This window comes from Aquarana catesbeiana, linkage group LG03 (assembly GCF_042186555.1).
Source record: "Aquarana catesbeiana isolate 2022-GZ linkage group LG03, ASM4218655v1, whole genome shotgun sequence".
NCBI lineage: Eukaryota > Metazoa > Chordata > Amphibia > Anura > Ranidae > Aquarana > Aquarana catesbeiana.
In genome coordinates this window covers 167,030,569-167,174,747 of record NC_133326.1, presented here as the reverse complement: position 1 = coordinate 167,174,747, position 144,179 = coordinate 167,030,569, and the positions used below count along the sequence as shown (strand labels likewise).

General features: G+C 42.4%; 2 protein-coding genes across 5 annotated transcripts in view; both read right to left on the bottom strand.

Moving 5' to 3' along the window:
- Nucleotides 1-55,149: 55,149 nt before the first annotated feature.
- On the bottom strand, nucleotides 55,150-110,504 carry PROSER2 (proline and serine rich 2). 3 transcript variants are annotated; one of them, XM_073619491.1, is made up of 5 exons: nucleotides 110,385-110,447; nucleotides 97,151-97,253; nucleotides 85,035-85,214; nucleotides 63,419-63,641; nucleotides 55,150-61,482 (listed from the first exon to the last, which is right to left on the bottom strand). In XM_073619491.1, the coding sequence occupies exons 3-5, from the start codon at nucleotides 85,164-85,166 to the stop codon at nucleotides 59,816-59,818; spliced, it is 2,022 nt and encodes a 673-aa protein (XP_073475592.1). In that variant the 5' UTR covers nucleotides 85,167-85,214; nucleotides 97,151-97,253; nucleotides 110,385-110,447; the 3' UTR covers nucleotides 55,150-59,815. The 3 variants fall into 3 exon arrangements, with proteins under 3 accessions (XP_073475592.1, XP_073475591.1, XP_073475590.1); XM_073619490.1 differs by lacking the exon at nucleotides 97,151-97,253 and adding an exon at nucleotides 109,815-109,876 and having other exon boundaries at nucleotides 110,385-110,443; XM_073619489.1 differs by lacking the exon at nucleotides 97,151-97,253 and having other exon boundaries at nucleotides 110,385-110,504.
- An 18,291-nt stretch (nucleotides 110,505-128,795) lies between these two features.
- LOC141131795 (uncharacterized) overlaps nucleotides 128,796-144,179 on the bottom strand; it is a 19,881-nt gene continuing 4,497 nt past the window's right edge. For both annotated transcript variants that reach the window (XM_073619488.1, XM_073619487.1), the window contains exons 4-9: nucleotides 138,582-138,752; nucleotides 138,425-138,464; nucleotides 137,418-137,557; nucleotides 136,278-136,424; nucleotides 132,312-132,429; nucleotides 128,796-130,072 (exon numbers count right to left, since the gene is read on the bottom strand). In XM_073619488.1, the coding sequence (XP_073475589.1) occupies nucleotides 128,913-130,072; nucleotides 132,312-132,429; nucleotides 136,278-136,424; nucleotides 137,418-137,557; nucleotides 138,425-138,464; nucleotides 138,582-138,752 (1,776 nt within the window). In that variant the 3' untranslated portion in view covers nucleotides 128,796-128,912. The remainder of the gene's footprint in view (nucleotides 130,073-132,311; nucleotides 132,430-136,277; nucleotides 136,425-137,417; nucleotides 137,558-138,424; nucleotides 138,465-138,581; nucleotides 138,753-144,179) is intronic.

Sequence of the window (144,179 nt, the reverse complement as noted above, 5' to 3'; positions counted from 1 at the left end):
AGGAAATTAAACAGTATTCTAATCAATGTAATTGAGAGCGGAGGAGCTACCGCAATCAGCATATAACATTAGCGATGAGTATACAGATGCACATCAGTAAGGAAACAATACAAGCTTTATATAACAAAAGATGAATAATAGTAGATACATCCAATGTACAAACAGGTATTATCAGTAGAGGGCCCAACAAGACTCCTGGTAGAATTGTGCACATATACCAGGGTATATATAGTTATACCTCCAGATGAATGTTGCAGTAAGGCACATTTTCAGGTGCCCCTGAGGTTGTTCACGACGAGGCATTCATCTTGGTGTTGAAGACCCGAAGACAAGATCTGTGGTGATGAAGAGACCCTTTACCTCTTCAATACAGGGCACTTTCATTCCCTTCCTGCCCAGACCAATTTTCAGCTTTCAGTGCTCACAATTTGAATGATAATTACTTAGTCATTCAACACTGTACCCAAACAACATTTTTATCATTTTTTCACACAAATAGAGCTTTCTTTTGGTGGTATTTAATCACCACTGTTTTTTTTTTTTTTTTTTTTTCGAAATAAGTAAAAAAAAGAGTGAAAATGTTGAAAAAAAAAAACAACTTTTTTTTAGTTTCTATTCTAAAATTTTGCAAATAATAATTTTTGTTCATAAATTTGGGTTAACATTTATACTGCTACATATCTTTGGTAAAAATAACCAAAATTTGTGTATATTATTTAGTCCGTGTGAAAGTCATAGAGTCTACATGCTATGGTGCAAATCATTAAAAATTGATCACACCTGATGATCACACCTTATTTCTGGAGACCCTGAAATGTCAGGACAGTAGAAATACCCCCCCCCCCCCATGACCCAATTTTGGAAAGTAGACAATCCAAGGTATTTAGTAAGAGGCATGGTGAGTTTTTTGAAGTTGTAGTTTTTCCCACAATTCTTGGGTAAATGAAGATTTATTTCTCACACACAGCAAATGCATACTTGCAATTACACCCCAAAATACATTCTGCTACTCATCCTGAGTATGGCAATACCACGTGTGAGACTTTTTTTACAACCTGGCCACATAGAGAGGTCCAACATGCAGGGAGCACCGTCAGGCGTTCTAGGAGCATAAATTACACATCTAATTTCATTCCTACCTATCACAATTTTGAAGGCCCTGGAACACCAGGACAGTGGAATTACCTATAAAATGACCCCATTTTGGAAAGCAAACACCCCAATGTATATTTTATAAGCCATAATGAGTCTTTTGAACATGTAATTCTTTTCCACAAGTTTTTGTAAAATGTGGGAAAAAAAATTAAAACACATTTTTTTTTTTACACAAGGTTGTCCATTTATAAGCTATTTCCAACACATAGCATGTACATGGCAAAAATTGCACCCCAAAATACATTCTGCTGCTACTCCTCCTGAGTATGGCAATACCACAAGACTTTTACACAGCTTGGCCACATATAGAGGCGCAACGTTGAAGTAGCACCTTCAGGCATTCTAGGAGTGTAAATTACACATCTAATTTCTCAACCACCTATTACACTTTTGAAGGCCCTGAAGCACCAGGACAATGGAAACGCCCACAAAATGACAGCCATTTTGGAAAGCAAACACCCCAATGTATATTTTTTGAAGCATAATGAGTCTTTTGAACATGTAATTTTTTTCCACAACTTTTTGGCAAATGTGGAAAGAAAATGAAAACTCTTTTTTTCTTACACAAAGTTGTCAATTTATAAGATTTTTCTAACACATAGCATGTACATAGCAAAAATTACACCCCAGAATACATTCTGCTACTCCTCTGGAGTATGGCGATACCACAAGTGTGAGATTTTTTTCACAGCCTGGCCACATACAGAGGCCCAACATCCAAGTAGCTACCTTCAGACGTTCTAGGAGTATAAATTACAAATATAATTTCCTGACAACCTATCACACTTTTGAAGGTCCTGGAGAACCAGAACAATAGAATTACCCACAAAATGACCCCATTTTGGAAAGCAAACACCCCAACGTATATTCTTTGAGGCATGGGCTGCAGGTAGGTACTCAGGTACCTTGATGGGCTGGTGACAGGTACTCGGGTACTCTGATGGGCTGGTGACAGGTACTCTGATACTCTGATGGGCTGATGACAGGTACTCAGATGGGCTGGTGACAGGTACTCTTTATTATTGGGGCAATCAGAGTGTGTTTTGGTGTACACTGTGATCAGTAACTAGCTGTTACCACAATCTTCTCCTCACACAGGATTGGTGTGAGGAGGAGTACTCGGGTACTCCGATGGACTGGTGACAGGTACTCCGGTACTCCGATGGGCTGCTGACGGGTACTCGGGTACTCTGATGGGCTGGTGACAGGTACTCAGGTACTCTGATGGGCTCGTGACAGGTACTCGGGTACTCTGATGAGCTGGTGACAGGTACTTGGGTACTCTGGGCTGGAGAGAGGTACTTGGGTACTCCGATGGGCTGCAGATGGGTACTCGGGTACTTTGATGGGCTGGTGACAGGCACTCTGGTTTTCTGATGGGCTGGTGACAGGTACTCGGGTACTCTGATGGGCTGGCGACAGGTATTCTGATGGGCTGGTGACAGGTACTCGGGTATTCTGATGGGCTGGTGACAGATACTCAGATGGGCTGATGACAGGTACTCCTTATTATTGGGGCAATCAGTGTGTTTTGGTGTACACTGTGATCGGTAACTAGCTGTTACCGCAATCTTCTCCTCACACAGGATCGGTGTGCGAGGAGGAGTACTCGGGTACTCCGATAGGCTTGTGACAGGTACTCAGGTACTCCGATGGGCTGCTGACAAGTACTCAGGTACTCTGATGGGCTGGTGACAGGTTCTCGGGTACTCCGATGGGCTGGTGACAGGTACTCGGGTACACTGATGGGCTGGTGACAGGTACTCAGATGGGCTGGTGACAGGAACTCTTTATTATTGGGGCAATCAGTGTGTGTTAGTGTACACTGTGACCGGTAACTAGCTGTTACCACAATATTCTCCTCACACAGGATCGGTGTGTGAGGAAGAGTACTCAGGTACTCCGATGGGCTGGTGACAGGTACTCAGGTACTCTGGGCTGAGGACAGGTACTTGGGTACTCTGATGGGCTGCAGATGGGTACTCGGGTATTCTGATGGCCTGGTGACAGGTACTCGGGTACTTTGATGGGCTGGTGACAGGTACTCGGGTACTCTGATGAGCTGGTGACAGGTACTCTGGTACTCTGATGGGCTGGTGACAGGTACTTGGGTACTCCGATGGACTGGTGACAGGTACTCTTTATTATTGAGGCAATCAGTATGTTTTGGTGTACATTGTAATCCCTAACTAGCTGGTACCTTCAGGTCTGGTATGGATTTTACAGGGAACCGCGCGCCAAAATAAAAAAAATGGCATGGGGGTCCCCCCAAAATCCATACCAGACCCTTATCTGAGCACGCAACCTGAAAGGCCGCAGGGGGGAGAGAGTGGTCCCCCCTCCTGAACTGTACCAGGCCAAATGCCCTCAACATGGGGAGGGTGCTTTGGGGTCCCCCCCAAAGCACCTTGTCTCCATGTTGATGGGGACAAGGGCCTCATCCACACAACCTATGCCCGGTGGTGGTGGGGGTCTGAGGGCAGGGGCTTATCGGAATCTGGAAGCCCCCAGATCCCACCCCCCCATATGAATGGGTATGGGGTACATTGTACCCCCACCCATTCACCCAAAAAAGTGTCAAAAAAGTAAATGACAGGAGACAGTTTTGGACAATTCCTTTATTAAAAAAAAGTGTCTTGCAATGTCCAAAAAAAAAGAAAAACTCCGCCTCCATGGGAGGCGCCCCACCGACTGCCGTCTTTTTGCTTTGACAGCTCTTATATAGTGAAGGGCAGGGCCACCCGGTGATGTAAACGGGTTTCCCCACCCCCTCTGACATCACATGATGTCAGAAGGGGGCGGGGTCACTCGGTTACTTTTGATTTTTCATGTTCGTGTAGACTTTAACGGTGTTCGCATGTTCGCACAAAGTTTTTGTCTGTTCGCATGTTCTGGTGAGAACTGAACCGGGGTGTTCGGCTCACCCCTAGTCTGGAATGGTACAGGTTCACGTTATTAAAAAGTCATGTAAGGTGAATAAACAATGTCCTAGAATTGTATTATTCTGTGTGTTTTATTATAGCTGACAGATACATTTTAAAAATAAGAGGGCCATCTATTAAAATTACAGCAGAGAAGGCAAATTCCCCCTACTGATCTCATTCAGCCAAAACCTGTTCCGGGATTTTACTTTCCAGAACAAAAGCAAACACCATATTTACCGATATGGATATGGTTAGAACCATTTACCAATTACTGTATGACTACCACACAGTGATGTCAAAGCTATTACACAGACTATAGGAAACTATACAGAACAATTGGTTTCAAGGAAAATATTTGATAATTGTTCAAGCTTGCATTAGTTTACATTCCATTGCTCATATTGTTGTAATCACATCCAGATAATTATTGTACCATAGAGGTTTCTATTGAACTTGTCATCAGTTTCTGAAAGCAAGAGGAAAACACAACATCTTATCTGTAAATGATAATATATCTCTAGATATTTCTATTTTATTTTTGCTGACTTTTGATTATCCTTGAATTACTAAATATAATACATAGGGATTAACTCCTACAGCTCAAAGAACTAATCATTAACAGAACCTATCGTATCATGATGTAAAACTGGAGATTTGTGCCCTTCACTACTCTGAGTTCAGTAACGGCTTAACATTTCATGACCTTTGATACTATACATATGTCTGTTTTAATTGTATTTATTCCATTTTTCAATTTGTCTGTTTTGTTCTAATCAATATTTTTAAGATTATGTAGCATTTTGTACATCTGCTTAAGTGTGCCCAAAGGTAAGCAGATCTCTCATCAAGAATAACAGACAGTAAGAAGACATGCCACACATTTTCTGCATAATTTGTCCAATATCAAGGTATGATTGACATTTTCTTGTCTTGCTCATTATGTTTTTTAAACAAGCCTTTGTGAAGAGCCACATATGCCATACGGTCAATTCTTAAACTGCTTGAAAATAGAGGATGTGCAGCCAACCCAACACTAGCAAATATTTTAAACAGAACCAGTAGTTTTTCCTGATGATTTTAGATACAGTATATATTTGAAAAATCTGCTTTTGTGCAATATTATGACTATGGTTTTAAACGTAGAATTGTCTACATGTTTTTAAAGACAGTGTTGGGTTTGATGTGTATACGTCAGCCTTTTTCAACCAGGGTGCCTTGAGGTTTCTTCAGGAGTGCCTTGGCAAAATGCTTAAAAATTGCCCAAAAATGTATATAAGCCAGCAGGTGGATCAAGCCTGCCTTTTAGTCACACAAAGCCACAGGTTTTTATTAAGCACCATTTAAACCTTACAACCACGTGCGTCCCAATAACCAGTGATGTCATCAGTGTTGATAAGAAGGGTGTTGATTGCCCGCACAGCATCCTGGGGTCACATTAGCTGAGTGATGGAGAAAAAACTGAGGGAGAGGAGAAACACTGGAATACTAGTTGGTACTAGTGTGCAAAAGTGTATTTGCTTTGGAAGAATGAATCACCTCTAATGTTGGCTGTCTTACTTGTGTTGATGCTGCCGAATTTTGTAAAACTATTAGAATAGTTTTTTACATTTTAGAAAGGGGTGCCTTCAGATTGTCCATAATTTTAAAGGGTGCCTTGACTGAAAAAAGGTTGAGAACCACTAGTATAGGTCTTGGCCTGGGTTTCCATGCATATGCACATACAAGACATTCTCTTGCTTAGTCTTCAGCACTATCTTCCAACCAAAGCTGACACGTTGGATCATGATATTAGGATAATAATAAACAAAGTGGACTTCAGATGATTTGGGTATGCATTAGAGTGGAGTTCCCCAAAAAGTGTAGCTGCTGACTTTTAATAAACACACTCTCACCTGTCCCACGGCCTAGCGATGCAGCCGCCCGAAGCCTCGCTCTTCTCCCTCTCCTCTCCATGGCGCAGGTATTAAAGCCGGGTGCCCACACTTGCGACAGCTTGCGACTTCACAGCCAGTTGCGCACTTTGCATGCGCGAGTCGTGCTGCACCTTCTCAGTGGCCCGAGCGGAAGTGGGAGCTGGGTACCTGCCAAAACTAGGTACCCACCCCCCCCAAAAGAAATTACATGCCAAATGTGGCATGTAAGGGGACGAGGAGTGCTTAAGGCGGAAGTTCCACTTTTGGGTGGAACTCCGCTTTAAAGAAAAGAACAATTCTCTCCTATTTCATAACAGAAAAATGATCTACTTCAGTAGGGCCAGCCATAGAAATACCTCAATTACCATGTACAGCTCGGATGGGTTGGTCTGAAACCTGTCAGTCTTAAAACAGTTACCAAGATTTATTGTGGCAGAAAACACTTCACCTTTATAAGTACAGATGTTAGCAGTTATTCCCCATCAAGCTATACACACGCCTGACAATGTAAGACTTATGAATTTCCACTTATAACAAATGAAGCTATCACAGCTATTTCAGTGCTGCCCACAATTCTTATCTATGGAATGTAAATGATGGCTGTCTACTAGTCTGCAATCTATTAGTCATCACAGGGAAAGGAAATTCAAAGTTAAGTTTTTACTATAATGGTCATAAAACAAGACTATCTAATAGATGAGGACTATGACTATTAGGAGTGAAACAAGAGCAGAGTAATATGATGATTATTGCCATGTACAGGCTTTCATTCTCTCTCTGAGCATTATGACACTTACTAAGCAGGCAGATGTAGGACCCACCTAAAAGAAAGTTCAAAAAGCCCACCTTAGGATCAGAATTAAAAGAATTTAATTAAGCACTATGGGATTGGTTTACTAAAGGCTAATGATTTCTAATGATTCATCTCCGAAAATGGTCCTCTCCCACCCCCCCAGGTATAAATTAGCGTAGCAAGGGGCACACGACGTGCCCATGGCTACGCTTTGAGTTTGTAGGTAAAGTTGATCCATAAATACAAAGTAGTTCCTAGTGAGAATAAACTCCAGAAGTTTCAAAATAAAGTTATTGACCGGCGAAGTATTGTGATCTTGTTGTCAAACGGTGTATATATATATATATATATATATATATACTTTTTTTACTATTTGTAATTCAATAAATTGAAAGTTTTATCTATACTATATGTCTCTATTGGGTACCGTAATAGTCCATACACTTCTCTAAGGGGAGGTAGGGTTTGTTTGGAGTAGCCCTTGCTATGGTCCTCCCACTCCCTCCTAGTTTCAATATTTTAGGATGATGGGATTCGCAAATTGAATAATCCCTAGCTATACCTATGTGGCAATACCTTGCTTCAGCAACCCTTCACAGTATACACTAAGCTAAGGGAAAATTATTTTGCAAATTAATCAGCGTATTTGCCTTTAGTAAATTAACCCCTGTGCCTAAATGGGCACAACTCCAGTGCCATTTCTAATTTAAAAATTTACCCTGTGAAAAAAACAATGGGGGATGTTTATCAAGCAAATTAGTAACAGAATTAGTCTGGCCATGGACGGTGAGAATTTCTTTCCTGCAACTACAGGTTGCAGGAAAGAATTTTGCACGATTCTCCCATCAACACAGCTAGTGTTGACAGGGGAGTCCCTTCTGCTGAGCAACTGCTTTCTCTCGGCGTGGGTGGGCAGGGGAAGCTGTCCCCGCCGAGAGAAGTCAGTAATTATTGCTAGCGGTTATAGCAGCTGCTTGCAATAATCGCAAGCGAATCCGGCAAGCTGGTTGTATCCAAGTTGACCGATCGATTAACTTGGTACATTCAGCCTGCCCATTAATGGTTTGAATCTCGGCTGATTCCGGCTGAACCGGCCAAGATTCGAACTGTGTATGGCCGGCCTTAGATACAAAATATGGCTGCCTCCCACTTAGCAACAGGTTTACAGTGTATTTGTATTTGTTGACAGTGACCTTTGCATTGGAATCTGTCAGACTGGACAGATTTACAAGGTGTGCAAAAGATGTATTACTGAAGAGGAGACAGATTTTCACTCTAAACATGTGCACAATTAAGAAATGGTCAGGGTCAGGTTTCATTCTGTCACAGTGCAATCTTAAAGCAGCCAAAGGTGGAATTTGTGATTAAAGGTGTAACCCTGTAAAAAATATGTAGCACAATCTGCCTAACTGCTCCTGTTTAGCATTGCCTTGTCGTGCGACAGAATTAATAAATGTCCCTCAATATCTTTGTGTGTCAGTGGTTTTATTTCCAATAAAAAGTACACAAATATAAATTTACAAATATGTATTTCATTCTCCTCTTCGAGTTGGTCTGCACAAAGAGAAAACAATAAGGCCCATACTTTGAGTGTCAGATTTGCGGCCAGAATCGTGCGATTCTGCCTGTGATTCCAGGTCATGCTACAATGGCCTTCATCCCTAATGGCACCCCTAACACACCAAAAACTGGGCATTTTGTCACGCGACAAAACATGTAAAAAAATGTGCCAAATCACGCTGTCCAAAGACATGCCAAAGTCAGCTCCAAAAATGGGTATAGGAGCTACTTTGGCGTGTTTTTGGAGTGGAGGAGAATCCATTCACTCGAATGGTGTCCCCCAAAAAAGTGACAAAAACTTGCAAAAAGTTCCTTGAACAGATCATTTAGGATGGTGACAATGCATTACTTTCAGATTTTAAGGTCAGAGTAGTTGTGCTATACTTTAAGAGAACTTGCCATACACTGTATGTTACAATCTGTACAATTTGCTGAGTTTAAACAGATTTGTGCACAAATCTAAGGCTGGGTTCACAATAGTGCAAACCCGTATCCAATTCACAATACCAGGAGATTGTGACCAGCTCTTTATGGATCCGTTCACATAACCCTGCAGCGGCTCCAGTGCGATTTCCACAGGATCGCTGTGTGTCTTCTGTTCCGTTTCAGGACGAAATTCAGCAAAAAAATTGGGCTAAAATTGGACTTGAAATGGTAAACGAGGACATCACAGTATCCACACCAGCAGTAAGATGGTCCTTCCACATAAAAAAGCTCAGTGACCACCTTTTAGATCAGTTTATCAGTATCAAACCTTTACAAGGCCAGCCCCCAATATATGTGCATCAAACCCCTCAGTGTCCAGTCTCCAGTGTATGTGTGCTAACCCTCATTATTAAAGTAAAACTACAGATCAACCTTTTTTAACTGCTGTTGGGTTTTTTTTTGCCATCAGTGTTCAATTGGGGAGATTTACCTTCACTTCCTGCCACATAGCCAAAACAGGAAGTGAGAGGAAATCCATGCAAATTAAGGGAATCTCTTGGGGGGGGACCCTGGTCAAATGAACTGCCCATTGGAAGATATTTCCCCATTACTATTGTGGGGGTTTTGGGAACAATCCAAAATGTGGGATTTTCTTTTACTTTCACTTTCAATGATAATGGTAAACAGAACAAATAGAGAGGGTGAATCTCCCTAACGGGGGGCAAAGAAGACAGTAAAATGTGACAGGTATTCTAATCCCCATCCGCTCTATCCATAACTAAAAACATGTTTTGCCTTTATTTATACTTTAAGTCTCCAGATTACGTGCATTGATGTAGACCCCCAAGAAAACAGCTAGCTGAGTAGTTAAAATATACAGTATATCACAAAAGTAAGTACACCCCTCACATTTTTGTAAAGATTTTATTATATCTTTTCATGTGACAACACTGAAGAAATGACACTTTGCTACAATGTAAAGTAGTGAGTGTTTAGCTTGTATAACAGTGTAAATTTGATGTCCCCTCAAAATAACTCAACACACAGCTATTAATGTCCAAACTGCTGGCAACAAAAGTGAGTACACCCCTAAGTGAAAATGTCCAAATTGGGCCCAATTAGCCATCTTCCCTCCCCAGTGTCATGTGACTCGTTAGTGTTACAAGGTCTCAGGTGTGAATGGGGAGTAGATGTGTTAAATTTGGTGTTATCACTCTCACTCTCTCATACTGGCCAGCAAGCTGGACCCACAGGATGGACCAAGTGTCTTGAGGCGATTCAGTTCGCATTTGCAGCTCTATACAAGTCATTCATTCATTCATTCATACTGGTCACTGGAAGTTCAACATGGCATCTCATGGCAAAGAACTCTCTGAGGATCTGAAAAAAAAATGTTGTGCTACTTAAAGATGGCTTAGGCTATAAGAAGATTGCCAAGAACCTGAAACTGATCTGCAGCATGGTGGTCAAGACCATACAGCGGTTTAACAGGACAGGTTGCACTCAGAACAGGCCTCTCCATGGTGGACCAAAGAAGTTGAGTGCACGTGCTCAGCATCATATCCAGAGTTTGTCTTGGAGAAATAGATGTATGAGTGCTGCCAGCATTGCTGCAGAGGTTGAAGGGATGGGGGGTCAGCCTGTTAGTGCTCAGACCATCGGCTGCACACTGCATCAAATTGGTCTGCATGGCTGTCATCCCAGAAGGAAGCCTCTTCTAAAGATGATGCACAAGAAGCCTGCAAACAGTTTGCTGAAGACAAGCAGACTAAGGTCATGGATTACTGGAACCATGTCCTGTGGACTGATGAGACCAAGATAAACTTATTTGGTTCAGATGGTGTCAAGCGAGTGTGGTAGCAACCAGGTGAGGAGTACAAAGACAAGTGTGTCTTGTCTACAGTCAACCATGGTGGTGGGAGTGTCATGGTCTGGGGCTGCATCAGTGCCAGCAGCTGCATGAGTGCTGCCAGCACTGGGGACCTACAGTTCATTGAGGGAACCATGAATGCCAACATGTACTGTGATATACTGAAGCAGAGCATGATCCCCTCCCTTCAAAGACTGGGCCGCAGGGCAGTATTCCAACATAATGACCCCAATCGACCACTGCCTTGCTAAAGAAGCTGAGGGTAAAGGTGATGGACTGGACAAGCATGTCTCCATCTGTGGAGCATCCTCAAACAAAAGGTGGAGGAGTGCAAGGTCGCTAACATCCACCAGCTCCGTGATGTCGTCATGGAGGAGTGGAAGAGGACTTCAGTGGCAACCTGTGACACTCTGGTGAACTCCGTGCCCAAGAGGGTTAAGGCAGTGCTGAAAAATAATGGTGGCCACACAAAATATTGACATTTTGTGCCCAATTTGTACATTTTCACTTAAGGATGTACTCATTTTTGTTGCCAGCAGTTTAGACAATTAATGGCTGTGTGTTGAGTTATTTTGAGGGAACAGCAAATTTACACTGTTATACAAGCTGTTCACTCACTACTTTACATTGTAGCAAAGTGTCATTTCTTCAGTGATGTCAAATGAAAATATATAATAAAATATTTACAAAAATGTGAGGGGTGTACTCACTTTTGTGAGATACTGTAATATGGAGGTCAACCCTTAAGAGTTTCAATTTGTAAGCAATCAGACAGGCCCTACATGATGATCGGAATGTCCGAACAAAGTCCGACCGTGTGTACGGGGCATTAGGGGTATACTCACTTTTGTTGCCAGCGGTTTAGACATTAATGGCTGTGTGTTGAGTTACATTGTAGCAAAGTGACATTTCTTCAGTGTTGTCACATGAAAAGATATAATAAAATATTTACAAAAATGTGAGGGGTGTACTCACTTTTGTGAGATACTGTATGTAGTGTATGTTTATTGTTCTACCCACCAAAGGCTTTGCTATACATCCTGAGCACCTGGCTCTAGGTGGAGATACCTTGTGGCAGCATCTTTTGGCAAATAAGACCCGTGTTTTAGGGTTCTGTACTCAAGGTTTATTTCCCTGGTGGAAAGATTTGTATTTAATATAATTTATTTTTTGTGTTTTATTACTGTGGACAATGCTGGAAAGTTTGAAATTATGTTTATGCTTTCCTAATGTTGGAAATGCAGTAAAACTGGTTGTGGTCTGTTTGGAAGTCACACACACACATTAGATGTATTCAATAAGCCACACAGCTAAACATTTAATAAAAAAAAAACAAAAACAAAAAAACACATATACTAACTTAAAAATAGTTAGCAAACAGGCAGCTTAAAGCAGATTCCATACAAAAGGGGAAGCTCTGCTTGTCTGCCTCCTCTCCCCCTCCGCTGCCACATTTGGCACCTTTTGGGGTGGGCAGATACCTGATTTTGACAGGTACCCGCTCCCACTTCCAGCTGACTTCACCGCCTCAAACTCAACTGGAAGTTTGCCCCCCCTTCTTCCACCGCCACCAGGCCATCCACAAACTGTAGCGCTCATCGCGCATGCATAGTAGGGTACCGGCTGTGAAGCTGGAAGACTTTACTGCCAGTTTCCCTTAGCCAAGATGGCAGTTGTAGACACCCAAGAGCCGATTGAAAAATCGTCTCGGGTGAAGACACTGCTGGATTCATGGACAGGTAAGTGTCCTAATATTAAAAGCTAAAGTATTTGTAGCTGCTGACTTTTAATTTTTTGTGAAGGTGTTTGGAGCTCCACTTTGGATGAAAGGATTTGGTTGTTGGTATATTAAATAAATATACATAAATAACAGATGCTCCATATTTCATATTAGTGGATTTGGGGATTGGGAGCCAACAATATAATGGGTCACACTCCCCATCCCCTGTCACCATTGGAGTGCTTTACTAATACTGCTGTGATAATATTTTCCAGGACTTAAAGCGGTGTTCTGCCCCCCCCCCCCACGAAAAAATTTAAAGTCAGCATCAACAAATACTGTAGCTGCTGACTTTTAATATTAGGACACTTACCTGTTCAGGGAACCCATGATGTCTGCACCCCAGCCGGTTTTCGGATCGGCCTCCGGGTGCTGCCGCCACCATTCCTGTTAAGGGAAACCGGCAGTGGAGCCTTTCGGCTTCACAGCTGGCTCCCTATTGCACATGCACGAAGCGCGCTGAGCTTTCTAATTGGCCCGGCGGAGGAAGAAGGAGGGGGGCTGAAATTCTGAGAGGCACGGCGCCGTGGCACTCTCTGCGGAAGTGGGGAAGGGGGTTCTGTCAAAAACAGGTACCTGTTCCCCCCTCCCCCCTTAAAGGTGCCAATTGTGACACTGGAGGGGGAGTAGACAGATAAGCGGAATTTCCACTTTTGAGTGGAACTCCGCTTTAACCACTTCAATACAGGGCACTTATACACCTTCCTGCCCAGACCAATTTTCAGCTTTCAGAGCTTACTTTTGGTGGTATTTGATCACCTCTGCGGTTTTTATTTTTTGCTAAACAAATAAAAAAAGACTGAAAATTTTGAAAAAAATAAAAGTTTTGCTTTTGTTTCTGTTATAAAATTTTGTAAATAAGTAAGTTTTCTCTTTCACTGATGGGCACTGATAAGGCGGCACTGACAGGCACTGATAAGGCAGCACCGATGAGGTGACACCAATGAGCGGGCACTGACAGGCACTGATATGCGGCACTGATGGGCACTGGTAGGCGGCACTGATGGGTGGCACTGATATGCAGCACTGATGAGCATTGATAGGCAGCACTGATGGGCACTCATGGGTGGCACTGGTGGGCACTGATAGGCGACACTGATGGGCACTGAAAGGCTGCAAAGATGGGTTCTTATGGGTGGCACTGATAGGCAGCACTGCTGGGCACTGATGGGCACTGATAGGCGGCACTGCTGGGCACTGATGGGCACTGATAGGCGGCACTGCTGGGCACTGATCATTGTTACGTGGCACTGATGGGCATTGATATGTGGCACTGATAGGCATCCCTGGTGGCACTGGCAGTGGTAGGCATTGTGAGTGGGCACTGATTGGCAGCTGCCTGGGCACAGATTAGTATCTCCCTGGGGGTCTAGGGGGGCATACCTTGTGGTCCAGTGTTAAACAGCACAGACCCCCCCTGTCAGAGCAACCGATCGTCTCTCCTCTACTCGCGTCTGTCAGATGCGAGTGAGGAAAAGCCGATCACTGGCTCTTCCTATTTACATCGTGATCAGCCGTGATTGGACAAGGCTGATCACGTGGTAAAGAGTCTCCGTCAGAAACTCTTTACCTAGATCGGAGTTGCGGTGTGTCATACTGACACACCGCAACAACAATCGCTGTGATGCGCGCCCCCACGGGGGGTGCGCAGCGGTTTAATATCCTGAGGACGTCATGTAACGCCCAGTCAGGATATTGAAACCACTTTGCTGCCGTCATTCTGCTATATGGTGGGCGGCAAGTGGTTAAAGAGTTGCTCCACTCTTGTTGGAAAAAAATCGCAAATTAAAAAATATAGCATATACAATTGCTACACAAGTCATATTTCAATTGAATGTTATTAAAAATTACCTTTCCTTTTCAATCTGCAGTTCTGTAATTTTCTGTAAAATGCAATATGGCTACCTGGAGTTTTTCTGTTCACAGATGGTGTATGAAACGCTCCCCAGAAGTGTAATATTTTCCTTGGGTGATTGGCTTACTGATTTTCCAAGAAGTCTGCAATAAGATTCAAGTCATGTTTTTAGCATCCCCTGCAACAAAAATTAAAATTTTAGTGAGATACTTCCAAAGGGAAATCATGTCCAAGGGGATGCAGACCCTGCCACTTTCCTCATTAGAGCCCTGCAGGTGCAGCAGCTTGTTAATAATTATAAAATAACTCCTATTCACATCCACTTTGCACATTAATGCAGAGAAACAAACAGCTTTTTCTTCATAATAACAAAAGGTAGGAATCTGCAACAAAGTTTGTTAAAATCCTTACACTGTACATAGATCACCCAGAGGGGAATATTTGTTTCTCAACAAAAGTGGAGTTGCTCTTTAATGTAAAACTAAAAGCAATTTTGGATAGATTGGAGAGGGATTAGAACACCTGTCCGTTTTGACTGCTGTCTGTGCTATGTTGGGGAGATTTACCTTCTCTATTGGTGCTGTTTGGCATTATCACCGAAAATGAAAGTGAAGGAAAATCCCAAATTTTGGATTGTCACCACAATGGGAATAGAAAGGAAATCTTCCAAAGGGGGTACTAGCACTGATGACCTTGGTGACAACCAGGAATTCCCTCATGTTGGAGAGATTTTCTCTCACCTCCTGTTTTTGTTATGGGACAGGAAGAAAGGGGAAATCTCCCCAATGGGATACATATGTCAAAAAAAACAAAAAAAAAAAACAAAAAACAGAGGGGTTATAACCCTCTCTTTCTGTATCCAAAATATAACATTTTTTTTTTTTACTTTTAGTTCTACTTTAATTACTGCATTGATGAGTGGAAGGGGAAGTGTGCCCCATTATGTATCTGGCATTCTATTCACAAAACACAGAAATTGTTAACTGGATTATCTATGATAAGATAGATAGATAGATAGATAGATAGATAGATAGATAGATAGATAGATAGATAGATAGATATATGTGTATATCTATAGATATATAGATCTATATATCTATAGATATATAGATCTATATATCTATAGATATATAGATCTATATATCTATAGATATAGATATATGGTATATATCTATATATATAGATATAGATATATATATCTATATCTATATATATAGATATATATATTTATTTTTTTAAACTTTGTTTTTACATCATACTAGGCCTCCTTCTCATAGAAAAGCTCATCTTTGCTTGTTGACTTTTGATGACCTCTTTCTAACCACAAATCTATAAGGGTCAATATAAGCTTGCAAAGAAATGCGAGAGGGGGATACGTTTCTACGTTTCCCTCCTTTGATTCATTTAGCTGCGTGTGATGTGAATAGATGATCAAATTACACAGATAACCTACAGCATATAAATAAATTACTAAGCAGATTTAGTTCAGAACATCCCTAAATATGCCACCTGCTGGCTGCAAGTGGTATATATGAATTAATAATTTGCAACACCTAATTTAGTTTTGAATATAATAAATATAAGGGAAAAGCAAACCAATGTACATTCTTTAAGATTAACTTTTAAATGTGATCAGCTTAATGAATCTATTATATAACAGAAGAAAGGAAAGTCTGAGCATGTACATGTAAAGTCAAACCAGTATTAGCACTGTTCTATTATGTCACTTGTCAGTAAATATCCCAGGGACCACAAAGTCAGAGTACAAGAACACTGTACCACTCAACATAGGTTATACAGAGGGAGAAAAAAATCATCACTGGTATGAAACTATATATATATATATATATATATATATATATATACTGTATATACATAAACTATAATTTTGTATAGATTGCTTGTATTAATAAGCTTGTCACAAAATACCAGTGAATCGCAAACAACCAGATTTACCAGTTTTTCATGTCTTTTGTAGGCATCACACAATGAGGTTCATTGTACAACCTGACTTACCACTTTATCAATCAAAGCTAGCTCAATCCGATAAAATCCTTCTGACATAGTCTTCCAAACAAGGAACAATGGGTGTACAGCTTGAAATACAGCAGATGCATTTCGCTTTCAGAGGAAATAACACATTTATTGTAGTGGACAGGTTATAGTACAAAGGCCATATGTGGATAAAGAAAACTGACCATACAATACACTCAAAAAATGTTTTAAAAAAGAATATACATTCACAAAGAAAATAGCAAGAAAACATTGTTACAAAATAAAATCTTCTGAATCAATATTTTTATTCTAACTTTATAATGACAAAGAAGAAATATGTCCACTTTGAGGTTTACAATCGGTGAGAGGAGATTGTCCAGCAAGCACTAAACCATGAAGGCATATGTTTTTAGAAAAAAAATCAATAGAAAATGACTGTGCTACTATGAAACAAAGGTAGCTGCTGACACTACAATGTGACAAAATTGTGTGAAAGATAAAAGTGAAAAGTGCAGCACTGAATATAACATATATAACCAAAAATGTTTTGATGTGTGTTAAACCAACACAATGAAAATATATACCCCAGTTGAAGTCCTTTAGGATGAAACACATCGGATTACAGAGAGCCCGCTCCATACATTGCGCTTATTGGAACTCTTTGTGATCACATTGATTTTATATTTGTACACATCAGCCTTGATGTTTGTACTTATGTTTTTTTAAATAAACTCATCCATTTTTGATCTATGCTATTGGAGGCCCTTTTTTTCTTTTATGACCTAATCTATGATCATTTGCTGGACGTTGGCACATTGCACCTGGATTTCCAGTGACGGTTCATCAGAGTTCCTGTCTCTATCCTCACGCTGTCATGTGAGTCCACAATTTCCAGTAAGAGTACCTAACCCTACCCCTGGGTGGTGGATGCACAATCCCCAGTGATCTTGTAACAGATGATTATCCATCACTTTCTTCATTGAACAGACTTCTTTCCAGATCTTCATTTTTCATAATTGTTCAGTTTTCTCTGTGAACTTTTACATGTGGATGTTGGTGAACTTTTCATCCTTAGCCGAGCCTTATTGATTATTGTTTTTTGTCCACCGCTTTATCCACTGTGGCCATCAGCAATTGATTTTGCACATATGATATGTTTTTAGCATGTATGCACTTTAATATTGGTATACACCTAGTCAATACCAGTCACTTATATGTTTTCATTGTGTTAGTTTAACACACATCGAAACATTTTTTGTTATATATGTATGTTATATTCAGTGCTGCACTTTTCACTTTTGTCTTTCACATTTAGAAAAAAAACTTAGAAAGGATAAATACTTATGTTGAGTTTTTATTGCTGCCCAAAAACAGAGCATTCAACCGACTGCTGATCAGTGCTCTCAACCAATGGCAGAGAGTGGTGATCAGAGAACTCAAGAACTCACCATGAACTAACCTTGCATGCTTAGTACAGCGGCTCTGACCGGAGCTGACAGATTTTTTTTGCGTTCCTTGAAGGAAAAAAAACGAATAGTGTGTACCCGGCTTAAGCCTGGTACCCAGCGAGCTGAACAAAGAAAAAACTGAATTGCTCGGGGGAAGCCACTGTACTAACGATCCGATGTTGGTACAGCGATGCCCCCCGCTGAGTTATTGTGTTCTGACAGGGGGATGGCCAGTGGCTGAGAACGCTGACCAGGTGCCGATTGGCAGACTTTTTTTGGTTATGCCCCTTCAACAGAAGCCGGCCGGCTTCTGTCGGACTGGCTGCCATACACATGGGCCATATGTTGGCCAGTTTCTATAGAACCGGCCAATGCTGCCCAATATTCGGCCCATGTGTACGGCCCTTTGCTGAGAATTTCAGGAACTAAAACATTCATGTCTACCATACAGTATTGTGGGTGTGAGAACGGAAGTCCCACAGGTGTGCAGCAATCATCTTCCTTGTGTTCTTTAATGGTGTGCCTCTGACCCCTTTGGAGAGATTTCACCTAACTTCCTATGCATGTAACAGCAGGACAAAAAAAATGAGAGACGTAATTTCCATTGGGACAGGAAGACAAAGACAGTAATTAGACAGTGTGATCGGAGCAGAGATCAGTGACCTGTCACACACAGCCACGCCCCCCCAGTTAGAAACACTCCCCTAGGACACACTTAACCCCTACACTGTCACCTAGTGGTTAACCCCTTCACTGCCAGTGTCATTTACACAGGAATCAGTGCATTTGTATAGCACCGATTGCTGTATAAATGACAATAGTCCCAAAAATGTGTCAAAATTGTGTATCGGCCTAAACTGAGGGAAAAAAAATGTTTTTTATACATTTTTGGGGGATATTTATTATAGCGAAATGTAAAAAATAATGTGTTTTTTTCAAAATTGTTGCTTTATTTTTGTTTAAAGCGCAAAAAATAAAAACCGCAGGGGTGATAAAATACCACCAAAAGAAAGCTCTATTTGTGGAAAAAAAAAGGACGTCAATTTTGTTTGGGAGCCACATCGCACGACCGCGCAATTGTCAGTTAAAGCGACGCAGTGCCGAATCGCAAAAAGTGCTCTGGTCTTTGGCCAGCAAAATGGTCCGGGGCTTAAGTGGTTAATAAATCTGCAAAAATGTCAACAATTCTGTGTTTTTCTGTCAATATGGGGTGCTGTGTGTACATTAATGAGGAAAAAAATTGAACTTAAATGATTTTAGCAAATGGCTGCAATGTAACAAAGAGTGAAAAATGTAAGGGGGTCTGAATACTTTCCGTCCCCACTGTATTTAGCATTTTCAGGTCTATTGTGTATTGGGTGTACCCTGCATTGCATTATTCAATTAAAGGGAATGTTTCATGGTTTTGTAAATATTTTCTTTATTATGGGTAGGACTAAACAATGATTTTATTCCTTTTTTAGTTGGGTAAAAATGACATTTTGCACATTAATATTTTCTATTCCTCAAGAAGCTTCAGATTCCTTTTCACATGTTTTCCTTTTTTTTTGTACCTACTGTCGAAAAATCCAACAACAACCACCCAGGTTAATGTATACCTAACATAAGCTACACATAGACTGGGCAGTTCAGATAACAGTTCAATACAAAAGTACTCCAACACACTTATGCCCTGTACATACGGTCGGATTTTCCGACGGAAAATGTGTGATAGGACCTTGTTGTCGGAAATTCCGACCGTGTGTGGGCTCCATCACACATTTTCCATCGGATTTTCCGACACACAAAGTTTGACAGCAGGATATAAAATTTTCCGACAACAAAATCCGTTGTCGGAAATTCCAATCGTGTGTACACAAATCCGACGCACAAAGTGCCACGCATGCTCAGAATAAATAAAGAGATGAAAGCTATTGGCCACTGCCCCTTTTATAGTCCCGACGTACGTGTTTTACGTCACCGCGTTCAGAACGATCGGATTTTCCGACAACTTTGTGTGACCGTGTGTATGCAAGACAAGTTTGAGCCAACATCCGTCGGAAGAAATCCTAGGATTTTGTTGTCGGAATGTCCGAACAAAGTCCGACCGTGTGTACGGGGCATAACTGTTAGTCAGAATATATTATAAAATATTATATATTTACAAATATATATTGAAGTCATGCTGCATCAAGGCTCCTCTACAAAGTGTGGTACTTAAAGAATGGCAAGCTCCATACCCCATATACACTATACAACTTTTTTTGTCTGATTTGCTTTATATTTACCAAAACTATTTAGTGCAAAAGCCTGCCTGATTGCATACAAATTGAAACTCTTAAGGTTTGACCTCATATTATATGGTTTTGGTAAATCTGAAGGAAAAAATCTACAGAAAATTGTATAGTGAGTATCCAGCTTAAATTAGTATCATCAAGAAAGAAACAATGTCATACTGCTTATTTATCCTATCTACTGGGTCACCAACCATTTATTTTCCCAAATTTGGACAAGCAAAACAGTCTAGGTAAAGTTGATCCAGTGAAAATCCCTCTCTGGGATCAGGAAGGAATTTTTCCCCTGCTGTAGCACATTGGATCCTGCTTTTCTGGGTTTTTATTTGCCTTCCTTTGTATCAACTGTGGGTATAGGATTGGGTATATGAGATTGTATGATATTTTTAATTTAATTTTATTTATTTATTTATTTATTTTTTTAATGGTTGAACTAGATTGACTTGTGTCTTTTTTTCAACCTGACTAACTATGTAACTATGTAACTATGTATGTCTCAACTTTGTGTGCAAGGCAAAATCTGCTCTAGGGAAATAATGATAAAGCAGCTCGTAAACAAACTTACCTAACAAAAAAGGCAAAGGGAATGCAGACACACCCTGATTAAAATGTAGTTCACCTATAACACTGAGATTTATTAAAAGCACAAGATAACTAAGAATTTTTTCCTGGTATGACGCTCATTGAAAAAACAAGTAGTAGGCAGTTATTCACACCTGAATACTAAAAAAATGAAAAACAATATAGCATATTAGGATTTAAAGGTGTATCTAAATCTAAGAACAAACATTTATTGCAGCTTTCCTTTCTTCACCTTTTGATCCTGCAGTAACATAATTCCTGTCCTACGGTGACAATATTTGTTGACCATACTATTTCTATGGAGGAGCAGCATTGTCGCCCTATGATAGAACTACAGAACACCTCTCCCTTTCCTCTTCTCCATAACATAAGGTAAACCACAGAGGGGGCTGGGAAACAATGTTAACGGATATAAGGTCAGCACAGGCAGACAGCACAAGACATTATCAGCGCACACAATTTCTGGCAGAATCAGCTGGTATAAAGAAACAACAAAACACTTTTAGGCTGGGTTCACACTTACGCGAATTGGATACGGGATCGTGACCCGCTCTCTATGGAACCGGTTCACACATCTCCGCAGCGGCTCCAGTGCAAATTGTACAGGAGTCCTGTGCGTCTTTTTGTTAGTTTCAGGTCTGACTTCAGCCCAAAATTCGGACTGAAATCGGACCTGAAATGGTGAATGGAGACGCACCGAACCCCTGCATGTTCTAGTGTGAACCAAGCCTTAATGGTATATTTAATAGACCAAAATAGAGAAAAAAAGACAAATTCATTATTACAGTCTATATGAACGTATATGAACGTAAACAAGGAGGGGACCAAAGAAACATTAACATTTTAGAACGTTTGACAGTTGCCAGCAAGAAACAGTAGTATCTTTTCCATATTATCTGCCAACAACCAAGAAAATTCCTATACATCTCCTTTAAATCTCCAATGCATTAGCAATGAGCAGCCTAGCAACTATATAGATCAGTGATGGCGAACCTTGGCACCCCAGATGTTTTGGAACTACATTTCCCATGATGCTCCATTACACTGCAGAGTGCATGAGCATCATGGTAAATGTAGTTCCAAAACATCAGGGGTGTCAAGGCTCGCCATCACTGATATAGATGATAATCTGCTGCCAGCGGAACCTAATAATTGTGAAATTTCCAACCTTCTGAAAAGCCCCAGGATAAGTGTAGGAGTGGAGAAGTAGCATATTTAGTAAGAGTCTTGACACCCCACTCTTCGTTATATAGATTTGTTTAATTATTTTTATTAATAATCATAAATTTAATACAAAGTTGATAAAAAAATATTAATGACCAGAAAATAAATGCAGAGTAAAAATGGTGGTGTCCCTTACACATAAACATAGAAGGGTAATGGCAGAAAAAGACCACATGGTCCTTTTGAGTTTGCCCCTTTTTTAATTTACATATTCAAAATACTGCCCTCCTAGATGTTATTCACACCTTTAATGTATTTAAAGGTTTAAGTCATGTTCCTTCTTTCCCTTCATTGATGATAAGCTGGGAGAATGACTCTCTTACATTGGTGGTCAGTGGGAGAGGTCCATTTTACATTTGAGGTCAGTGGAAGAAGTCCCTCTTTACATCAATTGTCATTGGGAGAATGGCCCCCTTATGCCACATACACACGAGCGGACTGTACGACAGACTTGGTCCAGCGGACCGTACTCCGTCGGATAATTTGATCATGTGTGGGCTGCAGCGGACTTTTTTTCCCCAAAAGTTCGACGGACCTAGAAATAAAACATGTTTCAAATCTTTCCGACGGACTCGAAAAGTCCGCTCGTCTGTATGCTAGTCCGACGGACAAAAACCAACGCTAGGGCAGCTATTGGCTACTGGCTGTGAACTTCTTTATTTTAGTCCGGTCGTACGTCATCACGTACGAATCCGTCGGACTTTGGTTGATCATGTGTAGGCAAGCCTGTTCATTCGAAAGTCCGTCGTAAAGTCCGACGTAAAGTCCGTCGAAAAGTCCACCGGACCTAGTTCATTGAAAAGTCCGCCCGTGTATACGCGGCATTATACTGGTGGTCAGTAGCAGAATGCCCCCTTACGTTAGTGGTGATTGTTAGAAGGACCTTCTTACATTGGTGGTCAGTGCGGAAATGCTACATTGGGGATATGGTAAGTAGAACAATCTTCTTGCTATGGTTGTGTGAGTAGGAAAGGTGCCTTCTTACATTGTTGGTCAGCAAGAAAAGGGCCCTTGGTGATCAGTTGAGAAATGTCTCCTTACATTGATGGTAAGTGGGAGAAGGAATGTTTCTTACATTAGTGGCTGGTAAAATTAGTGGTTGGAAGCATATAAACAGTTGACAGAGGGAAAATGCCCCTTGTAGTTGTGGTCTTTGGGAAGATATTCCTTATATTGATAATCTGTGGGAAGAATGCCACCTTACAAACAGCAAAAAGATGTTTGGTGAGAGAAGTGAAGACATGTGCCACTGTTCCTGTACTGGTGGTTGTGCAAAATGATGTCAAAATGAGGTCGGTTCCAGAATTATGCAGACACCATCAATGGTCTGCCTGAGTGGCCTGTGTGTAGTCATTGCACCTTCTTAATGCCTGAACCTGGAGTGAAACAAACCCACCACTCTGCCTCTACAAGCTCCCCCACCTACCTTGACAATGACTGCACCCACACTGTCAGCTGGTTGACCAGACATGAACATTAAATTGTACTGGATAGAGTCACATACTTGAAAGTACTGTTTTTTTCTGATATCTTTCAGTAGACTGCGGAGATGAAGCGTGGGGAACAGTGGTGGACATATCATACGTGCAGACTACGCAGCTGCACATGGGCCCTCTGGGACATAGAGACCTATTTTTAATAACAGTCAGTCAATTACATGCTGGCACCTCCCACTGTTAGATAGACTTGAACACTGCTCACTTACAGCAGAGCTCAAAAAGCAGGAGAAAAAGCAGCCCAAAGAGCCAGTCGTGTTGCAGTGCAAGGAGCAGGGCCGGTGCTACCACTAGGTAAACTAGGCAGCCACCTAGGGCGCCCGGCCACTGGTTTTCCTACTGTCTTCTCTCTGCAGCAAGCAACCAAGTCTCAGCATCAGCAGGCAGCCGCTGCTCCATTCACACATAGGGGGTTATTTACGAAAGGCAAATCCACTTTGCACTGCAAGTGCACTTGAAAGTGCACTGAAAGTGCACTTGGAAGTGCAGTCGCTCTAAATCTAGGGGGTAGATCTGAAATGAGTGGAAGCTCTGCTGATTTTACATTCCAATCGTGTGCAAGCTAAAATGCTGTTTTTTTATTTTCCTTGCATGTCCCCCTCGGATCTACAGCGACTTTACTTCCAAGTGCACTTTCAGTGCAAAGTGGATTTTTCTTTAGTAAATAACCCCCATAATGTCAGAGGTGCAGCAGTGGCAGAGGACTGTGTCTGTGTCCCGACTCCCAAATTAATGGAAGCAAGCAAACATTCATTGATGGGCGCTGGTAGGCTGCATTTGATGGGCACTGGTGAGGCTGCATTTGATGGGTGCTGGTGAGGCTGCATTTAATGGGCGCTGGTAGGTTGCATTGATGGGCGCTGGTGAGGCTGCATTGATGGGCGCTGGTGAGGCTGCATTGATGGGCGCTGGTGAGGCTGCATTTGATGGGCGCTGGTGAGGCTGCATTTGATGGGCACTGGTGAGGCTGCATTTGATGGGCGCTGTTGAGGCTGCATTTGATGGGCGCTGGTGAGGTTGCATTTGATGGGTGCTGGTGAGGCTGCATTTGATGAGCTCGTCATTAAAAAGGTAGGCTTTACATGGGCAGGGAAAAGGGGGTGGGGTCAGGGATGGAGCCAAGGGGGTGTGGCAAAATATAATTTCGCCTAGGGTGCCAAAAATCCTTGCACCAGCCCTGGCAAGGAGCATATTGGTAGGAGAAGAGAGGAGAATGGCAAAGGGATGAGCTATTGAGTGTGCTGCTTCTACTTTCAGGGTTAAAATTCACTTTTGCAATGTAGTAAATTGCAGTAATGCGCATTTTAACACAATGCACATTAATGCAAATTAATGCGTATTATGCGCTCTGCGGTGCCATTAATTTTTACTGGCATCCCAATGTAAATACATTGCAGCGCATCACATTGCACTGTAATACACTATTATACTTTGTGGTGCGCTGCATTAGAAAAAATGCCGCGTATCCATTTATGGTTCCTTCTTGTGCATTGCCCATTCAAAATAAATGGGCTGCCTTAATGCAATGCACATTCATGTTTGGCAAAACACATGTTAACGCAACGCACAAGAATAGCAAAGTGCGAATGGGCCAGTCACATAGTGGGTGTGAAGAGATTTGTGAGTGAAAGTGAAACTTCATCCATGAAAGATCAGTGCTGTGCTAGGCAGGGCAACAACTTCACGTTTCTTGTCATTTCCCTTTCTTCAGCCTCGATAAATCAGCCCTATACAAAGTAAATTCATGATTCCACTGCAGCACCCTTGTTTATCACTTGAGCTGTTTACTGTGATTACTTTTTTACAGATAGAACATTCTGTATTGTGAACTTCACGCTGATAGGTGTGGCAGGTTTCATAACATATATGAACTGTCACTTGTAAGGCTTCAATACCTTAGCCATAATCATAAGTGGTTTTACCAATACCTGTACTATTAACATCCTGTTCTGTAAAGCCTTGGAATTTTATGTGTCACAAAACATTGTGTACCTATTATACCTTACACATACCAGATGAGACAGCTGACATTCTTAGAAAACCAGACATTACAACTACTGGACGTGGTTTGATTTGTTGATGTGATGTATCCTGTTTTCTGTGAGTAATAAAATATAATATAGCAAATTTGAGGTATGGCGTGACAAATTCTGTACATCACAAACAAATAAACTGTCAGGGCCCATTTAGATCTTGCCTGGGGTATTGCCCATTACTTACCCAAATACCACCTTACCTTATTAAATAGTTCAAACCAGACATACTGAGGCAGGCCTTTATTACAATAACCAACCATAAAACCACTTTATTACATAATATAAAAATGGTAATAAACAGAAAAAAAAACATACCATAACCCCCCTGACTGAATGTAATCGCCTGTTTTCTATGTCTTAGGATTTTTGAAGGCACCCTTGACTGACCAACTAGCTGTATCTGGCACCACCTTGCCTTTCCCTGGCCCCCAGCTGCAACTTATGCCAGCTCGGGGACAATTGTTTGGCAAATTCACCAGCCAATACAGCCAACTGCCCCACCACTTATTACTTCTGCCCTTATTAGAGCAGGTACACCCATACCAGAGATGGGCCCAACCCATCGTTCTCCAAAGAACGTAACCATCCCAGCCTTCAAAAACCCTATGACCTTTGCCTGCTGCTACGACACAGTGCAATCGCCGTCTATATGATAACACTAACAGAACGGAACTAAATAAAACACCCCGCTGACTACCACAGCAAAATGGGGCGGGAGGGCGAGAGAATCTTGTCCGTTGCTGTCCTCTAGTCCAACTCATACTAGAGGGTCGCCTCCCACCTAGGAACCCCTTACCACCACCCTGTCCACACCCTGCCCCACCCTAATATCCTCCAGTGAGGTAATACTCAATAATTATCCCTCCTATTAACTGAACTTATTTTTAACCCCTACCTTACTATAGCCTTTCTGGTCAAACCCCATCATGTAGTCCCTACCCTTATGCTGCTCCTGAGCTCCTGGCCTATACTTTATGTGTGTGTGTGGAGGTGCAATGTTTTTCTTTTTAGCGTTAGGCCGGTGCGTTGTCATGCATCAACGTGTGTTTCCTTTGTGTGCTGACATGCATTTTTGTCACGTTTTCAATGTTTTCACTGTAGGCTGGGTTCACATATGTGCGAATTGGATGTGGCTTTCCTCGCATTCAATTCGCATGACAGGCACGTGTGACCGGCTCTCAATGGAGCCAATTCACACAGGTCCAGGGCAGGCGCGGTCCAGATTGCAGAAGGGTCCTGTGCATCTTTGGGTCCGGTTCAGGTGCGAATTCAGGCAAAAATATGGACCTGAATCGCACCTGAACCGGTGAACAGGGTCGCACCGGATCATATGCTGCGAACCGTGGCCACACATATGTAAACCCAGCCTTAGGATTTGCAATTGATCAAGTGAACAGCCAATGAACAAGGCTTGTTAGTATCTGTTGACAACACATCAAATTGTATGTAACGTGTGAGAGAGATTTTTGACCTCCAAATTTTACATTGACTTTCTACAGGCCTCCCAAGGCAATATAATGCAGAAAAAAGAATTGGAGTATTTTTAAAAACTCATTCCACACATTCTGCACTTGGAGGGAACAATCACTATTTTTACTATGAGGAAGTTGGACATCTGCATTTTTAAACTAGAAAACTATTTTTTTCTTTGCGACCTGTTCCCACTGCAACACAACCTGGAGGTGTGGTGCAGTGAGCCACGGTAAAATGCAGGTATGTAGCATTTTACTGAAGCGCCCTGCATGCAACGCGATCGGGGACCCATACCCACGCAGATGTCAAATTGGAAACAGTGGCTGTGTCCTTGCAGCTGCTGTATCCCAATTGATATGAATGGGACAGCCTGCATGCACAGGCGTAAAGTTTAGATTAGAACCCATATTTTGTACTGTTGTGTGAATTTACAGTATCTTGTTTTTATAATGATCTTGAATAGCAGCTGCCATTTACTACTTACATAATTATTTCATGTGTCACCTGACTTGGCCTGAGTAAGGGAAAATCAGCTGAAAGAATAATAATTCATAACTGGAATAGCAGTCACAAAATACAGAGCAATGAGCATTATATGACATACACCATGATTGTCCATGGACACATCCATGTAAAATGTAGAAAGCTAGACTTGTTTGCAGAAAACAGTAGTTTTGTATGCCTGTTGTGACATATTACTATAGTACATATTAGAGAATATCTTGCTACAATAATATGTTTTTAACCACTTGCCATCCGGGCCAGTTCTGACACTTTGCTCCTACATGTAAATATCTACTTTTTTTGCTAGAAAATGACTTAGAACCCCCAAACATTATATATATATATATATATATATATATATATATAAAAATATATATATATATATATATATATATACATGCAGTGGGGACGGAAAGTATTCAGACCCCCTTCAATTTTTCACTCTTTGTTATATTGCAGTCATTTGCTAAAATCATTTAAGTTCATTTTTTTTTCCTCATTAATGTACACACAGCACCCCATATTGACAGAAAAACACAGAATTGTTGACATTTTTGCACATTTATTAAAAAAGAAAAACTGAAATATCACATGGTCCTAAGTATTCAGACCCTTTGCTCAGTGTTTAGTAGAAGCCCCTTTTGATCTAATACAGCCATGAGTCTTTTTGGGAAAGATGCAACAAGTTTGTCACACCTGGATTTGGGGATCCTCTGCCATTCCTCCTTGCAGATCCTCTCCAGTTCTGTCAGGTTGGATGGTAAATGTTGGTGGACAGTCATTTTTAGGTCTCTCCAGAGATGCTCAATTGGGTTTAAGTCAGGGCTCTGGCTGGGTCATTAAAGAACAGTCACGGAGTTGTTGTGAAGCCACTCCTTCATTATTTTAGATGTGTGCTTAGGGTCATTGCCTTGTTGGAAGGTAAACCTTCGGCCCAGTCTGAGGTCCTGAGCACTCTGGAGAAGGTTTTCGTCCAGGATATCCCTGTACTTGGCCGCATTCATCTTTTCCTCGATTGCAACCAGTTGTCCTGTCCCTGCAGCTGAAAAACATCCCCACAGCATGATGCTGCAACCACCATGCTTCACTGTTGGGACTGTATTGGACAGGTGATGTGCAGTGCCTGGTTTTCTCCACACATACTTCTTAGAATTAAGGCCAAAAAGTTCTAACTTGGTCTCATCAGACCAGAGAATCTTATTTCTCACCATCTTGGAGTCCTTCGGGTGTTTTTTAGCAAACTCCATGCAGGCTTTCATGTGTTTTGCACTGAGGAGAGGCTTCTGTCGGGCCACTCTGCCATAGAGCCCCGACTGGTGGAGGGCTGCAGTGATGGTTGACTTTCTACAACTTTATCCCATCTCCCGACTGCATCTCTGGAGCTCAGCCACAGTGATCTTTGGGTTCTTCTTTACCTCTCTTACCAAGGCTCTTCTCCCCCGATAGCTCAGTTTGGCCGGACGGCCAGCTCTAGGAAAGATTCTGGTCATCCCAAACGTCTTCCATTTAAGGATTATGGAGGCCACTGTGCTCTTAGGAACCTTAAGTGCAGCAGACTTTTTTTTGTAACCTTGGCCAGATCTGTGCCTTGCCACAATTCTGTCTCTGAGCTCTTCAGGCAGTTCCTTGGACCTCATGATTCTCATTTGCTCTGACATGCACTGTGAGCTGTAAGGTTTTATATAGACAGGTGTGTGGCTTTCCTAATCAAGTCCAATCAGTATAATCAAACACAGCTGGACTCAAATGAAGGTGTAGAACCATCTCAAGGATGATCAGAAGAAATGGACAGCACCTGAGTTAAATATATGAGTGTCACAGCAAAGGGTCTGAATACTTAGGACCATGTGATATTTCAGTTTTTCTTTTTTTTAAAAATCTGCAAAAATGTCAACAATTCTGTGTTTTTCTGTCAATATGGGGTGCTGTGTGTACATTAATGAGGAAAAAATGAACTTAAATGATTTTAGCAAATGGCTGCAATATAACAAAGAGTGAAAAATTTAAGGGGGTCTGAATACTTTCCGTCCCCACTGTATATATATATATATATATATATTTTAGCAGAGGCCCTATAGAATAAAATGGCGGGTGTTGCAATGTTTTATGTCACACGGTATATGCACAGCGGTTTTTCAAACAAAATTTTTTTGAAAAAGAAACACTTTCATGAATTAAAAAAAAAAACGCCTTTTCAGGTTACCAGTTTAGAGTTTTACAGGTCTGGTGCTAGAATTATTGCTCTCGCTCTGACGTTTGCGACAATACCTCACATGTGTGGTGCGATCACTGTTTACATATGTGTGTGGGAGTAACATGTGCATTCACATTTGCACGGTGGGACGGGGCGCTTACATTTTTTAAAAAATTATTATTTATTTTATACAAAAAAACATTTTTATGCTTTTTTTTTTTTTTGGGGTGAACTTTATTGCTATCACAAGGGATGAACAACATCCCTTGTGACAGCATGGGCCAGGACAGGTCCTCTTTATGGAGAGATCTGGCTAGACCTCTCCTCTAGCCTCCCATGCACCTTATCAGACACAGATTGGTCTGATCGGCTGCTTTCCTGGTCGCTGGTGGCCAGGTAAACAAAGAGGCGGAACAACATCAGTTCCTGGCCCAGCCCACCCAAGTGCCCAGCCCACCCAAGTGCAGTATTGATCGATCAATGTCACTTACAAAACACTAAACGCACAACTGCAGCGTTCGCAGAGTCAGGCCTGATCCCTGCGATCGCTAACAGTTTTTTTTTGGTAGCGTTTTGGTGAAGTGGCAAGCACCAGCGGCCTAGTACATCCCAGTCGTAGTCAAACCAGCACTGCAGTAACACTTGGTAACATGGCGAGTCCCATAAGTGCAGTTCAAGCTGGTGAGGTGGCAAGCACAAGTAGTGTCCCGCTGCCACCAAGAAGAAGACAAACAGGCCCGTCGTGCCCATAGTGCCCTCCCTGCTGCATTTGCCAATCCTAATTGGGAACCCACCACTTCTGCAGCACCTGTACTTCCCCCATTCACACCCCCAACCAAATGCAGTCGGGTGCATGAGAGGCATTTTTATGTCCTCCCGAGTACCCCTACCCTACGAACCCCCCCAAAAAAGATGTCGTGTCTGCAGCAAGCACGGATATAGGTGTGACACTGGCTATTATTGTCCCTCCTGTCCTGACAATCCTGGTCTTTGCATTGGTGAATGTTTTGAACGCTACCATACACTAGTTGAGTATTAGCGTATGGTACAGCATTGCACAGACTAGGCACACTTTCACAGGGTCTCCCAAGATGCCATCACATTTTGAGAGACCCGAACATGGAACCGGTTACAGTTATAAAAGTTACAGTTACAAAAAAAAGTGTAAAAAAAAAAAAAAAAAAAAACACAAAAAAATATATAAAATAAAAAAAAATAGTTGTCGTTTCATTGTTTTCTCTCTCTCTATTCTCTCTCTATTGTTCTGCTCTTTTTTACTGTAGTCTATTCTGCAATGTTTTATTGTTATTATGTTTTATAATGTTTGCTTTTCAGGTATGCAATTTTTTTATACTTTACCGTTTACTGTGTTTTATTGTTAACCATTTTTTTGTCTTCAGGTACGCAATTCACGACTTTGAGTGGTTATACCAGAATGATGCCTGCAGGTTTAGGTATCATCTTGGTATCATTCTTTTCAGCCAGCGGTCGGCTTTCATGTAAAAGCAATCCTAGTGGCTAATTAGCCTCTAGACTGCTTTTACAAGCAGTGGGAGGGAATGCCCCCCCCCACCGTCTTCCGTGTTTTTCTCTGGCTCTCCTGCCTCAACAGGGAACCTGAGAATGCAGCCGGTGATTCAGCCAGCTGACCATAGAGCTGATCAGAGACCAGAGTGGCTCCAAACATCTCTATGGCCTAAGAAACCGGAAGCTACGAGCATTTCATGACTTAGATTTCGCCGGATGTAAACAGCGCCATTGGGAAATTGGGAAAGCATTTTATCACACCGATCTTGGTGTGGTCAGATGCTTTGAGGGCAGAGGAGAGATCTAGGGTCTAATAGACCCTAATTTTTTCAAAAAAGAGTACCTGTCACTACCTATTGCTAGCATAGGGGATATTTACATTCCCTGAGATAACAATAAAAATGATTAAAAATAAAAAAAAATGAAAGGAACAGTTTAAAAATAAGATAAAAAAGCAAAAAAATATTAAAGGAAAAAAAAAAAAAAGGCACCCATGTCCCCCCCTGCTCTCGCGCTAAGGCAAGCATCGGTCTGGCATCAAATGTAAACAGCAATTGCACCATGCATGTGAGGTATCACCGCGAAGGTCAGATCGAGGGTAGTAATTTTAGCAGTAGACCTCCTCTGTAAATCTAAAGTGGTAACCTGTAAAAGCTTTTAAAGGCTTTTAAAAATGTATTTATTTTGTTGCCACTGCACGTTTGTTCGCAATTTTAAAGCATGTCATGTTTGGTATCCATGTACTCGGCCTAAGATCATCCTTTTTATTTCATCAAACATTTGGGCAATATAGTGTGTTTTAGTGCATTACAATTTAAAAAAGTGTGTTTTTTCCCAAAAAAATGCGTTTGAAAAATTGCTGCGCGAATACTGTGTGAAAATAAAAAATGAAACACCCACCATTTTAATCTGTAGGGCATTTGCTTTAAAAAAATATATAATGTTTGGGGGTTCAAAGTAATTTTCTTGCAAAAAAAAAATAATTTTTTTATGTAAACAAAAAGTGTCAGAAAGGGCTTTGTCTTCAAGTGGTTAGAAGAGTGGGTGATGTGTGACATAAGTTTCTAAATGTTGTGCATAAAATGCCAGGACAGTTCAAAACCCCCCCAAATGACCCCATGTTGGAAAGTAGACACCCCAAGCTATTTGCTGAGAGGCATGTCGAGTCCATGGAATATTTTATATTGTGCCGCAAGTTGCGGGAAAAAGACAATTTTTTTTTTGCACAAAGTTGTCACTAAATGATATATTGCTCAAACATGCCATGGGAATATGTGAAATTACACCCCAAAATACATTCTATTGCTTCTCCTGAGTACGGGGATACCACATGTGTGACACTTTTTGGGAGCCTAGCCGCGCACGGGACCCCGAAAACCAAGCACCGCCTTCAGGCTTTCTAAGGGCGTAAATTTTTGATTTCACTCTTCACTGCCTATCACAGTTTCGGAGGCCATGGAATACCCAGGTGGCACAAAACCCCCCCAAATGACCCTATTTTGGAAAGTAGACACCCCAAGCTATTTGCTGAGAGGTATAGTGAGTATTTTGCAGACCTCACTTTTTGTCACAAAGTTTTGAAAATTGAAAAAAAAAAAAAAAATTTTTTTTCTTGTCTTTCTTCATTTTCAAAAACAAATGAGAGCTGCAAAATACTCGCCATGCCTCTCAGCAAATAGCTTGGGGTGTCTACTTTCCAAAATGGGGTAATTTGGGGGGGGTTTGTGCCACCTGGGCATTCCATGGCCTCCGAAACTGTGATAGGCAGTGAAGAGTAAAATCAAAAATTTACACCCTTAGAAATCCTGAAGGCGTGATTGGTTTTCGGGGGCCCTGTACGCGGTTAGGCTCCCAAAAAGTCCCACACATGTGGTATCCCCATACTCAGGAGAAGCAGCTAAATGTGTTTTGGGGTGCAATTCCACATATGCCCATGGCCTGTGTGAGCAATATATCATTTAGTGACAACTTTGTGCAAAAAAATAAATAAATAAATAAAATGTGTCACTTTCCCGCAACTTGTGTCAAAATATAAAATATTCCATGGACTCAACATGCCTCTCAGCAAATAGCTTGGGGTGTCTACTTTCCAAAATGGGGTCATTTGGGGGGGGTTTGTGCCATCTGGGCATTTTATGGCCTTCAAAACTGTGATAGGCAGTGAGGAGTGAAATCAAAAATTTACGCCCTTAGAAATCCTGAAGGCAATGATTGGTTTTTGGGGCCCCGTACGCGGCTAGGCTCCCAAAAAGTCCCACACATGTGGTATTCCCGTACTCAGGAGAAGCAGCTGAATGAATTTTGGGCACAATTCCACATATGCCCATGGCCTGTGTGAGCAATATATCATTTAGTGACAACTTTTTGTAATTTTTTTTTTTTTTTTGTCATTATTCAATCACTTGGGACAAAGAAAATTAATATTCAATGGGCTCAACATGCCTCTTAGCAATTTCCTTGGGGTGTCTACTTTCCAAAATGGGGTCATTTGGGGGGGGGGGGGGGGGGGGTTGTACTGCCCTGCCATTTTAGCACATCAAGAAATGACATAGGCAGTCATAAACTAAAAGCTGTGTAAATTCCAGAAAATGTACCCTAGTTTGTAGACGCTATAACTTTTGCGTAAACCAATAAATATACGCTTATTGACCTTTTTTTTTTTTACCAAAGACATGTGGCCGAATACATTTTGGCCTAAATGTATGACTAAAATTGAGTTTATTGGATTTTTTTTATAACAAAAAGTAGAAAATGTCATTTTTTTTCAAAATTTTCGGTCTTTTTCCGTTTATAGCGCAAAAAATAAAAACCGCAGAGGTGATCAAATAACATCAAAAGAAAGCTCTATTTGTGGGAAGAAAAGGATGCAAATTTCGTTTGGGTACAGCATTGCATGACCGCACAATTAGCAGTTAAAGCGACGCAGTGCCAAATTGTAAAAAGTGCTCTGGTCAGGAAGGGGGTAAATCCTTCCGGGGCTGAAGTGGTTAAGTGGCATTATACCAAAAAAAAATATATATATATATATATTTTGCAGCTTACCAATTCTTAGATGTGGTGGCTGCATTAGTTCTATTTTTTATTTTCACCTGGTGATCTGGCCGGTAACACACTTCTTGTCTTACAGTGTCTCCACTCTGAATGGGGGAGGAATGGAGCCACTTTTGGACAGCACTGTTTAGGTTTAGGTGTTTAGGTTTAAACTCATATTATATGGTTTTGGCAATTTAGGAAAAGTGTACAAGAAGATTGTATAATCTATGGCCAGCCTTACCAAATGGACCACAGGTGAAAATAAAGCAAAACAAAAAGAAGATTAATACAGCCACCACATCTAAGGAATGGTAAGATGAGATGTAATCAGGGCTTTTTTTCAGGGGGAACATGGTGGAACTCAGTTCCACCACCTCTGGCTCATACCCTTTGGTGACTGCTCACCACAATCACTTGTAAACACAGAAGTCTGGTTCCTGTGTTTACAAGTGACAGTTCTGCACTCTGTATGTAATGCAATCCTGGTATTTAATGCCCCTTTAAGACCCTCCTACTGTTTTCGTGAAATTTGACTGAACACACCCACTATTTGATGTGATTTGGAGGGTGTGTAGGGGGAGGGGTTTTGCGGTGCCGTGGTTAAGTTCCAGCACCTATTGTTTGAGAAAAAAAGCTCTGGATGTAATAAATTATGTTTTTGGGTTTATTACCGTTTTAATGACTAAGATTTGGAACGTACTATAACTATAGTTAGAGTGCAGTAACCCAACTAAGATACTTGACTACAGTGAACTGAAATCAGTCATGGGTTGCTGCACTTTGCTCTTGTAGGCATTTTATTTGAAACAGCATTAAACGCAAAAGCAAACATTTATTATATTGCAGCTTAGCAAGATGTGGTGGCTGCATTCGTTTTCTTGTTTAGACTTTCTTTTTCTTTCTCTTCTTTTCCTTTATTTTCATCTGGTGATTCTGCCAGTAAGTCTGTTGTTTTTCTAAAGAACAAGCTCTGCTGGAAATGTAGCCATGAGAGTATTGAGAAAATCATATACTACTGGCAGGGGTGTTTACAATGATCAGCTTTTATTTACTCATGTAAAACCCCAAAAGAAAAAAAAACTGTTGGTGTAACTGCAATGTGAGCTGGAGTTTTGCTTCAATGTGTTAGTGTATGTAAATCTGCTAGTACATCTAACACTCCTCCCAAACTGACAATGCTACTGTCCAAAGGTGGCCCCCATGCGCCTTCATCCAGAGTGGAGGCATTCTAATACAAGAGGTGTGTTACTGGCCAGATCACCGGGTGAAAAGAGAGGGGAAAGAGAAAACAAATGCAGCCACCACATCTAATAATTGTTAAGCTACAATATATTACATTTTTAGTTTTAGGTTTAATACAGCTTTAATGATACAAAATATGTGCTTCTTTTCCATACAGATATCCTAATAAACATAATGCTTACAAATATCTTGAATAAAACTATACGTCTAGGTTAATATATGGGTGCATCTCAAAAAGTTTAAATATTTTTAAAAAGTTATTTTATTTCAGTAATTCAATTCAAAAAGTGAAACTCATATATTATATAGATTAATTACATACAGAATGATACATTTCAAGCATTTATTTTTTTAAATTTTGATGATGATGGCTTACAGCTAGTGAAACCCCAGAATTCAGTATGTCAGAAAATTAGAATATTACTTAAAAGCAAATTAGAAAATTAGAATACTACATATTACAAAAATAAAAAAATATTTTTAATACAGAAATATTGGCTTACTGAAAAGTATAGTATGCACTTGACATGGGAATTTATAGATAGGCAACTCCTATCCTCATATTGATTAGTGGTTCCAAATGAATAATAACTATTGCATTAGGGAACAGACACAAAAGATACAGCATCTTTCCAAATAACTGTTCTGCTTTATTATGAAGCAATTGCAGGTTTTTATACACATGATTACGTAGGTATCACATTAATATTACAATTGTACTTTTATGGTAACAAGGGGCGTAACATAGGCAGGCTAATTCTAATCAGGACTCGAAAAAATGCAGACATGTACTGAAAACATGATTAGTGCCGTGTGCACAGTGAGGGCGGTGTGCAGTACATATAAAATAGAATACAATTATATACAGAACTTACAAATTTCCTTTACACACTCAATACTTGATCGGTGCTCCTTTTGCATGAATTACTGCATCAATGTGGCGTGGCATGGAGGCGATCAGCCTGTGGCATTGCTGAGGCGTTATGGAAGCCCAGGTTGCTTTGATAGCGGCTTTCAGCTCATCTGCATTGTTGGGTCTGGTGTCTCTCATCTTCCTCTTGATAATACCCCACAAGTTCTCTATATGGGGTTTAGGTCAGGCGAGTTTGCTGGCCAATCAAGCACAGTGATACCATGATCATTAAACCAGGTATTGGTACATTGGGCAATGTGGGCAGGTGCCAAGTCCTGCTGGAAAATGAAGTCAGCATCTCCATAAAGCTGGTCAGCAGAGGGAAGCATGAAGTGTTCTAAAATTTCCTGCCTCAAATCATCACTGACTGTGGAAACTTCACACTGGACCTCATGCAACTTGGATTCTGTGCCTCTCCACTCTGATTTCCACACGAAATGTAAAAATTTGGGGAGCCATGTCATCTGCTGGTGTTGTGTTGGTGTTGTAATAACTTTTTAATGATATTCTAATTTTATGAGATGAACCTGTATATTGCTACAATGCAGGACTGGAGAGAATGTGCCCTCACGCCCTGCTAATAGTCCTAACAGTATGTTCCAAGAAACAATTATATAACATGATGGATTGATGTAGTCTATGTGTCACCTATCCTGTTCATTAAGTGTTATGAAACAAAATTATTTTTAATTTTAAATGGAAAGTAATAATTTGTGTACTAGCCAGAGGACACAGAATGCTTATCAGGAAAACAGTGCATTCCCACTAAAGTACCGACCATCAATGCGGCAGGGATACGGATCCGAGATTTTGCATTTTTCCAGTTTATTACTTAAAAAGCCCAACTTCATCAAAAAATGTTTTCTTCGAACAGTGTCGAGAGGACAAAACACCTCTTAAGTTTTTACTGTGGTGTCTGACCCCATTGGGGAGATTTTTTCCTCACTTCCTGTTGGGTCTTTGCAGAGAAGTTACACTTTGTAAGGGCATTTTCTCCAGAGTTTGAATGAGGGAATGAGGTGAAGCTCTGCTGACTTCCATCAGGTATTTTGTAAAGTATAATTAATTTCACCATATTCTATAAGGCCCCTTTCACACTGGGGCGGGGGTGGCGTCGGTGGTAAAGCACCGCTATTGTAAGCGGCGCTTTACCGTCGGTATTCGGCCGCTAGCGGGGCAGTTTTACCACCCGCTTGCAGCCGAGAAAGGGTTAAAAACCACCGCAAAGCGCCTCTGCAGAGGCGCTTTGCCGGCGATATAGCCGCACTGCCCCATTGATTTCAATGGACAGGAGCGGTGAAGGAGCGATGTATACACTGCTCCTTCACCGCTCCGAAGATGCTGCTAGCAGGACTTTTTTCCCTGTCCTGCTAGCGCACCGCTCCAGTGTGAAAGCCCTCGGGGCTTTCACACTGGAGAGACAGCAGCAGCCGTTTCAGGTCGGTTTGCAGGCGCTATCATTAGCGCAATAGTGCCTGCAAACCGGCCCAGTGTAAAAGAGCCCTAGGCACTGAGGAAGATTCCCTTGCAAAGTGCACAGCCAATTTATCTTTAGGAAATCAAACCTACGTTCCCTAATGATTCGTAATACAGTTACACATATTCTGCTGCCTCCACCCACCCCCCAGAAACCCCCCTTCCACTGGGACCCCCATCAGACCCCCTCATTCCAATTCTAGTATACGTTAACACCATACTGTATATAAAAATGAACCACAATGCCTCAAAGATGCATGTGTGCTGATATATACTCACTGGCCACTTTATTAGGTACACCTTGCTAGTACCTGGTTGGAGTCCTTTTGCCTTAATTCTCTGGCATAGATTCAACAAGGTGTTGGAAACATTCCTCAGAGATTTTGGTCCATAGTAACATGATGGCATCACACAGTTGCTGCAGATTTGTCGACTGCACATCCATGATGCAAATCTCCCGTTCCACCACATCCTAAAGGTGCTCTATTGGACTGAGATCTGGTGACTGTGGAGGCCATTGGAGTACAGTGACTTCATTGTCATGTTCAAGAAACCATTGGTGAGATGATTTGAGCTTTATGACATGGTCCATTATCCTGCTGGAAGTAGCCATCAGAAGATGAGTACACTGTAGTCATAAAGGGATGGACATGGTCAGCAACAATACTCAGGTAGGCCATGGCATTTAAACAATGCTCAATTGTTACTAAGGAGCCGGAAGTGTGCCAAAAAAATATCCCCCACACCATTACACCACCAGCCTGAACCGTTGATACAAGGCAGGATGGATCCATGTTTTCATGTTGTTTACACCAAATTCCAATCCTACCATCTGAATGTCGCAGCTGAAATCGAGACTCATCAGACCAGGCAACCTTTTCCCAATCTTCTATTGTCCAATTTTGAGCCTGTGCAAATTGTAGCCTCAGTTTCCTGTTCTTAGCTGACAGGAGTGGCACCCGGTGTGGTCTTCTGCTGCTGTAGCCCATCTGCTTCAAGGTTCGATGTGTTATGCGTTTAGGGATGGTATTCTGCATACCTAATGAGTTGTTATTTGAGTTACTGTTGCCTTTCTATCATCTTGAACCAGTCTGATCATTCTATCTGACCTCTGACATTGACAAGGCATTTTTGTCCACACAACTTCCGCTCACTGGATATTTTCTCTTTTTTCGGACCATTCTTTGTAAACCCTAGAGATGGTTGCGTGTGAAAAAATCACAGTAGATCAGCAGTTTTTGAAATACACAGATCAGCCCGTCTGGCACCAACAACCATGCCACGTTCAAAGGCACTTAAATCCCCTTCCTTCCCCATTCTGATGCTCAGTTTGGACTTCAGCAAGTCGTCGTCACCACATCTAGATAGCTAAATCCATTGAGGTGCTGCCATGTGATTGGCTGATTATCAATTTGTGTTACTAAACAATTGAACAGGTGTACCTAATAAAGTGGCCGGTGAGTGGATATTTAAAATGCATTTTCATGCGCACTGTGTTGCTTTGGAGTTTTTCTGTGCCCTGGCATGCATTTTTACGTCATCTTTATGAAGTGGCAGTTTCCTGGAAGGAGCAAAATGCTAACCATAATTTAATTTTGATATTCTTACTTTAAGTTGGATTGTGTTTACTTGTATGTGTTGTGTTATGTACACAGCTTGCTGAGGGTGAACCCAGAAGAGAAGAGGAGTGGACAGCGCCGGCAAGGACTCCAGAAGAGGTGGTAAGAGACCGCTCTACACAATACCATTGTACAGAGCAGGTAAGTATACTCTCTTTTTTATTTTACCTAAAAGAAAGGCTTTACAATCACTTGAATCTACAGTATATTGTACATATTTTTTTTATAATTACTGCCCATATATCTCGTGATGCAAGATTGAATACAGCACAGCAAGGCCTGACTTTGAAACTAGAGTTTGCTCCTTATAAAACATGTGTTGATTATTTGTATCCCAACACATTCTTATGGAAATTGTCATGGCAACAGAAATCCCTGAAATTCCTATGTTCTTACGCTCCATGTACTTTCATATGATCTACTTGTCATTTATGGCCCTACGATCAGGCAGCCATCCTGTCATAGCCCTCGATTATATAAGGATCAAAGGACACAGAAGTATTGTGAAGCTGTCCTTAAGATGATGTCTTACAGTTAAATGTTGATTGTTGAATGTGACCCAATTATCATGAAAAAAAGCCTTTTTCTACACCTGAATATTTTAATCTGAGGACCCATATAATAAAATCGTTACTGCACTGAGACCAATCCACTTAAAGTCCAGGCCTTTTTCTGACATTTGTTGCTTACAAGTAAAAATATGTATTTTTTTGCTAGAAAAATTACTTAGAACCCCCCCCCCCCAAAAAAAAAAAATTTATATATATATATATATATATATATATATATATAGTTACAGAGACCGACAAAGACTTAAAAATCTCCATAGGCAACACTTTAAACATTTTTACAGTTTACCTGTTTAGAGTTAAAGAGGAGGCCCTGCACTAGAACTGTTGCTCTTGTTCTAACGATCGTGGAGATGCCTCACATGTGTGGTTTGAACACCTACATATGCAGGTGCGCAGGGCCATCTTTAATATTGATTGGACCCTGGGAAAACATTTTCTTTGGGCCCCCCCAGCTTCAATCAAGTCCCCGCCACTCTGAGACATACAATAAATAGCAGCTAGACTCAAAAGTAGGTCAGGCAGCAAGTGCGATTGGTTGCCAAAGGTTACAGCATATCATTACTGCTCATTAACTGCATGCTAGAGGTTACAGCACACATTAAGACTTATCGATTAGTTGCTAGAGGTTACAGCACATCATTTCTGCTAACCCATTGGTTACTAGAGGTTACTGCACATCCTTACCGCTCACTGATTGGTTGCTAGAGGTTACATGCTTACCGCTCACTGATTGGTTGCAAGAGGTTACTGCACATTATTACTGCTCAGTGATTGGTTGCTAGAGGTTACTGTGCATCATTACCACTTACTTATTGGTTGCTAGAGGTCACAGCACATCAATACAGCTCACTGATTGGTTGCTGAAGGTTACAGCACATCATCTTCTCACTACCTTCACACCATGGACTGGGTATGTGAGGGGACTCGCCCATAGACAGAAAACTCCTAGAACTTGCTGTTAGCAATGAGCAGAGCAAAGCACACACAGCTTTGAAGGTTAACTGAGTGCAGCTAAGAACAGAGCCCAAGAGGAGCAGTATCCCTGAGGACAGGCTGCCAGGAATGAATGGCTAGTCATGCCGCCTGCAATAGAGCAGTGTGGAGGGGTGAGCTACGTACAGAGTGCAGGGTTGAGGGGTGTGCTACGTACAGAGTGCAGGATTGAGGGGTGAGCTATGTACGGAGTGCAGGATTGAGGGGTGAGCTGTGTACAGAGTGCAGGATTGAGGGGTGAGCTATGTACAGAGTGCAGGTTTGAGGGGTGAGCTGTGTACTGAGTGCAGGGTTGAGGGGTGAGCTGTGTACGGAGCGCAGGGTTTAGGGGTGAGCTGTGTACGGAGTGCAGGGTTTAGGGGTGAGCTGTGTACGTAGTGCAGGTTTGAGGGGTGAGCTGTGTATGTAGTGCAGGACTGAGGGGTGAGCTGTCTACGTAGTGCAGGACTGAAGGGTGAGTTGTGTACGGAGGGCAGGGTTTAGGGGTGAACTGTGTACGGAGTGCAGGATTGAAGGGTGAGCTATGTACCTAGTGCAGGATTGAGGGGTGAGCTGTGCATGGAGCGTAGGGTTAAGGGGTGAGCTGTGTACGGATAGCAGGGTTTAGGGGTGAGCTGTGTGCATAGTGCAGGATTGAGGGGTGAGCTGTGTATGGAGTGCAGGATTCAGGGGTGAGCTGTGTACGTAGTGCAGGATTGAGGGGTGAGCTGTGTACATAGTGCAGGATTGAGGGGTGAGCTGTGTAGGGAGTGCAGGGTTGAGGGGTGAGCTGTGTAGGGAGTGCAGGGTTGAGGGTGAGCTGTGTACGGATCGCAGGGTTTAGGGGTGAGCTGTGTACAGAGTGCAGAGTTTAGGGGGTGAGCTGTGTACGGAGTGCAGGGTTGAGGGGTGAGCTGTGTACGGAGTGCAGAGTTTAGGGGTGAGCTGTGTATGGAGTGTAGGATTGAGGGGTGATGTGTGTATGGAGCGCGGGGTTAAGGGGTGAGCTGTGTATGGAGTGCAGGGTTTAGGGGTGAGCTGTGTACAGAGTGCAGGATTGAGGTGTGAGTTGTGTACGTAGTGCAGGATTGAGGTATGAGCTCTGTACAGAGTGCAGGGTTTAGGGGTTAGCTGTGTGCATAGTGCAGGATTGAGGGGTGAGCTGTGTATGGAGTGCAGGATTGAGGGGTGAGCTGTATACAGAGTGCAGGATTGAGGTGTGAGCTGTGTACGTAGTGCAGGATTGAGGGGTGAGCTGTGTACGGAGTGCAGGATTGAGGGGGAATCTGCGGTACGGAGTGCAGAGTTTATGGGTAAGCTGTGTACATCTAAGTCCTCCCCCCCAAGTACCAATCTTTCCTCCCCCCAGATTCCAGTTTGGAGCTAACCCCCCACCAATACACAGCATTTCTCTGGAATCAATCCCCCCTCCTCTCCCTTCCAAGTGGGGCTGCAGAAGAGAAGCTGTAATTTACTGCATGTCCGTGGAGCAGCTTCTGCCTATGTACATCCCCCACCCCCTCTGCTCTCTCCTCTCTCTCGGCTCTCGTATAGCGATAGATAGATGAGTTATGTAGAACAGAGAGGGTTCTAAATGGCCGCCGGGAGGAGAACGCTGTCACTTGTAAATACAGAAGCATTGCTTCTGCATTTACAAGTGACAGTAGCAAGCAGCTCAGCAGCCAGCGCCAGATCATTGAGGTGGAGGAACCTCAAAGCTGAAAAAAGCCAGCGGGCAGCCTGGGCTCCAGAGGCAGCTGCTTTAGGTCCCCAACAATGGCAGGGCCCTGGGCAGATGCCCCCTTTGCCCTGCATTAAAGACGGCCCTGCAGGTGTGACTTACATATGCGGTCGCTTCTGCGAGGGAGCATGGAGGGATGGGGCGCTTTAAATAGGGGTTTACACGGTCCCTTTATTTATTTATTTTTTGATCACTTTTATTCCTGTCAAAAGGAATGTAAATATCCCTTGTAATAGAAATAAGCATGACAGGTCCTCTTTATTGAAAGATCGGGGTCAAAAAGACCCCAGATCTCTCATTTACCCTTAAAAGCAAAAGAGAACAAAAACATTGACACTGATTAAAAAAAAAAACATCCTTGTAGTAAAAATGTAGCGGGTGCCCCGCATCTCCCGCGGCCTTGTCAAGATGGCCACCATGAGTACACAGGCTCTCCTAAGGGAGAGTGTGCCCATCAGCGCCTGCCGGGGATTTCTCCCCCCTCCCTCTCCTCACTGACACTGACTGATAGTTAATGTGAGCGGTGCTAGCACAGGCATCTGCCCGCTCTGCTCCCTCCCGTGTCCCTATTGGCAGGAGGAGGAGAGTCAATTACAGGAGCAAGTACAGGAGCCAATCAGAAGGGCTTTAACAAGCAGCAGCCGCTGCAAAGGATCCTGGGATATGTAGTCCCTATCACAAATGGCCCTGTTGGTTTATATGGGGACAGGAACTACAAAGCTCAACATGCTCTGGGAGAAAAGGAACTAAAGACTCTATCTTGTTGATTGAGGGGAGTCAGTCATCACAAGGCAGGAGAAGAGAATGGACCTAGGGGAGAGGTGTTGCCTCCTGGGTCAGTCTACCGCTTCTCTACAGGCATCCACAGCCGGCCAGGGATATCAAGCCTGAGAGCCATTGTGGTGCACCTGGACCAACGGCATGGGGCGTTTCAGTGTGTGGTGACCAGTGGGATTATCAGAAGACCCAGCCTGTTCCGGAAATTCATTTGGGCCTTGACCGCAGGATTGGGGAGTGGGCACTTGCCCATTTGCAGGAAACAAAGACACTGCACACAGAGTTACTTCACTTCTACCCACACTTACCAGGACCTAGGTCTCAATGATGCCCTGTTAAGCAGTCACAGTGTCCGCCTTGTTATTCGGATACTGTAAGCATATCACAGATACACTTAGCCAAGCAGGAGTTTAAGTGCACCCACTAAAGTGGCTAGCCAAAGATCCAAGGCCTCATCCTTTTTCCAAGGGACTGAAGTTACTGGTGCCATACGGGTGCGCACACACATGTCCAGGGCTCTGCATATGTAGTGGGTGTGCGGGATAGTTTACCTTGGGAGTTAAGCCATTGAATGTTGATTTGGGTAAAGTGTTTGTAGTTGGGCCCGAAATGTCAGGCAACAGAAGAGAGAGGTCTGACATAAGAGAGGGTCATTCCTCTGCTCTCCTCCTGCCTGGACTCATAGAGCCAATTTATGTAGAGGTAACCAATCTGATATAGAGTTGCCATTGCTGAGGTGTTCTGCTCTTGGGGTTATTCTCAGGTTTGGAATCCTCTGAAAGCTGCCTGAATATAGTATTGAAAGATATTGCTCTTGGTCTTAGTTATTACTGCTCGGTTTATTCACTTGACATATATTGTTACTGTCTATTACTTTTCCACAGAAACCCTATTGTAAAGACAATTTCTGTGTTTTATCATAACGTGTGTGTTTCTCATTAGTTCTAGCACTTACACTATTTTCAGGTGTGCCAGAAAGGGTTGAGGCTGTTATTGGGGTTGAGAGGCACAGTACAGAACCAAGCATACTTAAGCAGCTCCTGCAGGGGGTAGCACTACAGAAGTAAGCATGACAGGTCTTCAAAATACGGAAAGATCTGGGGTCAAAAAGACCCTAGATCTCTCATTTACCCTTAAAAGCAAAAGAGAACAAAAAAAAATTTGACACTTTGACTTAAAAAAAATTAAATAAAATCATGACTTTAAGCTTAAGAACTGGAAGTGATGTCGGTCCAGTCCTCCAAGGGCATAGAGCCACGTGGGGGCTATTTTGCCCTCACTCGACTTCCTGCTAAGCCATCGGCCACATCGGATCGGTTCCGGGCTTTACCGACGGCTCCGGTAAGCTCGGAAACGGCAGGAGGGGGGCACCTTTCCCACCACCTATAAAAGTGATCTTGTGGCGCATCTGCCACTGGGATCACTTTTATCTGAAAGCCAACCGCCTAAGGAAAAAAATGATACTGGGGTTATGGCAGCTAGCTGCTGCCATAACAACGGTATTTAACGTCAAAGTCGTGACATATATTCCCAGTTAGGCGGTCAGCAAGTAGTTAAGAGAATATGTTAGCAACTCCCTACGAAGATCAATAACAATGACTGTATAAAATTAATAATAATAATAATAATAATAATAATAATAATAAAAAAAGCCAACATCTCTATATTCATAATAAACCATGGGGGAAATCACCGCACTTAAAGTGGTTCCAAAGGCAGAAGGTTTTTTACCCTAATGCATATGCATTAAGGTAAAAAAAAAACTTCTAGTTGTAGATCTCCCTCAGCCCCCCCCCCCCACCCCTTATACTTACTTGAGCCCCATCTCCATCCAGCAATGTGCACGAGAGTAGCAGCTCTCCTGTGTCTCTCTCTCTCCTCATTGGTTCACAGAGCAGTCACAGTCAGTGAGCCAAATGAGGAGAGAGTGGAGGGCGGTGTCGAGCCGCACTCTGTGTGTGAATGGACAATGTCCATTCACAGGAGCGTGTCTTGGGAGCGAGCCTGCTCAAGTGCCCTGATAGCAAAAGGCCCGCTATTGGGGGCACTTGGCAGGGGGGAGAAGCCAGGACCACCGGTGGGGGACCGAAAGAGAAGAGAATGGGGCTGCTCTTTGCACAACCCATGCACAAAGCAGGTAAGTATAACATGTTTGTTTTTTAGATGACAACCTTAAGAATCATTTCAAGAACCACGGCTGAATATTACCTAAACTGGAAGTATGGTGCAAGCTAGCTACCCACAGCTACCGTCTTACAAGGCAAATCTGCCTCAAATCATTAGTTGAAGTCGAAACACTGGGGAATTCAATAAATCATTTACAACAATTTTCTGGTGGTAGCTCCCTTTAAAACTACTTGCTCAAGATTCAGGCAAGCATTTGCGGCAGTTTCAGTAATAGTACTGATACATACGATGTACTTTTCACTCCTGTCACTTTAAGAATCTGTTGCTATCGCTGCGACAGATTGTTAACGAATTACCACCAGTTTGCAGATTAAGAAACTGGTGGTAATTAAAGACTTAGTTCACCCTTTGGAATATGTTACATGTTAAATCCATATTTAGGGTGTAGCATGTTCCTAAGCATCCAATTACCCTCTTCCCGTGACAGCGTGTGGGGGTTCTTCTCCTCCCCCCCCCCCCCCCGCAGCCACTGTCACACTGTCACATTTAAAATCGACGTGACTGTGTGGAGATCCAGCTGCACAGCCACATTATTAATTTACAAAGAACAATGAATGGATAAACTACAACTACCACCTGCCATCATGGCAAACAGACTTGTAGTTTTAGTGGACTACAAGTGAGTTAATCAGCTCACTCGAAGTCCATTGACATATCCTACAGATTTCTAACTGAAAGCCTGTCCAGAGGTTCAAGCAGAAAGCTGGAGGAGGAGTATGCAGGAGCCTGACATAAAATAATAAATGCATATTTTTTCCCTGCAAAAATATGTGGATTTATAATTTTTTCCTTAAATGTGAACCGTTAAGACCAGCTCTGTGTTGGTGTACAGAGTGACACCAGTGCTCAGAGTGAGACATGTCATGAATGTGACAGCTTCTCTAACAGGGCTCTATCGCTGGCCTCATTCAACTGACAGCCCCGGACATACGTGAAATGTAAAAAAGTGGTTGGGGATACTGGTGATGTCATTACTCGGATAAGGCCGTGCGCATATTAGGGTACTTACGAATCTCAAAGGCAAGGTGGACCTGATGGGAAACTAGTCTCTCACTTCCCCATCATGGTTCACCCACCCTGCACTTGATTTTGTGACAGGTGCAATGGCTGGTTAGGACACTCCAACATCAGTGTTGGCCTCCGAAACATTCGTGTACCTGTTTCTGACAGATACATGAATCAGGTGCAAGCACTGACAATTTTGGTGGAGGCCTGACAGAAAACAGGTGTCTACAACACCTTTTTAAAAAAGTGTTATTTGAAGCTTTTTGACTTACCATTAAAGCATATCTTGGGTTTGCTTTCATGCTGTGGATGGTTTGTTAAAAAATTCCTTTCCCTGACAGCCCCATCTCAGCACAGCTGGGTATGGGCCCAGCCCACCCATAATTTCAGGACCTAACTCACAAATCTTAGTCCACCTGCAGCCTTGACATTCCTCCTATGTACAGGATGTAGGCATGCTCTTCTATCTGGCTGGTCTAAATGGCTTTCCCTTGGTCCATGCATGCAGGTATAGGCTAGATGCGGTCCCTGGTGTACCGGCTAAATGACCCATAATCCAGGGAGCCTTGCTGCTGGTCCTTGTGGCAGCTTTTATCATGGCTAACAGCCTTGTCTGGGGACCGCTGGGTCCATGTGAAGTAGGCAGAGGTGTCAGCAGTGTCTCCCCTAGGCATGTGTACCTGTGCAGTGCCAGTGTTTACAACCGGACAGTAACACAATGCTTGTTGACTTAAAGGAGACTGAAGTTCAAAAGTCAGTTTCCATGCTCACTCCAGAGAGGCTATCTTCTGCATTTCTGGCTGGAAGTCCAGGAAAAAAGGCAGCACATAATCCAAGAAGTCAGTGAAGAGCGCCATGTCAGGATGCTTTCTGGTATTTTGTGGATTATGTAACCCATACATGTCTTATGGGCATTTGGTGGCTCCTCTTTGGATATACAGTAGATACAGCTTTGGTGATGGACATGTGGTTCCTCAAGGCATAAATTTCATGCCTTATTTGGGAGATTTTTCATCCTTCACCTCTCAGATTGGGCTGAAGAAATTGCCTTGCTCCAGCAGGTCAAGTAGGCTCAGTTGAACTCTCGCCCCCTTTCAAATTGGGTTTCTGGACCAATGGCAGTCAGAGGGACTCGGTCAGGAGATATGGATTATGCCCTGTTTGAAAGTGAGCCTAAATTTGTAGTTAGAGAACTGGAATCTTCTGCAATGTCATTCCCTGATGCCCTATTGCTGGTACACCAAAGTAGTTTGGGTGCCCTATTTCAGGAGCGATGGGCTCAGGGCCTATGGCCTTTTTCAAGAGTCCAAGATGGTGTCCAACATCCTAGAGTTGAGAGCGGCATTTCAGGCTCTCCTAGCCTTCGGTCACCTCATGCGGGATGAACCTGTCCTGATGAAGTTAGACAGCACAATGACTGTGGCCTACATTCGGCAAGAAGGGGGCACTAATAGTCGCTCCCTCCTGAAGGAGGTTTCTTTGATTCTAGAGTGGGTCCAAGTCAAGTCTTTTGAGAACTAACGGAGCTTGGTAATTTCTTCCCGAGGTTGACCTGTTCACATCTCCAGTGAACACCAAGTTGCTGAAGTTTTATTCCAGGGTCCAGCATCCGCAGGCAATCAGGGTTGAGGTGCTGATCGCAGAGTGGATTTTCAACACAGCTTATGCCTTTCTGATGCTCCTTCTAATTCTAAGCTTCTAGCTGAAACTGTGGCAGGGGAAGGTGACAGTTCGGGTGGTGATCCCACATTGGCCGAAGTGGCCTTGGTACCCTCTGTACCTCCTAATAAGTGGCAAGGATCCACTCCCTCAGCCCGGTAAGATTGAATCTTCTCCAAAGTCCCATTTGTCCAGCACCAGACAGGCTCAAGCTAATGTCTTTAGAGGCAGAGGCTAATAGATGTCGAGTCCTCTGTAAAGGTTGTGAATGCTCTTCTAAAAAACAAAGGAGGACAGCACTAACAGTGCCTATAGTAGACTATGGCATAGATTCACAGAATTGCAGCTGATCCAGGTTTTACACTGGTCTCTTCACAAGTCTATCACATCCTGAAAGTTTCTGCAGGCGGAGCTTGATATACAGTGCCTTGAAAAAGTATTCATACCCCACATTTTGTCATGTTACAAACAAAAACGTAAATGTATTTTATTGGGTTTTTATGTGATAGACCAACACAAAGTGGCACATAATTGTGAAGTGGAAGGAAAATGATAAATGGTTGCTTGCGTTACTGCCAGTTTAACGCCATATAGTTCTGTGTGTCACGTTTGGCGCATTATATTGCAGTATATTATAGTGTATCCCTGGAATGTGTCTGTGTAGCTTGAGTACTCAAATTAAAGTGCACCAAACACCTTTTTACATTGATTAAAGTGCATCTACGTACAGATTTCAACTTCTTCTTTACATTTGCTTATAAGCACCGCCCCCTCCATCCCAATATTGTCTGGGAGGACAACAAGGAGAGGCAGACGTTCCCTTGGCACTGTAAGGGGGCCAGGAACAAATGTGTCCACAGGCAAAGGCGGACGTGGTAGTCACTCCTCAGGCAGGTCATCATTTCCTCTGTTTAGTGAGTTTGCCCATGCTAACTAGCCACAGCATGCAGAGGAGGTGGTGGACTGGCTTACTAAACCTTCCTCATCCTCCGTCATGCAAGCAGAGACAAGTGTGCAGTCCCCTGCCATTGCCAGAGTGGATAAACCTGCCTCCTTGTCCACATATATTCCTGTCATAGCCCCAACATCAGCCATTGAGGAGTCCGCTGAGTTATTTGACCACAGCGTCAGCCACTTGCTCCTTGATGATGCCCAGCCATTGCTGGATTCAGATGTTGGCTCTGAGGTTGAGGATGACAGGAACATGAGCCTAGAGAGAGGGAGGAACACTGGTAGACAAACTGGCATTCATGTTCCCCAAGCCGCATCGTATTGCCAAGTTGTCTCCAGTGGTAATGATGAAGATGGAGGAGATGGAAATGATGATGATGATGATGATGTCACTGTTGCGACTTGGGTACCAGATAGAGCAGAGGAGGAAACTGAAGGTGAGGCGGCACAACCCCAAGGAGGCCCACATCAAGAGAGAGTAGAGAGCAGCCACCCTATTCCATCACATTGTGCAGCTGTTATCTCCCGGCCCACTTCCCAAAGCTCAGCTGTCTGGGCCTTTTTCAGCACATCTGCAGCAGATCGCACTGTTGCTATCTGCAAACTGTATCTCAGGCACATCAAATGCGGCAAAAACACCAACCATTAGGATACCACATGCCTAACAACATTTAACCACTTGCCACCCCCGTGTCAGTCTGACACCCTGCAACACCGATCTAGGTAAAGAGTCTCCGACGGAGACTCTTTACCACGTGATCAGCCGTGTCCAATCACGGCTGATCACGATGTAAATAGAAAGAGCCGGTGATCGGCTTTTCCTCACTCGCGTCTGACAGACGCGAGTAGAGGAGAGCCGATCGGCTGCTCTCCTGACAGGGGGGGTCTGTGCTGATTGTTTATCAGCACAGCCCCCCCTCGGATCCTACCCAGGACCACCAGGGAAGCCGCCCAGGACCACCAGGGAAGCGATCCACACTGGACCACCAGGTATGCCCCTAGACCACCAGGGAAATGACACTGTGTGCCCAGGCAGCTGCCAATCTGTGCCCAGGCAGCTGCCAGTCAGTGCCCACTTCAATGCCTACCACTGCCAGTGCCACCAGGGATGCCCATCAGTGCCTCATATCAGTGCCGCGTATCAGTGCCCAGCAGTGCCGCCTATCAGTGCCCAGCAGTGCCGCCTATCAGCGCCACCCTATCAGTGCCCAGCAGTGCCACCTTTCATTGCCCATCAGTGTCGCCTATCAGTGCCCACCAGTGCCACCCATCAGTGCCGCCTATCAATGCTCATCAGTGCTGCATATGAGTGCCACCCATCAGTGCCGCCTACCAGAGCCCATCAGTGCCGCATATCAGTGCCCATCGTCAGTGCCCGCTCATTGGTGCCACCTCATCGGTGCCGCCGTATCAGTGCCTGTCAGTGCCGCCTTATCAGTGCCCATCAGTGAAAGAGAAAACTTACTTATTTACAATTTTTTTTAACAGAAACAAAGGCAAAACTTTTATTTTTTTCAAAATTTTCGGTCTTTTTTTATTTGTTTAGCAAAAAATAAAAACCGCAGAGGTGATCAAATACCACCAAAAGAAAGGTCTATTTGTGGGAACAAAATGATACAAATTTAGTTTGGGCACAGTGTAGCATGACCGCGCAATTGTAATTCAAAGTGCAACAGCGCTGAAAGCTGAAAATTGGTCTGGGCAGGAAGGTGTCTAAGTGCCCGGTATTGAAGTGGTTAATGTCCAACCACTCAGCCCATTGGCAAGAGCACCTAAAAGCCACATAAAAGGGGCACAATTCTGTCCATCCTCATCCTCCTCCTCCTTACCCACTTCAGTCTGCCCCTGCTATACCAAGTCATTACCTCTTAGCAGCCTCCACTGACAGGGATGATAATATAGCACAGGGTGTTCCCAGGTCCTAGCAGCACATCTGCTAGCAGCACACCACCAGCTATAGACTGTAGCTGGCAAATATCTCTGCCCCATCTGCTGCAGCGGAAAAAAAAATGCAGTGCCTGCCACCCACATGCCCAGTGTCTAAATGCAAGCTTGTCAAAGCTGTTGGCTCTCCAACTTCTGCCTTTCAGCCTGGTGGATTCTGCCCTCTTCCATGAATTCGCACAATGTGCTGTACCACAATGGCAGGTTCCCAGTCGCCACTACTTTTCACGTAAGGCCGTTCTATCCCTCTACCATCACGTGGAAGGGAATGTTCTAGCATAGTGGGTCAAGGCAGTCAGCCGTGAAATCCACCTTACTGCATAGCACACTGGGTAACACTGCTTGCAACTCGAAAGGATGCAGGACAGGGCTCGATACTGCAGCTTGTTGTGCCCCCACATCTCCATACAGCTGGTGCTGATGATGCCAGACCTGTGAGCTTTACCCCCTCCTCCTCCTCCTCAGCCACCTCCATGCCCTCCTCTGCAGAATTGTCCTATGAACATCAGGTACCCCCTAAGCATTCAAAGGGCTATTCCATGAGTCATCCTAAAAGATGCCATGCAGTGCTTCAGCTGGTGTGTTTAGGGGACAGGAACCACACCGGAGCAGAGATTCTTGCAGATCTGCAGGGGACAGGCCCAGAGGTGGTTCACACCAGGTGGAGCCAGGAATGGTCCTGTCAGCCCTTAGACAGGGAAAGTGGACACATGTGCCATGCCTGGCACATGTCCTCAATTTGGTGGTGCAGCATTTCCTAAGTACGTACCCAGGGTTGCAAGATGTACTAAAACAGGCCACAAGAGTATGTAGCCATTTCAGGCAGTCATACACAGCCAGTGCTCGGTTGGCTGAAATTCAGCAGGAATTCCACCTGCCCGTAAACCGCCTGATTTGTGACATGCCCACCAGGTGGAACTCGACTTTGGCAATGCTGCAGTGGCTATACATGCAGCAGAGGGCAGTCAATGAGTACCTGTGCCAGTACGGCATGGCGACGGGGTTAGGCCGCCTCTGCTTTTTTCCTCACACCAATGGCTGATCATTAAGGTTGCATGCACTGTATTGTCACCATTTGAGGAGGCCACAAGGATGGTGAGCAGTGACAGTGCATGCATCAGTGACACAATCCCTGTTGTGTTCCTGCTGGAGCAGACTCTGCGTGGCATTATGGACAGGGCACTGGAGGCAGAGGAGCAGGAAGAAGAGGAGGACTTCCTTTCCTCTCAAGGCCCACTTTATCCAGACACCATCATTCCCATGTCATAGAACACACAGGAAGAGAGAGGGGAGGAGGATGAGGAGGAGGATTCTGGCACTTTCATAGGCTTCGAAGAAGAGGAAGACATGCATCAATCTATAAGCGATGGCTTTCCAACCCCAGGACCCTTAGGAGTAGTACGTGGCTGGGAGGAGGAAGTTCCAGATGCTGTCATCCTGAGTGACCCAGAGGAGTCTGCTTCTCAAGCCTCTGCAAATTTGAGGCGCATGGGCAACCTCATGCTTCAAAGCCTGCGAAAGGACCCAAGAATACGTGGCATAAAGGCGAAGGATGATTACTGGTTGGCAACCCTCCTTGACCACCATTATAAAGGGAAGGTCTCAGAACTCATCCCGTCCCCACAGAGAGTGCAGAAGATAAAATCTCTTGAGGACTCGTTAAGGAGGATTTTATTGAACGTTTCTCCTGACTCCAGTAGGTTACAGTGTGATGGAAAACATCGTTTTGAGTCTTCTGTTGGTCAAGAGAGGAGCGTTGGAGAGGCATTTTGGAATTTTTTTAGTCCACGCCGCCCAGGGCTGTCAGCTTTCACATCCCATCGGCAGCGTCTGTATCACATGGTGGACAATTACCTCGGGGCCAAAACAGAAATGGAGAGCTTTCCAGCTGACGATCCACTGACTTACTGGGTCATGAGAATAGGACTTGCCCAGTATGCTATTGAGTTGCTGGGCTGCCCTGCATCTAGTGTGCTTTCAGAACAGGCATTCAGTGCTGCAAGAGGTTTCGTTACTGATCATAGAATGCATCTGTCCACAGACTCCGTGGACCGTTTGACTTTTATAAAAATGAATCAGTCCTGGATTACCAGCTATGAAGCCCCTGATGCTGATGTCACTGATTAAGTCTTTTTGGTGAGGTGGAATCTCTGCAGGACTTGGAGGCTGCCTAGCTTTGAGGGTATTCAATCATTTCATCTGGAAGAATGTTTTTGGTATAGGTTTCATGGGCACAATTAACACCCAAAGACCATTTTTTCTGCACCTGTTTGACAGGTGCATATCATTGCAATTATCTACAGCAAGGCCAATTGTTGCTTTCATCAAGATTACCTCTATAGGGTTACGGTGGGAAGGCGCCACCGACACCCAAAGACCAATTTTTACGCACCCGTTACTTCTATCCAAAGTCAAAGTGACACCGGAATGTATCCAAAAAATCTTTAACCTTGTTCCCAGTGCACTACATTGTGGCTTCATCATTCACACTGGCTCCCCAGCTGTTGCTGAGCAAAATAAAGGCAGCTTGCAGGGAAAATGTCATTTTTTTTTTTGGCTTTATAAATGCAATTATTGCTGCAGCAGATTCTAGACATAGTACAGATCTGCCACTTTACAGGTAGACTAAGGGGACCCCCCAGGCACTATATTATAAGGATTTTTTATTTTTATGCTTTCACTTCAAAAATAAAAAAAAAAATCACTGCTCATTTAAAAATTATGTTTTTTACAAACCTTTTTTTTATTGATACATGTCCCCCAGGGCAGGACCCAGAACCCGATAACCATTGTATTCCCAATTACTTGCATATAAGCCTTCAAAATGGGCACTTTTAAATTTTTGACGTTCGGGTCCCATTGACTTTAATGGGGTTCATTATTCGGGTCAGAACTTTCGCAGTGTTCGGAAGTTCTGGTGCGAACCGAACAGGGGTCTGTTCGGCCCATCCCTAAGAGGTCTTTGATTCCAATTGAGATACAGTTGGGAGTTAAATGATCCCCTAGCTGTTGTCATTATGGTATGGATATAAACAGCTACTGCACACTACACCCTGTGACTTCATGAAACTTGATGCTATCAGATTGATTTGCATGCCACATGTACAAAATAACTCAAGAACATGTGATGAATGTTTAAATAACAGAAACCAGAGACATATAAGAAGACAAAACGTATTTATTAATAGAAACAAAGTTGGTTGATGTAACAGCAATACCATATAGGTTTCATATAACCAAATATAAGGGCATACAGCAAAATGTTGCTGGCTATACCAAGCATTTGGAATGCTAGCTGTGCACAGCCAGAAAATAGGCCAATTGGAAAATCATAATATACAAATTCTGTGTATACTGGTACATACCACTATTGATAGTGTAAAAAAAAAAAGCTGTATAAAAATAAAAACCGCTAATTAGATATGTCTAGAGCAAACTAGGAATAACGAAAGATCTTCAGCACTTCGTTACCAGTTAAACATCAGTTAATGATGATGATGACCTTAAAAATAATAGTTACAGTATATAGAGTTCTTTAATAAATGCATAAAATAATGTACAGAAGTTTAATAAAAAGGTTTGTCACAATCTTACCATATATTTAATTGCCATGCATATATTGTAATGTTTTGCACAAAATGCACCAGAAAGGATGTATACCTGGATATATGAAATTTCGATTCTGATGAAAAACTGGAATTTGTGTATGGCAACAAGATGGCATTTGGAAAATTAAACAACCTGGCTGAATAACATGAGCAGCAGCTTCATTTCCATAATCCAACAACCGCTTTACCTTTTTCCTGAAAAAAAACCCCTCCAGAATAAAGTGAACCTGTGCCCAGACCTTACATACTAAAATATTTACATATTTTAAACAAGTATTTTAAAAGAGAAGTATGTATTTACAAAAAAAAAACCCTTACATTCTTCTAGGTGGAATCAGCATTGATCCAAAGCTGCATCTGTCCCTCGCCACCTCTGCACTGAGAACTGAGCGATCAAACACCGCTGATCACTCAGTCCCCCCCCCCCCCCCCCCTGAGCAGAGAGCTGGGACTGTCGGTCACTGGAGCACTGGGCTGGGCAGTGGAGGGAGCGGCTGGTTTGGTATCCCAGCATTGCAGATGAAAGGCTGAGTCAGCTGCTGGTCAAGGCATCTGGGTGGGTCCCGACTGTAAAGTCAGGATCTTTCCCCAGCCAGGACTGGCTGAGTAATGTCAGCTGTTGGCTGAAAATGTGTCACAGGAATGCAAAACGAACTGCACTCCTGTGATCCATAGGAGCAGAAAAGCCAAAAAAAGCTTTGGCCATACTTCTTTAAAACAAGCCCTCATTCTCCTCTGAAGCTTTAGGCATTGTGATGAATTTAATTCTCGAAAAAGGCACATAAATGCATTTTTTATGAGAGCAGGTTTTGACAGCCTGCCAGCCTTCTAATGTAAGCACACAGCAGGTATTTTTAAAATGTTATGGTCCTTTCACACGGCTGGTCTGCCTAGCTTTGCTCAGTGGGGGATCGATCTGCTGAGCAGGCGGATGACAGGTCTGTCACCGTTCACTGTGCTGAGACAGACCTGTCAGAGTCCCGCTCTCCTCTATGGGGAGATCGGATGAAAATGGACCTGTCCGTTTTCATCTGATCCGATAGACGGAGGGAAAATAGCATCACTGTCCATCTGGATTTCATGGACAGGATTGGATCAAATAGCAGTGGGTATCAGCAGACATGTCACTGCTGACATCCACTGCTCCATAGAAATGAATGGAGGCTTTGATAAGGTCTGCCTGAAAAACTGAAAGGCGGACCTGATCGTAAAGCCTGCGTGAAAGGGGCCTTAGGACCCATTCACATCAATGCTCTGCCTAAAATGCTGACTACACTTAGTTTGGTCTGTTGGAGTGCATTGTGCAGCCCATTGAAATAAATGAGCTGCCCTAATGCAATGTGTGCGTGTGTTTAACAAACAGTGGACTGGGCTGGTGTGAATCGGTCTATAGAAACCAAGTGAAACCCAACTTCAGAGACTTTGTTGTGATCTTTAAGGATCTTTCAGAATGATTTACGTCACAGTACATACAGCTAAAAAGGTTAGAGATGGCTTGTTTTAAAGCTCATATACTGCTTATAAAGAATATGTAAATAGTTTAAAGAGGAAGTAAACCCTGATGAGTTTGACTTCTTTTTTTTTCTCTGCAAGGTAAAAGCATAATGTGCTAGTATGCATTGCATACTAGCACATTATGTGCCACTTATCTGCAAACGAAGCTCGCAATGTCCCCCCTGGAGGCCGCATTCATGTTCGACCCTCTTCCTTCCAGGGCCGCGGACATCAGCTCTGACTGGCCAGACTGGCACAGAGGGCTGTTTCTTCACAGCGCATGCGCCAATTACATTGGCACAGTACAAAGTAAATAGCTCCTAAACTGCGCATGTTTAGGAGATATTTACTGTACCTATAGGTAAGCCTTATTATAGGCTTACCTATAGGTACAACTTGAAAATGGAGGTTTACAACTTCTTTAATGTCTATAGTCTGGGGATAGGTGTACTTTAATATGTGACGCACTGCTGCCTCATGTTAGGTGCCAGAGGGTTGATTACTCTTTCGAAGTCTCAGCTAAGTCTTTTGGCACATAGGATAAAGAGTTGACAGTGGCTTCTGTAGGATCTGAAGGAGTAAAGCCTAGTACACACGGGCCGAATGTCGGGCGGCATCGGCCAGTTCAATAGAAACTGGTGGACATTTGGCCCATGTGTACTGCTACTGGGCTGACTTCCGTCGAAGGGGCATGACAGAAAAAGGTTTGCCAACCGACTCCTAATCAGCGCAGGCTGAGAGCACTGGCCAAAGTGTTCTGGTGGGGGTGGGGGGCGTCTCCCTGTCAGAACACAATAGAGCAAGCAGAGGATATCGCTGTGCTAACAATCTGTCCAATGAGGAGAGAGACAGCAGCTGGAGCTGCTGTGCTCGTCCCCGTCGCTAGAACGATCAGGCTCAGGTAAGAAGGGGGGGGGTCTGGGGGACAGCTGCAGCACAAAAGGTTTTTCACCTTCATGCATAGAATGCATGAAGGTGAAAAACTGTGAGGGTTTAAACCCCTTTAAGTGCTCAGCCTAGGATCTTTCAGATGAATAGATCTCAGGACTCATGTCACAGAGGCAGAATTTGATCCCCAGTTCCCATGCACCTTTTTGCTTTTCTATTTATAATAGATTTCTCCTTTAAGTCAGATAACAGAGATGACTATTGTATGTTGTTGGTATTATTCTCATTCACAGTGTTTTAAGATTGGCTACAAGGGAAAAAGAAAGGAAAATGTGACCAAAATCGGCACAACATGAACTCTCCTTGTAACCTTCAAAGACAGATACTAATTAGGATGAAGTCTTAATATGAGGACTCTAAGAAAACGTCTTTTGAATTCACGGTTTTAAAAGGAAAAGGTGAAAGCTTTAAATTACAAAAAAGCTTCTTTTATAGTGATCATTGTGTTCAAAGAGGAAAGCGTGTGAAACACCAAAGGAGATTTTGTTGATTATAGCAAAGCAAGAGCAGACTTGTACATACATGTACATCTTATTCGAGAGAACGACAATGCATCTAATATTTTACTCTGGATATTTTATAACCATGATATAATATACACTGTGTATGTCTTCTGAGGAAAGGATTAAATGTCATTAGTGTCCCAAGGCCGCGCTATCCGCTTTAAATCAAGGGCAAGGTATCAGTATCTGTATTAGATTTGACATTTTATATTCCACAACTGATATGTGAAGACATCCCTAGGCTGGGAGTAAAAACCAGTCCAGCTATTGACTTCCAAGAAATGTGGGGCACTCACAGTCTTTTGAAACAATTTAGTCTTTAGTATCGAAAGACTAAAAGGTGACGGAGCATGGCCGCTAACAGTCATCTAATGTGTACAACAACCTCTCTCAAGGTGTATGGTTCCCTAAACTAAATAAAGTATTACATAAGGCTGTGAGAGCCTTGCATTTCCATTTGTTTGTTCATCTAAGCAGTGTGTGCTTATAGTTCCCTACAGGTATTGTGTCCCAGTAGATTTATGTGTATTTCCAATTAATTCTTGGATCCTCATTCACCTGGTTAGGTCATGTGCTCATACATTTCATGTTGGACTTCCTACTGGGACTATTAAGTAACCTTGACATATAAATATGCAAACCCATGTTTTGCTTGTTACCACGCTTTGCCAACTTTAACATAGAGAGAACAAATATAATGTTGTGTATATAGATAAATAGGTGAATATAAATATATAAAGAAACTTAGAGAAGGTTGTAAACAATTTTGCTAAATTTTACAAGAGGGCTCAAGGAGCCTGCACTCTCCAACATCTATTAGTGTTGTTAAACTTTTGCTCCAGACCTGCTTGGAGGAACTATAAATGTGATATGAAAAGGATAACTGCACTTTTGAGGGAAAAATAGCAAATAAAGAAAAATATTATAGTATATACAACTACTACACAAGTTATATTATAATTAAGTGTTATTAAGAACTACCTTCCTTTTCACTCTGCAGTGCTGTAATTTTCTGTAAAATGCATTGCAATATGGCAACCTGGAGGCATTCTGTACACAGATGGTGTACGGAATGCCCCCAAGAAATGTCATTTCCTGTTGGTGTGATTGGCTTACTGATTTTCCCAGACATCTGTACTAAGATACAAGCCAGATTTTGGGCATCACCTGCAACAAAAAAAATATTTTTGGTGAGGTATTCCCAAATGGGAAATCATGTCTAAAGGGATGCGGACCCTGACACTTTTTTCATTAGAACCCTGCAAGGGCGGTAACTGATTGATAGTTATAAATCACTCCCGTTCACATTCATTTTTCACATGGACACAGACAAACAGCTATTTCCTGAGAATAACATGTAGGGAGGTAGGCAGAAGGTAGGAATTTGCAACAAAGTTTGTTAACATCCTTGCAATGTACATAGATCTCCCAGAGGGAAATGTTTTTTACTCAACAAAAGTGATTTCAAGAAAATACTCGAGGAATGAATATTGCTTTGATTTCACTTACCATTCAAGAAGTGCTTTTTGGTGTACAGTACTTCTTGTGGAGATGTAAAATAGACTATGTAGTCTGAGAAGCAGCTTACTGTATGATCAGAGCATACTGAATAAATAAGAGAACAGAATACATTGCACTATGCTAAATGAAAAGCCTTTTTACGTCATATGATTTGTTGGTTCAACACAAGTAACTATTTTAGGCCTTAACTAATCTATTAAAACGTGGTTGGTAAATTTTGAAAAACTGACCAATACATAATCAATCTATGTGGCCTGCTTTACTCAGATGTAGATGAATGTAGTCATGTGTAGAATATAGTTTGCACTCTGTATTAGATTTGGCTAATACAATATATAATAGATACCAAATCTTGTTTTCTGCCACTGGCTAAACAAATATACATAAAAAAAGGTTGCAAGGTAAGACTTAAGACTTAATAATCAATAAGTAGAAATATATTCTATGGACATGTTAAAGATTCTTTGGCGTAATGGTATTAATATCTTACATAAATGTGTAGAACTGTGCTGTACAAACTAACAATTTCCTTCAGAGGCTACCAGTCTATAGTTTGCGCAGAATATGCACTTCACATATACATTTTAGCTATGTACACCAAATGAAAACATAATATACGATTTCACTGTCCAGACTGTCCTTTTAGTAGGCCAAGCTTTCTCAATGCATCTTTCCTAGTATCTTCAGAAGAGTCACGTCCAGAGAACTGTACAGTAATCCCCTGAGATCTAAAACCAGTAGGTCTTGGCACTGACTGTGTTCTCTTGATCTCTTGGTGATTTGGCTGCTTTTGCTCATGATTAACATATATGCTACTGTGACGCTTATTTTTATCAACATATGAAGCTGGTGTTTCTCCTTTAATAACAACAGTTTTCCCCAAAGGAACAAAGGGACTGGGTTCATTCCTCAATATTTTACTGATACTCTCTTGTTCATTTGAAAGTCTCCTGCTCGATTCCTCACCCAAGACCTTTGGCAAGTGCTGACCACTCATGTGGTCTTGCTCTTCTGAAGGTATCCTTTTTGTTTCTGTAGTGAAATATTTGGAAGAGTTCTGGCCATTGTTAAAATCATGGTCATATGAAATCTTTTTGCTTGATTCTGGAGACCGGACCTGTGACACACGCGTGTTCATTTGCTCATTTGAAAGTCTTCTGTTTGACTCTTCAGCCAAGACCTTTGGCGAATGCTGACTGCTCATGGTATCTTTCTCTATTGAAGGTACCCTTTTTGTTTCTGTAGTGAAATATTTTGAAGAGTTCTGGCCATTGTTAAAATCATGGTCATATGAAATCTTTTTGCTTGATTCTGGAGACAAGACCTTTATTGACACACGCGTGTTCATTTGCTCATTTGAAAGTCTCCTGTTTGATTCTTCAGCCAAGACCTTTGGCAAATGCTGACTGCTCATGTTATCCTTCTCTATTGAAGGTACCCTTTTTGTTTCTGTAGTGAAAAATTTTGAAGAGCTCTGGCTATTGATAACATGGTGTTCATTTGAAATCTTTGTATTAAATTCTGGAGTCGGGATCTTTGCTGAGAGTTGAGAATTAGCATTCACTTTCTCATTTGAAAATCTCCTCTTTATTTCTGGAGGGAAAAACTTTGGCGAGTGCTGACCATTTGATACAGGAGAGGTGGATGCACTAGTGGTCTGCATGTTAGCTTGAATTGGCATTTCTTTAACCAAGCCAAGCTTAGTCAGTGCTTCATATCTTGCTTGCTCAGAAGACACATCCCGAAACGATGTCCTCCGAATGAGTTGTTCGCTGTTTTTTCCATCAATTTCCTCTGCAAACAATGTTTGCCCATGTAAATTGGCCAGGACTTGAGCTTTTCTTTCTTGTACATTGACAGCTGCTTTAGCGATTGTTTTGTTATACTGTTTCCCTGTCAGCTTAACACTTATGTTATTTGGAAATCTGTTAAGTTTCCCATTGGGTGAACCAGGAAGTACAAAATGTTCGTCACCAACTGGTGAGGTGGCTACACTCTTCTTCAGCTCTGGTGATCTCTCCTCTTTGGGTGACATTGAGGACAAATGTACATTCTCTGTTTTTTTCTCTGAGATCTTTTGTGCTATGATTACAGGTGTGGGAACAGCTCCATGAAATTTAGGATAGTCTATTGGAGGTTCAGAAGGAAAATGGTCCTCCACCCTCTCCACCCTCTGAATTGCACTTTCTGAGATAATCACAGGTGCACTAGCAAAGCCAGGGGCAGCCAATAGGCTGGAATCGTGTTGTGTGCGTTTCTGACCATTGGTAGTTGGTCCAGAACCAGTATCTGTTGAAAAACAAAATATTACTATTTAGCATATAAAACAAATTAGCCAGTTGATAAAAAATAACCAAAATGACTGGCTCATGGTAGACTATTAACAACTTGAAGAGCCTTGGGTGCATGAGGTGCATAAAAATACTTCATCTAAACATCTTGGGCATGACCTGGGTGCCCAGGGCTTCCTCCACTCACCACAACCACTGCACCTGACAAAATCACTGAGACCGGTTGTTAGTTTGACAACCAAAGAATGCTCTCTGTTGCAAGAATGCAAAACAGCAGTTCCTATGTAATGTAACTAAAGCTTGCAAACTTGGTTTGTAAGCTTCTTTGGCAAATTCTGTAACAGTATTTTTGTTACAATGCATTTAGACTATATTTTCTGTGTGAGACTTAAAACAGCATTCTTTGGTCTGATCGGTACATATCAACAGATAAAGTAAAAAATAAAAGTAGATTTTTGTTTTTAATTATACTCATCAACTACTTATTCTCCATCATTTACCCCTAATCAGCTGTGTTTATATTCTTTCGTCTCATACTCCCCTTGGCTAACATTTAAAAAAAAAATTTAAATATTTAACCATTTACATATTACACTTTTTATTAGTGTTGTTTATTTATTTTTGTAGTGTTGCAATCTTTATGAATAACTTTGCTATGCTGTGTACCAGAAATGTTATTTCATAATTGTTATAAAATAGGACAATCATAAAATAAAATTACCATATTTTAGCTACAGCAACACATAGCTGAATTGTAGAAACTGCTTTGGTCCAAAAGAAGTATATAGGTACTGGAGTTCAAGTGGCTAAAAGTTAAAAAAGAATCTGTACTGTTACTTACTAACCAACTCTATGAAAAGAAGCGCATACATCCAAAGAAGTGGAGTGTAGGTACCACAAGTTATTTTGGTTCTGGTGTTAAAATGGCTTTAAATTGCTAATGATTATCATCCTAATAATGCCAGCAAGCCCAAAGTAAAGGTAAAATAAAACTATGTTACTATGGAGCACCAGCTAACGTTTTCACAGAATCAAATACTGGACTTTGCAGTCAGCGTGGTTATCTTTAGGAAAGCTTAAACACACTGGTATTTGGCATAAAGTGAGTTTATTTGTCGGATACTCCTATTGCAATCAATGTATATCGCTATGCTTTGATGACGAGTCATAACTATGCATTACTCTTAGTCAGTTCATGGCCAATGCACTTAGTTATTCTTGGTGGCTTTTTGACTGAGAATTCACAATCCTGAGTCTTCCAGCTTGGGTATACTAAAGCTGGCCATACAAAGAGCAAATTTCAGTAAGTTCCTAAAGAACCGGCTGAAATTCAATCCGAGGGAGAAATATTGAGGGAGATGGGTAGAAAACTGTCAGCTGAACAGCCCATGCATCCGATCAGATGCAGCCACTGTTCGGGTATTCTGACAGCCAGGAGCATGGGCTATCTGACTAATAGCTACAGCAAGAGATTCATTCACACGAGATTCATTCATCTGTGTTATTTGGTGTAGATGGAGATATCTTTAGATTTCTTTTGTTCAGCTCACAGACTAAATGAAAGAAATATATGGGTGTTTGGCCAGTTTCATTCTTACTGAATCCAAGAAAGAGGTTATTTACTAAATCAGCAGAAAAATTTCACTTTGCAAAATTCATTTTAGCTTAATGAATAGAGTAACCGGTGTTCACTTCACTCATCCAATCATGTGCAAGCAAAAATCCTGTATTCTTTTCACACGATTGGGTGTATCCATGAAGTGAACGGTCACTTTGCAAAGTGAACATTATTCATTTCACATTTTTTAAAATCCTTTAAAAAAATGTAACCTCATAATGTCTGATATTTTGGCTGTGAGACGAATGTCTATGAACAATGGTACCCAAGTTCATCAGAACATTCCATTTACACAACCTGTGATTCAATACCATACCTGACAAAAGTCCTTCATGATTGTGCCCCGTCTGCACCAGGTCAATTATATCATCGCTGTCAGAGTGACTATCTTCTGTTGTTCTGGGCGAGTAAGAACCTAAACTTGAATTGAGTAAGATTGGTGGCTCCTCATTGTCCTCCTCAAAAGCATCCAATGTTTCTTCAAAAAACATGAGGGCATTCTTCTCCTCATTTGTTAGATATTTCATGTTCTCATCGTCCTACAAAAAATGGAAAGCAATTTGTAAATCATTAACATCACAGTAACCAATAGAGTATACAACTTAAATTTAGTCCTTGCATTACTTTAGATTGTTTTCTTGTAACGGCACTTTATGTGTTTACATATAAACCACTATATTACAATGAGTTCAGGTACTTTATGTAGATATAATGGGTGGGCAGTGAAGTAACCCATAGAGTGCATAAACAGATATTAATACATTTAAGTTTACAATTGAGTATTTAAAGCAGCATTAAACCCAATAAATAAATGTAATACATAACAGCTTATCATTTCCTAAATTGTTGCTGCATTCGTTTTTTGTTTTTAGGCTTTTTTCAATTTATTTTTACCTGGTGATCCAGACAGTAAACCTGTTATTTTTTAACTTCCTTTAACAGACCAAGCTAAGCTACGCAGCAAAAGTGACAGAGGGTTGAGACAAACAATTTAAAGTGGAACTAAGCCCATTGGTTTAACTGTTTTCCAAAACAGTTACATTCAAGGTATGCAATGAATGATAACTGTCACTGCTTGTTCTCCCAACCTACTTGTCAAGTCATCAAATGGCTGGTATCATAACTGATCACATGTGTAGTTTCATGGCAGTTGCAAATCAAACAGGCTAAGGTGGTAGCTTCTTTGGCTGTAAAGGATAGGAGGGTTTAGTTCCACTTTAATCTGACAGAGGTGCTTACAATGGTCAGCTTTTATTCATTCATATAGAACATGTACACCAAAAGAAAACAAAAGTTGCTGTAACTGCTTAAAAAAGTGTAAACTGGAGTTCAGTTTTAATTGGTTAGTCAAGTTCATCTAAAGCTGCTAGATCATCTAAACACTACCCTCCCCTTCCCCCAGATTGACAATGCTGATGTCCAAGTGTGGCTCCATTGTTCCTCCACCTAGAGTGGAGACACCTTAAGATAGGAAGTGTGTTACTGACTAGATCACCGGGTTAAAATAAAAAAAAGGTTTAAAAAAGAAAACCAATGCAGCCACCACATTTAAGGATTAGTAAGGTACAATATATTACATTTTTATTTTGGGGTTTAATACTGCTTTAAGTTCAGTTGTATACAATTTATGCATTTCATGAGACATGAACCTCATTCCATACCTAAAACAACTTTAAGGCTTGCTGGTCCAACTTGCTGCATAGGTTTTTTTAAAAAAACTAGCAAATTATGGCTAGAAAATATAATATATTCTCTGGCATTAATCTAACGATTACGCATATCAACTGCTTCCGTGAGCACACATTTTCCACCTTATAGGTATGGCATGTTTATTTTATGCAAGCAGGGTGATCAAACACTTTCCATTAACTTGCTAGTTTGAAATGTGGTTGATCATGTCTTATGTCCTATGCGGACGTGCTCCATCACACACGCTATCCATCTGTAGGAGTAGAAATGGAAAAATGACACTGCTCAAAATGCGTGACAGAGAAGAATGAGTCTGGTAGCTGCAACATGAAGGTTTCAGCAAGGTCTATCAAAATGTGATAGACTTGAACCTTGCTAAAACCTTGTTTAGCCTACAGCCAGCACTCGAAGATCTGTATTCAAAACTGGAGCTAAAGGGTTCTTTAAGGCTGGGTTCACACCACAGTACTCTCCGGCACACAGCAGGAGTCCAGTGCGTCTCCATTCACCATTTCAGGTCCGATTTCAGCCCAAATTTTTGGCTGAATTCGGACCTGAAACAGACCAAAAGATGCAGAGGACTCCGGTGCAATTCGCACCGGAGCCGCTGCAGAGATATGTGAACCAGCCCCACAGAGAGCCAGTCACAATCTCCTGCTATGCGAATTGGATGCGTTGAAACCGCAATAGTGTGAATGTAGTCTAAAGGTTCCAAAAACTTCATAAAGTTTGTTGAAGAGAGATTATATATATATATATATATATATATATATATATATATATATATATATATATATATATATATGCTAAAGTGGTTTGTGGTCTGAATCACTGACCTGGAATAAGCATGCAATCAGAACTCCATAGCTGCATTCTTGTTCCAGGTCAATAGTTTAGAAAGTACTGACACCATTGGGACAGCCATGCACATAGTTTCTTTCAGAAGTAGTAGTCGTCAGCACTGGCAGATCCAATTTTCCACATATTTTAATGCTGATGCTTCTAAACCCTCCTATCCTTTACAGCTCAGGAAGCTGCCATCTTCTTGGTTATGTCTGTACTTGCCATGGTGCTGCACATGTGATCATCTATGACGTTAGCCATTTGAAGGCTTGACAGTTCAGTAAAGAGCTCACATAAGCACACTGGTAATTGTAAATGCCCTTTCACACCACGTGTGCTAAGACTGGGCTGGGTCACAATGCCAGACAAGGCAAAAAGCCTGGTTTCCTATAAGGCCAGTTCATAACACTGCGCTGTGGTGGTGTGAGCTGAAAAAGAAAAGCATGCAGTACTTTTATTCAGCGCAGCATGGTGCAACATAATCCATCACATCGCACAGCGGCCAAATAAACTTACATCACTTGTGACATTTCAATAAAGTTCTGATCAAAAAGAAAAAAAGTAAACAATGCAATACACTGGAAACTGCACATCAATACTGTATTCTTCTAGCACACACCAGTGGGCATACGGTCTGCTGGTGTGAGATAGCCCTAACAGTTACCATCTGATTCCAAGGCATATCTTGAATGTAATGGTTTAGGGAAACAGTTAAAGCAGAACTAAACCTATTGATTAAGCCCTCGTTTACACTGAACACGGCTTTGAAAATCAGGTGACTTCATCTGAACTCACACGATTTCAAAGCTGCATTACAGTCCGACTTCGGAGGTGACTTGAAAGACATCTGTGCAGGTTCATGCACAGATGTCTATTGAAGTCGCCAAAAGTAGTGCAGGACCCCATTTTGGAAATCGGTAGGGATGCTCCTAATGCCTGCATTAGGCTGCGATTTGACATGCAATTTGACCTGTCAAATCGTGCCGATATGAATAGGGGCTTAACCAGTTTTCTAAACAGTGAAAGTGGAACATAATTCATCATACTTACCCCCTCTCGAATGGTCCAAAGTCCACAAAGCAGGTACCTCACCTGTGCTGGTATCATCTCCCCAGCTCCTTCTGGGTGCTGGTCTTCAGCCATCTTCATTGTTGGTCCTGGGAGGACATAATTCCTACGCATGTGCAGGATCCAGTCATCCTGGCATACAGGGACTATGCTGACAACATAAACTGAGCTGCACATGCGCAGCTCAGTTTACACGTCACTGAATACTGTGAGCAGACAGGTAGGTGTATTTTATTGCAAAATACTTTTTTGCATTGCATGTCTCTTTTGAGATAACTAACCAGCCTGCTTGTAAGTTTTCTATGTTGCTTTCAGTTGTCACATTTGCTTGTGCTCTCAAGCAAACTTTCAAACCATCAAATGGCTGGTGTCATAACGAATTACACGTGGGTCACCATTGCAACTACAGATCAAACTGAGGCAATGATGGCACCTTCCTTGCATGTAAAGGATAGGAGGGTTTAGTTCCTCTTTAAAGCAGAACTAAATGTAAAAAATAAATTGCGAACAGGCAGGCTTTTTATTGCAGAGGAGACATCAATGTCTCTTTTGCAAGAAAGTACACATACCTGCCTATTCGAAATCATCTGCGGAATGTACACTAAGCTGTGCATGCACAGCTTGGCTTACATTCCACCATACTGCCAGTGTGTCATGTTGACTGCACTCCCACACATGCATGGGAGTGACATCATCCGATGCTGGCCAACAAAATAGCTGAGGACTGGCACCTGGATGAACCTGGGGAGAAGTTGCCGATGCCGGTGGGGAATATCGCAGGCATTGCACTGCTGGAACTAAGGAAAGTATTTGTGCCTTTAGTTCTGCTTTAATAGGCCTAAGTCTGAGCCCACTATAACGCAGTTTGGGGTAGTCTCACCCCCAATGGAGAATGAGAAGGAAGTTACACAACATGGAATTGTATGAGAAGCTGTAGGCTCATCCAGAAGCTCTGATTTTAGCACAATTTGCATTGTCTCCTGAATACCATTAGCAGTTCAATGATTGACTAGTTGCCTGCAGTGCTCTTTAAATATAGAGACCTTGGTGGCGTTTTGTTAAATATTTAATCCATCTTTCACCTAGAAGATGAGGTAGAAACTGCTCTTTTCACAATATGCATCCATAATATGACTTAGTATGGAAATGTAAACCCATCAAATGAATGTTCAAATTAAAATTGGCATTGTGAAGCCATGGGGAACTGATTTAGGGTAATTGGCCAGTCCGCCCAGCCACCCATGACATGTACAGCGCTGTGCTAATTAGTGGCTAAGGTTACAAATTCTTTTTAAGTCTTCGTTTGTATTCTAGAAACTGTACTTGTATCACGTACACAAACATTTCCAGTCTTCACTGCCACTTATACGTGAATTCCATGCACAGGTAAACGACAATGATATAGCTAACAAATGAGACTCTTTATTCGGCTTATGAGTACGTTACTGTTTACAAAACAGCTTTACCGAAATGACTGCTTCTGAGAGGCATGGAAACAGGCTCGTAGTGGAAATTAATGGTTAACTTTATTTTAATGAGATCTACGTTCTCGCATAGCAGTACTGACCTTCTAAGTTTTGATTATAACTTTGTGGAAAGACACAGGGGCTACTATATACAAAGCGATATATCACTGGAAAAGTCCTATTTTACCTTATTCAAACCTAACTTTTCCCCAATAAAACTCCAGAGCCGTTATTTGCTTTATTTAAAACAGTACAAAAAAAAGTAACATATCGTAGCTTAGCAATCCTTAAAGTGTATCTATGGTCAACGTGTAGAATCATATTATCATTTCCACATTGTATTTCAATTATTTCTAGCCTATTCCTATTACTCTGAAGGATCTTGAAGTTTGTTACTTTGTGAAGATCCCTACACATTTACCTCCCCGAATTCTGTGACACGTATTCACTATGAGAAGTAGGCACTGGTGTGTCACACATTTGGCAGAGCCTTCTAAACTAAAGAGGTGCTAAGAGGAGGAGTTTCAGGAGGCGGAGTCAGTACAGGAATCACTGCTTCCAGGCAGTAAGGTACCATGGGATATGTAATCCTTAGGAATTGAAAGTAAACAGCAGAGGAATCTGCATTTCATGCAGGGAACAGCTCTTTCTGTATAAAGAGCTCTACTCTGGATATGATCTTTCTCCCATAGGAAGGCAAGACTATACCTCACTGGATATCCCACCAGTACATTTCTGTATACTGTGTGGTCTAATTACAAGATGCATGAAAAGTATATAAAATTGAAATCTCTGAAAAATAATACACTTATGTGATCATGTACATTAAAGAGGCCCCGAAGAAGCGGTCATTTCCACAAAACACGTTGACCCTAGTTCTTTATCTTGACAAACAGCTATACATGTTTGTAGTGGATAATGTTTTGCTGGTATCGGTATGCAAGCTACACACGTGTTTTTAATATTTTATGCTTAAAATAAAAATGTTGTACATATTTTTTCTTACATAAAAAGTGTACTTGTATGATCACTGGAGGGGTATTTAAAATCCTACTACCTACCTTTTGTTGCAATATAGGAACCCAGGGAGTGGTGGAAAGTGATGGCCAGCAGACAGGCAGAACTCACAACATGAAAGAAGATTGTTTAGGCTTATATTGGACTGTCAGAAATAACTTATTGTTTGTATTGTTATTACAATGCTGATGTCAAGCGGAACTGAAGTTCCACTGTAACAGACAAACAGCGAGCAGCCAGGCTTTTATTGCAGAAGAGACATGCCATGTCTTTACCTGTCTGCTCGCGGTCTTCTCCGGCGCTGTGACCGTGTAAACTGACTGGCACAGCTCAGCTTACAACACCGGGCTGAGCTCTGTGTGCTGGGATAAGTGGTTTCTGCACATGCGCAGGAGTGATGTTATTCCCACACACAAACAATGAAGAGGCCCAAAGACCTACACACAGAATGGGATGCCAGGGAGCATTGGAAAGCTAAGTTTAACTCTTTTAGTTCTGCTTTGTAAAGTGAAAGTATATGCTGCGACCATGGAACTCCTTCAATTGTGGTGGCTGTTTTCTTTCTTTCTTCCACTGCACTGGAGGAGCAACAGAGACACCTTTGGGCAGCAGCATTGTCAGTCTGGGGAGAGGGGAGTGTTAAGCCTAGTACACATGGGTGAATGTCAGGCGGCATCGGCCGGGTTCAAAGTAGACCGGCAACATTCGGCCCGTGTGTACTGGAGTCGGTCCAACAGAAGAAGTCAGTCGTTCGGCTGAGAGTGCTGACCAGAATGTTCTGTCAGAACAAAATGGCACAGCAGGGGAGACCGCTGTACTAATGTTGGAAAGTTAGCTCAGCGGCTCCTCTTGAGCCGTCAGGTTTTTTTTGTTTTTGTTCAGCCCTGCTGGGTTGAATGAAAATAAAAAAAATATATACTAGTGTGTACGAGGCTTAAGACTAGCAAACTTAGATGTACTTGACTAACAAATTAAAGTTGAACTCCGGGGGCGTGGCTTAGCAATGGCCGAGTGAGGAAGCCTTTTCTGAGAGCTCCTGGCATTTCCACTTTCCATCCCGCAAAATTGACGGCTTTTCCAAGTGAAAGCAAGGCATGACAACTACCAAAAGGTACAGGACACATTCATCGGCCAGAGGTACCTGGTCAATAACCCCCCCGGATCGATATACAGCGATATTTCAAAGACTCGCAGAAGGCATCACCAGGCGCCATCGCCACGTGTACAGTCTATGGCAGAGACAGACACGCTAGACTTACCGGCTTCCCCTACACCATCTACTGCCTCAGACTTCTTACCGGAGACTCCCGCTGTCTTCCAAGAGGACATGGCTGGTTCGTCCCAACGATTAAGTGGCATACCTGAAGACCTCCGAAGCATACTACTAGCCCTTCCTACCAAGGCGGACATTGAGGCCCTAACCTCTAGGTCAGACAGAGTCCCTTATACTCCAGGCAGAAGAAGCACACAATCGTGACATCCAGGAGATTAGGACGGAGATTCATGAACTTACTGACCGTGTGGAATCTAGTGATGTAACAATCTCGTCCCTCACACAACGGGTCTCCGCTATGGAACGATCGCAGGAGTCCCAGGTAGCCACGGCCATAGACCTGCAGCTCCATTTGGAGGACTTGGAGGACCGCAGCCGCCGCAATAATTTGCGGCTGCGGGGCATTCCTGAAGCTACCGGGGCGGAGGATCTGGCGGTGACAGTTATGGCCATTTTTCAAATGATCCTGGGAACCGCCCCACCGCAACTAGAGCTGGATCGGGTTCACAGAATCCTTGGGCCCAAGTCATCAGACCCAGACAGACCTCGGGAAGTACTTTGCAGGCTCCACAGATACACTCAAAAGGAGCTAATTCTTTGTAATGCATGGGAACATGGAGAGGTAGAATTCGATGGAGCTGCAATCAAAATTCTCCCAGACTTGTTGAGAGCCACGCTGCAGAGAAGATCCCTCCTGAGACCAGCCCTGGACATGGCCAGACGGCAGGGATATACATACCACTGGGGCTATCCCCTGGCGGTAACATTTCGTAATGGAGTTGCCTCCTTCACCTTGCGCACTCCAGGGGAGCTGCCAGCTTTTTTGTTTTCTTAGCTGTGGAGCCGGTTCCAGTCTCAGATTGGCTTGCCTTTGTCCCTCGACCGACAGGCCGTTCGGGACCCGCCATTCAGAAAAACCATCAACCTCCCCGCCAACAGAGGTCCAGGAAGAGACCCCCTGCACCCTCCGCCGAGGGGACGCGCGAGTCATGATCACAGAGCTTATTACCAGCCCAAGCATAAGCTTATATCCAATTAGATTACCCCTAACTTGTTGACTGTAACCCACTTACGTCGGTTGCCCAGCAATACCCACAGCACTTTTGTCTTGCCAGACACTGAAGTTGTCGTGCACCGCGGCACAGATCCCCCATTTCCCCTTCCGCACACTGGCCACTGTGGGTACCCCAGGAAGGAGACCGGAACATGTTAGGTGCCATCAACCCAGGAGATCCTGTGAGATGACCTTTTACCATGCTGAACTGTGATTACTGGGTGTCCCTTAGGAACTGCTATCAGGTTATGAGACTCATGAGACCTACCGATCCGTAGATAGTATGTGTTGTTTATAATTACATTGTCCTGAAACCCCTAATGCTGGCTACAGACTATGAGGCATGTACATATAAGTAATAAGGTCCCTCCCTAATATATAGGAGCTGTTCCAGAGGATGCAATACGAGTCTTTAGTATGTGCAGCATCAGGTCATATTAACCAATAGGTTGAATAACTCTGTGATATCTTCAATACGCTTGCTGCATGTGCCTTGGTGGATGCGTTAGGCCCTCCCTCCTCTCCTTCAGGGCCGCTTTGGGTGTTTTACCAGGCTGTTAGCCAAGAGGGAGAGAGAGGGATGGAGCCATCCTCTGCTATCAAGCATCCCCGGATTTGTGAGCAAGCGAAAGGGGAGGTGATAATGTGGAACATATCCATGGACTGTTCCCCTTTTTGATCACTGGGCCTTGGGTAGAGGGTCTTGCTCAGCGAGCACCCCCTCTGGGGGGAGCGTTAGGCACCTTATGGGAGCTACGAGTTCCACCTTGTGATACGGTCATGGGACCCCAAGAAGGAATATGTTCATCTAGGACTGACTAGCGTGTCCACCTTCTACCTGAATGGGATGGGGGAATGTGCCTATGGGGATGGACGGTCAAGTGGCTGGTTGGAGACCTTTGTTTTTCGACCGCTGATTGGGTCCTCCTCCTCTGGGAAAGGAGGGATTTTATAGATTAGAAAAAAGAAGTGTGGTCACAAGTTTGCACTCAATGTTTAGTAGTTATATGGGGTAGAAGTGATTACTGTTATTAATAGGATCTTGCTTGGAGACTGGGTATTGACTGTAGACAAAGTAATTATAAGTAAAGTTTATCTGGATACCTGCACCTTTTATCCACAAAACCTAGCTTTTGCATTTTTCCTATTTTGCCTTATAACCGTCACCACTATACTATGGGATCGAGAGGGGTAATCAGTGGACTCCTCACTGGCTATTTCTCTCCACAACCCCAATTAGGCCTACGCTCGATTACCAGATTTGTACTGGTGAGCGTCATAGCACTATTGTGCTACTCCTTTAGAGTATAATTATTGCACTTAGTGCGATTTAGATACTACTTCTCCCTCTGTCTTACTTCTATTGCCCACGCTAACTCACTTTTACTATCCTATTCCCCCCTACCTCTAGTCCCTCTCCCCCCCATTTTTACCCTCTGATCCTAGTCCTCTCTCTATAACCGGGGGGGCCATGGAGGCGGTGAATGTACTCTCACTAAATACGGAGGGCCTAAACGTGCCTGAAAAAAGACGTATGCTGCTACACGACCTAAGACACCACAGGACAGACCTAGGCTAGCACTACTCCAGGAGACACATTTTAAAGGAGGTAATCTCCCCATATTGAAAAATAAATTCTTCCCATTGGTGTACCACTCTACTGATGGGTCTGCTAAGACCCGTGCAGTGTCTATACTCATCTCCCATAAAGTCCCTTGGAAATGTACTGATATGAAATCTGACCCGAAGGGACGTTACTTGTTCCTTAAGGGTGAGATTGGCGGCATTCAGGTGAGCCTAGCAAATATTTATGCCCCTAACAGTCACCAAGACCACTTCATCACTACAACCATAAATGCTCTACTGGAGTTCACTAGGGGTCACCTGATAATAGGTGGCGACTTTAATGTCCCGCTAATTCCTTCTGAGGATACCTCCTCAGGACATTCTTCAGTCACACCTAACACTAGGAAACGAATCCCCAGGGTACTACACAAGGCACAATTGATTGATGCTTGGAGACTCCTTCACCCGACTGAAAGGGACTACACCTTTTATTCTACTCCACACAAACAATACTCAAGGATTGCCCAACTGCACGCCCTTCGTGACTCGATTTGGTCCATTACATGGTTTGACCATGCCCCTGTTCTGCTGACCTACACCCTGACTGACAGCATCACCTCCAGAACAAAGACCTGGAGACTAAATGAAAGTCTCCTACAGGACGAAGAGGTACTTAAAGATGTACTCAGGGAACTAGATTGTTACTTTAAAACCAACAACACCCCTGACAGTGATCCCGGCATTTTATGGGAAGCCCATAAAGCGGTGATCCGCGGAGTCTTAATTAAACATGGGGCACGCATTAAACGGTTGCGGTCGACACGGATGACGTCTCTTGTTCATGACCTACACCTAGCAGAAGCTAGACACAAACATGCTAAAACTCCAGATGGGGAGGCAGAAATTCTGCTCTTACGTAACAAAATCACTGATTTAATGCAATTTCGTGCAAAAGCCGTGATTCAAGTATGTCGACGAGTATCGTATGAATCAGGAAAGAACTGTGGTAAATTATTGGCCAAATCATTGAGAGAACAGACTATCGCAAATTATATCCTCTACATTTTGTCGTCTTCTGGTCAGAAGATTGCACTCCCACAGAAGATAGCAAGAGAATTCAAAGAATTCTATGCATCCCTTTACAACTTACAGAAGACACCTTCCAGGCAACCGCAAATAGAGGACTATCTGATTAAATCTGGCATGCCCAAATTACCCGCTGAATTCAGCGAGTTGCTAGACGAACCCATCACCATGGAAGAGATACAGAAGGCAGTTGCGGCCATGAAATCAGGGAAAGCACCGGGACAGGATGGCTTTACGGCCCAATATTACAAAATCTTACTACCGTCCCTGGGAGAATCCATGCATAAACTCTTCAACTCACTGGATTCTGGCACACATATCCCAAGAGACACTCTTACAGCACATATTGCGGTAATCCCCAAGGAAGGGAAGGATACTGCGGTCTGTGGGAGCTATAGGCCAATTTCACTACTTAATGTAGATCTTAATATCTTTACAAAACTACTGTCCACTAGGATCCAACTCTATCTTCCGTCTCTGATCCACTTAGATCAGATTGGTTTTGTCCCAACCAGAGAAGCTAGGGACAAAACAATCAAAGTCCTCAACATTCTACACGTGGTCAATCAGAATAAGACTCCCTGTGTCTTCTTAAGCACGGACGCAGAAAAGGCCTTTGACAGGGTGGACTGGCACTTCATGACTTCTCTCTTAAGACACGTAGGCCTGGGAGACAGGATGCTAAATTGGATTAATTCAATCTACACCGACCCCACAGCTCAAGTCCGTGCAAACGGTGTCCTGTCAGACACCTTTGAGATCAGGAATGGAACACGCCAGGGGTGCCCATTGTCCCCACTCCTCTTCGCCCTGTCACTGGAACCCTTCCTGCGTACCGTGCATGCCAACCCGGACGTAACTGGAGTGACTATGGGAGAGACACAGCAGAAAATTGCCGCTTACGGGGATGACATGCTATTTACACTTACTAACTGGTCTCCCTTCCCAATTATCTCCAGGAATTCAGAACATATGGTAGTATTTCAAATTTGAAGATTAATTTTACCAAGTCTGAAGCAATGAGTGTAGGAATGCCCCCACGCCTTCTCAATACTCTCAAGAATAGTTTTAAATTCAAATGGACTAACACAGCCCTAAAATATTTGGGCACACATATCCCCCCCAAAATGTCCCAGATATTTGCCCTGAACTTTCCTCCGCTACTGTCAACTGTCCGAGCTTTACTCACCAAATGGCACACAGGGTTACATTCATGGTTTGGTAGATGCAACATCCTCAAGATGTGCATCCTCCCGAAGTTCCTATACCTTCTACAGGCCCTACCGATCCAAATCCCCTCTCACTACTTTGACCAGACTAGTGCCCTTTTTTTTTACTTTGTTAAGTCTGGGCCTTTTGTGTGCCCATATAAACGACAGCTCACACTACTCAAACTATATGGAGGCTTGGCAGTACCAGATCTCCGCAAATACCAACAAGCAACCCATTTGACCAGACTTATCGACTGGAACCGCCATCAGTCCACTAAATTATGGACCCAGCTGGAACAGACTCAATGTGTCATACCATTGAACAGAGCACCCTGGTGCCATAACTCATTACCAAGAACCATGAAAACCATCCTCTGATAGGCGTGACCACGCAAACATGCTAGTCTCTCTTTACGCGATTTCACCTTACGTCTATTAGCTCCCCGCTCCGCCCGATTCTGGGAACTCCAGAAATCATTCCAGGATGCACAGATCACATCTTTCGCTCCTTGCGAACCTTAGGCTACTTTCAAGCATCCCATTTCATCACAAATGGTCGGTGGCCCTCCACAGTTGTCCTCATGAGCTCAGAAGGCCTGTTCCGTTTAGATTTTTGGAGAGCTCTCCAACTTAGCCATTTCCTTAAAACACTACCCCCTCCTGGAAATTTTGACCAGACCCTGACCACCTATGAAACTTATTGTTCAGAAGAGGGAGCCTTACCTCATACACTGTCTGCCACCTACCAACTGTTGATCACACCACCAGATAACCATCAAATGCACGGCCTCGTGGCATGGGAAAGGGATATACACAGTGTACCTTTACGTTACAGCAAAAACAAAATATTCTTTACTTTACATATAGATCCTCGATATGCACAAAGATGCAGGAAACCAATTATAAACTAGTCTCCAGATGGTACAATACTCTTGCGAAATTACAAAAGTTCTTCCCATCTTCCTTGGGTCTCTGTTGGAGATGTTGGGGAGATCGGGGAACGATTCTCCATGTTTTCTGGACCTGCCCCAGGCTGGAGAAGTTCTGGAAGACCATACAACAATCGGTACAGAAGTTCACGGAGCATCCTATCCTAGCTGATCCTGCCCTCTTCCTGCTCCATGCTTCTAATATGTCAGGTAAGGCCTACAAAAAATCTTTGATCTGACATCTATTAGATGCAGCAAAGGCATGCATCCCCCTACTGTGGAAGTCCACCAAACCTCCGACTGTGGGCATGTGGCTCAATAAGGTGGAAGACATCAGGAAAATGGAGGATCTTGTCCTCACGGCCCGACATCAAAATGAACAATACACCAGAACCTGGTCCAAGTGGCTTATGTTTATATTATCTGATGAGGGGCAGAATCTTTTAAAGCAGGACTAGGGACTGAAGTGGGCAGCTGAGGTCAACCGGCCGCATTTACTAACACGTGCGCCCCGAGTCATGTGTGTGCGCCGCCTCCATGTACCCCTCTTCCCTACCCTCCCTTCTCCCCCTCTGCTTCCTGCAACCCTACCTCACCTCCTTCTTTCCTTCTCTTCTTCTTTCATTTCTAGCTATCTACTCCTGTTGTTCTGGAAAAGGAAAATGGCAAAAAGAAAGGGCTGAGCATATCTGTTTGGGAAACATTGCAATGTCGAATTCTATATGCATTCTCTAGTAGAATATACATAACTCAGGAATGGAAGATAATATTGCCTTGTTCTCAGTTGTGATGTTGTAAGAGGCTGCGTCCTCAAATTTTATACATGTTCATGATGTTTCATCGGGGCCTTGCCCTTTCTTGAGCTTGAATAAAACTTATATTTGTAAAGTTGAACTCCAGTTAACACTTTATAAGCACTTAAAAAAACGGTTTTATTTTCCTTTTGGGATACAAGTTTTACATAAATAAAAACTGACCATTGTTAGCACCCCTGTCAGTAGTAAATGGTTTGTCTCAACCCTCTAACTGCCACTTATGTTGGACAGCTTGGTCTGTAAGAGGAAGCTGAAAAATAACAGACTTACTGGCCAGATGAAAATAAATAATGGAAAAAGCCAAATAAAAAGGAAACAAATGCAGCCACCATGTATAAAAATGGTAAGCTGCACTTCAGTACATACATTTTTTGTTCTGGGGTTTAATACCTCTTTAAACCTAGCTCTATAAAGCCGGCCATACACACAGAGATTTATTTTGTTCAACATGTAGGCTGAACAAAAGAAGTCTGACAGATTTTTCCAACCAAGCTAACAGCGCAGACAGACAAAATTCCACTGCCAAGCTATTGTATTTTTACAGCTGGTACCACAGACTGTAAGAATACCCGAACCATGCATGCATCTGATTGGATACAGGCCCTGTTGGGCTGACAGCTTTCCAACAAAAAAAACATTGATCATTCAACTTTTTATTGAACAAAACGGTGCTAGAAGGTCCATACACTGCTTGAATTTTGTCAGAGCCAGCAAAACAAAACAAGCAAACGGCAACGCTTCCAATACAGCGCGATTTTCTGGCGCTTTTTGCTAATTTAGTGATTTATGTGTAGAGATGTGCCTTCCCTCCAGCACTTTCCTGTCACCTCCTCACACAAAGTCACAGCAACAAATGATGAAGCTTTAAGCAGCACGTTGGACACAGGCAGTGCCTGTTTTGGATCCCTAATTGACAGTTAAGAAATACTGAATGTATGGCCTGAGTGTCACATGATTGTTCGAATCCTTGTATCCATGGAAACCGCACATGTCATGTCCTGTTAAAGCTCGGAGTGAAGCAGTGATTGCTATAAATAAACTAAATTGCTACCATCTAACCCCTAAGACTTTTTTTGCAGCTCATTAATTGACATTTTTTTCCTCAACATTTGGAAATATTATAATGAGGAAATTAAACCTAAAATTTAAATTTTTAATTGTAATTAAAAGTTAAAATTAAACCTAAATTCCTTAAGAGTTATAATTGTATGCAAAAATGTATGTTTTTTTTTTTTTTTTTTTTTAGGTAATTCAACAAACGAAAAGGACTGAAAATGAGTGATTAATCCTGGCACTGGGATATAGGATTCTCAAAGCAGCCCTTGAAATCATGTATCAATCATGTTTCAAATCATGCGTTACCGTGTAGTGCGCTGCAATACATGTGTGTGGGAGCGGTGTTGCTTTAGTGAGTTGAGGGGGGACATTTAAATTGATGGCACTGCAATGTACCACTTCACATATTGCGTGTTAATGCAATACACCACTGTGGAGAATTGAAAATGAGCCCTATATGTAATACAACATTCACTTGGGTTACTTGGTCATTCTGCATTAGCCATATCTATAGAGCATTGCAAAAATCTCCAAAATTTGAAGTTAAGAGTATATATTTACAACACTGTTTGTGCTCCTAGATACATAAAAAGAGCTAATATCTTTTAAAAGCACAATTAAAACGTGTTACTAAACCCAGGGCTCTGCATTTACTATATGGAGTCTCCCACAGTACACATGGAAGTAGGGCTGCAACTAACGATTATTTTCATTATCGATTAGTTGGCCGATTATTGTTTCGATTAATCGATTAATCGGTTAATAACCTTAAAAAAAAGTGTAGTGTATAATTTAGTTAATATGTAAAGTTTAAAAAAAGGCAATTTATTCCTAAATATCTTTATACGCAGGGGTAAATATAAATAACCAACTGTTTGGTTAGGGACTAAAATCTTTAATCCTCTCTGAGAATAACAGACAGAAGAGATATACTCTATTAGAGGTTGAATTGGTAAATATCATCAGACTCAGATCAAATTTTTTTATTTAAAGAAAAAAAAATTCTAGACTGTTTTGCAGATTTTCAAACAGAACTGTAATATTACATGCTTTTCTGCAGCTTCTCCATTGAAGTATATTGAACCAAAAAGCACCCTTTCCAAATACACAGCAGCTGAAAAAAGCATAGATGTGAACATTAAATGAACTGTAGTGCATTTCTGCAAAAAGCACCAAAAAAACACATGGGTGAGAACCAGGCCTAAGACATTTAATAACATAATGGAGTTAAAAAAAACAAAAACAAATTAGCCCTTCGTTTTTTTTACTGTGCAACAGTGAAAGTAATATTTACAGTAGAGATTGTTTGCTCTTTTTGTACTATATAGGGCTAATTTTTAGCTTTTTTAACCCCATTATGTTACTGGCCGATTAATCGATTATGAAAATAGTAATCGATTAATTTCATAATCGATTAGTTGTCGATTAATCGATTAGTTGTTTCGGCCCTACATGGAAGTGCAATTATTTTAGTAAATATAAACTGCTTTTCTCATCAGCAGTATATAGCAGTCTTGTCACTTCTATTAGTGTCTGGTCAAAACTTCTATGAGGATTTTAAATTCTCCCCTGATTGTTCTATGAGGATGCAGGCCCCCCTGTCTCTCTGTCTGAGCAGTGCTAATTGGCCCTGTGCTTCTCTCCCAAGAAAAAAAAAAAAACTCTCTAGCAATACACACCAAACTGAGCATGTGCAGCTTGCCCCCAAGGCTCTGTTGTATCAACAGATGGATTTGGGACAATAAAAGAAGTGGAGCGTCAGAGAAGACAGGATCAAACAACCTTTTTTACACAATGCAGAGAATTAACCCCTTAGGTTCCACAGTGAGTATAACAAGCATGTTTTACTGCATATACAGACGGATTTTACTGTTGTGGGTTTAGTAACACTTTAACTTTTATAGCAGGGGTTTAAAACCTTTTGACTTTCCTGAACCAGATTGGAAGAAGAGGCATTGTCTTGGGCCACACATAAAATACACTAACAACAAGGATAGCTGATGAGCAGAAAACATTGGGCAGATCAAGTTAACGATCACTGATATAGATGATGTACCTATCTGAGTAATAATTTGTAACTTTTTTTTTTTAATATACAAAGTACAACATAAAGCCAGTGCGATATTTTACATTGTTTTTGATAAACGAACGCATCAATATCCGGATGGATGGATGTAGTAACAATTTTAATGAATTCTCAAGGTGCTCATTAGATATTTTGGTTCAGATTCCCTTTGTGTGCTTCATCTTTGAAAATAGTTGCTCACAAATATAGATGCTTTCAAAAGCTGATCACATGAATAATTGTGAAGAGTGACATATTTTTCTTTGGGAAGATACAACTTACAAAAAAAAAAGAAAAACTTTTAAGTAAGTTTACAATTTTGTGTTGGGGCATATTCATAGCCATCGTGGGCTGCAGGTTGGGCATTCCTGCTTTATAGCATTAGCACTTAAAATAGAATTTAAAGTAAGAACCCGATGTACGACCAGGTTGCTTTAAAAGTAAATATCTGTAAGCAGGACATAGTAACAAACATAGGAATAATTTCTGCCACTATATCACAAGGATCATATATCATTCACTAGACGATGACTGGCTACAGGGGTCAACTACAGCACACCCCCTAAAATTTAGTAGTAAAAACAGAAGAGATTAAACTATGGGACTTTCCAGTGCTAATAAGAATCATAACTAATTGAAACCATTGTTTGTAAAAAAAAACAAACAAACAAAAAAACCCCATATCTTTTATTGTTCTTTTTAGTCTTAGACCTGGTTCACACCTATGCATTTTTTAGTGCATTTTGAGTTCTGCAGAAACACACTACAGTCCATTTAACATGGTTACCTATGGATCACGTTCACATCTGTGCATTTTATGGACTTTTTTCTGGTTTTTGGCTCCATAGACTTCAAAGGATAAAAAACATTGAAAGACGCAAAATACCCCTAAATAGGCTATCCCCACTTCAGTCCATCATGAACGCTGCTGCCAGGATCATCCAGCTTACAAACCGCTCAGCGTCTGCTATACCCCTCTGCCAATCCCTCCATTGGCTGCCACTCAACCAATGAATTAAATTCAAGATACTAACAATAACTTACAAAGCCATTGACAACCTTGCCCCCAGCTACATCACTAACCTAGTCTCAAAATACCAACCTAATCGTTCTCTTCACTCCTCCCAAGACCTCCTGCTCTCCAACTCCCTCATCACCTCATCCCATGCTCGCCTCCAGGACTTCTCCAGAGCCTCTCCCATCCTCTGGAATGCTCTACCCCAATCTATCTGACTTTTTCCAGCTTTGTCCACTTTCAGACGATCCCTGAAAACTCATCTCTTCAGAGAAGCCTATCTGGCCCCCACCTAACAACTTTACATTTAATTTTCTCCATCAGCACATCCCCCACAGTAATTACCTCTTGTATCTCTTGACCTTCCCTCTTAGGGCCCTTTCACATTGGGACGGGGGCGGCGTCGGCGGTAAAGCGCCGCTATTGTAAGTGGCACTTTACCGTCAGTATTCGGCCGCTAGCGGGGCGGTTTTACCCCCGCTAGTGGCCGAGAAAGGGTAAAAAAACCACCGCAAAGCGCCTCTGCAGAGGCGCTTTGCCAGTGGTATAGCCGCGCTTTCCCATTGATTTCAATGGGCAGAATCGGTGAAGGAGCGGTATATACTCCGCTCCTTCACCGCTCCGAAGATGCTGCTAGCAGGACTTTTTTTACTGTCCTGCCAGCGCAGGCCTCGGGGCTTTCACACTGGAGACAAAGCAGCGGCACTTTCGGGTCGGTTTGCAGGCGCTATTATTAGCGCAATAGCGCCTGCAAACCGCCCCAGTGTGAAAGGGCCCTTAAAATTGTAAGCTCTAAGGAGCAGGGCCCTCTGATTCCTACTGTATTAAAGTGTAATGTATTTGTACTGTCTACCCTCAAGTTGTAAAACTGTTGGCGCTAAATAAATCCTGTATAATAATAAAATGCACCTAGAATATACAAACTGCAATCTGCATAGATGTGAACCAGGCCTAAAACAATGAAAGATATGTTTTTACAAACAATAGTTTAAATTAGTTATGACTAAGTAGCACCTGAAAGGTCCCATGTTTTCCTTTTTTCTTTGTTGCTACTGGAAAAGAGGATATATAAGATCTTATATATGGTCCCTCCAAAAAAAAAAAAAAAAAAAAAAAATCCAGTACTAGAGGTTTCTATAGAGTGACTCCCCTGCCCCTATGCATAGGCTACACATGAAAAGATGGGGTTTACTAAAGGCAAAAAGACTATGCACTTTGCAAGAGCATTTGCTACAGAGTTTAGTACATGAAGGGAGAGGCTTCCAATCATGTGCAAGAAGAAATGCTATTTTTTTTAACGTTCCTTGCACGTGATTGGGTAGTCTTTGCAAAACTAAGCTTCATCTCATTTAATTTAAGCTCTGATGCAACTGCACTCGCATAATATTTTTGCCTTTAGTAAATCAAGCCCATGGCTTCATAATGTACATATAATATTTGTAATGTGACAATTCTTTTTTAAGACCTTGGCAGTCAGCACAAATAAGTGTGGTTGGATCATGCCTGACCTCTAATGTCTAAAGAGGAGATAAACAACATAAAATGCCTGCAGATTTTTGGTTGATTATTTGTCATCTGAGAAGTGTACAGCATGGCCTTTTATAGATATTTTGAAAATGCCAATTCTTGGGAAGAGTAAACGATGAAGCTCAACTTCGCTTATCGGTAAACTGAGCTTTGTAACCTTTTTTATTATGAGCTTTAGCAGCTTATCCTCTGAAATCTCTTTAATTTGGCCATATGGCACTTCAGGGAAAATCTATTCTGAAGATCAGGTAAAGAAAACTGTGTGTTTTTATACAGGACAGGGCAGGTCAATGCACACCTAACTTAACTGGAATACCTGACTCCAATTACCTGCTTTACAAGAGAGCATTATACTACAGGTTCACATATTTTTTCATCTACGTCTTTGTTTAACCCCTTCCCGACCACCGCACGCCGATATACGTCAGCACGGGTAGGCAAAAGGGCGCACAGGTACGTCCCCTTTAAGATGCAGCATTGTGGGCCCCGTGACTGCAGGTCCCGCAGACTCAATGTCCGCCGGGTGCCGCGATCGTGTCACGGAGCGGAAGAACGGGGAGATGCATTTGCATTTCCCCGTTCTGCCTTGTGACATGACAGAGATCATTGCTCCCGGTCATCCCCCCCTACAGTTAGAATCACTCCCTAGGACACACTTAACCCCTTGATCACCCCCTAGTGTTTAACCCCTTCCCTGCCAGTGTCATTTACACAGTAATCAGTGCATTTTATAGCACTGCTCGCTGTATAAATGACAATGGTCCCAAAATAGTGTCAAACGTGTCCGATGTGTCCGCCATAATGTCGCAGTCACGATAAAAATCGCAGATCGCCATTACTAAAAACCAAACTATCCCCTAACTTTTGCGCAAACCAATCAATATACGCTCATTGCATTTTTTTTACCAAAAATATGTAGAAGAATACATATTGGCCTAAACTGAGGAATAAAATAGTTTTTTTTTTATATATTTTTGGGGGATATTTATTATAGCAAAAAATATTGCTTTTTTTTTTGTTTATAGCGCAAAAAAAAAAAAAAAAAAATGCAGAGGTAATCAAATACCACTAAAGAAAGCTCTATTTGTGGGGGAAAAAAAGGACGTAATTTTTGTTTGGGTGCAACGTCGCATGACCGCACAGTTGTCAGTTAAAGTGATGCAGTGCCGTATCGCAAAAAGTGCTCTGGTCAGGATGGGGGTACATTTTTCCGGGGCTGAAGTGGTTAAACCTTTTTATTATGAAGATATGGCATGATACAATATCATCTTTGTGCTTGTTGCTATATTTGTTTTATGTTCCTGTTGACAAACAGACCGAATTTTAGAAGCAATTCCATGCACAAATCCAAAAAAGACCTACATTTTTACAAACATTTGTTCACAACTAAAAATAAACAGTACGTTAAACCAGTGTTTCTCAACTCCAGTCCTCAAGGCACCCCAAAAGGCCATGTTTTCAGGATTTACCTCAGAGGAAACGGCTGTGGTAATTACTAATTCAGTGAAACTGATCAAATCACCTGTGCAAAATAATGGAAATCCTGAAAACATGACCTGTTGGGCACCTTGAGGACTGGAGTTGAGAAACACTGAGTTAAACACATAACCAATCATGATCTAAATGCAGGGCTTTTTTTCTCAGAGAATAGGTGCAGAAACTCCCCCTTCTGGGAGTTACCCATTGTCTTTGCCCCTACCTACCTCTGAGCACCAGTTCTTGGTTCCACCCCCTACCCAACTCCCAGCACTGCCCCTTTTAGAGAATACAGAACCAAGTAACATTTGTGGTACTAAGTAATGTGTATGGAATTTGTTATTGATAACAAGAAAAGCAGTAAAATAGACCCCCCACAGCCAACAACAATAGACCCTCTACCAGCAACAGTAGATCCCCCCCCCCTGCAACAATGGACCACCTACAACAATAGACCCTCTACCAGCCAGCTATAATAGACTGCTCCCTCAACAGTAGATCCCTCCCAGCGACAACTGACCCCCCAGCAACATAAGACCCGCCCAGCAACAATAGATCCCCCACCACTAACAATAGACCCCCCCCCCCAGAAGCAATCAACCCTCCAGCAACAATAGATCCATCAGCAGCCAGAATCAAAAGATACTGTAGCACAACCCAGAACTCCTTGCCATTACATACACTCAGTGGAGGTGCCGGATCTGCATTCCCCCCGCGTTCCCGCTGAAAAAAAAGCCGTGCCTAAATGCATATGGTTTCAGATATAAAGGTCTTACCATATTGAAGCTCCTGGTTCTGGAATGGTGACTGCCTTGACTATCAAAACTTCCATTTCGTTCAAAGTCACTACGGTTATGGAACTCCGATTCCATACTTGAAGAACTAAATTTTAAGAAGTTGCTTGGCATTCTCACAATGGTGAACTTCTATCAGACACCCAGAACCATACCCGATCACTAAGAAAAGGAAAAGAGTAAACAATATGACTTAAAGGTTCGGTCCACAATTAAGCACTTACAAAAATAATATCATTATGCAACATGTTAAAGTATCAATTTCACAATATGGATGCCTTTGTGGAATCCAGTCCTTTTATTGTTTTGTACCTTCACTACATCAACAACTTTATTTAAAGAAATTCAGGGAAAAGCCCCCACCCCCGCAACTTATGTTGCCAGTGCTCCCCTGCCTCACCGGTTTCCATTGTAGCCAGCAGCAATACCCAGTGCTTGGAAGTATGGGAGAACATGTAACCTTCACCCATGTGGAGGGTGCTTGGGTCTAGCAGCCAATTTCTAGACCTGAGTACTGTGGTATAACCAAAGGAGTGATGCCACCATTTCCTTTAGTGCATGAGATCAGTTGCCACTGAGGCTTTTGATGTTGACCCTGACAGAGGAAGGAGCGGCAGAGGAACAGGGCTAAGTGAGTAACAGTGGGTTGGGAGACCCAATTGCCGACATTCTCACTTTGCCCTGAAAGGGAAACTGTACAGAGTATCCCTTTAATGAACAGAGCCGAAATCTAAGCACAAACTGTAGTGATCTATAGCAACCAACTAGATTTCTACTTTACTGACACTTGACTAATACAAGATAGATTCAGTGTAACTGCTATGGATACTGCAGTTTGCACTTTTGTTTCTTGTACTGCAATGTTATTGTAAAACCTGTTTGTCTACAATATCAGCACATAAATCAGTACTTGAAAAGCAACAAAAAAGGGTAAACAGATTATTGAAGGAGTTTTAATAATAAAAGATAATTACAATCTACAGCTTGTGGGTTAGCCATGGGACCCAGAGCATTTAAGACTGGTGGGTCCATTTATGGTATTAACAAAAAAAAGTAAGTTGGTAGTTTGGGCTGCAGATGCTACAAAAGTTATATAGGTGAGTGTTTTTGAAGAATTAGCCCTGTTACGGTCCTAGTTTGCTTCTTCCAGCCACCAAGTACCAGATGACCTGAAAAACACGGCAGAAAAATTAGAACTAGTGTCATGTATCTACTATGTTCAGTCATGTAATCCTTGGCCTGTCTTTTTCAGGATGGATTCTTTAAATTGGTTGTAAACCTTAGTCATGAAATGTGAACAAAACACATACATCTGTAGTGTTTACTGGTCTCTCTCCAAAGCTCTAAGTGTGTTTTCTTTCTGGTGCTCCGTTCCTCTGTTATCAGCATGAGTCACTTCTGAGAATTTTTCCCAACAGATGAGATAACATTTGTGTTGGGAGGGAGATCAGCACAGAGCTTGTCTATTCAGAATACAGCTGTGCATGTCCCTTGGCTGTCTATGTGGAGGGGAGGGGGGGGGTCCCTTTCCTCCAATCGGCTCTCACACAGTGTATAAGAGCTGTAACTGCAGCTCTCCACCCCCTCCTCTGTACTCCTCACAGATGCAGAAGGAAGAAGACTGCAGATAAACAAGTAAAACCTATGTAGGAGGATTTGTTTAATCTCTGTGCATCACCTGAGGCTATTCATTTCACTGGTTATGTGAGAGGGTTTACAACAGTGGTTCTTAACTCCGGTCCTCAGGACCCACTAACAGGCCAGGTTTGCAAGATAGCTAAAATACATCACAGGTGATATCATTTGCTGCTCAGTGATTGCAGTATTCTTGTCTGCATCTCCCCAAGGTAATACATAAAATCTGGCCTGGTGGTGGGTCCTGAGGACTGGAGTTGAGAACCACGGGTTTACAACTACTTTAAGACTTCAAATCTGCTCAGTGCACTCCTCTGTCATACCGCTGGCAACACTGTCAAACCAATGTGGCAAAGTTGCACTTTGTGTGACCAAAACTGGCCACTATATCTTGCCCTGCACCCAACATCTTTGAAACTGCTTCTCTGAAGATAAGTATAATATTTTTTTCCTAAGGCTTTCAGGTCCTTATCATTTATTATTATACAGGATTTATATAGCGCCAACAGTTTGCACAGCGCTTTACAATATAAAGGGAGACAATAAAGCAACAATACAATTCAATGCAAGATGGTTAGTAGGGTCATGCTCCTGCAAGTTTACAATCTAAGAGATTCTACAGGACTGTAGCTATGCTTTGTTATGGTATTGCCAAGTGTGCCCAGTTTTGGGCTACATGCTCTCATTGCTGGACACAGAAAAGCATCCAATGCACTGTGTTTTGGAAGCATTTTTCCTGTGTAAAGGCTACTCTCTGGGTCGGGGCCCACAGGACAAGCAATGTAAAATATAGACAGGTGAGGACCAAATGCTTTAAATTATATTAGTTGTAATTATTTTTTACTGCAGAAAGCACTGCTTTTTACATACAGACACCAGCCACTTTATTAAGTACACTTGTTCAATTGCTTGGTAAAACAAATTGCTAAATCAGCCAACCACATGGCAGAAACTCAATGGTTTTAGGCATCTAGACGTGGTGAAGATGACTTGCTGAAGTTCAAACTGAGCCTCCGAATTGGGAAGAAAGGGGATTTAAAGTGTTACTAAACTCAAATAATCAGTCTGTATATGCAGTAATGCATGCTTGTTATACTCACTGTGGAACCTAAGGGTTTAATCCTCCTCATTGTGTAAAATGGCTGTTTGACCCTGTCTTCTCTGATCCTCCCCTCTTTCCACTGTCCCCTAATAAATTCCTGATAACACAGAGTTCATGGAGTCAGGCTGCACATGCTCAGTTTGGTGTGTATTGCTGGAGAGTTTTTTTTTTTTCTTGGGAGCATGTGATCAGCACAGGGCCAATCAGCACTGTCTAGACCAGTGGTTCTCAACTCCTGTCCTCAGGACGCACTAACAAGCCAGGTTGGAGGATAACTGAAATACATCACAGGTGATATCATTTGCTGCTCAGTGATTGCAGTATTCTAGTCTGCATCTCCCCAAGGTAATACATAAAATCTGGCCTGTTAGTGAGTCCTGAGGACAGGCGTTAAGAACCACTGCTCTAGACAAAGGGTTAGGGGTCTTGCTGTCTCATAGGAAAGACTGATTTAACTGCTGATGAGAAAAGGTATTTAGCAGTTTATATTTACTAAAATATTGCTTTTCCATGTTCTGTGTACTGTGGGAGACCAGATATAGTGAAATGCAGGGTTCTGGGTCTAGTAACACTTTAGGTGACTTTGAACGTGGCATTGTTGTTGGTGTCAGATGGGCTGGTCTGAATATTTTAAAAAACTGCTGATCTACTAGGATCTTCACACACAACCATCTCTAGGATTTACAGAGAATGGTCAGAAAAAGAGAAACTATCCAGTGGAGCGGCAGTTGTGTGGCTGAAGATGCCTTGTCGATGGCAGAGGTCAGAGGAGAATGGGTAGACTGGTTCAAGATGATAGATAGGCAACAAATAACCACTCGTTACAACCAAGGTATGCAGAATACCATCTCTGAATGCACAACACATCGAAACTTGAAGCAGATGGGCTACAGCAGCAGAAGACCACACCGGGTGCCACTCCTATTAGATAAGAACAGGAAACTGAGGCTACAATTTGTACAGGCTCACCAAAATTGGACAATAGAAGATTGGATAAACGTTGCCAGGTCTGATGAGTCTCAATTTCAGCTGGGACATTCAGATGGTAGAGTCAGAATTTGGGGTAAACAACATAAAAGCATGGATCCATCCTGCCTTGTATCAACGGTGCAGGCTGGTGGTGGTAGTGTAATGGTGTACGAGATATTTTCTTGGCACACTTCGGGCTCCTTAGTACCAATTGAGCATTGTTTAAATGCCGCAGTCTACCTGAGTATTGTTGCTGACCATGTCCATCCCTTTATGACTACTTCCAACAGGATAATGCACCATGCCATAAACCTGAAATCATCTTAAACTGGTTTCTTGAACATGACAATGAGGTCACTGTACTCCAAGGGCCTCCACAGTCAACAGATCTCATCCAATAGAGCAGCTCTGGGATGTGGTGGAACGGGAGATTCACATCATGGATGTGCGGCTGACAAACCTGCAGCAACTGCGTGATGCTATCATGTCAATATGGACCAAAATCTCTGTACATTCCAACACCTTGTTGAATCTATGCCAGAGAATTAAGGCAGTTATGAAGGCAAAAGGGGGTCCAACCTGGTACTAGCAAGGTGTACCTAATAAATAAATACGAATATTGACAGCTGCAAATATTACAATTTTATTAAGAGGCTCTTTGCAATTATGAGGCTATAGTTGGTCTGGTAATTTCACATCCAAACTAAAGCCTTCTTCCAAGTATCAGTAAGAAATAGACATGTGCAATTAGTTTAGTTCCGAATTTGTTTTTCAACAAATTTCGACAAATTCGTTAATTCGGAAATATCCGAATTAAGGAAAACCCGTTTAAACAAGTTTTTCCGAATATTCATAAATTCAAATATTCGCACATTCATAAATTTTAGAAATTCAAAAATTTGGAAATCTGAAATATTAATTAACTAATAATAGCTTAACTATTACTAACTATTAACCACTTCCCTAACAGGCACTTACGCCCCCTTCCTGCCCAGGCCATTTTCCAGCTTTCAATGCTGTTGCAGTTTGAATGACAATTGCGCGGTCATGCTACACTGTACCCAGATGAAATTTGTATCATTTTCTTCACACAAATAGAGCTTTCTTTTGGTGGTTTTTAATCCCTGCTGGGTTTTTTATTTTTTACTAAGAAAAAAAAGAAGGACCAAAAAATTTGAAAAATATTTTTTTTTTTTTACTTAGTTTCTGTCAGTAAATTTTGTAATTAAGTAATTTTTCTCCTTCACTGATGTGCGCTGATTAGGTGGCACTAATATGCCACACTTATGGGCACTGATAGGCGACACTGATGGACAGCAGTGATGGGCAGCACTGATATGCGGGACTGATAGCCAGCACGAACTGGCATCACTAATGGGCACTGATTGGTGGCACTGATTTGTGGCACTGGTGTCGCTATTACAATCAGGGCACGGATGATCAGTGCCCTGATTACATGTGTAGATGTCTCCTGTGAGAAGATGCCGCTGATCGACTCTCCTCGCCACACACTCTGTCGGTGTGAGGCGAGGAGCGCCGATTACCGGCATCTCCGTGTTTACATGTGACCGGCTCTGTGTCACCGCGGACGTGGTTCTTTACAGAGATGGGGGTCATGCTGTGTCCTAGCAACACGGCGCGGAGGAGATCGCCGCGCTGTGCTACCATTCTGGGACGCCGTCGGATGACGGCGTCCCAGAATGACAGCCGCACCGCCCCGTTGTCATTTGATGGTGGGCGGGAGGCAACTAGGTAAATTATAGGTATTGAAATTTCCTTTCAAATATGGCTGTTAGTGAACGTAACGAATACACATTTATCCAAAGTTACGAATTAGCCGAAATAATGAATGCCGTATCAAAACAAATGTAATGTAATGAATTAATAATATTATTATTATTATTATTATTAATAAAAAGTATTTTTATTTCCATTTATTATTAATTTGTTCTGTTCCATTTGTTTAGATGCGGCATTCATTAATTTAGGATAATTCCTAACTTTGGATAAATTCGTATTCGTTATGTTCACTAACAGCCAAATTTGAAAGGAAATTACAAATACCTATAATTTAATAGTTAGTTATTTCAGATTTTCAAGTTTTCGGTACGAATTTACGAACTGCGATCATAACGAATGACCCGAAAAACGAAAAAAAAAAAAACCCAAAAACAAATTAAACTAAAACAAAAACTTTTTTTGGCAGTGCACATGTCTAGTAAGAAATGTGAGGCCTTCTGGCTGTAAAAATGATAAGCCACGACAATATAATAGAAAAGTAGACAAAACAATACTTTTCAGACTCTATTTATCAATATAATGTGCTATCTGGTGCTTTTAGTCTGTTGACATGTCATTTTATTTCCATAGCATCGTTTATTAAAGCCTAAATGAAGACGTCAGGTAAAGTAATATGGTAAGTCATAGAGTCCACGCTTCCTTTACAAATCTGAATATTAGATAATAAAGCAGCAGATAATTTGATGGGTTTCAGAGAAGACCTAATAACACACGAAGCATTGTACGCTGTTGTCTGCAAAGAACAAAGATGGAGCTGCCTATAAAAACAAAGCACTATTAAACTGAATGCCCACAAGTGATTCAGGCTTTATATTATCTAAAGAAGAGATTAATAAGCAGGTGTGTTCATTATTATCAAAACAAGCTGTATATGCCATGAACAATAAAAGAGGAAATTCATTGCGTATATTGTTAGCGATGAACAAAGGCTCCGCTTTGAACAAGACAGGGATTTATTGTATACACAAGCTCATCCAGTTGCTAGCCATTTCCTCTGCTTCACGTTCCTTCTGCATTAATGTACTGTGATGCCACAAAAATCAACTAGTTGTGTAGTGTACCAAGTAAATGAGGATTTCAATATAACAGAATTTTCCAGGTCTGGCTCCAAAAATCTATTGTATGAAAAATGGGGTTCTTCATTTGCTGCAAGAGCCATCTGTATATAGCCAACGTCTATTAAAGTTGAAGCTGAATCCCAGGCATGAAAACTTTCATAAAAATCCATTCCTTATTAGTCACACAGGTTATAAATCTATATTGTGCGCACCAAATATCTTAGCAGGCCCAGATATTACCATATAAAAAGTAACAGTGACATCATCAGGGTGCTGTACAAAAGTCCGTGCAGAGAGCAGAGTTGTGGGAGGGACCCTGCAGGTCCCACCCACTATAGACTGCCTGCAGAACACTACAGGAGGGGCGGAGACAAGACCAGTCACCCTACACAAGGAGAGAGAGCAGCACTAACTGGTCTTCATTAACCACTTCAGCCTCGGAAGGATTAGCCCCCTTCCTGACCAGTCCATTTTTTGCGATACGGCACTGCATCGCTTTAACTGACAATTGCGCGGTCGTGCGACATTGTACCCAAACAAAAATGTCCTTTTTTCCCCACAAATAGAGATTTCTTTTGGTGGTAATTAATCACCTCTGCATTTTTTTTTTGCGCTGTAAACAAAAAAAAAAAAAAAAAAAAAAAAAAAAAGAAGAAGAAGAAGAAGGAGAGCGACAATTTTGGAAAAAAAAAAAAAAAAAAACACCCACAACTACCACACAATATTTTGTACCTTTTGCTATAAAAAATATCCAAAAAAAAAATATTTCTTCATCAGTTTAGGCCGATATGTATTCTACATAATTTGGGTAAAAAATTAAAATCGTAATAAGCGTATATTGATATGGCATTTTTATTATTATTTTTATACTAGTAATGGCGGTGATCTGTGATTTTTTTCAGGACTGCAACATTGTGATGGACACATCGGACACTTTTGACACTTTTTTGGGACCAGTGACATTTATACAGCAATCAGAGCTAAAAATAGCCACGGATTACTGTATAAATGTCACTGGCATGGAAGGGGTTAACACTAGGGCGCAAGCAAGGTATTAACTGTGTTCCCTATGTATGTTTCTAACTGTGGGGGGAATGTGGCTGACTAGAGGAGGAGACAGATCGTTGTTCCTACTTAGTAGGAACAGGCGATCTGTCTCCTCTCCCCTGACAGAACCGGGATTTGTGTGTTTACAAACACAGATCCTGGTTCTCGTTCTGTCACAAGCGATTACAGGTCACGAGCGGTCATCACACCCATCAGGCACACGCATCAGCTCCGGGAACACGCTGTGCTTAAAGAGCCGACGTACAGCTATGACGGCTCGCGCTGCTGGTTGGAAAGTGGTTAAAGTGGATGTAAACCCTCACCCAGTGAAATGAACAGCCTCATATGATACACAGAGATGTAAACAAATCTCCCTACATAAGTTTTACATGCATATCTGCTGTCTTCAGCTTGCTATATTTAGAATTCTAACATCGTGTTAGAATTTTTACTTCCTCATTCAGCAGTAGGAGTGGATTCTTGGCATACACTGTTTGACAGCTGATTGGAGGAAAGGCACACCCCCCCTCCACATAGGCAGAGGAAGGAAGGATAAAAAAGGCTCAAGCGCTGACGTGGTTAAAACTACTACTGCGGAAACCCAATGGTTAATATGAGATGACCAAATAATATAGCTGCAACTAAAATAAGTGATAGAATCAATAAATAGTATGGTAGTTAATTGCGCTAATATTATCCTCTTATTACCATTACAATTAGTGATGAATTATAAAAACTATCCTTCTAGAAACACCTCCAAATGCTCTTAATAATCTGAAAAATTCTTATAAAATTTAAAGTATAATATAAATCAAGCTTATCCCTCCATTATAAACGTGATGTGATCATAAAAAATGCATGAGTAATAAAACCTAATATATATGCACGTGCTCTAAAACATATCTGCTGCTTAAAAAAATAAATATATATATGAAAAAGTCACGTGGCAGTGACGTAACGCGTAGGAGGAGCCTGCGACGTCCCCAGCATCTGCAGTGTGTGAGTAAGTGGTGGTGGATGAAGTGCCTCACCGCTGAGCTCTTTGCAGCTGATCAATACAAACGCGATTTTACCTAGAAGAGTATGTGAGTGAAACGTCTTTAATCTGATACATAGCATCCAATTGTTTTTTAATCTCTGCGCAATGGATATATACATTTTTTCTTTGCATGTCTGGGATTTGAGTGGAGGAGGGGAGTATAACTAAAACTAAAGAAGAAGTGAAAGAAGTGAAAGTAAAAAATTCCTTTTCTTGACACTATTTAATTTCAATTTTGTTACACTATAACCGGCACGGATTGGTCTTGTTATAAACACCTGATGGATTTTGAGCACTTTACATTAAGGATTTTTTAGGAAAAGAAATGTATCTTTGCACATTGTTATTTATTTGTATTTGGTAAAATTTACGTGGCATGATATACACATATATATAAGTGTATATCATGCCACATAAATTTTACCAAATACAAATAAATAACAATTTGCAAAGATAAATTTCTTTTCCTAAAAAGTCCTTAATGTAAAGTGCTCAAAATCCATCAGGTGTTTATAACAAGACCAATCCGTGCCGGTTATAGTGTAACAAAATTGAAATTAAATAGTGTCAAGAAAAGGAATTTTTACTTTCACTTCTTTCACTTCTTCTTTAGTTTTAGTTATACTCCCCTCCTCCACTCAAATCCCGGACATGCAAAGAAAAAAAAATGTATATATCCATTGCGCAGAGATTAAAAAACAATTGGATGCTATGTATCAGATTAAAAGACGTTTCACTCACATACTCTTCTAGGTAAAATCGCGTTTGTATTGATCAGCTGCAAAGAGCTCAGCGGTGAGGCACTTCATCCACCACCACTTACTCACACACTGCAGATGCTGGGGACGTCACAGGCTCCTCCTACGCGTTACGTCACTGCCACCTGACTTTTTCATATATATATTTATTTTTTTAAGCAGCAGATATGTTTTAGAGCACGTGCATATATATTAGGTTTTATTACTCATGCATTTTTTATGAGCACATCACGTTTATAATGGAGGGATAAGCTTGATTTATATACTTTAAATTTTATAAGAATTTTTCAGATTATTAGGAGCATTTGGAGGTGTTTCTAGAAGGATAGTTTTTATAATTCATCACTAATTATAATGGTAATAAGAGGATAATATTAGCGCAATTAACTACCATACTATTTAGAGGAAGGAAGGAATGTGCAGAGCTCTGCTGTGACAAGACAAGCTCTCTGCTAATCTATTTGAACAATACAAGGAAAAGGCGCAAACACTATTTGTTCACATTAAACCCATGGGTATAAAAGAAGTCCATTAAAATATCCATATGACATAAGAGTAAATCATTTTTGAAAGTTTGTTCACTAAGGGCTGTCACCAACGTAGGAATAGAAGCCAGATTCCAGCTAAGCTGAAATAAACAAAGGGGAGAGACGCCTCCAAGTGTAGGAGTAAAAACTATTTATTTAGAACCATACAAATGGCAACTCACATGTATGTGGAATAAAACAGGCACATCTATAGTGTTTGATATCCCAAAGAATGTCATCAGTAGACGTCGGGTCCCTCCGGTGACAGCGCTGCGTGGTAGTGATATCCCTGCTGGTCACCGCTGATGGAAAATTCGGCTGCAAGGTTACCGGTCCTAGAGCGAGGCTTGGTGCGCAGGTGGCTATGTGGCATGGGGCAATTATATCACTGGAGTGCGATGCGTTTCCGAGCATGCACACTGCGAATGTTATGGCGGCCGCGCTCCTTTGTCAAGCAATTAATGTCATTGCCCCACATCGCCCAGCAACCTGTGCACCAAGCCTCGCTCTGGGACCGTTCACCGCACGGCCCACTTTTCCATCAGCGGTGACCAGCGGGGATTCCACTGAGACGCAGCACCGTCAGTGGAGGGACCCGACGTCTACTGATGACATCCTTTGGGATATCAAACACTACAGATGTGCCTGTTTTATTCCACATACATGTGAATTGCCTTTTGTATAGTTCTAAATAAATTGATTTTACTCCTACACTTAGAGACACCTCTCCCCTTTGTTTATTTCTGCTAGTCTATTCATAGCACCCACCCCGACACAAATTTCAGGCTGGTTTTATCTCCGTTGTCTGAGAACTTGTCAGAAGTTATCATGCTGATAACAGAGGAACAAAACAGCAGAAAGACACAGGACTTAGGGCTTTGGAGAGAGAAGAAAACACTACAGATATATGTGCCCAGCTTAAATTTCATGAATAAAAGTTTACATCCACTTTAAAGGAGGTTCCTGCCCAAAGGCAAAGGGGTTGATTTACTAAAACTGGAGAGGGCAAAATCTGGGGCGGCTGTGTATAAAATCCAATCAGCTTTCAAGTTTGTTTTGGAGCTACAGTATAAGACAAACGAAAGTACATCAGCCTTACATTGCAGACTATCTAATCCAGGCTGTTCCCACAGCTGATTTTTTTTTTTTTGTTTAAAAACTCTGTACGATGGCTCTACATACATTTTAAAAATACATATGTGAAGTACAGTATAGATAGTAACAGTCAGAAGGTTAATGTGTTTGTTTTTTTTTTTTTTTAAATCCTCAAATTCTATGCCATATATGTATATTATTATTTTTGAAGAACCATGTGAGAATGTGCCCGAAATCACTACTTAATCACTATTACTAAGTGTTACTAAATCCACAACAGTAAAATCAGTCTGCATATGCAGTAAAGCACGCTTGCTATACTCACGGTTGAGCCTAAGGGGTTAATCCTGCGCATTGTGTAAAAAGGCTGTTTGACCCTGTCTTCTCTGCTCCTCCCCTTTTTCCACAGTCCCCTAACCATCTCCTGATAGTACAGAGCCTTGGGGGCAAGCTGCACATGCTCAGTTTGGTGTGTATTGCTAGAGAGTTTTTTCTTTTCTTGGAAGAGTGCATGTGATTAGCATAGGGCCAATCAGCACTGTCCAGGCAGAGGGTCAGGGGTCCTGCAGCCTCACAGGACACTCAGAGTAGAATGAAAACTTCTCCTATAAGCTTTAACCAGACACTGATAAAAGTCACAAGACTGCGCTAACTGCTGAAGAGAAAAGGTATTTAGCAGTTTATATTTACTAAAACTATTGCATTTCCATGTTCTGTGTACTGTGAGAGATCAGATATAGTGAATGCAGGGTCCTGGGTTTAGTAACACTTTAAGAAAAACTTTTAGAAGGATATTTCTAGCACCTGTACAGTACTCTTCTGTTATATGTTAGATCAGGTGATAACCTGAAAGGTTCAGCACACATCAGATGGGAAGCATCAGAGCAACATTTGTATAATGCCAGATACCATAATGAGAAGGCATGAACAGTCTAAGCAGGCGCCATCAAACTGGATTTGCCATTCTATAGCATGAGAGTGAGTTCAAAAACTCAAAGAAAAACGATAATATTGCTCAGAGCAATGATTGTTCATTTTCAAACCAAAAACCAGAGGATGAAAATTTACCTTCAGGCAGGCTCCATGACTCATCAAATTATTTCATATTGCAGGTCACTGAAAGCAGTAGTCCTTTGAACTTTGGCAGTTTACCAATTATTCAGTGCTTGGGCTAAAAAAAAAAAAAAAAAAAAAATTCCGTCCATGGGTTGGGTGGCTTCTATGGACACAAAATCAGATTTAATTCAGGAAGCTAATAGCTACTGATCCTTGATATGAAATATAAAGCCAGGAGGTGACTGTAACTGGGGTAATGGATAATTATAAAACTGACCAACAATTGATGTACTGATCATTTTGGGGTGGGGGATTGTTTCCTCTGCATTAGATTTTCATCTCTCCTGATAGGGATGGGGGGAGGGGGACAAGGGAACCACATTACTGGCATTATCCGGTAGGACTGCACAGAGTGTCACAGAGCTATATCTCTGCGTCACCATGTGCCTGCCTCCGGCTGGAAGTTCATGCAATGAATGTATCTGTCTAGGCAAAAGTTCTGTTCTGGGGAAGGTTTATATATATATATATATATATATATATATATATATATATATTTTTTTTTTTTTTTTCCTATGCTTTTGTTGTACACCAGTAATTTACTGTGGCCAGTTGATTTCCACAATCTGTGGCTTGCTGTTTTCTGTATTTTATAAAACTAAAAAAAAAGTAATTTACAAAAAAAAAAAAAAAAAGAAAAAAAAAAAGAATTACGAATCCAGTTGAAGCTAGATAATCACCTTCAAGTAAACACGTAAACACCTAAACACCGATATATCAACTTCAATACCTAGAGATGACAAGCAGGTGAACCCTGTCACATATTTTCAGTAAATAGATTTTCTTGGTTGTAGAATTTCTAAGATGTTTCCTTTTAGACATGAAAACACTCCCAACGGCCATTTCCACTTCATAGTTTCTTATTTTGGCACGCTATCAATATCAGTAAACTTCTTATGTTTCAAATTTATTTTGGGGTTAAATTGAGGTATGTAGACAACAGTATTGGTTTTCAATTGCATTCATTCTTTTGTAGGCTGTATCTTTGCGAGTAGTGTATCCTCCGTAATGTGGCCAATATAATGCTGGTCACAGTACAAATGTCTAATTACTAACCATTACACATCAGGTAAAGTTTCAATTAGACAACATCTGGTTTTAGTCATCAGTGAGTAAGCTCTTAGTACATATCTACATATCTGAACCCACTTCTCCAACTGGTCACACTGGATTTTCAAGTACAGCCTCAGATTCCTACAGAATGAACTAAACAAACACTCTTGTCTTCACTGGTTTAAAAAGTCTTGGAGACAAGTAATTCAAACAAGACGATGCAACCATGCAGGACTATGCATAGAGAGTTTACGACCTTTTTAGGAAGTTGGGTATACACTCATATGTACACAACCTTCCATTCCAATCAACAGGTGTTTCTTGAATTTGTATATTCTGTCACGCCACATCACTCTTTTCCCAATACCAAGAGTTCACTTTTCTCTCTGTCGAGACACCCAATGTTTGTTAAGCCACTGCATTTCCAATCACGGTCAGCAGCTTGAAGGAGAACTCCAAGCAGTTTAATAAACGTATAATTGAGGAAACCAAGACATGTTTCTCTCTCCATACTTAAACTAATCACTTCACACAACGCAGTTCAACCCAACAGCAGAACCTCACAAAAGACCTAAAAAAGGTCAATGGTTACCAGCACAACAAAGGAAGGTTACTGCTGTAGCTTACAGGTTAAAGAAAATCAAGTTCACATAAAGTAATATTATGCAAGATAGAGCAAACCTGCTGAGGATAAGTGAGCTAGGAATATTACTTTCTGAGGTTCCTCTATTGCTACTACAGGAAGTAATTTTAAACTTTCAGCCAAACAGCACAGAACTCCAGTAAGTATACGGAATTGTGATGCTTCTTCTTCTAGTAAAAGAAATGGGACTAGATCACACCTCTGGTGGTTTTGTCCCCACATTTTATAACGCTGAAAAGACGTTCTGCATTTTATAAGTAGAATCACATCAGTTCAGCTTCTATCTGACCCATGGGTGATTTTTTTTTACATGATAGTTCCCTACCAATTACGGATACAAGACATTGACATCCTGATTCCAAAATACTGGAGAAAATGAACTCCCCTCCCCCTCCCAATGCAAGAACGTCTGCTCAGAGTTAATACGTTTTGTGCATTTGAAGATTCAAATACAGTTAGAAGACTTTCTACCCCATCTGGGTTGGCTGGATACATTTTAAATCTTCAATATAAGATTGTGATATAGATTGTGATATAACCCTGAAGTGACAAACATGTGCTGGCGCTGCAAGGTGGAGGAGGGCACTCCCCTCCATGTTTTTTGGTCCTGTGAAAAGCTAGCCAACTATTTGTCTCAAGTCAGGGAGACTATCAAACACCTGACTTACTATCAAACACCTGACTGATTTTGACTTAGGGGTAGACCTGGCCAGGTACTTACTGCACCACTCTGACGACATAAAAACTCTAGGATGGACCACACGTTGAATGCTGCTTGAGCCTGTATACTGCTACTCTGAATGTAGGAGACCTCCCCTTTGCTCTCTTTGTGGTTTAATAAAATTGCTGAAATTCACTCAATGGAAAGCATCATTGGTTCAATTCAGGGCAAGGAGAGGGTCAGCCATAGGTGGTTCTATTGGACCCTCTTTACCTGCTCAAGGGAATATGAGTCGATCATGCACTCAGGGGAGTGAGATTTTTCTTTCCCTCTCCCTTCCCTATTCCCCCTCCCCGTTTTATTCCAACCCTTTTTCTTGCCTATTTCCCTTTCTCTCTCTTTTGTCCATATGGTCCTATCTGTTTGGTTTCAAGTTGAGTTTGTTTTTTGTATTATATTCGTGTCGAAAGCTCATAACTCTTTATCTATGTTTCATTCCTGAAGGCGTTTTTTACATTCTATAGAGAGGAAAGGAAAGGCTTTTGTTGAATTCTGTAACTACATTTGCAGCATTCCTATCTGTATGTAAAATTGTTAAATAAAGAGTATAAAAAAATAAAATAAAAGTGCCGATCACTCTGTCGTTGCCCAAAGTCTGGAGGTTACAGGCTCCCACCTTATCCTGTATTAATAAAGCCCTCTTTTACCTCATTCAGTTACCCTTTTCTGCTGCGTGTTTTGCTCTGTCTTCCCCCAGGTAAACTTTAAAGTTGAGTTTGGTTAAAGTGATTGTAAAGTATTGTTTTAAAAAAATATATATAAAAATAACAAACATGTTATACTTACCTCCTCTGTACAGTTGGTTTTGCACAGAGCAGCCTGGATCCTCCTCTTCTCAGGTCCCTCTTTGCTGCTCCTGGCCTCTCCCTCCTATCGAATGGCCCCATAGCCAGCAGCTTCCTATGGGGGCACTGGAGCCGAGTCCCAGCTTTGTGTGTCCATTCAGACACAGAGCACGACCCAGCCCCGCCCCCTCTCTGCCCTGATTGGCTGACTGACTTTGATTGACAGCCACGGAAGCCAATGGCACCGCTGCTGTGTCTCAGCCAGTGTCCCAGACAGCTTAGACATTTGTGGACATCGCTGGAAAGAGATGGGGCACAGGTAAGTAATTAGGGGGGAGCTGGGGAGGCTGCTACACACAAAGGTTTTTTATTTAATGCATAGAATGCATTAAGATAAAAAACCTTCTGACTTTACAATTCCTTTAAGCTTGTTGGGCTTATATTGGTTCTCACTGTTGTACAGCATGCTGGCCTAACTAACCATTTCCAAGTGTAGCTTACCTCTTCATTCTGTAACTTGTTATGATAAGCAGTATCTGACCAATGCATAGCCATTGTTTTCTGTATACAAATGTAAAACCCTTACTAAAATTGATTTGAACAAAAATAAAGTAAACCTGTCAGAAACTTGGGTAATTCAAGTTAAACATAGGATGAAAACATACAAATGCAGTGTCTACTGTTAATGAAAATTGCATGTCAATATGACCAGTAGATCCTGAGGTACAGGCAGCTGAATTATATACACTATATTAATAAAAGTATTGGGACACCTGCCTTTACACGCGCAAGAACTTTAAAAGGCACCCCAGTCTTAGTCTGTAGGGTTCAATATTGAGTTGGCCCACCCTTTGCAGCTTTAACAGCTTCAACTCTTCTGGGAAGGCTGTCCACAAGGTTTAGGAGTGTGTCTATGGGAATGTTTGACCATTCTTCCAGAGGAGCATTTGTGAAGTCAGGCATTGATGTTGGATGAGAAGGCCCGGCTTGCAGTCTCTGCTCTAATTCATTCCAAAGGTGTTCTATCGGGTTGAGGTCAGGGCTCTGTGCAGGCCAGTCAAGTTCCTCCACCCCAAACTCGCTCATCTATGTCTTTATGGACCTTGCTTTGTGCACTGGTGCGCAGTCATGTTGGAACAGGAAGGGGTCATCCCCAAACTGTTCCCACAACGTTAGAACTAAGGGGCTAAGCCCAAGCCCTGAAAAACAACCTCATACCATAATCTCCCCTCCACCAAATGATTTGGACCAGTGTACAAAGAAAGGTGCATAAAGACATGGATGAGCGAGTTTGGGGTGGAGGAACTTGACTGGCCTGCACAGAGTCCTGACCTCAACCCAATAGAACATCTTTGGGATGAATTAGAGCGGAGACTGCGAGCCAGGCCTTCTCATCCAACATCAGTGCCTGACCTCACAAATGCGCTTCTAGAAGAATGGTCAAACATTCCCATAGACACACTCCTAAACCTTGAGGACAGCTTTCCCAGAAAAGTTGAAGCTGTTATAGCTGCAAAGGGTGGGCCTACTTTTAGCAACAATACTTTTGGCAATATAGTGTAGATGTTTCCATGCTGCACAACGTGGATGGAAAAATCTCCTGCTGTGGCTGTTGGATTGGATGCAAGTGCTGTTCAATTTTTGTTTTTTTTGAACAAGGAAAATCGAGTGGGAGGGAGGTGTCTAATCTCCGGTACACTTCAGGGGACGATTACTATATAATGGAATGGTATTTGGTGGGGTGGGTAGCAGGAAAGGTGAGTATTTACATTTTGTTTTACAGGTAAGCTTTCTTTGGCAATCTCTGCTATGGTGACGGGGTCACTTTAATGGCAGGATGACCGGGTATTGTTTTAATTAAAGCTGCAGTTTTAAAAGAGCAAAAAAACTTGGAATTAAAACAAAGCTCATCTCATCCTAACATGTTAAAGCTTTATTAGATTGTAGTGAATGGGTTTAGATCCGCTTTATCTGATTAGTAATATTTTCAGCATGAATAAATATTCAGCTATGAACAAAAACTTTTTGGAAACAAGAACTAAGCGCCTAGATCACAAAAATAGCCCTAATTGTAAGTACAGTAATGAAGAATAACCTAAGCTAGTCCAATTCTAGTATTTGCAGTGAAAGTATATCCTTTTTTACTAAACAGACACAAATCTAGGTAAATAACCATAACTAAACTGCCCACGTACACAAGTAAACTTTTTTTTTTTTTTTCTTTAATAAGCTATAAAAAACCAAGGAGATTCACATTTTACCAGAATTATTGCGTCTGCACAGGTTTATGTACAATTTTCTGTATTTATTGGCTTCGTATAGAAACCCATTTAGGTTTGCTGCTCCTTTAAATAATTTTGAACTAAGATACTCTTGCAGAGGGCGGCGTGCCTAGGCTGAGCATGTGATAAGACGTATTCTCTCAGATCAGCAAATAACAGAGATAAAGGCGCATACCGGGACGAATCTTGATCGTCATTACCGCCTCACAGAGCGGGTCATCAGCGGCCCTGCAGCACCAAAAAGTTGTGTCCTCCTTTAAATATCTTGGCATTTGGATACGTCCCAAGGTAGAGGACTATTTGCAGCACAATCTATCTCCCATCCTCCATGAATTCAAGCTTAAAAGTACTGTGTGGACAAAGCTGCCCTTATGCGTAGTTGGTCACACAAACCTCATAAAAATGATTTGGGCCCCTCAACTACTGTATTCACAATTCACCCATATGGATTCCCCTAAAATGGTTTAAGCAAATGGAAGCGCTATTCTGCATACTACTATGGAAAGGTAGGAATCCTGGGATCAAACTCTCTACTCTCCAGCTAACCAAGGAGGGGGGAGGATTGGCGGTGCCTCGGTCGAGACTGTACTTCATGACTTCACAATTACAGCATTTCGCTGGTTGGGGAGAAATGATTTGGGTGGATCCTATACGGGCCTTACTGCTAAGCCACGAATCCTGTTATCATCTATTGGCGCAATTAGAATCGGGAGCTTTTGCTCATTGTCATAATGGCCCCACCCTAACACTTATGGATAAAGTTTGGCAAGAAATGAAACGTATAATGAAATATGAATGGGCCTCTGAATATACACCACTGTGGGGGAACAAGCAATATGCAGAGATTTGTAAGTTGGAGGGGTTTGACTGATGGAGCTCCCAGGGGATTCAATATGTAGCACAACTTTACACTCATAATATACTGAGATCCTTTCAGGACCTTAAGGAGGTCCACCACCCCCCCCCCCCCCCCCACCACCACGATTTCTTTAAATATCTACAAATACATCATGCATTGCAGGCTCAGGGTAGAAGTGTCAAATTAGATGTCAGTCATATGCCATTTCTAACCTCTTTGGCCAAAGTTTCTGAGAAGAAAGGTCTTATTTCCTTTTTGTATGGCCAATTGATGGTCAAGATCCAAGATACTTCCAAATGCTCAGGCAGACAAGGATGGGGGAAAAGACCTAGGCGATATATCAGATGATGATCGGCAAACCATTCTAGAGGGAGTGCCTTCTGTATCCTTGTCATCTGCGCAGCGTCTGACTCAATTGTTCATCATCCACAGAACCTACAGGACTCCAGAGAAGCTGTTTAAATGGGGCAGAAGGGACACTCCGTAGTGCCCTCGTTGCCAACAGTCTCCCGCGGATCTGCTTCACATGCTATGGAAGTGTCCCAAGCTGGTCAGATACTGGCATGAGCTTATGAATTCCATTAATGGGGCTTATTCCACTCACGTTACCCTAAATCCCAAAGTATCCTTGTTGGGAAGCGCAGATGAGGGGGCATATGCGCTGGAGATAGTAACACCCATTAACAGACTATTGTTCATAGCGCGTAAACTTATCGCTATGAAATGGTTATCGCCGTGTCCACCATCGTTTGAGGAATGGCGTACTCAGGTAAATGACACCCTGCTGAAAGAACAACAAGTCTACCGAAATAGGAGCACACCGAATAAATTTTACAAATTATGGGAACCATGGCTGGCGGTGCCTGGTCTGGCCCCATTTTCATTGGTGTCCCTCAGAATACTGAATACTGAATACTGTCCCTCAGAATAGTAAAGTAGCTAACATTGTTGCCGAGCCTGCGCAGATGAGGATACATATTAATGTATAAAGACGTGTGTGTAATCTTTTACCCTGGTAGATAGGTAAACTCATGGTGATTATATACATTACAAGAAGTTTGCCCACAACTAAGAGCTAAGGCGAAATGCTTTAGAATTTTTAGATAGCAGGGCCACTGCTTATCGAGGCACCCCGTTTCATTCTACCTCTTTTTTCTAAGTATGGTTGTATGTAAACATGTAAAACCCTTCATAAAAACTATTGTTTAAAGAAAATATACTCTTGCAGAGAATGGAATGCAGACTATGCATGGAGGAAATGCCTTTGTGATAAGCTCAAAATAACGTTTCAAATAAAGGTAGATATGTGAGATTACACAAGGATGAGGCACAGAAGAAAACTATTTCTATAATGCCAGTCAGTAAAGATGAGTACATAACAAAGTGCCTCAGCAATATACATTGTCCTGTGATTTTATTAGACTTGCATTCTATCTACTCCTGTAGTATGTCACAGGTGAGTGACACGACACTAAGTAAGTCCAAGTCTCAGAAAGAGCAATGGTGAGGAGGGCAGACAAGACGTACACCATTCAGAAACCTCCACGTGCATAAGGCATGTTTGAGGACTAACAACTAATTACATAATTTGTCTACACCAGTCTTTCCCAACCTTTTTTTATCTTGGAGGAACCATTTCAGGTCTCAGAAACCCCTTCTAAAAAATGATTGAGCCTAAATCTTCTGATTATAATTGCTGTAGAATGTTTGAAATAAAAGAATGAGGCATAACTAACATTTTTGACACCTAGGGCAGGTCATTTTTGCCATCTCTCTGTGTTTTATACAACAAAATCATTTTTTATAATAATCTTCAAATATATCCAATGTCATGTCCTCTTATATTAGTGGTCAGTGTGGTAGTACCCCTAAGGATTGGTGGCCAGTGTAAGTGGGAGCTCAATTAGTTAATATCCCTCACCCCCAGAAACCTCAGAAGGAACACCAGGGTTCAAAGAAACCCTGGTTGAGAAAGGCTCAAAGAAAGGCTGTGAAAGGCTGCTCTACGTGGGTTTTGTGGAACCATAGGTTTCCTGCTGTGGTTATTAGGGGCTTCTTGAGCAGAGGACAGTGGTGAACTGATCTTCCACTTACAATGACCAGCTATTAAGACTACTATAGTAAGGTATCATTCCTACACTGACCACCAATGTTGGGGGACACCACAATTTTCACTGCCTGCAATTCTTTTCATCATACCAGATTCATTTAATTTCCAAATCACTAATGTAAAAAAAAAAAAAAAAAAAAAAAAGTTGTGAAATACTGTTGACAGTGTTAAAAATGATCTATCCTGTGTGCCAAATAGTCTAGAAGCACCACATTATTTTTTATTTTTTTCATTTAAAGTGATAGTAAAGGCTTTTTTTTTTTTAATAACAAACATGTCATACTCACTTGCTCTGTGTAGTGTTTTTGCCCTGATCCTCCCCTTCTCGGATCCCTCGCCAGTGCTCTTGGCCCCTCCCTCCTGCCCCCAGAGCAAGCAGCTTGCAATGGGGGCACCCAAGCAGGCTTGTTCCCAAGCTGCGGCTCTGTGTGTCCATTTACACACAGAGTCGCAGCCTGGCCCTGTCCCCTCTCTCTCCTCATTGGCTCACTGGCTATTACTGACAGCAACGGGAGCCAATGGCTCCTGCTGCTGTCTCAGCCAATGAGGAGGAAGAGTCCCCGCAGAGCAAAAGCTCTCATGCACATCACTGGATTGGGATGGGGCTCAGATAAGTATTAGGGGGGCTGAGGGGGGCTGCTGTACACAGGTTTGTTACCTTCATGCAAAGAATGCATGAAGGTAAAAAACCTTGAGCCTTTAGAACCACTTTAAAATATTCTACAGCTTAACGATCATGCAAAGGCAACATAAGCTGTAGATTTAATGATTCTTAGCAGGGCTTTCCCAAGACCTAAAAATTATTTCAAGGAATTCTTCATGACAATAAGGTTGAGAAAGGCTGCATTGGTTTAACTGCAATAACCAAAAAAAATGGTCCAAATGGAGGGCAACTAAAATGATCCCCATGTCTAACAATTATATTTGTATCATTATTTATCAGACATCAAATTGTGATCAAGTCATGAAACAGGCTGGCCATTCACACATAGCTGCACAACATGGATGAAAGAAAATCTCCTGCTGCAGCTGTTGTATTGGATTGGATGCAAATGCTCTTCAGCCGACAATTTTGCGCTCTGCTCCTTAGATTTTTCAGCCGAGGGATATGGGGGTGGGAGGATGCCAACAGGGCCACCCACTGAGTGAATTTCAGTTGGTTCCTTAGGAACCGGCTGAAATTTGCTATATGTAGGGCCAGCTTGAAGTGCAGAGAACTGTCCGTATTTTGATCTTTCCCCATACATGAACCAAGCTTGTCTATGAAAAGTATATTGCATTGCTTTTCATTATCATCATCCCACCAGGCTGGAGCCTCTGGGCCAGTTCATCTTCTGAATTTACAGACCTCACTGTAGAGACATACATGATCCCACAAATCTGCTCTGGCTTACCAAGTCATATTAAGACCAACTCAACAACAAATTGAAGATCGTGCCTTATATCTTGCTACTAAGCACTTAAATATAACTATGATCAGTGTTCCTACAGCCCAAGCATAATTAACAATTGACTGATTTTATGCATTTAGTAGTCACAAAAATGGAAACCCTACCACTATCAGGCCCAACTTTTAATGAACTTAATAAACAGCAACTCAATAGATACACTTTCCTAGTATTAAACAGATTATCAAGAATGAGCAAAAAAACAAAAATGAGCATAAAACTGAACTCCAGCAAACAGCTAATACTTGAAATGCATACATGGGAGCCATTGAACCTGGCCAAGAGCATATATTTTTGTTCATCCAGTTCTGTAATACCAGATAGCTAAAACCAAGTTATTTTTTAGCATTTACATTTTTGGCACCAAAAAAACATTTAACATTTACTACCTAACTGCATTTAACTTTTTGAAATCTGTATAAAAATTAGATTTAAAGGGTAACTCTACTTCCATTGGAAAAAAAAATAAGAAAAATTTAGCGTATACAACTGCAGCACAAGTCATATTGTAATTGAATGTTATTAATGTAATTTTCTGTAAATTGTAATGCAATGTACACAGATGGGGAACAGATGGCCCCCCAGAAATGTAATTTCTTGCTCATGTGATTGGCTCACTGATTTTCCCAGAAGTCTGAACTAAGATACAAGTCAGATTTTTACCATCCCCTGCAACAAAAACTTCATTTTTGGTGAGATACTCCAAAATGGAAATCACATCTAAAAGGGATGCAGAGCCTGCTACTTTCCTCAGAGCCCTGCAGGTGCAGCAGATGTTAATTATAAGATCCCTCCTATACAGATTCACTTAGCAGGTAGACACAGACAAACAATTATTGCTTCAGAATAACAAAAAGGTAGGAATCTGCAACAAAGTCTGTTAAAATCCTTACAATATACATGCATAAATGCATAGGATGCATTAAGGTGAAAAAATACGAGGGTTTACAACCCCTTTGATGGAGATTAATTCTTCCCTGTTAAATGTAGGAAAGTTGCCAAAAGTTATCGACTTTGATAAATGTTACTGCACCTGTGTGAAATATTACGCACCCTGCACCACTTGTAGTTCATACATATATTAAATGAAGGGAGGACCCAGTGGAGGCCAGTAATACAGAGGGGGGATTCAAAATGGCCTTAGTGACACATTTCTATGGTTGGATGCCTTGCCCCAGCAACATTTTCATTGTTGGTACTAAAACATGCAACAAATTCAAATATTTGCAACATTTTTACTGTATGATAATGTTTTTGGAACACATTCTTAAAAAAAAATACACCTCCGTGGGCAGTGCTGAGACAAGGCCATTTGGTGCCCAGGGCGAAGATGGAAAACTGCGCCCCCCCCATTTTTAAGAAAGAATCAATGTCGTTTCAAAACAAGAATATATTTATTATTATATTAAAGGACACTCTGATGGGCAAATTGTCAGAGTCCCTTAACATAAAATGTGCCCCTTAACATAAAATAAGGGTCACGCTGATGGGCACCTTTTATATTAAGGGGCATGCTGATGGGTATATTTTTAATGTGCACGCTGATGGGCACATTTTATGTTAAGGGGCACACTGATGGGAACAACAAAATGTGTCCATCAGTGTGCCCCTTAAGAAAATATGCCCATCAGTGTGCACATTAAAAATATACCCCTCAGCGTGCCCCTTAAAATAAAATTTGTCCATCAGAGTGCCCCGGCCCTTAACATAAAAAAGGTGCTCATCAGTGTGACCTTTAACAAAATATGCCCAGCAGTGTGCACAATAAAAATATGCCCATTAGTGATCACTAGTTAACATGTGGCCCACATACCTTGAATGCAGGAGGGCACAACTGAAATACCGAAGGGGCGGAAGCTGCGAGATACGGATAGCCAGGACACGGGAACCGTGAGTAGCAGGGGGGCAGGGTACGCACGTGACGTCACGCCCCTACTCGCGGCCCGTGAGTGCGAGCTGGTGTTCTCTCAACTCCGAGACCTGCGGTGAGGAGCAGGGGGCGGGCGCACGCACGCACGCAGCGTCACTGGTTGCTGGGGAAACCCGCGGTCCCAGCAAACTAGTGACGCTGTTTTAGAAGGACACTTCACTGCGCCCCCCCCCCACCCCCAATAAATTGTACCACCCAGGGCATCCGCCCCTTCCGCCCCCCCCCCCCATCCTTGTACCGGCTCTGTCCGTGGGTGATAAGCAAAGTGGAGTGAAATCAAACCTCTTCTACATTGTAGAAAATTGTTGATTTTGTTGAGCGTCACATTTTTGGTGACAATTTTTGTCTTGAGGTTCCTCTAGAACTGATATCTAATATGTTTTCCTAAGGATTCCTATACATGGGCGATCCTGCCTGTACACTGGAAATAAGCAACGGATTTGTGATCACCTGCGGACGCTCAGCCAAAGACAGGCACTGCGGCCCCATATGGAGCGATTACATGCGTTTTAGGGACAAATGGCCTCTCTTGGATCTGTTCATTTGTCCCCAACTGCTCGCTGTGCGATTACATGCCCCTGTCATTGAATTCATCAGGCTACTCGCCACCCCCCCCACGATCCTTGACGCACAAATCCGCTGCTTCCTTGCTGCGTAAGGGTGATTTGTCCCATCATACGTGAGCCCATACTCTCCTAACTTCTATAAACAGCTTCTCTACCTGTAAAAGGTTGTCACTCCCCAGGAGAAATGCCTGTCACCGTGCTGATCCGTACACACCTTACCTATAGGAATCTGACGTAAGGTCTGCCACTTGTCACACTACCATACTGAATTCCACGGAGTGCTGTTTATAAACATCAGAAATTGAAAATAATCAGCAGGAAGCTACAGGTAGGTCTATCAGATGGTATATAGCATTATATCATAGCATGGCACATCATTCATATTATATTGATTATATTGATCAGGACATTGGAAGGTGCTTTCCATTAGAATAAAAGTCTATGATCAGTGATCTAATATGCACGATGAAAACTTTCATGGTTACAGCAACAGAATTTTTCTTTTAAAGTCATCAGATGGACAGAGAACATTATAATCTTCATCCCCAGACAGATCCCCCTTCCCCCAATATTGATGATCTGATCTCACACATCAATTATATACATCTGGGATGTTGTACTGTCACATCACACCCAGCCTGGTGATCGGATGACTCCTGGCTTGTTCCTCTGTACTCTCCTGTCATGCAGAGTGACAGCTCCGGCTAGGACAGATGTCAGGATCAGGACAGGTGTGATGGGACCCAGCACACACCTTTGATCACTTCATACACACAGTACACCACTCACCTCTGGTAGATCGCAGGCCGGTCACTGAGGGATCCGCTGATGACAAATCCGGGAGGTGAATGAAGCAGGTGGGACAGGGCGAGGTGTGTAGTACACACGGACAGGGCGGGGCCTGCAATCAGAGGGGCGGGCTCTCATTACATTCCTTTATCAGAACCTGGAACACAGCACAGCAAAGGAAGCTGCATGACATCTAGTGGTGACTTTCAAGTATTGCACTCAGAACACTCGACTGATCTGATCTAAAGAGTGGAGGACAGTACAGTCCCTCCCTGGGATTTATACAGAGCGCTGTAGATGCTTATAGGGAAAGTCAAAAAGTAGCGCGTCAAATTTCACAACTAGGGACAGGTTTATAATGTAGCTGCCAGGAACATGCATGAATTTGTGGAATGGAGGGATGTTCAGCCCCCAGGCTGCGCTGCATCAGTAGTTACTAGGACGCTGTTGGCCAGGGCTGTCTTAATGAGTGGGCACACCTGGGCACTGCCCAGGGGCCTCAGCTGCATGGGGGGCCCCTGCACTTTCCCCAAAGCAGCTGGTCCTTGAGCCCACACTGCCCCAAAATTGGGGGCCCCAATGATGGCACTGAGAGTGATGGATACACAGGGGAGGCAGGCTGGCAGCGATGCGCCGTGCTGTGCAGAATGATACCTATTATTTCACAGCCAGCAGGGAGGGGCGGGGCCGGAGCGCCAGTGATGCTCTGACCCCACCCCATGCAGCTTGAATGCTCTGGACTCGAAGGCTGCGGGGTAGGAGCTGGAGTTGTAGCTACTGCAGAGTTGGCAGCACTAAAAGCCCGCCTGTGGAGGTAGCATTGTGGATGGTGTCATGGTGAGCCCAGCTGTCCAGCACTGTTTGCACTGAGGGGCTTGGAATGCCTGGAGGGATGCTCCCTCCTCCGCCCCTCCTTCTGCCTGCTTTATTGGTATAGGTGAGTCCAGTGCTGGAGGTGGGCACATAGCCAAAAGTTCACATGCACTGTATCTCCATTGGAGAAATGCTGAGGGGGGATCTGGGGTTTATAGGGGTTTATAGGGGTAGCAATGCTAAAGTGCTAGAGGTATCAGGGATGTAGAGAGGCCACTGTGTAGGGGATATCAGGGATGTAGTGGGGTCACAATACAAGGGGTATCTTATGGTATATCGTAACAGTGCTGGGGGGGTTATCTAGGGTGTAGAGGGGTCAGAGTGCTGGGGGGATATCTGGGGTGTAGAGGAGTCAGAGTGCTGGGGGGATATCTGGGGTGTAGAGGGGTCAGAGTGCTGGGGGGATATCTGGGGTGTAGAGGGGTCAGAGTGCTGGGGGGATATCTGGGGTGTAGAGGGGTCAGAGTGCTGGGGGGATACCTAGGGTGTAGAGGGGTCAGAGTGCTGGGTGATAGCTGGGGTGTAGAGGGATCAGAGTGCTGGGGGGATATCTGGGGTGTAGAGGGATCAGAGTGCTGGGTGATAGCTGGGGTGTAGAGGGGTCAGAGTGCTGGGGGGATATCTGGGGTGTAGAGGGGCCATAGTACTGGAGGATATCTGGGGTGTAGAGGGGTCAGAGTGCTGGGGGATATCTGGGGTGTAGAGGGGTCAGAGTGCTGGGGGGATATCTGGGGTGTAGAGGGATCAGAGTGCTGGGGGGATATCTGGGGTGTAGAGGGGCCATAGTACTGGGGGATATCTGGGGTGTAGAGGGGTCAGAGTGCTGGGGGATATCTGGGGTGTAGAGGGGTCAGAGTGCTGGGGGGATATCTGGGGTGTAGAGGGGTCAGAGTGCTGGGGGGATATCTGGGGTGTAGAGGGGCCATAGTGCTGGGGAGGCATCAATCTAGCAAATATATTATATGCACAGGACAGCTTTGTTACTTTGTGTATGTAGTATTTTCCCACTGTTTCTTTGCTGTACACAATGATTTTTCATGTAGTTAATGCGAAGCTCCACCCAAAAGGGGAAGCTCCGCTTGTCTGCCTCCTACCTACTTTATGTCTGTTTACCTGCACTGTCTCAATTGTAGGGGCCCCAGAGCATTACTTTGCCCAGTGGCCCTGATGCTATTCAGACGGCCCTGCTGTTGGCTGCATAGCGTCATTGGTTGCATCCTAGAAACTAATAATGCTGTGCTCTCAACTGCATCCAAATAACCAATGACACAGTGCTCTCTAGAGTGTCCTAGCAACCAATATCTCTGTGCTTCAGATAGCACCCTAGCAACCAATGACTGTGCTCCCAACAGCATCCTAGCAACCAATGACACTGTGCTCCCAACAGCATCCTAGCAACCAATGACACTGTGCTCCCAACAGCATCCTAATAACCAATGACACTGTGCTCCCAACAGCAACCTAGCAACCAATGACACTGTGCTCCCAACAGCATCCTAATAACCAATGACACTGTACTCTCTACAGTGTCCTAGCAACCAATGACACTGCGCTCCAGACAGCACCCTAGCAACCAATGACACTGTGCTCTCAACAGCATCCTAATAACCAATGACACTGTGCTCGCTACAGTGTCCTAGCAACCAATGACACAGCGCTCCAGACAGCAACCTAGCAACCAATGACACTGTGCTCCCAACAGTATCCTAATAACCAATGACACTGTGCTCTCTACAGTGTCCTAGCAACCAATATCTCTGTGCTCCAGACAGTACCCTAGCAACCAATGACACTGTGCTCCCTACAGCATCCTAATAACCAATGACACTGTGCTCTATACAGTGTCCTAGCAACCAATGACACTGTGCTCCAGACAGCACCCTAGCAACTAATGACACTGTGCTCCCAATAGCATCCCAATAACCAATGACACTGTGCTCTCTACAGTGTCCTAGCAACCAATATCTCCTTGCTCCAGACAGCACCCTAGCAACCAATGACACTGTGCTCCCAACAGCAACCTAGCAACCAATGACACTGTGCTCCCAACAGCATCCTAGCAATCAATGACACTGTGCTCCCAACAGCAACCTAGCAATCAATGACACTGTGCTCCCAACAGCAACCTAGCAACCAATGACACTGTGCTCCCAACAGCATCCTAGCAATCAATGACACTGCCCTCCCAACAGCATCCTAGCAACCAATTACAATGTGCTCCCCACAGCATCCTAGCAACCAATGACACTGTGCTCCCAACAGTATCCTAATAAGCAATGACACTGTGCTCTCTACAGTGTCCTAGCAACCAATATCTCTGTGCTCCAGACAGCACCCTGGCAACCAATGACACTGTGCTCTCTACAGCATCCTAATAACCAATGACACTGTGCTCTCTACAGTGTCCTAGCAACCAATGACACTGTGCTCCAGACAGCACCCTAGCAACTAATGACACTGTGCTCCCAATAGCATCCCAATAACCAATGACACTGTGCTCTCTACAGTGTCCTAGCAACCAATATCTCCTTGCTCCAGACAGCACCCTAGCAACCAATGACACTGTGCTCCCAACAGCAACCTAGCAACCAATGACACTAGCAACCAATGACACTAGCAATCAATGACACTGTGCTCCCAACAGCAACCTAGCAATCAATGACACTGTGCTCCCAACAGCAACCTAGCAATCAATGACACTGCCCTCCCAACAGCATCCTAGCAACCAATTACAATGTGCTCCCCACAGCATCCTAGCAACCAATTACAATGTGCTCCCCACAGCATCCTAGCAACCAATGACACTGTGCTCCCAAAGGCATCCTAGCAACCAATGACACTGTGCTCCCAAAGGCATCCTAACAACCAATGACACTGTGCTCCCAACAGCTTCCTAGCAACCAATGACAATGTGCTCCCCACAGTGCCCTAGCAACCAATATTCCTGTGCTCCGGACAGCACCCTAGCATTAAATGACACTGTGCTCCTAACAGCATCCTAGTAACCAATGACACTGTACTCCCAACAGCATACTAGCAACTACTGACACTGTACTGGCAGACATCGCAGCCGCCAGGTACGCGCATCGGGTCCCCAGTGATGTGGCAAGCGCACGTGAGCTCCGCCAGCAGTGCCTGGAAGGAGGACGGCCGCCCGGAGGGACGAAGGGTTCCTGCGGCTGTCATATTACAATACAGCGGTAGGCAAGTGGCTAAAGAGGAACTGCAGTCTGCTCACATAATTTGTAATAAAAACATCTTTGCCATTCTCAAGCTTCCCTCCAACCACTTTGCATATTATTTTACATATACTGTGATTCTGTACTTGCAAACTATGCTGCAGAAATCTCTCTGCACTAAGTCTGACTGCATCCATATTAACTGTGGGCAACTAAAGCTGCTGCCTGTTCAATTCCTGGATGCACACAGAGGCACACCTCCAGCACTGCAGCCCTGTAGCTCTCATTGGCCCTCTTATGACTCATCCCCCTCCCTTCCTGACAAACTCTCAGGAGAGTGAGAGAGAGAGCTGTGCATGATGTCATAAGCCTAGGCTAATGATCAGACAAGAAACAGGAAGTGGGCTGTATAAGGTATTTACTGGCAGAAAGAAAATGTTTTACTATCCAAAGTTAAACCAACAAGGGCAAAAGACTTAATAGATGGAAAGTTGAAAAAATTACTGAAGGTCCACTTTTAAGTGCAGGACTTTCGGATAAGCCGATACCACCAGAAAAGTGTTACATATGCTTTATTGCAGGGGTCAGCAACCAGTAGATTGCGACCAGGTGACTGGTAGATCTCGATCTGGGCTTGCTGACCCGCCACCCTAGAGTATCAAACAGAGTGCAATGCAGAGAGACTCCTTGTAAAGTTGGAGCTGTAGTAGGGAGCAAGCATTCAGGAGTTTCGGTGCCCTTTCAGAAAGTGCACCACACCTGCAGTATAAAATAGAAATCTATGGCAAAGCGCAACTAACCAAGGAAAGATGCATATGCAGTGCACTGCACCTGAGGTGCAGGTAAACCACAGCGCATCAGTGTGAAAGCAACATTATAGGAGGCTCAGAAGAGTAAAGGTTCATATACATTTGAATTTTTTTGGTGGGGTGGGGTGGTAAAACCCCACAGTTAAGATGTGTTTTTTAAAAAGTATTCGTACCCCTTGAAATTTTCCACATTTTGTCATGTTATAACCAGAAATGTAAATGTATTTCATTGGGATTTTATATGGTAGACCAACACAAAGTGGCACATAATTGTGAAGTGGAAGGAAAATGATAAATAGTATTCAATTTTTTTTTCAAATAAATATCTGAACAGTGTGGTGTGCATTTGTATTCAGCCCCCTTTACTCTGACACCCCTAACTAAAATCTAGTGTAACCAATTGCCTTCAGAAGTCACATAATTAGTAAATAGAGTCCACCTGTGTGTAATTTAATCTCAGTATAATAACAGCTGTTCTGTAAAGCCCTCAGAGGTTTGTTAGAGATCCTTAGCGAACAATCAGCATCATGAAGGCCAAGGAACACACCAGATAGGTCTGAGTATGGCATAACTGTAATCCTACCAAGACATGGCCATTCATCTAAATTGGCAGACCGGGCAATGAGAGCATTAATCAGAGCAGCAGCCAAGAGGCTCATGGTAACTCTGGAGGAGCTGCAGAGATCCACAGCTCAGGTGGGAGAATCTGTCCACAGGACAACTATTAGTCGTGCACTTCACAAATCTGGCCTTTATGGAAGTGTGGCAAGAAGAAAGCCATTGTTGAAAGAAAGCCATAAGAAGTCCCATTTCCAGTTTGCAAGAAGCCATGTGGGGGACACAGCAAACATGTGGAAGAAGGTGCTCTGTTCAGATGAGGCCAAAACTTTACTTTTTGGTCTAAAAGCAAAACGCTGCGTGTAGCGGAAAACCAACACTACACATCACCTGAACACACCATCCCCACCGTGAAACATGGTGGTGGCAGCATCATGTTGTGGGGATGCTTTTCTTTAACAGGGACAGGGAAGCTGGTCAGAGTTGATGGGAAGATGGATGGAGCCAAATACAGGGCAATCTTAGAAGAAAACCTGTTGGAGTCTACAAAAGGCTTGAGACTGGGGCAGAGGTTCACCTTCCAGCAGGACAACGACCCAAAACATACAGCCGAAGCTACAATGGAATGGTTTAGATCAAAGCATATTAATGTGTTAGAATAGCGCAGTCAAAGTCCAGACCTAAATCCAATTGAAAATCTATGGTAAGACTTGCTGTTCACAGATGCTCTCCATCCAATCTGACAGAGCATGAGATATTTTGCAAAGAAGAATGGGCAAAAATGTCACTCTCTAGATTGGCAAAGCTGGCAGAGACATCCCCAAAAAGACTTGCAGCTGTAATTGCAGTGAAAGGTGGTTCTACAAAGTATTGACTGAGGGGGGCTGAATACAAATGCACCCCACACTTTTCACATATTTATTTGTAAAAAAAACCCCCATGAAAACCATTTATCATTTTCCACTTTGTGTTGGTCTATCACATAAAATCCCAATAAAATACATTTACGTTTTTGGTTGTAACATGACATGTGGAAAATTTCAAGGGGTATGAATACTTTTTTCAAGGCACTGTACCAGCCCCAATCCAATCGCACCCCCTTTAGCTGCATTGGCCAGGGGTGTACACATGTCGCAGCAGGAGTTATATGCCCTCTCATGGTTGGTGGGTGTAGCACCTGTCAAGCATGACCCATTCAAGTGAATGAGGCCACACTGTAAGTGACCTGCAACCTTGTGCAGTACAGCAAACCAGGGGTTAAAGCAGGCAGACTTGTGTTGCTTTCTCACCCCACCTCCTTTAACCCCTTGGAACATGCAGAAGCATGCAGTTGTGGGACGCTTGCAGAGTGGCCCCATTTACTTGAATGAGTCCCGATTGGCAGGCGGTAGCACTCACTAAAAGCAACAGGGGGTTTAATTTTTGTTGCGGCATGTGTGCACCTTTTGGCTGCTGCCTCCGCAACTAAAGGAAGTAGGGATGGAGGTGGTAAAAGCACAACTCAACCGCAACTTTACATGTGAAGGAGCCCTAAGGTTGCCACTGCCGAATGCAACTAAGAGCTCATTCACAAGTGCAGCAGACACTGCTGCTCCTCTGAAAAAAGATCCAAGTGTGTTTGATAGATGGTGAGGAGGTGATAAGTTGTCTCCTCATCACCTGATTTAAACTCATGATTGCTGTGCAATGCACGCGATTGCGACACGGTAGTGCAGCAATTAGAGGTTTAAATTATATGTGAGGAGGCGACACTGTGCCCGGTGATCTTTGACTTCTCGCATGTTGTTCAGGTAGATTTCCACCTCTTTAAGGTTGCCTACCCCTGCATTATTGAGCCACAATCAGTGTGTTCAGGTGCCTGCATACACCGGAGACTGGTTGCCAAGTTTTCCTTTTTTCTATTTTTTTAAATAACATTAGGCAGATAAAATTGATTAAAATAAATTGAAGTTTTTAATTGGATAGAGTTAAAATCATGGTTTACAAATATATATTTTATTTAAAAAAAGAGAACATTATAATGTTCTGTGACCCCAAGGACTCAAATAACACCTCCAAATTGTACATTCTAATCCAGATCAGTGCAATATTAAAGATAACCAGTAGCAGTTGAGTCACAATATGAGGTCACACAGAGGATTTGTTCTACATGTTACGCGCACATTTGCACTTCTTCAGGAGCTAGCAGATCGAGTTAAAATCATGATTTACAAACATATATTATTTAAAAAAGACAACATTATAATGTTCTATGACCCCATGGACTCAAATAACACCTCCAAATTATACATTCTAATCCAGATCAGTGCAATATTAAAGATAACCAGTAGCAGCATCCAATAGGAATAAGGTGCGTGTAGTTGCATCACAATATGAGGTCACACAGAGGATTCGTTCTACATGTTACGCGCACATTTGCACTTCTTCAGGAACTAGCAGATCTAATAGATATGTAGAAAAACGTTGAATAAGTATATCATAATATTTAATACATAAAACAAGAACAATATAAGTAATGAAATAGTCATTTTGATAAGGTCCAGCAGAGAAAAAGCTCAAGGCCGGAGACCACTAGGGGGCAGGAAACAAAACCCTCCCATGGGGGCACATCCATATATATCAAAAGATCTAATGTACAGATAAGCTAAACAATGTGTATATGGCAAATCAGGTATCACGTGTATTACACAAAAGTAAATACTTACATAATAAAAAGGTTTCTAGATAACACATAGAAACTGTGGTAAATGTAAGTCAAACAAATTGTCCCAAGTATTCAAGTAACGAGATCTATAAATAATAAAGAAAAGTGCAATAACAAAAACTGTGTGTATAAATGCCAGACAAGGCCATAATGTCAGTATGTATAGACAGAACACGGTTAGGCATTACATATAGCCTATAGCTGGCCGTGCGCTGTAAACATACATACAGAAGCTAGTATATGAAAAATATAGCACAAGGAGGGCTTACCGAATGGCTAAAACAGGCCTATATCTAACACTATAGACAGCTGGTAACCATACTGTCCAGGAAATGTAAAAAAAAGTATACACTTTTGATAGAAGGTAGTCTATCGCAGCAATATGAGCCAATAAGCATCACTGTTATGCCACGTACACACGGACGGAACTTCCAACAACAAAAGTTCGATGTGAGCTTTTTGTCGGAAAAATCCGACCGTGTGTATGCTCCATCGCACATTTGCTGTTGGAATTTCCAACAACAAATGTTTGAGAGCTGGTTCTCAAATTTTCCGACAACAAAACTTGTCGGAAATTCCGAGCATGTGTACACAATTCCGACGCACAAAATTCCACGCATGCTCGGAATTTGTGTGATCGTGTGTATGCAAGACAAGTTTGAGCCAACATCCGTCGGAAAAAAATCCACGTTTTTGTTGTCGGAATGTCCGATCGTCTGTATGCGGCATTAGTAGAACCAGTGAGTAGCACTGTCCAATGATCAAGAAAGAGGGTCTATGGCTCAAATAGCCAATACCGAATAATAAAACAAAAGGAAAGGGGAGAAAAGCAGGAAGGTAATGTAATATTGCTAGAAAAATAATAGGTGTAGGCAAAGATGAATGGATGCCAATAAGGCAGCCATGAATAACCTGCAAACCTTACCTTTAGTGGACAGTGCAAGTAAAAAATGGTAGAGAGGCAAAGCCGTGTGTACTTTCCTGGAGAGAGAGCGTGGCCTAACTAATCAGCCTGAGGGCAGCCCTATATGAATGTGTCCTGGCCGGAAATACGTCACCTCAAACAGAAGTGACGATGTCCGGCCTGGCTATGGGCTGCCATAAATCCATAACCCTAAAAAGCAGTTTGAAGCTTATTGTACATTAACCTAGGTCAGGTATAGAAGTCTCTCAATTTGTAGGTTTTCAGAGTCCTCTGGATTGAACAACTAAACCCTATCTACCCCCCTGGATTAAACAAAACGCAATCTTATGCCGCATACACACGGTCGGAATTTCTGTCAAAAAAGTGTGATGGGAGCTTTTGGTCAGATATGCCGACCGTGTGTATGCTCCATCCAACTTTTTCTGTCTGAATTTCCGCAAGCAAAAGATTGAGAGCTGGTTCTCTTGACAGAAATTCTGTTTGTCTGTATGCAATTCTGACACGCAAAAAACACACATGTTCAGAAACAATTCGACGCATGCTCGGAAGCAATGAGCTTCATTTTCTCGGCTCGTCGTAGTGTTGTACGTCACCGCGTTCTTGACGGTTGAAAGTTCAGAGAACTTTTGTGTGACCGTGTGTATGCAATCCAAGCTTGAACGGAATTCCGTCAGAAAAACCATCCAAGATTTTTCCGACGGAAATTCTGCTCGTGTGTACGGGGCATTACAAGCCTTTTCTTTAGACTATCGCTGTGTCTAGTTTGCTTTGTTTTGGTATATGTATTGTGGCCTCGCCTGTTGGCTCCATTTTTGGTACCAAAGTCTTTTATTATGACTACTGTCTATTAGATCAAAAAAAAATCTGTTTGGTACTTTTATCTTTAACTGGAGTCTGTTGCCCTGCCCTCTGCTTTACACTTGATGCATTGGTTTATTTCTTTGTTTCTAAAAACCTACAAATTGAGAGACTTCCCTACCTGACCTAGGTTAATGTACAATAAGCTTCAAACTGCTTTTTAGGGTTATGGATTTATGCTTCATTTTTTATTTAAATATGCATGTAAAATGTGTTACATCTTTAATAGTTTTTATACTATGTTTTGTATATTGATGTAATTTTCTTCATGCCTGGTTGATTTACGCTTGTCCTCTTGACCCTGTGGGATTTTAGAGACTCTGCCCTTTCCTGTGTGGCCACACAGCGCTGCTCACCCTATCATTTTTGTTGACCGGGTGTGCGGCGATTGGTGGGGCTGTTGGTTGGCCTTGCCTTCCTTTTGGCCCGCCTGGTCATCGTGTCATGGGCCGCTTGCTACCGCGTCAGCAGCGTCATCTGCCACGTGAGCGGTGGCTTGTGGTTTGCCCGACCATCGTCCCTTCGGCTTGGAGTGATGCATTTCCGGTCGGGGTCATGGAATGGCTTTCGCCTCCCTCCAGCTCCGCCTCTGCTGCCGCTTCATTGGCTGCTTGCAGCTGTGTCTGCGGCGTCTTGTGGCGCATGTGCAGCAGCCCGTAGCCAGGCCGGACATCATCACTTCCGTTTGAGGTGATGTATTTCCGGCCAGGACACATTCATATAGGGCTGCCCTCAGGCTGATTAGTTAGGCCACACTCTCTCTCCAGGAAAGTACTCACGGCTTTGCCTCTCTACCATTTTATACTTGCACTGTCCACTAAAGGTAAGGTTTGCAGGCTATTCATGGCTGCCTTATAGGCATCCATTCAACTTTGCCTACACTTATAATTTTTCTAGCAATATTACATTGCCTTCCTGCTTTTCTCCCCTTTCCTTTTGTTTTATTATTAGGTAATGGCTATTTGAGCCATAGACCCTCTTTCTTGATCATTGGACAGTGCTACTCACTGGTTCTACTAATGCCGCGTACACACGATCGGACATTCCAAGAACAAAACCGTGGATTTTTTTCCGACGAATGTTGGCTCAAACTTGTCTTGCATACACACGGTCACACAAATGTCGGAAATTCCGAATGTCAAGAACGCGGTGACGTACAAGACGTACGACGAGCTGAGAAAAATTAAGTTCAATAGCCAGTGCGGCTCTTCCGCTTGATTCTGAGCATGCATGGAATTTTGTGCGTCGGAATTGTGTACACACGCTCATTGTCGGAAAATTTGAGAACCAACTCTCAAACATTTGTTGTCAGAAATTCCGACAGCAAATGTCCGATGGAGCATACACGGTCACATGGTCGGATTTTCCGACAAAGAGCTCACATTGAACATTTGTTGTCGGAAGTTCCGACCGCGTGTACGTGGCATAACAGTGACGCTTGTTGGCTCATATTGCTGTGATAGACTACCTTCCATCAAAAGTGTATTGGAATCCATTTAACTTTGCCTACACTTAATATTTTTCTAGCAATATTACATTGCCTTTCTGCTTTTCTCCCCTTTCCTTTTGTTTATTATTAGGTATTGGCTATTTGAGCCATAGACCCTCTTTCTTGAACATTGGACACTGCTATTCACTGGTTCTACTTATGCCGCGTACACACGATTGGAATTTCCGGCAGGAAAACCTTGGATGGTTTTTCCAACGGAATTCCGCTCAAGCTTGCCTTCCATACATACGGTCACAAAAAAGTTCTCGGAACTTTCGACCGTCAAGAACGCGGTGACGTACACTACGACGAGTCGAGAAAATGAAGTTCAATGCTTCTGAGTATGTGTCAAATTGTTTCCGAGCATGGGTTGGAATTGCTACAGACGATCGGAATTTCCGATAGGAACTTTTTCCGTTGGAAAAATAGAGAACCTGCTCTCAATCTTTTGCTGGTGGAGATTCCGCCAGCAAAAGTCCGATGGAGCATACACACGGTCGGAATTTCTAACCAAAAGCTCACGTCGGACTTTTGCTGGCGGAATTTTCAATCGTGTGTACGGGGCATAACAGTGACGCTTGTTGGCTTATATTGCTGCGATAGAATACCTTCTATCAAAAGTGTATGCTTTTTATTGCATTTCCTGGACTGTATGGTTACCAGCTGTCTATAGTGTTGGATATAGGCCTGTCTTAGCCATCCGGTAAGCCCTCCTTGTGCTATATTTTTCATATACTAGCTTCTGTATGTGTGTTTACAGCGCACGGCCGGCTATGGGCTATATGTTATTCCTAACCGTGTTCTGTCTATACTGACATTATGGCCTTGTCTGGCATTTATACACACAGTTTTTGTTATTGCACTTTTCTTTATTATTTATAGATCACGTTACTTGAATACTTGGGACAATTTGTTTGACTTACATTTACCACACAGTTTCTATGTGTAATCTAGAAACCTTTTTATTATGTAAGTATTTACTTTTGTGTAATACACGTGATACCTGATTTGCCATATACACATTTTTTAGCTTATCTGTACATTAGATCTTTTGATATATATGGATGTGCCCCCATGGGAGGGTTTTGTTTCCTGCCCCCTAGTGGTCTCCGGACTTGAGCTTTTTCTCTGCTGGACCTTATCAAAATGACTATTTCATTACTTATATTGTTCTTGTTTTATGTATTAAATATTATGATATACTTATTCAACGTTTTTCTACATGTCTATTAGATCTGCTAGTTCCTGAAGAAGTGCAAATGTGCGCGTAACATGTAGAACGAATTCTCTGTGTGACCTCATATTGTGATGCAACTACACGCACCTTATTCCTGTTGGATGCTGCTACTGGTTATCTTTAATATTGCACTGATCTGGATTAGAATGTATAATTTGGAGGTGTTATTTGAGTCCATGGGGTCATAGAACATTATAATGTTCTCTTTTTTAAATAATATATGTTTGTAAATCATGATTTTAACTCTATCCAATTAAAAACTTAAATTTATTTTTATTAATTCTATGCGTGTACCTATAAAGTCCATTTTCCAATTTTTTCTTTCAAACTACTACTTCTCTGATGGAACCTGGTGGGCACGTTCTTACCCCCCGACTGGTGAAAAAAAAAAGCTAAAGGTTGTCACACCAACTCAAATTTTGTTCCAAATTTAATTTGTCAGAAGAGCAATGCAAAGTGTATTGCAACCCATTTGGATGCACATTTTGATGAGTATTACCTTCTATCCTTTTGCAACAATTTTGATCTTTTATTAGTAAACAAGGTGATGTTCTGTGCAAACCAATGAAGCATCTTTGAAACTTCACCTTAAAAGGGTTCTGCTTTATTTCCCCCTCTTCTCTCTTTTGGAGTTTTTTTTTGTGGGAGGGGGTACCTAGTTTTGACAGTGACCCGCTCCCACTTCTGGAAATTCAGCCCCCTGCCCCACAAACCTGGGACATGCCATGGGTCCCAGGATGCTGTGGGCTCATTCACAAAGCACATGTGCAGTTTTGTTTAAAGAAGAACTCCAGCTTTCACACAATTTACATAGTCCTGGCCCAAACAAAGCATGTCATTCACTAACCTGTGAGGCCGCTAGATGTGCAGTATATACTGTATGTAGCTGTGGCTACATACAGCATTCTGTTCAAGTTCCTCTCGATCCAGGACAATGAATGCATCATCTCTGCATGGAGAGAACTGTACCTGCTTGTTTTTTTGACTGTGAACCTAAGTAACATGTTCTATTAATATATATACCCCTGAAAAAAGAAGGTATTCTGAAATGCGTGGGGTGTGGTCCGTGGACATCCGCAATGGTGTTCTCATCATGGTAGTCCTGGGACATATCAGTAGTATACCTCCAATGTTATGAATTATGTTGACCTATATGTTCACCAGCCACCACTGTTGCTCTTATTTAACCCATTTTATATATTTCTCTTTTTCTTTGCTTTTCTATGCTGTTATTGCATTAGTAACTTGTTGGGCCATTAAAGTCCCATTAAGGGGGAATTTTTTTCCCATTCTCTGTACCATTTGAGGATGTGGGCTCACCTTATTGCTCAACCTCATCTCAACATTTTTTTTTGAGCCAAGGAACTATAGGTTGGATCATATTCGTATTGCCATTTTTTTAAAACATGTACTCCCTCCTATAGATCACTACAAAAATTGGAGCTAAACCTCTCTATCTTCCTTTCTTAGTATTCGAGTTATTAGAGTTGATGAATGTAATATTTCAATGTATTTCCATATTAAGGTACAGCCAAATTAGAATGATTTAGAAAACTAGATCAAAGAAAAATATAATACCCCACCATTAAATTTTCAGTGAAAGCTAGAGAATGAGGGTTAAGCCTTCACTTGTGGCTGTGGGCAATATTTTCTTGAATACTAAATTCCCAGGAAAGAGTAACAAAACACCATTTAGTTAGGATCACCCTGTAACTTGTACATACTGTACTAGGCAGAAGTAATTAGTTGACTTTACTTGTCAAATTTTAAATTTCTTCTCTGTCCCCATCTGATGCCAGAATGCCCAAGATTTCTGTAGACATTTCCAGTTTTTCAGCAAGGAAAGACCTACTCTGGGCTGTTGTCCCTTGTTTACTTTAAATGTGAGGTTTTAAAGATCTTTTGTTGGTCCATCCACCTATCTTAGGGAACCAAATGTCCCCCCTGTCCCTGTCCCCCCGCAGCCTGAATTGCTCCGACTTTCTTACCTGCTCCTCGGAGTCACTGTCCCCAGCGCAAAATGCCCTTCACAATGCCCAACTGAAATGACTTAAATCCCTTACCATCACTTTGCTCCCCTTTCCTTGATCCTGGTTGTAGTTGTACATAGCTGCCCTCATTGAGATTTAGCCCCATTTGAAGCCCTATTTCTACAGAAAGACAAACTCACACATCTTGTTTCAAAACTATACACCATCTTGTGGTCTCAAACATTTTTCCATGTCCCCTCCGATGTTTTTGCATGGGCAAAAGAGGCTGCAAGTTTTGGAAGGCAACCTGGTAAAGATATTTGTCTTGACCCATAAAGCTAATATAGTGTTAGTGGCTCAGGAGAAGAGCTAGAACATTTCCATGCACTAGTACTGCTACCCTACTACCATGCATCAATGCACAGAATTTATACAGCCGTATGAAGGTTTTGCTGGAGATGTGAACAAGAACCTGGGACCATGCTACATATGTGGTGGGATTCCCCCCCCCCTCCCCAATTGGATCCTTGGTCCAGGGTTTTTCAGACCTATAATACTGTCATGGACACACTTATTGGGGAGTCCCCTGCATAGCTCTGCTTTCTATACTCCTAGGACCATTCTCAGTGGCTAAAAAGGGCTCCTGCATTACTTACTTGTAATTCCCCTACCATGGCGGTGTGGAGTGTTGAATTGTCCCATTAACAATACTCTGCAATCATCGACACGTGGGGCATTTGGTTGTCATCTTGAACTTGTTGCAATTTTGTGACATTATTTCTGGTGCACACACCAAAATTGACTGCAAGGGGCTGAATTTTCCCAGTCCAGTGCCCATTACCCAGTTCTCCCCCTCTTCTCTTCCTTGCCTCCTCTATCCTTTATTATTGCTGTCCCCTCTTTTGCTTATGTTTTCCACATTACTTGCCCACACAATACTGACAGTAACTAAGCTTGAAGGTATGGTATGACTATGCACAGCTATTCGACTTTCATATGGCAACCAACCTGCCATAACAAACCATGATAGCTGTATCTTGTACTATAACTTCCAGTTTTACACCCTGAGATCCTACTATATGGTATCTGACTATTACAGACTGTGATTGTATGATTTATTTGCCCTGGTGTCTATAATGTGACTGTATGATATACTTTCTCACATTTTACAGTAATATGTATGAAATGCTTTTCTTTAACTGTATGTACAGTTAATAATAAATCTTTATTCTAATTAAAAAAAAAACACAGGGCTTTGCACATCCATAAGTCAGCATTCAGATTGACCACCAGGGCACCAAATGAGGGCTGGTAAAGCCACCATACATAGAAGTACTGGGTGTTTCTCAGGTGCTCTGTCAGCAGAACAGGGCAATGGGGACAGTGAGGTAGGCACTAACTGATAATATTTGAGCCAATTCAGTGAAATGAGAGAAAGAAATTAATTTACAGATTAAAATAGACCTCTAGTATCCCATTACACTGTTAAGCGGGTTTCAAATTGGCCCTAGAATGTACACTATATTGTCAAAAGTATTGGGATGCTTGCCTTTACACGCACATGATCTTTAATGACATCCCAGTCTTAGTCCGTAGGATTCAATATTGAGTTGGCCCACCCTTTGCAGCTATAACAGCTTTTACTCTTCTCAGAAGGCTGTCCACAAGTTTTAGGAGTGTGTCTATGGGAATGTTTGACCATTCTTCCGGAAGCGTATTTGTGAAGTCAGGCAGTGATGTTGGACGAAAAGGTCTGGGTCGCAGTCTCCGCTCTAATTCATCCCAAAGGTGTTCTATCGGTTTGAGGTCAGGACTCTGTGCAGGCCAGTCAAGTTCCTCCACCCCAAACTTGCTCAGTCATGTCTTTATGGACCTTGCTTTGTGCACTGGTGTGCAGTCATGTTGGAACTGGAAGGGGCCATCCCCAAACTGTTCCCACAAAATTGGGAGCATGAAATTGTCCAAAATGTCTTGGTATGCTGATGCCTTAAGAGTTCCCTTCACTGGAACTAAGGGGCCAAGTCCAACCCCTGAAAAACAACCCCACACCATAATCCCCCCCTCCACCTAATGATTTGGACCAGTGCACAAAGCAAGGTCCAAAAAGACATGGATGAGCGAGTTTGGGGTGTAGGAACTTGACTGCCATGCACAGAGTCCTGACCTCAACCCGATAGAACACCTTTGAAATGAACTAGAGCGGAGACTGCGAGCCAGGCCTTCTCATCCAACATCAGTGCCTGACCTCGCAAATACACTTCTGGAAGAATGGTCAGACATTCCCATAGGCAAACTCTTAAACCTTGTGGACAGCCTTCCCAGAAGAGTTGAAGCTGTTATAGCTGTAAAGGGTGGGCCAACTCAATATTGAACCTTACGGACTAAGACTGGGATGTCATTAACTTTCATGTGCATGCAAAGGCAGGTGTCCCAATACTTTTGACTAATATAGGGTATGTGAGGTAGGAAGTTTGGATCCTAAGCTATTTAAAGCTGAACTTCACCCAAAAAGGGAAGTTCCACTCCTCCTTTGCGATATTTGTTTAGTTTTGACAGGTACCCTCACCCACTTCTGCGTAGATTGCCTAGCTGCTGACTTTTAATTTTTGCAGAAGTGACTGAAGTGCAAAGAATGATGTGAATGTACAAAATGTAAACGGCTGCGCAACACTGTCAGAGCTATATAAATACCTATAATACAAAAAAAAAAAAAAATCACTGTGCAGCACCACTAAGGAGGCAGAACATAATATGTATGTGATTAACAAATATGGCTGCACCATGTAGTTAAAGCGGAGGTCCGCCCACCGCTGTAAAAATTAAAAGCCAGCAGCTACACATACTGCAGCAGCTGACCTTTAATAATAGAACACTTACCTATCCTGGAGTCCAGCGATGTCGGCATCGCAGCTGATGTTTCCATCAGCTGTCGGGTGCTGCTGCCGCCATTATGGGTACGGGAACCCGGCAGTGTAGCCTTACACCTTCATGCCAGGAACCCTAATGCGCATGCGCGAGGCTCCTGGAAGTGGGAGCAGGATACCTGTCAAAAACAGGTATCCCCCCCCCCCCTGAAAGGTACCAAATGTGGCACTGGAGGGGGGGAGGAGACAAATGAGCGGAAGTTCTACTTTTGGGTGGAACTCCGCTTTAAGGAGACTTTTTTTTTTGTAAACATTAACACTCATTGTTAGGTTTATTTACAGTAAGCTAATCACAATATATATATATATTTATATATAAAAACTTTAAAGACTATAGGTTGCCTTTCATGAGAACCTGTCACCAGTTCGGGTTTTTTAAATCTGCAAGCTTATTTAATAAAGTAAAAATAGCGTAATCTGATTTATGTTTTTAATTAGGTTTTTCCTCTGAAGACCCCAGCCCCACTTACACACAGCTCTCGAGAAACTCCTGTTGTTGCGGCCCCCTGAAAACTGCTGATACAGACAGTACAAGCTGTTCCTGTCATTGCTGCTCCCATTTCGGGAGAGGTGAGCTGTAATGAAAGTACTGGTTTTCACACATCCCTGACAGCTCCAGAGAGACTCTCTCGGGGCTGCATGATAACAAGACTTTCATTAGAGTTGTCTACAAGCCACTCCTGCTGTCAGTATCAGTGGGAGGTTTTGCAGGCAGTCGTAACATATCAGTAGGGAAAGCCAGCATTTAGTAGAATCTGACACTTCCGGAAGTGTCAAATTCCTTCAAAGCTTAAAATTAAAAAAGGGGAAAAAAGCTAATTAAATACAAGACTGAACTATTTTACCTTAAAAAATTTGAATAATAAAAAAGAACTGGTGACCAGATCTGTTTAAATCAGCTCTCTTTATTCAAATGCAGTTTAAATATAATAAAAATGTATCTTGATAGATCAGACCATTTCCAGTTCATTTGTTTAACCAGGAAAATGAATATGGAGAGAGTTATTTTACTTCAAAAGTCTTGATTCTGTGTGTTTTCTGATGGGAAATAAGATTAGAGTTCTGGTTGAAAGTCCTGCCACATATAGGGCATTCAAATGGTTTTTCCCCTGTATGCGTGATATGATGTCTTACCAGATTGGAGCTACTGGAGAAGCCTTTTCCACATACTGTACATATATATGGCTTCTGACCGGTGTGAATACTCTGGTGTCTAATCAGACTGGAGTTCTTAGTGAAGCACTGGCCACATTCTGAGCAGATATAGGTCTCTCCTCTCGTGTGAGTCTTCTGGTGCTCTGCAAGAGTTGAGCTTCTGGAGAAGCCTTTCCCACATTCAGAGCACACAAAGGACTTTTCTCCTGTGTGAGTCTTATGATGCTCTACTAGGTTGGAGCTCCTGGCAAAGCACTTCCCACAGGCTGTACAGGCAAAAGGCCTTTCTCCTGTGTGAGTCCGCTGATGATCAATGAGGTTAGAGTTCTTAGTAAAACTTCTTCCACATTCTGAACAAACAAATGGCTTTTCTCCTGTATGAATCCTCTGGTGGTCCACAAGAGTAGAGTTACTGGTAAAGCGCTTTCCACAGTCCAAACAGGCGAACGGTCTTATTCCAGAGTGAACTCGTCTGTGAGACTGAAGATGGGATTTTTTGGCAAAATATTTGCCACATGCAGTGCATTCGTGTGTCTTTTCTCTTACTGAGTGTAGAATAGGTTCTGACTGGCAAGCTTCAGAATGTTCCGAATAGGCCAGGTTATGGTCATCCTTTTTTATGGTTTCAGTAATATCTACCGCATCCAATTCTCCATTTAAGCCCCTATCCTCCTTTCCGAGCTTGGAATCCTCTGTTGCAACATGAGTATCAGCTCTTTGTATAGGACTGTATTCCTGGTCACAGTCATTGACAGGAGCAGGTCCTTTAATTGAGTCTTGCTGCTTTATAGAATAAACAGTTGGGTCTGTGAGATCCTTCTTTTTACGTGAAGGAAATTCATTCGATATGATTCTCATAGGCTTACTCTTTCTTTTACTGATTTTAGTGTGTTCTGGAATTTTTGCATCAATATCAGACTGATGGTTTACATTTTCTTTTTTAACAGAATTCAAGCCGATGACAGTGGTGGTTGATTCATTAAGACGATTCTGGATGAGAGATTTGCCTATTAAAAAGAAAATCAATATCAATATTCCATGCATAAAAGAGATGTAAGCAAATGTTCAGCCGTTGAGCTTTTTACATACATTTGTGTGTGTGTGTTAAAAATTTGTAATATTACAAGTGTAACTGCACATTTTTAGTAAAAACCTACATTTATTAAAACTTCAAAAAATAGTTACCTTTATATACGGCAGGTAAAATAATAACCAAACACGTCACCATTTTTCTGCGCCGGACACTCGGGGGGGGGGGTGTTTGTTTTCCGCCCCTCCCCAGAAAAAACACCAGCCGCCACTGATATTTACCCAGAAAAATGGTGACGTGTTAAATACTTATTATACCCGCTGTATTCATTAACCTTTCTCTGGCAAGTTTATGTGTGTTGACCGATTAGCACTTTTAACCCTTTTGAAGTCATTCTTTCTCATTTTGCGACTAAAATTTATTTTATTTTTTTTACATGAAAACTCACTTTAGGCTCCAAAACATTTAATATTTTCTGGAAGCAAAGACCCTGTAAAAAATTGTGCAATTTTTTTATGTCACATGATATTTCCCTTACTTTTAATCACATCTATATTTTCATGCCAGCCACCACTGGTTTCCACTTGTCCAAAAAATTAAATTCAAAATACTATCATCTTTCAAAGCTACATCACCAATCTTGCCTTAATATATAACCCAAACCATCCTCTCCACTCCTCCCAAGACCTCCTGTTCTATAGCTCTCATCTTCAGGACTTCTCCAGAGATTCTACCACCTTCTGGAACTCTCTACCCTAATCTGTCTCCTACTCTTTTCACTATAGGGCGATCCCCGAAAATTAATCTCTTCGGGGAAGCCTATCCCTCCTCTACCTGAACTTTACAACTACAACTGAACTTTAAATTATTGCATTAGCTCATCCCTCACAGTTATTATCTTTAGTTCCACTTGTCCCTCCCTATAGGATTGTAAGCTCTCAGGAGCAGTGCACCTCACAACTCTCTTGTTATGAATTATATTGTAATTGTACAGTCTCTTTTTATAATGTAATGTGCCAACTCAAACTGTTGGTGCTATATAAATCACAGCTTCTGTATATGAGCCACAGCACCAGAAATATGATAAGAACTATACTATCCAGCCTAAAAATATTAAAGTAATGAAAGCGATATTTCAAGAGGCATACACCACTTGAGAATTATTTTTACACTGAGTATTACAAAAAACGCCAGGAAAACTGCACAAAGCATGCTGAAAGCCTTGTAAAAGCTTGCTTTACACACCATAAGGATAGAGACAACTGTTTTCTGGATCATGTTTTTATAAGTTTAACCGGTTCAATACAGGGCATTTTCACCCCCTTCCTTCCCAGACCAATTTTTAGTTTTCAGCGCTGTCGCATTTTAAACGACAATTGCGTGGTCGTGCGACGCTGTACCCAAACAAAATTGACGTCCTTTTTTTCCCACAAATAGAGCTTTCTTTTGGTGGTATTTGATCACCTCTGCGGTTTTTATTTTTTGCGCTATAAACAAAAGAAGAGTGACAATTTTGAAAAAAAAACACAGTATTTTTTACTTTTTGCTATAATAAATATCCCAATTTTTTAAAAAAAAACTAATTTTTTTCCTCAGTTTCGGCCGATACGTATTCTTCTACATATTTTTGGTAAAAAGAAAATCGCAATAAGCGTATATTGATTGGTTCGCGCAAAAGTTATAGCGTCTACAAAATATGGGATAGATTTATGGCATTTTTAAAAAAAAAATATTTATTTATTTTTTTTACTAGTAATAGCGGCGATCGCGATTTTTTTTCGTGACTGCGACATTATGGCGGACACATTGGACACTTTTGACACATTTTTGGGACCATTCACATTTATACAGCGATCAATGCTATAAAATTGCATTGATTACTGTGTAAATGTGACAGGCAGGGAAGGGGTTAACCACTAGGGGGACACAAGGGGTTAATTGTGTTTCCTAGGGAATGCTTCTAACTGTATGGGGCGGGGACGTACAAGTGGAGGAGACTGATCAGTGTTCCGCTGTACTCCTCTCATCTGACAGGACGGTCCGGCCCGGTTAACAAGCACCTGGTCCCGAGCAACGCAGCGTGCACGCCCCCTAGACGGCCGGGAACCCGAGGCCGTCATATGACGTCCACCTAGGATGGGAGATCCCATCTGTGAACGTCATATGTCTATACGCCGGTATTGAAGTGGTTAAACACGTAACGCAATTCTTCTTACCAATAGTTTCCTGTGTATGCACACGGTCCATTGTCACATCCTTAATAAACTCCCTATAACCTTTTAAATATGCTTCCATTGTGGAATATACTTCAGCATCTTCAGATTTGACTGTAATCTAGAATAAAAATCAACAGTTTTAGTCATAAAAAGAAGTCCTGCTAGATGTAAATAAGACTTAAAATAAGTGCCTATACTGTTTAAAATCCAACTGCCAATCTGCAACTGCCACGGTGTTGCACATGAGAACAGTTTTTACACCAGACATCTGATGGTTTGACAGTTTGGTTGAGGAAACAAGCAAATGTGACAGTTAGCAATCCTGGAATGTAACAGTTTTTTGAAACCGTTAAATCAATGGGTTTAGTTCCACTTTATGATTTACTGCTGTTCAGGGGCTCTGGGCTTCAGCAAAATGGCAGCCTCCAGCAAGAAGAAACAGGAGCAATGCTGGAAGCAAATTACAGTACGCCCTCATTTTTGTGGTGTAATCATTAATGTGGAATGTATGTTCCTTGCTAAAGAACATTATTTTTTGTCAAGTTGCTATGGGTAATGTTTTGAATTACAGCACAAGACTGCACTTTTCTTGTTATATGGCTCAATGTTAATAATACCAGTAGATATATAGTAAATAAAAGATCACATTATTCACTTTTAACTGCTAGACATTTTTCTCCAGTTTTAAAAGAATTTATAAGGGGTTGACTGCATTTTGCAAAAAATACTCAATCAGGTGCAAGAGGAAAATAAAGAATTTTAAATGGTTAAAGTCAGCACAGCTTAAAGCAGAGCTCCACCCAAAAGGGTAGATCTGTCTCCTCCTGGTTTTGAGAGGTACCCGCTCCCACTATCGGAAGCTCGGCCCCCTCCTCCTTCCCCCGCCGATGGGCCATTCACAAAGCGCAGTGCGCTTCACGCATGCACAGTAGGGAACCGGCTGTGAAGCAGCAAGGCTTCACGACCAGTTTCCCTTACAAGCAATGGCGGTGGCAGCACCCAAAAGCCCATGGAAAAAATAATCTGGGGTGCCGAGATCGCTGGATTCCTGGACACGTAAGTGTCCTAATATTAACAGTCAGCAGATAGAGAGTATTTGTAGCTGCTGACTTTTATTTTTTTCTGAAGGAGCCTGGAGCTCATCTTTAACTTCATTCACTAAGCCAAATAGAAAATTCAGTTCAAGTGAAAATAAAGTGAACATGCACTACTTCTTTAGTAAACCAACCCCATTGTCTATAATAGAAAAAAATATGTTTTATGCAGTTTTTATTCTTTGGCAAGGGTTTTTTTTTTTAACAGTTATTCAACACCTGCGTTCAGCTTCAGGAATCTGATTCTCCCTTCCTTGTGGTCCAGTTCTTGTATATGTATAAACAGGATTGGTTCTATTCATGTTCAGGTCGCCGTATTCATGAGACCATAAACTGCAGTGTACAGTATCTGAATCTGAAATTGTGTGCAGATGCTAGAAACAGCTAAAAATACAGCTTTCAGGGTAAGTACTTATGTCAGGCTATGAAAATCTATGCTTTATGGACTATCTATATCAGGGTTTCTCAAGCAGGGTTCCTCCAAAGGTTGCTAGGGGAGTTTCCTTGAGCAATGAGCAAATTCTGCCTCTCAGATAATTTCCATTGACACCATTGATCTTTTTAGCTATCTGTATGGGGGTAATTCTTCCCAATTACCACAAGTGTAAGGATCATTCTTCCCACTGACCATCACACTAACGTATCATGGGTTGTAGATACGTTTCCTGAGACTGGAAATTTCAAGGGTTCCTCTGTGTTGGAAAGGTTGAAAAGATAGTTTCATCTGCTTAAATTTTGCCTCCCCTGGTTCCACCATTCCCCCTGTCAACAACATCCTAATGGAATTTTTAAATTAAACCTTTCAGTTTTCATTACACGCCCTATTTTAGGCCCAAGATGCCATCACATGGCTCCTGGGAGAAGTTATGTCAATATCAAAATGCCTTGATGGGCAGGTGCCAGTCTCAGGGAGTGTGTGTTCCTAGGAAGGCTGCATTTTCAAACCGATAAAAATAGGTAATACCCACAAATGATACTGAGCCTCCATTATTGAAAGAACTGACATCCACTGAATACAATAGGCAGACCAGGGATAGTTATGCATAAGGAGGAAAGAGCTAGACGAAGTTAGATATTCTCTAGTCAGGAAATGAAGTGGGCTGTATCTGACTTGCTGCAGCTTCTAATGCACAATGTGCATTAGAAGCTGCAGACTAAAGTACAAGAGAAGAGCCTGTACAAGACTGAAGGCATGGCTGGAGTTCAGCTTTACCTTAACCACTTCAGCCCCATGCAGATTTACCCTCTTCCTGACCAGAGCATTTTTTGCGATTCAGCACTGCGTCGCTTTAACTGACAATTGTGCGCTGGTGCGACGTTGTACCTAAACAAAATTGATGTCCTTTTTTCCCACAAATAGAGCTTTCTTTTGGTGGTATTTGATCGCCTCTGCGGTTTTTATTTTTTTTTGCGCTATAAACAAAAGTATAGCGACAATTTTGGAAAAACACATTATTTTTTACTTTTTGCTATAATAAATTCCCCCAAAAATATATAAATTTTTTTTTTTCCTCAGTTTAGGCCGATATGTATTCTTCTACATATTTTTGGTAAAATAAAAATTGCAATAAGCGTAATACTTTAAAAATGTCACTGGCAGTGAAGGGGTTAACACCAGGGGGTGATCAAGGGGTTGAATATGTTCCCTAGGAGGTGATTCTAACTGAAGGGGGAGGAAACTGACTAGAGGAAGTGACGGATCGTGGTTCCTAGCTAATAGGAACACACAATCTGTCACTCCTCTTCAGAACAGAACAGGGAATTGTGTGTTCACATACACTCGTCCCTGTTCTGTGTCTCCTGCTCACAATCGCTCGTGGCCGGCGGTCATCGCGACCGTCGGCCACGAGCATCAGCACCCCTGCTGTGCAGCGGGCAAGCGCACCTGCTATCCTGGCCCCACGAGCCAACGTATAGCTACATGGTTTCGCCCAGGGGAGCCAACCTGCCACAGTATAACTGCGGCGGCTGGCCCGAAAGCAGTTAAAGTAGAACTAAAGGCAAAACTTTTTGTTTTAGTTTTGGATAGAGTTTAGATGGATTAGAACACCTCCATTTTTTTTTTTTGCTGTCTGTGTCCCCCGGTTAAGGAGATTCACTCTCTCTGTTTGTCCTGTTTATCATTATCATTGAAAGTGAAAATAAAGGAAAATCTCAAATTTTGGGGCGGTATATTACATGTCGATTGATGAAGGCTTCACCTCCCTCTTTTTCTAAAACGCAGGCTGGAGGGCCGTGACACCACCTGTGACTGGCAGAAATCCACCCACACCATGTTATTGCCAAAAAATAATAAAGATTTAATAAATATATATTTGTACGACAATTTAAAACTATTTATTGCTATTATTTATTTTTACTTTGTATTCCAAAGGCAGTTTTTTTTTAATTTGAACATGTGACCAGCAGCAGAGGAACTAGAAGCTTCTCCTGCTTATATTTCCCTGCAGACAGGCTGGGAAATATCTGGGTCATGTGACAGCTGCATATTGATTAGGAAAAAGGTACTTTAATTATTTTAATAAAAAAAAAAATCTGAGTGCCATCATCCACATACAGTAAGTGAAGCGACAATGTAAATGAAACAGTATGTGTTTAGTATCACTTTAATTTGCAGGGATTTCCGCTCACTTCCTGTCTGTCTATGGGATAAGAAGTGAAGGGAAATCTGCACAATGAGACACAGATAGCTTAAAAAAATAAAAAATAAAAAACCTGACAGGGTTTTTTTTGTTTTTATAACCCATGCTTGCTCGCTCAATCCAAAAGTAAAAAAAAAAAATTTTTCCAGAGCCGTTACATGAAACACTTGTTATACAGTCTGTTCTACAAGAAGACAATGTGCAATCCCGGCATGTGTATAGATGCTCACCTTTTCAGTAACTATTTTAATTATTTTGTTCGCTAATTCCAAGATAATCTTCACTCTGCTTCTTTCACATAGCACTGAGTTACGATCTTCATCAGATGCATGATTGTTGCCTGTGAGCTTCCCACCCTTCTTTACAACAATATTATCCTAGAATAGTATGAAACAAGTAGCATGTCATGCAGATTTTGCACACTCATAAAAAAATTGCAATAGTGATAAATGGTGTGCAGTACAAGACCATGTCATGCTTCTATTACTTCTTACTTTTAGAATTCTCCAAGAGAAGGATCAAGACCTACTGAGAGGTTGGAGAATCTACCCACATCATATCAAACATAACTAACATGCTCCTTTTTCCCCCAAACACATTATGCGCTACACAAAAACTGTAAAAAAAATACACAAAGTTAGCAGCATTAACTTCTTTTACCAAGCTTTATATGCCAGCCTAAGGCCGGTCATAGACTAAGCGAATTTGCTCGATTCCCCCATCAACACAGTGTTGACAGGGGAATTCTTCTTGCAGTGCCATTGTGTTCTGCTAGTGGGGGAGAGGGGGACACAGTGATTATTGCTAGCGGCTATAACAGCCGCTAGCAATAATCGCATATAAAATCCGGGAGGCTGGTTGTACCCAAGTTGATTGATCAACTTGGATACATTCAGCCTGCCCATACATGGTTTGAATCTCGGACAGTTCAGCAGGATTCAAACTGTCTATGGCCGCCTTAAATTATTATTTTAATGTTACTAGCATTAAATAGAAAAAAACATTTGATGCAGCGCTATAAAATTGGTGCTTACAAGCTTTAGTACATTACAAATCCCATAGTCAGGAGCTGCACCTGATGAGTCCAGAAGTGATGTAAGTGCATGCAAGGAAGGCACATCATCACACATGTTGGCAGATGCTAATAAACTGATATGCAATGTCTTAGTGCTTGTGAGTACTTTAAATATAGTATACACACACATACATTTATATATATATATATATATATATATATATATATATATGTGTGTGTATATATATAATATATTTATTTATTACACACAGCTGAGGAAAGTGGTTTTAAAAACAGTACAGAACATTAATGCATACTTTACAAAATAATGTACCTTGTTTTCCTATCTGCTCACCTCTCCAATCAAGAGATAAATAAATTCCAGGGTGTGAGTCACAGTATTTCCGATCATCTGATTTTTGTCTTTGGTCATCTTGTTCACCAAGTTGAATAAGTTTGTTAGATGTTCAGATATATCCTTAGGCTGTGTGTTACCTATACAAAAATATAAGCTTTTTAAAAACGGGATTGTAAATATCAACATTAACGCGCCTCAATATACATTATAAATAAAATGCCGATTTTAATTTATGACATCAAAATCTACTGTTAAAGGGAAACATTTAATGAAGAAATATGTCTGTAGGGTGCCATCATAAACCTTGCGCACACACACCAGAAATTCTGACTTTACGGTTTGCTTGCTACATGCTTGTTTTGGACCAGTGACTCGGACTAAAACAGAACAATTGATAAGAAGTGAGAGAGTTGGGGAGTAGTCTGTACCTTTATCAGGGTTGCCCAGAGTCCTAAATCCCTAGAAAGGGAATGCGAGTAATCCCAAAATTCTTACATGTTTACATATTGCTGCTGTTTGAATTTGTTTTTAATCTGTTTTTCTAGACACACATATTCTTTAACAAACACAAATAATTCCCAGAGAACCACGGGTTCCCCAAAGAGACACGCAGTAGTTCTCTCTTTTTGGGTTTGTGCCCCATGTGGTTGAAATTTTATACTAAGCTATCTCATAAAGGATAGGTCACTGTGCTGACAAATCATTAAGTTGAGCCACTCAGCTTGAGCTACTGATATCTGTAAACATCAAGATGTTTACAATGCTATAATTACAAAAAACAATATCACATGAAAACAAGTTGTTCTTGCAGGCTGGACAAAAGACTATATGATCTGCTTTTTTATATTCAAATTTTTAAAAAAATTAAAATATCTTAGTCAAAATCTTTTTCTTCTCTTTAGTTCTGATCGTAATGATAAAGAAAATATGGACACAAGCAATCATATATTTCCTTCAATTTACTGTTAGTGTCACAGTACTAGAACTTGATAGGTTTCGCTTACCCTCGCACGTTTTCTCCAGGAAACCCGATGTTTCATAAAACTGTTTATCAAAGAAGGATATAGTTTTAGAAAATAACAATTATGTAAGTGTATTACATCATAGCAGTGATTGGCTATGATAGATTTTATTTTTATAACATATTAGTAATATTCTCACCTCTTCAAGCTCATTTCTTATTTTATAGGCTATCCCTGCCAGCTTCTCTACCATGAGCTTGTTTTCCAGATTTAAACTGGGGATTTCTATGCTAGTAGAAGATTCTTCTGATGCAGATGGATTTTCACTGCCCATGCCAGGCTTCCCATGCTTCTTCACAACTGTGTAATCCTGAATAAATTAAGAAAACCATATACTGATATTTCCATTGAGATAACCTCTAAGCACATCTGTGTTTTATAAAAAGCCACTGACCATTCTTCATTGGCATTTCAGCATCTGGACATCATGATAATATACTGCAGACCACATAAGGTAGAATGCACTGAGAATGTGGCAAAAAAGGAAAGAACCCTTTATTGCAGAAGAGACATATTGGGGTTTATTTACTAAAGTTGGAGGGTGCAAAATCAGGCTCACTTCTGCATAGGAACCAATCAGCTTCCAGGTTTTATTGCCAAAACTTAATTGAACAAGCTGAAGATAGAAGCTGATTGGCTACCATGCACAGCTGCACCAGATTGTGAGTGCTCCAGCTTTAGTAAATCTACCCCACTATGTCCTTTCTGCAATAAAAAGCCTGCCAGGTTGCCCTTTTTTAAATCTGTATATAAAATTCCACTTTAATAAGATAAGAGTACCTTTAAAGTGGAAGTACACCTTGGGAATTGTAAATGAGGTTTAAACAGCCATATAAATCAAGTATCTGGTTAAATCCATAGCTCTCTGTTTTAATCCCTAGTGCGCTTTGATAACTATGTAATAAACCTATGAAGCTCCCTATGGTGCCCTTCACTCAGCAAATTCTATCCATGTCCTTTGTTTATCCATATTAGGACACAGAGTATGCACATTTAACCTGAAGTTATCATTTTAGTCATTACATGCAGGGGCGGACTGACAACTCATGGGGCCCCCGGGCAATAGGGGATCATGGGGCCCCCTTTGTCCCCACCCACACACAAGCCTCACCCTCACAAAGCCCCACGTATATATTGCACTGCTACATTACATGCATTGGTCACAGAATTTCTCTACTGTATGTTCAAAATAAATGTTTAAAGAGTTAAAAAAAATAAACTCACATTAACCACGTATATTTACTGCGGGGCTGCGTCTCCTGTGAGCAGAATCACGTACAGGTACGTGATTCTGCACTTGTGGGTCTGCGTGCTGTTTGACCTGCTGCCGCTGTGATTGGACACACCGAGAGCTAATCAGCCGGTCTGGCGGACCCGATGTCCGCCGGGCCCCGATGATCGTTTCCAACAGAGGCAGAACGGTGGTCTGCCGACGTAAACAAGTCAAATTGCCATTCTGTTAGTAGGGAAGACCGAGATCCTGGGGCTAGAGCCCATAGCAGCGAAGTAAAGAAAGTCATACGCATGTGTACACACACACATATATACACACATATATACACATATTCACACACACTGCAGAGGCTGCGGTCATGGTACAGGGGTCAGAGGCTGCGGACATGGTACAGGGGTCAGAGGCTGCGAACATGGTACAGGGGTCAGAGGCTGCGAACATGGTACAGGGGTCAGAGGCTGCGGACATGGTACAGGGGTCAGAGGCTGCGGACATGGTACAGGGGTCAGAGGCTGCGGACATGGTACAGGGGTCAGAGGCTGCGGACATGGTACAGGGGTCAGAGGCTGCGGACATGGTACAGGGGTCAGAGGCTGCGGACATGGTACAGGGGTCAGAGGCTGCGGACATGGTACAGGGGTCAGAGGCTGCGGACATGGTACAGGGGTCAGAGGCTGCGGACATGGTACAGGGGTCAGAGGTTGCGGACATGGTACAGGGGTCAGAGGTTGTGGACATGGTACAGGGGTCAGAGGTTGTGGACATGGTACAGGGGTCAGAGGCTGCGGTCATGGTACAGGGGTCAGAGGTTGTGGACATGGTACAGGGGTCAGAGGTTGTGGACATGGTACAGGGGTCAGAGGTTGTGGACATGGTACAGGGGTCAGAGGTTGTGGACATGGTACAGGGGTCAGAGGTTGTGGACATGGTACAGGGGTCAGAGGTTGTGGACATGGTACAGGGGTCAGAGGCTGCGGACATGGTACAGGGGTCAGAGGCTGCGGTCATGGTACAGGGGTCAGAGGCTGCGGACATGGTACAGGGGTCAGAGGCTGCGGTCATGGTACAGGGGTCAGAGGCTGCGGACATGGTACAGGGGTCAGAGGCTGCGGTCATGGTACAGGGGTCAGAGGCTGCAGTCATGGTACAGGGGTCAGAGGCTGCGGTCATGGTACAGGGGTCAGAGGCTGCGGACATGGTACAGGGGTCAGAGGCTGCGGTCATGGTACAGGGGTCAGAGGCTGCGGACATGGTACAGGGGTCAGAGGCTGCGGTCATGGTACAGGGGTCAGAGGCTGCGGTCATGGTACAGGGGTCAGAGGCTGCGGTCATGGTACAGGGGTCAGAGGCTGCGGACATGGTACAGGGGTCAGAGGCTGCGGTCATGGTACAGGTGTCAGAGGTTGTGGACATGGTACAGGGGTCAGAGGCTGCGGACATGGTACAGGGGTCAGAGGCTGCGGTCATGGTACAGGGGTCAGAGGCTGCGGTTATGGTACAGGGGTCAGAGGCTGCGGACATGGTACAGGGGTCAGAGGCTGCGGTCATGGTACAGGTGTCAGAGGTTGTGGACATGGTACAGGGGTCAGAGGCTGCGGACATGGTACAGGGGTCAGAGGCTGCGGTCATGGTACAGGGGTCAGAGGTTGTGGACATGGTACAGGGGTCAGAGGTTGTGGACATGGTACAGGGGTCAGAGGCTGCGGACATGGTACAGGGGTCAGAGGCTGCGGTCATGGTACAGGGGTCAGAGGCTGCGGTTATGGTACAGGGGTCAGAGGCTGCGGACATGGTACAGGTGTCAGAGGTTGTGGACATGGTACAGGGGTCAGAGGCTGCGGACATGGTACAGGGGTCAGAGGCTGCGGTCATGGTACAGGGGTCAGAGGCTGCGGACATGGTACAGGGGTCAGAGGCTGCGGTCATGGTACAGGTGTCAGAGGTTGTGGACATGGTACAGGGGTCAGAGGCTGCGGACATGGTACAGGGGTCAGAGGCTGCGGACATGGTACAGGTGTCAGAGGTTGTGGACATGGTACAGGGGTCAGAGGCTGCGGACATGGTACAGGGGTCAGAGGTTGTGGACATGGTACAGGGGTCAGAGGCTGCGGACATGGTACAGGGGTCAGAGGCTGCGGTCATGGTACAGGGGTCAGAGGCTGCGGTTATGGTACAGGGGTCAGAGGCTGCGGACATGGTACAGGGGTCAGAGGCTGCGGACATGGTACAGGGGTCAGAGGCTGCGGTCATGGTACAGGGGTCAGAGGCTGCGGACATGGTACAGGGGTCAGAGGCTGCGGTCATGGTACAGGGGTCAGAGGCTGCGGTCATGGTACAGGGGTCAGAGGCTGCGGACATGGTACAGGGGTCAGAGGCTGCGGTCATGGTACAGGGGTCAGAGGTTGTGGACATGGTACAGGGGTCAGAGGCTGCGGTCATGGTACAGGGGTCAGAGGCTGCGGTCATGGTACAGGGGTCAGAGGCTGCGGACATGGTACAGGGGTCAGAGGCTGCGGTCATGGTACAGGGGTCAGAGGTTGTGGACATGGTACAGGGGTCAGAGGCTGCGGACATGGTACAGGGGTCAGAGGCTGCGGTCATGGTACAGGGGTCAGAGGCTGCGGTCATGGTACAGGGGTCAGAGGTTGTGGACATGGTACAGGGGTCAGAGGTTGTGGACATGGTACAGGGGTCAGAGGCTGCGGTCATGGTACAGGGGTCAGAGGTTGTGGACATGGTACAGGGGTCAGAGGCTGCGGTCATGGTACAGGGGTCAGAGGTTGCGGACATGGTACAGGGGTCAGAGGCTGCGGTCATGGTACAGGGGTCAGAGGCTGCGGTCATGGTACAGGGGTCAGAGGCTGCGGAGGGATCTTACCAGGCTGTGATGAGAGGTGACGTCACTGCTGAGACCTCACAAAGTGCCACTGCTGCCTTACATTTAAAAATAGTGCGCCTGGTGCCATTATGTCGCTGCGCCTGCATGTTCGAAAATGACCGAACGTGTACGGGTTTGCTCGCGCAGCGGCGGCGGTGCATGTGCAGATGACACTCCAGCCCCCCTCATCATACCATACAGGGTTAATGTTACTTTATGGTATGTGATGAGGTGGGGGTTTTAGTGGAGGAAGAGAGCAATGCAGCTGGCTGGTGCATGAAAACAGGTAGGCGAAAGAGGCCCCCCCTTACTTCCCCCTCCCCCACACACTGCAAGAATGGACTTTATCTTAGTTTCCTGGAGATGGGCTGTATTGTGGCACCACGTCCTTTGCTGTTATTGCTCAAATTCATGAATATGTTAGAAATATACTGGGACTTTCAGGTGCTACAGAGATATTTTACATACACATATATCAAAAATAATTCTTTTGTGAAAATACATCTATGTATGAAGTACCTGAAAAGTCCCAGTATATTCTTAACATATTGAAGAATTTTACTTTCACCAGACCTGTCCTGCTGAGGTACAGGACAAGTTTAAAGCACAGAATTATACAGTGTGGAAGGCAGAACAATCGTGACTCACAGGAGAAGAATGCAGTCTGTCATCCGTCCTGTTATCTTACCTTGGAGGAGCTCCGGTGACTACTTTATGGGTAGCAATGATCGCTACTGTGTTGTCCTGCTTGCCCTGTTCTCCCCCAGGAGGGGAGGGGAGATGGAGGCTCGGGAACTGCCTGACACACACAAGCATGGAGGAGATCGAGTTTCTCCTTTCTGGACATTCCTCTGCATGCTCGTTACCTGCTCCTCACTTGTCCAATGACCCGAGGAGTGTCTTATATGAGCAGTGACAATGTCCAGGCTCCTGGGTCGACATTCTCCCCCTCCCTCCCTCGCTCAGTTCAGTGTCCAATGTGCGCTAATTGTCAGCGCTGACATTTCCCATCCTTCCTCCAGCTAGCTCCTCTCCTGCTCAGGACTCAGATTTGGCGCCACAAATTCAGCTTCTCTGGAGCCAATGAGAGAAGAGAGAGCGATTCTCTCTCTTCTATTTACCCACAGCATCCGATAAGAGACTCACGGGCCCCCTACTGGCCACGGGCCCTCGGTCGGCGTCCTAATGACCGAATGGTCAGTCCGCCTCTGATTACATGCCAACACCACATTATTATTTCAGTTTTGCAAGCTTGCCTACAAAGTTCAATCTCGAGGCAACCTAGTGGCAGTATATAAACACCGACCAACTGCTATGGTCATTACAAAGTCAAGCTTCCCAAAGAGATTCTACAAATTACTGAACCTATAGATAACTGTACAGTCCTGCTGCAGGGAGGGTGGATGCATATGTCTATGGCTCTCAGATGTGCACAGCTGAGACAGAGACAGTTGTTAATTAGACAGCCAGGGTGGATCACAACAATATTGTCAGGATCCTTGTTGACCATGGCATGACTGCGCCCCACAGCTGATAGCAGACATTAGCCAAGCTATTCGCTGACTGGGTCAAAGGGGTACATTAGTAGACATACTCCTGTAATTTAAAAGAGAAGTATAGCCCCC

Coding starts and splice junctions, on each gene's coding strand:
- PROSER2 (XM_073619489.1), bottom strand. CDS start 85,166: ATGCCAAGCAACTTCTTAAAATTTAGTTCTTCAAGTATGGAATCGGAG. Junction 63,642..85,034: donor GAACCAGGAGCTTCAATATG/GTAAGACCTTTA, acceptor CATTTTTTGTAG/GACGATGAGAACATGAAATA. Junction 61,483..63,418: donor TCATGAAGGACTTTTGTCAG/GTATGGTATTGA, acceptor GTTTTTCAACAG/ATACTGGTTCTGGACCAACT.